This window comes from Passer montanus, unplaced genomic scaffold, assembly GCF_014805655.1.
Source record: "Passer montanus isolate IOZ18808 unplaced genomic scaffold, ASM1480565v1 scaffold2, whole genome shotgun sequence".
NCBI lineage: Eukaryota > Metazoa > Chordata > Aves > Passeriformes > Passeridae > Passer > Passer montanus.
This window is the reverse complement of record NW_024366591.1, coordinates 24,015,949-24,133,446: the sequence shown is the minus strand read 5'-3', so window position 1 is coordinate 24,133,446 and position 117,498 is coordinate 24,015,949. Positions and strand designations below refer to the sequence as shown.

At 40.0% G+C, this 117,498-nt stretch overlaps 2 protein-coding genes and 1 long non-coding RNA gene across 6 annotated transcripts; 1 reads left to right on the top strand and 2 right to left on the bottom strand.

The window, feature by feature from the left end:
* The first annotated feature begins 14,032 nt into the window (after nucleotides 1-14,032).
* LOC120501497 (ectonucleotide pyrophosphatase/phosphodiesterase family member 1-like) lies at nucleotides 14,033-66,483 on the top strand. Of its 4 annotated transcripts, XM_039707835.1 has the most exons (25): nucleotides 14,033-14,373; nucleotides 29,093-29,165; nucleotides 30,665-30,781; nucleotides 33,629-33,754; nucleotides 33,922-33,982; nucleotides 38,915-39,012; nucleotides 42,513-42,592; nucleotides 43,898-44,017; nucleotides 45,170-45,279; nucleotides 46,381-46,446; nucleotides 46,754-46,826; nucleotides 48,431-48,539; nucleotides 49,693-49,824; nucleotides 51,613-51,644; nucleotides 52,866-52,993; nucleotides 54,085-54,154; nucleotides 56,108-56,195; nucleotides 57,010-57,185; nucleotides 57,677-57,728; nucleotides 60,080-60,234; nucleotides 61,498-61,633; nucleotides 62,552-62,632; nucleotides 63,070-63,202; nucleotides 63,848-64,004; nucleotides 64,836-66,483. In XM_039707835.1, the coding sequence occupies exons 1-25, from the start codon at nucleotides 14,188-14,190 to the stop codon at nucleotides 65,001-65,003; spliced, it is 2,727 nt and encodes a 908-aa protein (XP_039563769.1). In that variant the 5' UTR covers nucleotides 14,033-14,187; the 3' UTR covers nucleotides 65,004-66,483. The 4 variants fall into 4 exon arrangements, with proteins under 4 accessions (XP_039563769.1, XP_039563770.1, XP_039563772.1 ...); XM_039707836.1 differs by lacking the exon at nucleotides 30,665-30,781; XM_039707838.1 differs by lacking the exons at nucleotides 14,033-14,373; nucleotides 30,665-30,781; nucleotides 42,513-42,592 and having other exon boundaries at nucleotides 29,116-29,165.
* On the bottom strand, nucleotides 34,068-42,505 carry LOC120501498. Its single transcript, XR_005627309.1, has 3 exons — nucleotides 39,054-42,505; nucleotides 38,058-38,132; nucleotides 34,068-35,794 (listed from the first exon to the last, which is right to left on the bottom strand). It is a non-coding gene; the product is annotated as an uncharacterized LOC120501498 (long non-coding RNA).
* Nucleotides 66,484-81,333: 14,850 nt separating the features above from the next.
* CCN2 (cellular communication network factor 2) lies at nucleotides 81,334-84,405 on the bottom strand. The gene is made up of 5 exons (XM_039707452.1): nucleotides 84,121-84,405; nucleotides 83,799-84,015; nucleotides 83,412-83,663; nucleotides 82,974-83,185; nucleotides 81,334-82,652 (listed from the first exon to the last, which is right to left on the bottom strand). The coding sequence occupies exons 1-5, from the start codon at nucleotides 84,178-84,180 to the stop codon at nucleotides 82,356-82,358; spliced, it is 1,038 nt and encodes a 345-aa protein (XP_039563386.1). The 5' UTR covers nucleotides 84,181-84,405; the 3' UTR covers nucleotides 81,334-82,355.
* Nucleotides 84,406-117,498: the final 33,093 nt, after the last annotated feature.

The window sequence follows — 117,498 nt, the reverse complement described above, 5'->3', positions numbered from 1 at the left end:
ACATCTAATTAAACACCATTGCATGAGAAATGCTGCAAAACTCTATGGGTTACAGAAGTTTATTTATTTTTCTTTTAATGTCTTCCTCACAAGCCAAAGGCTTAAGAGAAATAATCCAGCAGAAATGTTGTCAGAATTACTGCCAACTGTTCTATCCAATATTAAAAGCTACCAAATATTACCAAAAAATGCATAAAAGCAATGTGAAATATTTATATAGAAAAAATAGAATAAAATATTTTTGCGTCTCGCATAATAAGCAGCATATATTTCAAAACAGCAAGGAGAAATTGCTACCTGCTGTTAGTGCAATTAGGGAAAGTTCCCTATTTTCCAGCTATGAATAATCTAACACAACCATGGGCATAATGCTGCAATATTACTTGACAAATTTGCTAATTGATTGCTGCAAAAAATGGCACCTTTTGAAACACAATTGATACATGACAAAAATCAAAAGGAAATCTGAATAATTCAGGAACTTTATGAAACCCATGGTAAGAGAGATGCCATTTTTACACAGGAATTGATTTTCTATTTTCTATTACATGTTTCTCTACTGTGATTAATGCAGGATAACTTGACTGTAAAATAGCCCTGAACAAAGTTTTTTCTGGCTGAAGTTTCTGCTTTATGAATCACTGAATCCACAGTCTACTTCTTGTCCAACCAAGATGCACAGCTATTCTGGACAGATATAGCATGGGATAATGACATATGGGACATGACACACCAGTGTCCTGTTTATGCTCAAGGTTTTTCCTGTGTGGCATCTTGGTTTGTGTACTGAGATTTGAGGTTAAACTGAAGAAAACTGTGATTTCCTCCTTGTCTCTGATAATTCATATGCTTTTTAACTGCTCAGTGTCCTTTTTGAGCTACTGTCAGCTCGTACTAATTACTTGGAATGCAAATGAGGTGTTCCATGTGTATTGGAGTTTATATGGCCACGGGAGCTTGGCTGCACTGGGGAGCTGTAGTGATGCCCTAATGGCCAAGTAGAGGAGAGAAAATAAAGAATGGCATAATTGCTTCTTCAGATATTAATTCTGAATGGTTTCACATGTAGCTGCTTATGGGTTTGACCAGCACAGACCAGGGGGCACAAAAATTGTGTGTAGACCTGGGATGACCGCCAGTGGCAGTGAAAATCCAGTAACGTGGTCTTAGTCATCCTGAAGCCTGTTCAGAGTGCACACAGGGCTTCAGAAAGCTCTTATGTAACAGACAACTTGCTTCAAAGTGAAAAAGGCTGTGACTGCCATTGGTGACACCTCCTGTCCTGGATTGCCAGTAGCTAAACAGCTTAACAACCAGTGATCCACGTGGCTTTCAGTGACGGTTGTTGGAAGTAGAAACAGAGTAGAGCTCATGTAAGGCTGGCAAATACATACTGATGATACTTTTTTGTTGTTTTTTACTACAAAAAAGAGACTCCAAAATATAAGGAAGCCCTGTAATTCCATATAGGTGTGAAGTGATTTCATTTTGGAGCAAAAGCAAAGGAAAGCTCTGATATCATATGGAAAATTAAATCCTTATATGCCTACCTACTTTAATCTCTTCACAAACAAGAGGTTTTAAAACTTTTTCTTGTTTAGCAAAGCAAACCCAAAACCTGAGAGGAGTTAACTACTCTCTCTAGTACTGCTAGGAGTGATAATAGTGATGAACAGCAGAGAAAAGAAGAAAAGGAGTAGTTTACAATATAGAAAAATATTAGCACCAAATAATAATAATGATACATAAATTTGCTAGCCGTAGATTCCAGCTGGAAATCAGACGACAGATTCTCACCAGTAGGCTTCTGAAACAGCTATTCTATGAAAATTGCAAGGGATGAAGAAAAATACTTCAAAGTAATGAGCTTGGTCAACCTCTGAATCAGCCTGAATTACACAGTTACCCACGATAGCAGGCAACTGCCTCAATGAGTCACTTGGGCCTGTGTTCTTTGCCTCAGTGAGCAATGATTAAGTGAAAGAAAAAAGGGCATTTTTATGCAAGACCTGTTTGATTGAGACAGTGATTAACAATGTTTAACAGATTAATTAACACCTCAAGTCCTTGCCAACCAGTAAGTTGAGAAACTTGCCTGGGTTTACCGCAATTTAAATAAAAAACATCTGTGTGGTCAGGATTTGTATGAGCACTGCTGGTGCTGCCATTTCATCAGTCCTAGCTCATGCTCTGCTTTGGTTGCTTGTGAATCATATTCCTGAACATGTGGATAGGAAAACCATATTCCCTACTTGCTTTACTTCCAGCTGTGTTTGTGAGGTTGGGAAGAATGACAGGAGATGTCATGCTGGGCCAGAAAATGGCTGTACAAAGTGCTTTTGACTAGCTAGGAGGAAAAGGGCATGGATAGAGTTGGTCAGAAAAAGCTTAATAAAACTTATTTGGGTTTTAGTGGTTTTTGGTGTTGGCTTTTTCTCTTTTTTCTTTCTTTTTCTTTTCATTTTTTTTCTTTTTTTAATGAATTAGTCAGATCCATTAAATTAAATAATTTTGCAGAGTCTGAATTCGCTTTCAGTGGTGTTCCAATACAGCCATGTCAGCCAGACAATTTTCAGAACAAGGTTAGATGCCAGCACATCATCTCCACGACTTTTCCTTTCAGGCTTCTCCAGAGCTGAAAAACAACCTGAAGTCCCTGAATCCCGGCTGACAGCCATATTGCTCCACGGCCTGCTGAGGTGACAAAATCCAGAGCTGGAGCAACTTGCAGGCATGAACTTGATGCCAGATTTTGTACAACTTGAGTCTTAATAACCAACTTGCTACTTGTCTTGTTGTTTTTCTGTCTGATGGGTCCCCACACCTGAAAGATGGCTCTGACCTGGTGCCGAATGTGAGAGGTTTTGAAGTCCCAAAAATTCCCTGAGGGCAGGAAAATTTTTCCAGTGCAGCATTTCTGCCATGACTCTCCTCTTCAGCACATCCAAAACTCACGCTGTTGTCCTTGCTTGCTTTGCCAAAATCCTATTCCAACTCTTCACAAGAAAACGATCTATGAATTATTGTTGGAACATATACAGAGACTGGGCAAGGCAGCCTGGCTAAAAGGACAACAGGCACATGATGGAGGATGTGGTCTGCTCAGAAACTTTCATGTCAGAGAAGCTGCCTTGTGGGTCATTTCTATTTATATCTACTGAGAGCACTCAGAAGATAGAGAACAACTGCAGGAGCCCCTAGGCAATTATATATTAAAATTCTGACATGTGAGATATGATGACTGAGTGACTATAAGCTGACTATCATAATAGCTTGGTCCCTATACCTTTTGTTATTTTGGATGCAGGATGCAGCAGTTCATCACTGTTCATCAGTATCATTCTTTGAATAGTGACAGAAAACTACTTAACTCATCCTAGGATGCTTGACCTGCCTGTTTTATCATTTGCAGAGTTCTAGAGTAGTTGAAAAAAATATTCAGTCTTTCTGTCAACCTTTCATTTGTCTAGGGGATACACAATGCATAAGATAATTGATATAAGATATAGATAAGATATAAGATATAGAAACTCAGAAAAAAGATCACAGGCAATTTTTTTTATACACTTGAGCTGATGCATAAGGTAAACTGCTAGGATGGGGCTTTGGATTTTTATACCATAAAGGGGAAGAATGAGCAGATTTATTGCCTTGTAGCTTTTAGCATTAAAAATGTTGCTCCAAATTCTTTCCATGTAAACTACGCAAGGATTCAGTACTTATATAGTTCATAGGCCACAATAAATGCTTACTTGTCTCTGTTCCTCATATAAAACTTGTAAAAAGATTGATGTGTGGCATGTACTTTGAGGCTTTAAGCTGACATATAGAAGGAAGTTTAGTAAAATTGTCCTTTCTTCCTCAAAATTCATTCCATTAATATCTATCTTCCAATAATTAGTGGGGAATCTGAAAAATAAAAATACTTGCCAACATGTAGGCTTTTTTAAACAAAGTACAGGTCAGATGGAGTACAAGGCAAACAGCACTGCTGGGACTGACCATCAGTGTTTGGGATTCATCCCACCTTATTACCTGGTGCCACCTGTTAGCTCTTTTTTGAAACTAGTGGTTGTGATAAGAGACCAGGTCACAGTGGGAGCTCCAGGCGTTGGTCTTGTGTGGGTCAGTCTCCTTATCGAGTCGGTCTTCCTGACTGATCTCAGGTTGTTGAGTTGGATTTCCTCTTGAGAGACATGGAAAGTGAGAGGAGTTGGGCTCCTGCACTACATATTGTGCTAGTAAAGAGGGCTGCAACAAAAGCCAGAGGAAATATCTCTGTGAAGTATCATGCAAAGAAACTATGACTTGTCGTCTGCATGGAGAAATGGTCTGTGTTGTTTCTGTGGAAAAGTCTGCATTTACTGAATCCTCTTAGACACTCCCATTGCTCTCTAAGAATGCCAGGAAGAACATGGAGCTTTGCCCACAGTTTTTCTTGATTCATAATTCTTTCAGAAGTACATGATCTGAAAGCCCATGGGGCATGGTGGATTGCTAAACCAGAAGAATATGGGCAGTAACTTCTGACTCTCAATTAAAGCACATTGTTACTTCATCTTAAGGAACTGGTTGACCTATCCCTCTTCTCCATGGAGAGCAATGAAAAATATACTCTTGACCTCTTTCTAAATAGGCTAAATTGAAACCAGATTTTGAAGTTCAAAATATAAATTATTGTTTAGCTCTTTGTTGAGCAGTTCTAACTGTGTGTTACAGGGCATCACCATGAGCCAACTTGCTGTCAGTGAGCGCTACCGTGATCATCAACAGTAAACCTTTCTACTGGGGTAACTAACAGCCTTAGCACAAATGATGTGCCACGTTCAAAATGCCAGCAGTCACCACTGTTGGTATGCTTCTGCTGCAAATTATTCTGCAGTTCAGAAGATAAGAGTAACTTTCAAGGTAACTAAGTTCAACAACCCCACAGTTAGTTAACAACCTGAAAGAGTTACAGAAAGATGCATTCCAAAGACAAGCAATTCTTCAGAGACAAACTGATTTACCAAGAACTTGTAAACTATGTTTTTAACATATCTGGTATGTAGAGCTCTTGGAACTTTCCACGAAAAAGGAACCCCGGATAAAAATAAACGTTAAGTAAAAACACTCCATGTTTCTTTCTGGAGTGAGGATAAAATGACTTTTAGAGACCACTAACATCCTGGTTGAGTCAATGCAACCTCCCTAAAGTCAAAAACATAGTTTGGTTTGGTTGAACATGTTAGTTTTTAAACACTGACAGACTTAAGCAACCATACAAAAGCTGATGATAAAATCAGTTTGGTTTTTTTTCTTCATATCTTCTCACAAAAACATGAAGAGAAAACTTAATGTAAAAATTGGCTTTTAAGCTTTGCTCTGGAGGAGTTGTTTGTCAGGTAAATTTCATACATCTGCCTTTTGAGACATTTTTCCTTTTTTCCAGCTTCTAAGTCCTAGCAGGAAGAACTCATATGAGAAGGCAACACTATGTCTGCATTACCTACAGAGCAAATCCTAGAGTGAGTGATTTGCTCTCTCATAAGTGATGGACTACTGAGAAACTGGGGACAAACAAGTTTCACCAAGGGAAGCAAATATGAAACAAGCAAATCTTTCTCTGACATCTCAAGGTAATCTGGCTGTGGCATGTCCACATAGGGGAATTACTGATTTACTTTAATGTAGACATCTGCAAAAAAAGTTTGTTAACACACTTCACATAAATGATTTAGGAGTTTTATAAGGGATGCTTAACTCTAGTCCTCAGAAGATTCATTTTCAAATTAAGCTGAAACAAAGACTGAATTGAGCAGTGAATGGTCTCAAGAGCCTGTTCCTGAAATAGCTAGTGCTGTCTTCAGGTCAGCAGAGGATTGGCTGCTGTGCTCGTGCTTAAGTCTAGTCCTCAGAAGATTCATTTGCAAATTAAGCTGAAACAAAGAGTGAATTGAGCAGCGAATGGGCTCAAGAGCCTGTTGCCTGAAATAGCTAGTGCTGTCTTCAGGTCAGCAGAGGATTGGCTGCTGTGCTTATGAATGACCTGGTTTTTGTTATTCTGCTTCCTGAATAGATGCAGGAGAATTGCCTTCCACTTCTCCTACGGGTACAGGAAGGTATGAAAGGAGAATAGTAGAGACTGGAAGGCTTATATTTTTAGTATTCCTTTATAGTAATTGTGGCATCAGTATTGACTATGTGTCCCTTCAGGACTGGTTTAGCACAGCTTCTCTGGATGGGGTCTGTCAGCCTCACCTGTAGACTTCAGATCTCTTTGAGTCCACCAGCAATACTGTGACTCTTAAAAATAGACTCAAATTCTGCTCTGAAAGCAGAGCAATGGGTTGAGTTTCAATGGCAAGAACAATATGAGCAATGACTTCTGACTCTCAGTTAAAGCACATCTTTACTTTATCTTGAGGAATCAGTTGCCCTACCCCTTGTGAACTTCTTGCCTGCTGAAGATCACGTCTGGGCTATATTGTATAGACCTTGTATCAAACTTGGATGAATGCACTTCCCAGTATTCTCCACCGTCAGAAATAGCTGTGCTTCCTGACACCTCCAGTGAATCACTACATGGTCTTTTAATGATGCATGGGTCAGGCATAATATGCCCAGGCCACAAAGTGGCAGGGATTCAGCAGTAGGCACCCTGGGAGATTCTCCAAAAATATTTATTTAAGCATGCATTGTTTCCCTTGGTGGGCTTCTTGCCTGAGACTTGTCCCAGAAAATGGTTTCATTTTATGACTCTGGAGCAGCTTTGCCAGAAACAATTTTTCATCCTTTTGTAATTTTATAAATATTTCTAGTATCTGCTTTTGTAAACACAGAGGGGGCAAATAATGGAGCTCAAAAGAATAATACTAAAATATTCTCCCGGAATTTCCCTGGGTACTTTTTTGTCATGAGATCCCAAGAGGAAGCAGCACAGGTTAGCTGGGTGAAAAAGCAGAGTTGAAGACTCCAGGTTTGAGGGAGTACTGTGAGCTCAGGTGATGGTCACACCCACTCACACTGTCTGGAGATGGGAGTGTGAACATTTGCTGTCACAAGACCATGTTCACCTGCTTGGTGGATTTTTCTGCATGTGCATCAAGTCAGAAGAAGCACAGAAGCAGAAGGGGTGAGCAAGAGGTGTGTGCCAGTGAGCTGCTCAGGCACAGGCTGACTTGGAAGTCCACGGATTTATTTCTGACAGGTAACAAGGTGTAAGACTTGAATGTTAGGTAATTCCATTGGAAAAATTAGACTCCCTGAGGAAACATGATTCGAGTCAGCTTTCTCAGAGATTATTAGCTCTAAATTTCTTGTTTTATTTAAAATGTATCTACAGATGTTATTCTTAAACAGTGTTTAAGCTTTCAAAAGTGTTTGCACAGAGGATTGCTCAGGATTGCAAAACCAGCTGTCCAGTAAAGGCTGCGATGGTCAAATCTTCAAAAACATGGAGTATTTATTGCTGTCACAGTTCTGAAGAGCAGAAACACCACAACTATTCAAATTACTTGGAAGCTTTATGGATGTCCTCTTTATGGAGAGGAAATTTGATCAAAACAACAAATTTTTTTTCATTAGGTGTTTTGTTCTATTGAATTGGATCATCTGTTAAAATGCTTGCACACCACACACTAACTTTCAGATGGATGAGAAATAACATTATACCACTAAAAAAGATAAAACTTTCCTCTTTTTTTTTCCCTCCAGGTACTCCCCTCTGTCCAGCCACTCCTCCCTCTTTGAGATCTTTGAGTTTTATGTCTTGAGTTTTCCAGCTTGTCTTAACATTACACTTTTCAAGTGTAACATTAATGTTAATAATGTTAATATTGATGGTAATAATGTTAAATTCCTATTTTATACCTTCTTTTTTTCCTCTTAAGAACATGTTTTTGGGTTTTTTTCGCCTATTATCCCTGCATGTAGTATTTTAATTTTGTGTATTGAGTAATACCATATATGAAAATTCCAGATGTTTCCTTAAATGTGCAACGAATTCCTGGATCATTTGTTGTTTGTTGAAACACCGGAAGAAACAACTTGCACTGTGAAAATCACTTTTTTTTTCCCCATGCTAATTCAATTCAGCCTGACTTAAAGCATCATTACAGGTATTTTTTAGAAGTAAAGATTTCTTCCAGAATCTTGTTTTGATGACATTTTACTAGGTACATATAAAATATGTTTTGTTCCAGCAGTGAAATACAAACTTGGCATTCCATGAACTTGTTTCCAGTAAAAAGGTAGTGAATGCCAATGCCTGTAAACTGTTGAAAAGGAGACATGCAGCATCTGAATGGTAAAGCTACTATGCAGGACATAGAACTTCCTCAAATTACACTGGCCTACATATTTTACATGTTGACAACAATATACTAAAATTTAAGGAGGTATTTTGTCACCAAAAGTTAGAATGCAAAATTTTATACTACAGGATGGGGTAGATCCTAAAATATGTATGTGTTCAAGAAGTGGTTAGACATGATGAAAAATTATCTTGAACAGTATTTAGTAGGAGACGTTTCCTCTGGCTCAAAAATCTTCTCAGCTGCAGGTCTTTGACCACTGTCTACCATAATTAAATAGAGCAGTTCTTGTACTTCTAGGGATGAAATAGAAGTGGACTTCAAAACTGTTTATGTGACTTAGAGTGTAAGTTTGTATGGAGCTGCTGGATGCCCATTACAGTTGTTTACTTCTAGGGATGAAATAAAAGTGGATTTCAAAACTGTTTATACGACTTAGAATATAAGTTTGTATGGAGGTGCTGGATGCCCATTGCTAAAATCCTTATGCATTTTTTTTTCAAATCTCTGCCCTCAACTGACTATTTATTTTAAAAGCCTTTTTTCTTCCCATCCTGGTTTGTGTTGAATCTTGCTCACTTCAAGATGTCAAACATCAAGGAGAGGTAAGCGGATATCTAGCTTAATTTGTAAAACAATATTTAACTTGTGAAAGAACATTTAATCTTCTTTACATCACCCTCTAGCAGCAGTGGATGTTGCAGTACCTACACTATTGCTTTGCTCTAGACTCCTCCCAGACTAATAAGCATTGCTTTTAAATTACTACAAGCACCACTGCATTAACCTTTCAGGTCTTCAAGAAACCACCCAGGTGTTTACTCTAATGCTGTATTCTTCCTCCCCCCTCCCCCTTTTATTTTTTTTTTTTTTGTGAACATCCTACAATTTTTACACCATAGATACCAAGGTATTCTTCCTGATAATAAGCTTGATTGTGCAGACCACTTAGATATGGTTGGCAGATTAGGTATTGAAACTGTGTTTGCTTGACAGATTGTGCTGAGAAGAGCATCATGAATGTCTGCTTGGTTAGCATTAAAGTATGCAAGCATTTTATAGTCTGCTTCCCAATAAATCCTGCCAACATGTTGTCATAACATCAGGATTTTATAGTTTAAAAGAGTATAGGCATTTTTTCTAAAATCAAATAGAGGCATTTTTATATAGCTTAGAGAGACAGGAAATTACTGTCAAGTAATTATTTCCTATTGCTAAAGGACTTTTCTTCTACTGTTGCTGTTGCCAGCTATCACTGGCAGCTAACAACTGTTGTGTTAACAGTTGTTAAATTTCCAATAATATATGCCAAACTAAGACTGAAAGGAGGAACAATTATGCCATTTTTCAATTATACAGGAAATATTAAGTTATCAGTTTATTATCTGTAGTTGGTTTGTTGTTTTGGGTTTTTTTCTTTTGAGACCAGCAAAACAACCAAAAAATGGGTAATTATTTGCAAAAATTATTTTCTTTCTGCACTTATTAAAAGGGGCGTGTTGGGGGACAAAATTAACAAATTTTGAAGCAAGTAGTTACAAAGGACTAATTAATTTTTCATTTTTCCTGACAAAGAGGTATCTTGATCCTAAGCTCAGAATCTGAGACTTGCAATGTGTGCCTTGAAACTGTACCTTGCCCCTGTGTCTTGGATCTCTGCTTGGTTATGTGCCATGCCTTGATGCAAACCATTCAGTCCACACAGTTTGATATGCCCATAAATGCCATGGGATTTCTGACTTCATCTTAGGCATTACTCCTAGATGTAATAAAACAGTTTTGAGATAGACCTCCAATTTCATTTGTTCCTTTCATTAAGGATTTATTGCATTTTGGTAAAGTTTTAGACATACTTTGAATGCTAAATAAAACTACTCATAAGGATATTTCAGAAACTACCATAATTGCTAATTTTTAAATGATTTCCAGACTGGTTTACAATGCAACACTCATACAACAATGCCAAAGAAGTCCTTAGAGAAGGAGCTGAGAAACATCTTCAATTATAAGGTAGAGTCCAGTGTAACACTGAGCAGCAATGGTCTTTAACAAGCAGCTTCAGACTTTCCTAGGGCTCCTGGTCTTCTTCATAGTTAAAGGAATTTTGCTGCGGATTAGAGGCAATGCAACAGGAAATACTTGCCACAACCACCAACCAGTGGTTTCTTTTGCAATGCAAGGGTCAAGACTCAGCCAGCCAGGAGCTGATTATCACTGGCTACCTCACAAGTGATGCTCCTCTGCCTGCAAGCTCACTCTGTGCCCCTGCTGTGAGAGCAGCAAGGGCCTCCCAACTCTGGCTGGAGCAAGTGGATAGTCCAATCATGCAACGTGGTGCAATTTACAATGCCCTGTCACTAAGCACAGCTCCTAAATGGGCCACAGCCACCTCTCACACAGGGGCTAGATGAGGGAACTTGGTGTTTGATCAGGTCTTTCCAAAAACAGATGTTTGGTGGAGATTTTGTGGAGGTGAAAGATGCAAGGAGAAAACATCACAAGCTGTGACATGCAGCAGCATGGAAAACTACCTGTGTTTACCTTTTCCTCCGAGTACATAATTTATGTTTGTTTATCTTTGCTTCAGCCACTAAAAGCTGAACAGCAAATTAAAATTGATAATCTCTGATGACTCCCTTCACAGATAAGGCCTGCAGACATGAAGCTGGTGTTACTGCTATTCTCCCTTGACATTTGGTTGGGCAGCTTCAGTTACTGCTGGAGCTGGCAGCTGCCCTCACTTCCTCAAAAGCTTCCTCAGTCTCTGTTGAAATGGCTGCAGCCAATTTTTAGAATTTGGATTTGCAACCTCAGTAATCTCTGCTATTAATTTGTTGCATAATGATGTCTTTTGTCACAGATTTGTTAAAATGGTATTGACTGTTACTTAACAACCTCACCCCAAAGAGACCAAGCAGATGTGGATTTTTGAAGGCTTAATATTTGGAATGTTTTACCTCTTCCCCCAGTATTCAATAGATTTATTCAGATACGTTTGACATATTCAGAGCCAAAACTTAGTCTTCTTTGGTTTTCCAGACTCTCTTGTCTAGAGCACTTTGACACCTTGTCAGTCAGCTGAAATGAGCTTACTGTTAGGTTAATTATTTTCCATGCTGGTTAATTATTTTCCATGCCTAACCTGAAGTACCTTGACTATTTGTATTATCACAGAAAGAAATTACAAAATTTATGCTGTTTTATGAATATTTGTACACAGAAGAGTGAGTGTTAAAGAATAGGTAATGGTTAATGAATGAACAGCTCAGAAATTAGCTCCAGCTGCAGAATATCCTTTCTTTCTCTGGAAAAGAAAGATACCTTTTTGTCTGCAATGCAGTTATACATAATTGTCATTGAAGCATCATTATCCAATATGTGCCATTCAAATTTTTGAGTGGGTAACACTTTGGACCAGAAAGATTTATATTTGACTTAAAATTAATCAAAAATATATTTCTACATACAAAAACAAGGAAATTAAATATGAAATCTTAGTTGTACAAAAAAGCAACCCTGCAAATTTTTAATTTCTCTTTTTTTTGTTTGTAGAAAGAAAGCATTTACTTTCTTGCTAGTGTGACTGGAAATGGAAAAAGAAAAGGTTTGAACTTACACTCATTATTGCACTATCTTTTCATTTTTATGAAAAAAAAAAGTGAGGGTCCTACTGCCATTTGTGCTAATTATTAAAGCCACATTCACTGGAAAAAAACCCGAAACCTAAACAATTTGACTACGTCAGTTTTTATGAGAGTTTTAAAATTATTGTGCAACCAAGTATTCAATTTGCAACTTGCCAAAACCCTTGAATGTACAATAAGCTGTCTGCTCAGCTGGACAGCTGTCTGAAATGCCACATTAATGGAATAAAGGAGATTTTTAATGTAGGCTCCAGGGCTTAGTTCTCACAGCTTCTGCAAGAAAGTTGCCTTTCTCTTTCCTTTGCAACCAAGTGAAACATTAGTGTAGAAATTCTCAAGATTGCACCTAAGGAACCTCATTAGATGACAACAGGCACGTGGGAGCAGCCCTGCAGTGACCCTCAGCATGCTGCGAGCTGCTGCAGCACTACAGAGCAGCAGTAATGTACATGCTGCATCCTGGCAATTATTTTTAATGGGAACTTGTACTGACAGCTTGTTCTTGCGACTCAACTGAAATAGAAAGCAGAGCAACAACATTTCAACAGGGATCAAGATCACTTCCAAAGGAAATTTTAATTTCACTGTAGCTATTTTTTAGAAAATATGGATTTTTGTCTGAAACTATGCAAGGGACACTCCTTTCTGAGCACACTGACTGTTTAAATAAATCTGATATAGACTCCTGAAGCCCTAGGAAATCAAACCCACCATCCCATTTGAACTGAAAGATTAAGCCTAATTTCAATATACATAACTGTATATAGTAAAAAAAAAACTTTAAAAATTACAGAGAATGAGATACTTTTAGTAATGTTAATCTTGGGCATACTTTGCAAGTCTTGATGCTACTCAACCCTCCCAGATCTATTACAGAAAGGAGGAATGACCCACATCTGGAGCCAGCCCTGCAGTCAGGGTTGTACCTACACACGTGCCTTTCCCCAAGGACACTCAGAGTGTGTATAAACACCTCTCTCTTGCCAAACAAGCAGGGCTGAGTTTAGTGGTAATGATTGGGAAGTGACATCTTGGAGTCAGATGGTGCCAGTCCCAATAAAAGGTCCTGAAGGGCACCAAACATGGATTTCACCCCAACAACACCAACTCTTCGAGCAGGGCCCGGCTCTGGGGGCAATGAGTCCAAAGTCACAGAATCAGAGAATATGCTGAGCCAGAAGGGACCCACAAGGATTATCAAATCCAACTCCTGACCCAGCAGAGGACCATCCCCAACAATCGCACACTGTGTCTCAGGGCATTGTCCAAGTGCTTCTTGAGCTCTGTCAGGCTGGTGCTGTGACCACTTCCCTGGAGAGCCTGTTCCAGTGCCCAACCACCCTCTGCATGAAGAACCTTTTCCTGATAACCAATCTAAACCTCTCCTGATGTAATTTCAGACCATTTCCTCGAGTCCTGTCGCTGGTCACCATAGAGATCAGTGCCTGCCTATCCTCTTCCCCTCACGAGGAAGTTGTAAACTGGGATTATGTCTCCCCTCAGTCCCCTCTTCTCCCGGCGGAAAAGACCAAATCACCCCACAGGAGTCTCAGTGTCTCCCGGGGGGGTGATGAAGCCGCCTGCTGCGCTGAGCTGCGCCCCGGTGTGCGGGCTCTCGGCCGGCCTGATGCCCCGCGCTGCGGGGGTTTCCGAGGGCATCCCGCAGGCACGTAGGGACGGGAGGGAAACCTCCTCGGGAAGGGGCGAAGAACTGCAGGCAGGGACGGAGGGAAGCACCTCGCGGAGGCGACCAGCAGCCGGCGGCGCTGCGGCTGCAAACGCGCTCCGGGCGCTGGCTGCCTGCCTGTGGCAGCACCGGGAGCGGGACCGGGAGCGGGACCCCGCGCACACCTGTGCCACCGCCGCCGGGCGGCTTCGGGGACAGCCGCGCCACCGCCCCCGCCCTGGGACCGGGCAGCGGAAACTTTCTCCGCGCTCCCTCGTAAGCACGGCCCGGCGCCCTCCCCCGGACGCTATTTCGGAGCAGCGCCGTGTCCTCCGGCCCCGCACCGCCTCCCGGCCCGGCCCGCCCTCACCTGCAGGGAGGGGTCGGAAAGCGGGGGGCGGCCGAGCCGGGGTGCCCGAGCGAGGCGGGCCGGGAAGGACGGGAACATCCCGCTCCCTCCTGCGCGCCGCTGCCGGCGGGGGAGCGGGGGCCGCCGGTGCCCGCGTTCCGGGCGGGGCGGGACCGCGCTGCCCGGCTATTAATAGCCGTGTCCGGGCGGGCGGAGGGCAGAGCCGCGGGGACCATGCAGGGGAACGGGCAGCAAGCGGGGAAGGGCCACGAGGAGCACCTGGATGGGGTAGGGGCGGCTGATGGCGGGCTGCAGACCGCGGCTGTGCCCATGCTGCCGGCCATGGAGGTGGCCGAGGAGCCGGAGAAGCCTGCGGGCGGCAGGAGCAAGGATCCCAACACCTACAAAGTGCTGTCCCTGGTAAGGGCCGGGGCGCCGCGGGGCCGGGCGGGCGCAGCCGGGTCTCAGCCCGCCGGAGGGAGCGAGGGCATTGCCGCGGCTGGCGCAGGTGTTTGGCCCGTCTCCAAGCCTCGGGAGACGGGAGACGACCCCCTGGCGGGACCTTAGAAGCCTCTGGGCGGTGTTGGAAGAAGGTGACCGCCTTGGCAGCACGGGCTCCTCGGGATGCCCGCGGCAGCGGTGCTGCGGGACGGCTCCGCTTCGGGAGTCAGCCTCGGGCAGGAGCGTGGCATTGCGTACAGACAGCGACCTGCCTCAGAGAGGGATTCCAAACTCTTGGTTTATTTTACTCTTCTGGCGGTCCTCAGCGATGAATCTTTCAAAATTTTTTTGTGGTGTCAGTGGTTGTCTCGTCTTCCATCATCTGGTTTTAGCTGTTTGCTGTAGGGGGGACACCAGGGAAGACAAAATCTGGTTAAAATAGGAAAATATAGCTGGAGAAGCTAAAAAGAGTTCAAGAACCAAAAGGACAGACGAAGTGTAAAAACTTGCTTTTCTCTGAATTCGAGCTGCCGTGGGTTGAAAGTTTGTCTCCAAGTGCTGCTGGGAGGCATTTTTGGCCCTTGTTCGGAAGCCCCAGCAGCCAAAGCCATTGTTAGCAGGTAGGTCACTTTCTAGTTTTAGCCACGCTGCTGTATTATAATTATCCTCCCCGTAGAGATGTGAAAATAAGACCTTCCAAACTGCCTGGAGTAATCATTATGAGGCTAAAATCATTATCAAGGTGAAGGAATTGTGGTGTTCTTGGAAGGAAGCTTTAGTGGAACTACAGCAGACGCCACTACACATAAGTAGTCCTCTTTCAATACACTGAAGCATAAATGTCAAGGTGCCTATCCAAATTTACCGATATCTTTGTGATCTGAATACCTTTTCAAATGATTCATCTATCCATATCATTGTGCCTACAGGTTGGTCATACTTTCTAATATAGCAGGAGGTGAATTATGTTTCTAAGTTTGTCAGAATGTTATAAGAAAAAAAATCATGCAAAGGTCTATGGTAGTTTCCATGCAGAAGCGTTTTTGGCAACTTTTCTGATGAAATGTCCCTGGAAATAAAGGTTGTGGTCAGTAGCTCATTTCATTACTTCATTGTCTTCTGGGGAGGTTAAGGTTGTAAAAAGCCACTGCAGTTGGATGGTGAAGCCAGCTCAGCTCTTTTCAGGCTTAGAAATTAGATACTAGTAGTGAGAAACAGTGCTATCCTATTCAAACCTAGTATTGTTGCCCTGAGCTTTCTAGGTTCTAATGCAACAAAATTGTTAGAGATGTGCAGCCACTTAGATACCAGAGTTGAGCACAACTTAGTGTTTGCAGTTACTTATTCTTCTGAATTAAGTTCTTATTTTACAGATGCCATTCATTGAGAACTGACAAGAATTTCCTCCTGTGCTCATCAAAATGTCATCTATACAAAAACAATTTAAAAATTCTAAATATTTATGGTGATACACTATTTTTTGGGGGTGACTGCAAACACAGAGATAATGTAAGATATTGAGTGAGAACTTGGGAAACTTTCTAAATACTGCGGGTGATACTGGACTGAGTAAAACAAGAATGTATTTAACCTAAACATGTCAGAAAGGGGCAAACTGGAGTTGGAAATGCTAGTTTTTTCTTTGTCAGACACTGATGTATTTATAAAGCATTGATGATATCCAAATGTACTAACAAAGTGAGTAGACTTACCTGCTTGGTGTTTGTAGTCTTATAGTAATGAGAAACTATTAAAGTGTCCAGATGTAGGTAAATCTCATTTGCTTACATTTTTCCTAGCTGTATGTGCTATTGCTTCCTTTATTTATGTAGATAAAAATATCCCACAAACAACTGCTTTTAAGTGAGCTTATGTTGAAATTTTCTAAAATCTCGTTAATGCATTTCTGCTGATTAAGGAATACTTGAATCACTCTTCTTATTTTTCTGGAAAGCTCAGACTGGACTGCATTCTCTTCTTCCTTCACAAGTGCCTGCCAGCTGCAGATGTCTGTGCAGTTTGTGAACACAGCCTCAACGTCCCCAGCTCTTGTCCACGAGCCAACCTCACCCTGTCACAGAGCAGCTGTTGCTGCTGCAGAGGGGATTCCACAAGTGGTGGACTTTACTAACCCATAGTGCTTCCCTAAGTACCTAAAGCACACCTTTTTTTATTTGCTGTCTTGCCAGTTTTCTGAGCTCAAACTTCTGTGCCTCAAAGCCCAGTGAATTGTCTGTCTGTAGTGTCTCCAGGCTGTCGTGTGAGTAAGCAGTATGCTGCTGCCCAAGAGCAGCATAACCTTTGCTTGTGTTTGAGGTTTTCCCACTTGCCAGGAACTCGGGCATTGCATTTTGGTCTGATTCATTCATTCCATTAAAATAAATTTTTCCATGCCAGTCTAACAGCTCAAATATTGAGAGAAATAAAAGTAATAATGTAAGAGAATGTTTTTTTTCAACAGCTTCAGACTTTTTGTCAGAAGTGGAAAACTCATTTAAACTGACACTTTTGTTAGAAAAATTCTTAAGGAGTTTTGCAGCTTGAGAATTCCTAAGTAGAAAAAAATTCCAGGTAAGGTCCAGACAGAGACATTGAAAGTGTGTTAGTCTCATCTAAAGAGAAACTCAAGCATTTCAGAGTGCATAAAGATAATAAATTGTGAAGTTTAAAAAGAATGCTGTGGAATGCACTTAATATTTTTATAGTCTGTAAGTTTTTTTCCCCTTTTCTCATTAAGGCTGTCCATTTTTTATGGTGTTTTTGGTTGGGTGTTTTTTTTTTTTTTTTTTTTTTTTTTTTTGTTTTTTTAAGGCACACCCCAAAAACTAGCCAACTTCCAAGTTTGGGCAAGAGATTAAACTGAAAACCTCTTCAGGTCTCTTCTAGCCTTATCATACCATAGAGTGGTTTGGGTCTGAAGAGATCCTTAACAATCAGCCAGTTTCAACCCCTCTGTTATGGGCAGGGACACCTACGCTAGACCAGGTTGCTCAAAGCCAATTTAACAAGTGTCGCCTTGGACACTTGCAGGGATGGGGTATCCACATATTCTCTGGGCAATCTTTTTAAGTGTCTTCCTGCCCTTAAAATATATAATTTTTTGTTGATGTCTAATATAAACAGACCTTCTTTCAGTTTAAGGCCATTTTCCCTTGTGTGATTACTATGCTCTGTAACAAGTCTCTCTCCAGCTTTTTCATTGGCCCCTTCAGGTACTGGAAGGTGCTGTAAGGTCTTCTCAGAGCTTTCTCTTCTTCAGGTTGAATAGCCCTACTCTCTCCACCTATCTTCACTGAAGAGGTGGTCTACCTCTCTTTGTATCTTTGTGGCCCTCCTTTGGACTTGCTTCGAGAAGTCTTAAGAATTCCATTTATGCTGAGGGCCCCAGAGCTGCACTCCAGGTGGGGTCTCACAAAGGCAGAGTAGAGGGGCAGAATCCCCTCCCTTGACCTGCTGCTCACACTTCTGTGGATACAGCCTGGGATGCAGTTGGCCTTCTCAATGCTGTGAGTGCACATTGACAGCCTGTGCCCAGCTTTTCATCTACCAGCACCCCCAAGTCTTCTCTGTAGGGCTGTTCTTAGTGAGTCCTTCTCCCAGTCTGTACTCACCTCAGGGATTGCCCTTACCCAGGTGTAGCACCTTGCACTTGTTGAACTTCATTTGTTTCTTGTGGTCCCACTTCTCAAGCTTGTCCAGGTCCCTCTGGGTGTCATCCCATTCTTCTGTTATGTCAACTGCACTGCTCGGTTTTGTGCCATCTGCCGACCAGCTGGGGATGCTGGGTCACACTGAGCTTCTCATCCACTAACAGCCCCAAGTCTTTCTCCTCAGGGCTGCTTTCAAACCATTCTGTGCCCTGCCTATGCTGGTACTGGGATTGTCATGCGGGGGCACACACTTGGCCTTTGCACAGTCCCACCTCTCAAGCTTGCCCAGGCCCCTCTGGATGGCCATCCCTTCCCTCCAGCCTGTTGATGGCACCACACAGCTCGGTGTCATTGGCAGACTTGCTGAGGGTGCCTTGATCCTGCTGCCCATGTCACTGACAAAATGTCAAACAGTGCTGGTCCCTTTGCTGACCCCAAGGAAGGCACTCCTCACTGGTTTCCACTGGCACATCAAGCCCTAAGCATAGTTCATGAGTGTGACCATCCAGCCGATTCCATGTCCCTCTGTCAAATCCGCGTCTCTCCAGTGTAGAGACCTGTGGATAGATAGAAGGTAGGAGAATAGAGATAGTGGTGAAGGTAATCTGACCCCTAAGGAGTTACAGCTGTGCTAATTACCAAGCATTAAGAACAAGCCTGCCCTTAATAGGCCACAGCTGGATCCAATTAAGAGGGGTATTATAAAAGAGCAGGTTGGCTGGTGGAGATGTGAGATGGAGTTTGTTGGCTGTGCAGAGAAGAAGGAGGAATCAGTGCTGTAAGGAGTTGCCTGTGAGAAACTATCAAGAAGGTATGAAACCTTTGTAACAAGATGGCAACAGACACCAGGATATCACGCAGAGCATGCCAAATGCTTTGCACGAGTCCAGGTGGATGATTTTGGTTTCTATTCCCTTCTCCACCACTGCTGTAATCCCATTTTAGAAGGCCACCAAATTTGTCAGATACAATTGGGCCTTAGTGAAGGCACAATAGCTATCACCTTCTTATTTTCCCATGTGCCATAGTGTAGTTTTCAGGAACATCTGCTCTATGATTCTATAAATCAGATTTCAGTCATCCATTGGTTGCTATGTTAAGCTTTTATGAATCATAAACCCCCATTTATCATAAATAAATGAGATAATCTCTGCCCAAGGGAGAGTTTCTGTTGCCAGTTTATATTTGCCATTGCTGCTGTCAGCAGAGAGTGCATATCTATATTCTTTTTTTCCATAAAGAAAAGGCAGGATATGTATTTAATTATCCTAACCTTGTGATTTGGACCATGGTTATTGACTTCAGTTGACTTCAGTGTGGGTATTTTTATGGCTATCAGTCAGTTCTCAAGCACTGGATTAGAGGATGCTGTTGTGTAAATTGGAGAGGCCTGGGTGCCATGTTCAGTCTTTAATCTAGTTTTGGCCCTCAGCAAGCCATTCCATTTCAGCCTTTTTTTTTTGGTATTATTTTGCTTTATGCGGCTTGCAATTTTTTCTTTATTTTTCAGTAGGGGAAAGTGGTCCTTGCTGAAGTTACTTGCTTCCATGACAGTGCTGGACTGAGCTTAGATAGGACTTCTGAGATCTAGGAAACACCACACAGCTCAACAGTAATATTAGAGTGACTATTGGGTGATTTAAATTTTTTTGTCGTTAAGCATCCCTTGGTGAAATATGAAGTAAAGAATGATGGTGACAAGATTGTCATACTTTTAATAGACTTTGAAGCACTTTCAGTTTAGAAACATTAAAAAGAGTTCTTGGCTGATCTCCAATATCTTAATAATTTGTAGGAAAATCTCTTCCAATGTTGGGAAACAAGGATGCTTTACAGCTGTGTTCTGCCAATGTTACAGCTCTCCAGCTTCCATGGTGACTTGGTTTTAAATCTGAACACATGGTGTTTGACAAAACATTTTTTTTTAATTGAGCTTGCTGTTGGCATTGCTTAAATGCATTAATTAAAATAAAATTTTAACTATATGTAAAATAAAGATGTTATCCAATTTAAGCAATCAAAAGAAAATTTAGGGTTTCAATTTAAAAATCATTATAGCTAAATATTCTTTTCTGTCTACTCATTTTTTGGGAAAGACTTTGCAAATAATTCTCATTATATGCAGGAAAATGTAAACCCAAAATTTCTTTATTGCCTTTCAAGTGAGGATTTTCATGCTGGGTATTGAAGACAAAAATCTTAATCTTGCTTTTGTACAATAAAAAAAATTAGGTATTTTAGCTCTGAAGGGTTTCCAGGGTTAATTTGTATTCTTGCTTTATTTGCACTTCATAAAGCTAGTTGGCATAACCTAGCCTAAAAGGCAGAAGCTGATATGAATTAAAGAGTATTGTCCAACAACACACTTGCAGGAATTGAGTCTTTCTATTTGGTTGAGGATTTTTAAGTATAGGTGTCCAGTCATGGCAACAAGGCAGTGCCTTTATTGGACAGGGACAGCCTCAGTAAGTGTGAGCAAAGTGAGCACAGTGGATTTGGGGACACCAACCAGGTTCAGCCAACAGTCTAAATTTCCAGGTGAGTATATAATGGTAAGAAAGGCCCAAGGTAAGGGAAGGCAGGCCTGTGAGCTTGGGTCAATAGAATAAATGGCCAGGATGGACTTGACTGTAGTGTGGCTGTACCACATTCCAGACAGGGCACAGAGGCAAGACTGGCTAAAACAAGGGCAGCGGGACTCTTCTGAGGCTTTCCCTAGCTTTTTATTGTAGAGCTATCTTCAAGACAGGTCCAGATCTCCCAATTAGTCCTATCAATAACTGAACCAATACTGGACAACTGGCCCCAAGCACAGGCAGCCAAACTTCTGGGAGGAGAGGGGCACCTTGTGTTCCAAGCACCTTCATATAGTTCTGCAAAACTCTTGGATACTAAAATAATGAAAAACACATTAACAGTTTAAGCGGATAGACTTTCTGTAGTAATAATTTTATCTTGAATTCAGAACAACTTGGTTACACTGTGCTAAAACTTGGATTTCAGGCAAGGCCAAAGATACAAAAACTATGCAAGGCTTCCTTCCAGCTCCTGCTCTTCAAAAATTTTCTTTTGTATTTTTTTGTTGGTATTACTGGAATTACACGGAATGAATTGTTCTGATTTGACTTGCAGTGGAAGCTACATTATTGTTGCTTCTGGCTGAAAGGAGGAGCAGAGTAAATAAAGGCTTTGAAAACATGAAAGGTATGAAGAGTTTCTCGCCTTGGAGCTGATAATAGAAATGAATATGTTGGCAATTATCACCGTGACCCTATGCTATGAAAGAATTTGTCAACATACTGCATCATGACAGTGTGTCATTTGAATGAAACAGTAGTGGATGCGATTTTAAGAGAAGCTACTTTATAATGTTCAATATTGGAATGATATTTTTAAATATCAAAATACTGTTTTGATATATTTCCTGACCTATTTTCAAAAAAACCACTTAACTGCACTGAAAAGCAAGAAGTACTGTTCTGCATAGATGTTGCACAAGTCACTTGTATGAAAAGTTTCCTGTGTGTTTATAAGGCAGCAGTGGCTTTTGTGGTAAATGGGGTGTGGTGGAGGACAAAGAAAAGTAGTATAAGTAAGGACTTCTTGCAAATGAAATAAAGTGTAATTGTTTAACGCAATAAGTTAGCCAAGGAAAAAAAGGAAGTAATAAGAAAAAATGTAGTATTTGCATTTCTGAAGAAACTCAGTAAGCACAGCCTTGTCCCAGTTCTGCTGTGTAATGGCATATATAGGTAAATCAACCTATATAAATGCTTTCTGGTGTGGTAGTATGTGGATACAAGTTTGTGTTAAGCACTGGTTGCTTTTGTTCCTAGAATAACAAAAAGTGTAGTGTTGTTATAGCTACTTCAAGAAAATCAATAATCCAACCTGGCATGTATGTTTCATGTCACTGTTTAATGCTAGCAAAAGGGCCAGTTCTAGAACTTCCTTGTAGCTCAAATATGTTTGTGTGGGAGGTATCAAAATTTGATAGTCTGCTTTTTGTTTTTTGACGGGCTATATTCAAAAGGTGCTGAGATAAATAATGGCCTCTTTATCATACCTTGTCTTTGTTTTGGAAAAATGGCCGAAGGATTCAGGGCTGAAGATGAGTCTGTGATCGATATCAGTGTACTTAGTAAAGACTTATTATGAATAACTGAAAATGTTTGACTTGATCTTAAAGGTCTTTTCCAGCCTAAATGATTGTATGAAACCTGATTTGTCCTACATTCTTCTCATACTGCTTGTGGTTCTGCAATTATTTGACTCTCCTAATAATTCTGGTGTCTTTTAGGATTTCTTCATTTATTCTTTAAGGTCATTTTGTCTTCCTGTGGAAGTTAATATTGCTGTCATTGTGGCAGTTGTAACAGTATTTGCCAAAGGAAAGTGGATGTGAATATAGGTTTACTTGGTATATTTTGTGGTATAAGCAGTACCCTGTAGAAGCCACTCACTCTGTACTCTGTTCTTGTCACAACTCTCATGACTGTAATCTAAACTGGAACAGCTTTGGCTTTATTCTTGAAAAGGGACTTCTGGAATAGGAAGGGCATGAAGATGGCTTAAGGCCATGTTTTCAGATTCAATTTTGTTTTTATTTATGAGTCAGTGCAACTTGTTTGGAAAACAAATTTTAATTGGCGTAATTACTGACAGTTTCTTTCCTTTCTATGCAGTCATGCATTCATATGTGGTTGCCACTAAAGTGGATGATGTGCAGTGGGCTTTGTTCTGTGTTCTTAGTCTGCTGTGTTGAATAAAAGAATTGTGCTTGAAAGTACAACGTTTACTTTTTTCTCATAACATGAGTTTTCAGTCCTATTTTCCTTAGGTTTCTACAAAAATCTACTTGCTGATTAAATAGCAGAGTCAGCTGCTATCTGCTTTTACTGAATTACACTAGAGGTTTTATTTCCCCTCCTTCTTGGCTAGCATATTGTTGCACTTTAATTTTTCTCTAAATTCTCTCATGATCTTAAGTGCAGTGAAAAAGGTAACAGCTGGGGTAAAGCTTTGATAACAACAACTCAAGTGCTAATGACTTCCAGGAGAGTATGTACCTACACAGTTGGGCAAGCAACAAATGAGAAAAAATATTTTCGATTCCAGCTGACTAGCTGACAGATGCTAACTCTTCTGTCTTTTGGTACCTTTTTGTTAAAAACATGCTTGAATAAAAAGATGCTTGGATAGTTTTGGAAGGTATTTAGAGAGCTATAGTATGATGATGTCGTTGCTGATAATTCTCTACTGAGTGAAGTGTTATCACTCTTTGGTGAGCTCTGTGAAGGCTTTTGTAATACCTTGCAGTGGCTCAATCTACCTTTAAAACACTCTTGTCCTTTGAATAGCCTTTGGTTGCAATAGAACTTAATAACAGTCCTGAGAACATTTAATAGAAAGAATGAGAGTAGACCTCCTGTGTGTCTGTTTGAGGAAGAAAAACAACAATGCCTCTGCATTTTCATAGTAAATCGTTTTGGCTCTCAAAAAGTTTGGGTGTTATCTCCAGCATTTTCATCCACTGACTTCAGAATTATTTAGTCACCTCCAGTGTTTTACAACAGCCAGGACCTGAAAGCCTCAGCGATTCTCCTCCTGCTGGCCTCTACAAGTGGAATGTAGATCAACAGAAGCAAGTCTTTGTAGACCATAAAAATATTTACAAATGTGGAAAGAAGAGATGACTGGTGCAAGAAGGAGGTGGTGCACTTGGTTCAGTGCTGATTTACTTTTTTTTTAGGTGATTTACTAAAGTGTTACTTAAGTAGCTGAACTGGTGTGAGTGAAGTATCTACCTCCTTTCAGTTTATTAAACTTTATTAAGTAACCCCTGCTTTTGAATAAAACTGAGCTGTTGCCAAGGGGATTATGCTGGTTTAAAAATAATTTTTGCAAGCATGAGTAAGTGTTCCACTGCCCCTGGCAAGTGTAGATAAGTGTAGGTTTTTTTTTCTTTATACAGTATGCTGCCTGCATTTTTAACAGTCAGAAGGTGACACTGTTCTTGCTTGAAGTTCATTATTTATTATTGTGTTCTTTACATTTTTGCAGGTGAAATTCTTTCTCAAAGATATTTTAGTGTTAAGGTTCAGGTCAGTAATCATCTATTCTAAGTGCACAAAACAGTGAAAACACAGCATGACTTTTGCAGATCCCAGTGGTTTTGGAAAATTCCATGGGTTTTCTTAATACTGACATTACAGACCCTGTCTAGACATCCTCTCTTCATGGATACGTATGACACAACTGTGAGAACCAATCGTGGAGATTAGGATGGAAAAACATTATTTTGCATGGTTTCCTTGATAATTGCGTAGTTGTTAATGGATGTGTCTTAAACCTTGGAGTGACAAGTTTTGTTTGCCATGGAATACCAGGGAAGGGAGATGGAAAGCAACTGGGTGCATGGCAGGCAAAGATTGAGGAAGATCAACACAGAAATAAATGTAATTCAGAATGATAATTCCTTAAAAGAAGTATCAGTGTATTCTTTGCCAAAGAAAATGCAGAATAGAGGAGGGGAGTGGGAGAGGTGACAAAGCTAGAGAAGAAGGAAGAGAAAGGGACAGGAGTATTAACTGTGCAAAGGAGGATTAAAATGTGGTAGGAAATGTGGCAGTAGCTAAGGCCAGTGAAAGATTTCTTTGTGTGTCAGTAAGACCTGTACAGCTGAGGAGTCTCTTTGAGATCAGGTGTGTACAGCCTGCAGGCTTTGCCGACTCCAGCCCTTCCAGCAGCTCCCCAAATTTACTGCTGAAAAATCCTCTTTGACTGCAGCTCTAGAGATGAGTGATGATTCTCTTCTCTAACCATGCTATCATATTTCAATTTACCCAGTTTAAAATGAAAGGCTTTTGAAATAAAAGGCTTTTGAAATGTTCTCAGGATTGCAGTTTTCCAGACTTTCAACCACCTATTCACAACCATTATAATTGTTTACAAAGCAAAGCTTTTATTGCTTCCTCCCACGTAAAGGAAGCAGTGATGGGACAGAGATTCATCCCTAGATGACAATGTTTTTGTGATTCCAAAACAAACTTTCTAAAAATGATTTTTAAACCAAAAAAGGACACTTTCTTCTCTGCAGTTGTTACTGTGTTGTTTTAAAAACCTTTTCTCAAATGCTGTATTGGAACTGAATCTGACAGTTTGTACTAGTAGCCTCATAAGATACAGATCTTACAATGTTAATATTCTACTTTTTTGTATTACAAGGCTTTCTAATTCACAAGGCTGTGTATTATGGGTTCTTTAATTTTACTTGTCTTCTTATTAAATGTTGTATTTCCAAGTATTCTTTCTTAATGGCACCTTGTTCTCAATTCTTGCTTTCTCTTTTGAGTGAAAGAATACTGGTGAGAGAGAGCAGGTAAGATTTCTTCCTGTGGTTTAAAAAGCCAGATTAAACCTTCAAGGCAGGTGTTATGTTGACAGTGTGGTAGTAGCTAGAGATTTGATTTTGGTGCTTGCTGCAGGATGCTAAACAAGGTCCTTGTTAGTAAACAAGCATGCATGCAGCTACTTGTCTTCATATGGATTAAAAAAATATATAATCTTTATGTAGCAGGCTGCAGCATCTCCAACCTGACCTACCTGTATGTAAAGCAGGTCAGGTAAAATTAGTAACCTACTTGATGTGGTGAGATTTTCTTATGGAATTGCAGAATGGTTTGGGTTGGAAGGGACCTTAAACATCATCTAGTTCCAACACCCCTGTCATAGACAGGGACACCTACTAGGTTGCTCAAAGCCCTGTCCAACTTGGACTGGAACACTTCCAAAGGAGTCCACAACTTCTCTGGACAGCAGATACATTGCAATAAGAAAGAAGCAAAGTAAACTTGTTCATCTTTAGGGTGCAGCAGTGAGATGCAGTGAGTGTCTGGATCTTTAAAAAATAGTCTGAATATTCTTCTTCATCTATAGAGTTGATAATCTTAGGGCCTTTCCACTGACAATAGGTCAACTACTGGTGTAACACCTCTTGCTGTGCCTCGTCAGGACTGCTGCTGCTGGCCAGCATTAGCGGCTCCTTATTGTTCCAGCAGAACATTTTGCCATTTGTGTGGATAATATCCATGTGACTGACGTCATTCAGGCTCAAGATAAAGCTTCAATTCAAAGCCTTAAACACTAAGCTGCAATTGCATGAGGTTCTACTGGGTTAGATTTGACTGTCAAATGTTTAATGTGTAAACTTACTGTTGTTGTAAAAATTCTTTATTAAGTGTTAAAGAAGGAAGGAAAGAGGAAAAGAAAAAGGTGGGGGAAGCTTTAGTGTTTTGCAGTAAAATATTTTTAAGACAAAAGTTTAAGCTAGTGGGACTAAGGATAAGAAGACAAAGGATTTAATGTAGCGAGTCAAGAGTTTCTAGATCTTAATATATATTTGCACTTAGTATTGCATTTTGTAGTATTTTGTACCCAAAAGAGTACTCGTGTGCCTCAGTGAACATAATCCTTTTGTTTTTGTTTCTTGGAATTATGTTAATAGAAGCGTAAAACTGACAACCTGGAATATAAGACAAAACTGTGATTTTATTACATTTGGTGCCAAAGTCACAGAAATGATTTGTGAGAATTTCAGCAAAATTTTACCAGTTTTATGTTGAGAAGTATTATAATGCTGTTGTTTTTGAGTGGGTTTTATGTAGATTTTATTTTTGCATTAATGATTAAATTCCTGCATTAATGATTACATTCCTGCATTACCTACACTGAAGCTCCATAAGGGAATATTAATAGTCTATTTAGTGGCACTGCAATGTGTTTTCTGTACAGGGATGCCTTGGGTGGCCAAAGGCCCATAGGTCATAGGTCTAGGTAGCTATTTGAAGATATGGGAATAAAGCTGTTACAAATAGAGTAGCTGTGGGTTTAGCTTGTTTTAAAGCATGTTTGTGTTCACATCGCAGAGGGCATTCCGCTCGTTGATCTTAGTAGCAGGGCCTGGTGGGAGCAGAGAAACAATAAATCTTCACCCTGAAATAAGATGTTCTTAACCTTGCTTTCAAAAGAAATGAATCCATTTGTAATTTAATGATATTAATAACAATAACACTAATGATAATGTTAAAAAGACAATAACAGATCTTGTCCTCTCCACTGATTTTGCTGGGCTTTGACATCTTGCATTTGAATTGTCACCTATCTCCCTGTGCACCTGCTCTTATCTAGATAATATGTTATATGAGGGATTTCAAAGGTCCAGAACAATTTATATTGAAGATAACATTGTTGATACTGATGTAACAGAAAGTGTTGATGCTGCGTGTGTTAATATTCTGATTTAAAAGCAAAACAAAAAAAAAAATCCCGAAACAAAAAACACCGCAAAACCAAAACCAAAAAAGTACAAAGCACTGTACTTGGTTCATTTTTGATAGCTGGATGTAATGGATACTTGCGTCTTTCTGTAAGTTTTTTCATATCCAGGTGAATGATGATGCTAGATTTTTTCCCCCTTCAGTCTTTTAATATTTTCTTTCTTTCCCTGTCAATTCAAAGGCTCTAATTGAACTGAAAAAATGCTTATTGCTTTGCTACATGTGATGTTGAATAAGATTCCAGTAACTTGCCTGGTTCAGAATTCTAAGCCACAGCTTCATCTATTTATACAGTCTATTGTTCAATTTTTAAATAAATGGTATACATTAAATATTTTTTCATATTGATTGATTTGCTTTTTGTTAATTTTTAGTTCAAAATTCAGAGTAATATATGAATTCCAATACTACACATTGCAGAAATTGCTTTCTTACTGTCTTTATTAACTGCTTAGTGAACAAAATTGGAAAGTAAACTGTAGAGTTCTTAAAAACAACACAAATAGTTATTAGTTACTGAAGTGCTCATAGTATTTAAGAAGAATAAACTTGAGAAATAATCAGGTGCATTTTAAAATGGAAGGAATTTTTGCCACATCACAATATGATTCAGGCATCCTACTCAAGGCTGACTCAACAGATTTTGTTGATGGGAAAGGAGAAAAAAATGGACAGAATTGTGTAGCCATGTATGTGAAGTTTTTGAAGTAATGCTTCAATGTGATTTTTCCGAAATCACATTGAAGTGAATGCAAAAGAAGAAAACGGTGACTGGAAAGGTGGTATGTACACATTTTCCCTACCCAGAGCTCCCCAAACTCTTTTGTATAAGAAAGCCTGCATTATTGCAGTGTCTTCTGTTTGAAGACTTCTGGCAAAGTACTTTATTGAATTCTACACCTAAATAGAATAGCTGTTGTAACTGCATTCTTGGCTTCCCTTTAATTACTGTATAAGCACTGATAGTATGTATACTTTTCAGAGTTTATGGAGCAAACCCAATACTTAATGAGGTTAAAATAAATCTGTCCCTACATTTGAGTAGGCATCAAATCCTGTGGTAACATGCTAGACCAGGGTAATACAGTGCTTGTTCTATAACTTCAGTGCATCCAGAATCCATAATGAACTCAGCCGTAGTTTCCGGTCAGTGCAAGACACTGTGGTCAGCCTTAATGTGACATCCCACAGTTGCTTACCATGGTGTGGACCCAGATCTAGTATGAACTGGATACTAGGAAGTGGGAAAAGTTTTTCCTGCCTAAGAAAATTATAGGTATCACTTAAGGGCTATGCCTTCTGTTTGCTGTCTGTGGTTAATGGCAGAACTTCACCTTCTTAGAACCACATACAAAGAAGGAAGGAGTAGAGTAAAAAAGTTTTATATCAAATGTGTAAGAAATAGAAATATATCATCATGAAAGAATGATATAAAAGAAATCAAGAAAAACATTATACATGTCTATGCTAAAGGACTTGAGAAGAAATGATAGACATAGGCCCAGTTGTGACAAGCATGTTCATACACTGCTAATTAATAGCATAGCTACTTGTGGAAATGAAAACTCCTGGTGAAAACAGTGAAATTGGCCTCCAAATCAGCATGTTTATGAGTTTCAGTACAATTGTATAGCATTACAGAGAAAATGAGCACTTTCAAAACCATTCAGTGGTAATTTAATATTATTTCTTTTCCTTCCTGTCCCACAGGTACTCTGTGTCTGCATGTTAACGACAATCCTAGGATGTATATTTGGCCTGAAGCCTAGCTGCTCAAAAGATGGTAACTAATGTCTTTTATTTAGTAATATTACTAAACAATTCATTTGTTTTCTTTTTGTGAATTAATTTTCATATTATCAGAATGCCACCCTTCTTGCTGCAGTAGGAGGATTGCATGTATGGCTTGAAGCAGTATCAGTAAGAGTGGAATAAAAATACCAGAAAATAAACCTCAGGTGTACTCAATAATTGTGTACTCACTTGAGAGGTAAAATGATCCTGGTACTCAGTGTCTGATTTGGCAGCTTCCATGTATCCCAGCTGTCACTGTGGTGAATGGCTGGCTTTTTTCAGTTCACCATTAAAAAAACCAAAATGAAACAACAAAACACAACAACTTCTATTTCATGTTGTCCTGGAACATTTGTTTTTCATCTTTTCCAGTCAATTATGGAGGGAAAAAAAAGTTATTTTTTTTACTGGTTAGAATTGTAGCCTGAAAACATTCCTGGTGGAATTCCTCTGTCTGTTTTCTGTTCTGAAAAATATGTGGTTTTTTTCAATGGTGAAGTTTCTTCAGGTGGAAGGTTATGAAAGATTTTTTTTTTAAAGAAATTAGGCTTCACTTTGGGAACAACTTTGAAGAATAATTTCAATGCTGAACATAAAATAATTTTCAACAGGAGTTCAGTTTATAAAATTTCTGTTACTGTACGTACATATACGTACGTACATATGTGTACATATTTCTATATGCAGTATTGGTTCATTAATATCTCATTTTCCTAATGTCACACACCTCAAGATTCTTCAGAATAGAAGCCAAATGATGGAGGATTTCCCTCACTCCCTTCTGGTGGTTGCTCAGGGTTAGACAGTGTGACCAAATTCTTAATTTTTGTTAATCTTTCACATCACCAGTTTCTAGTTGGGTGGTGTTTTGTTGTTTGTTTTGTTGTTTGTTTTGTTGTTTGTTTTGTTGTTTGTTTTGTTGTTTGTTTTGTTGTTTGTTTTGTTGGTTGTTTGTTGGTTGTTTGGTTTTGTTTTGTTTTTTCTTTTCTTTTTTTATGATTATTCCCCTGCCCTCAGCAACCCCAATCTAGTGGAAGAATGCTATATCTTTCTTTTATATATTGTAATTGAACAAAAAATAAACCAGTGTTTGTATCTTTTGTGTCTGCTTTGTAACAGCCATCCTTATATCTTGAGATCTTACATATTCTAAGGGACTGTACTCACAACTTCTTGTGACACAGAGAGGCAAGGACAGTCACAACTAGCTTTTATTTCTTTGGTTTCTGCCGATACTGAAACACCATGTTCCTGCTAAAAGAGAGCAGAACCCTTTGTTCAATATGATAAAAAATTATTTTTGCTCAGTAAGAGGAAATAAGCATTTGGTTGGGTCAAGACTTTCCTATGGCTGTCACTGTTTTTGCAGCCATCCTGTATGCTGGAATCACCAACTGTGTCATTTCACACGCTGGCTGTATTAGTTTCTTTTGCATGTTGACTGATTTGGGCTCAGCCACTGATATCTGACACTATCCAATATTACAGTGAAAACCTGCAAAGGTCGTTGCTTTGAAAGGACCTTTGGAAGCTGCCGTTGTGATAAAGATTGTGTCAAGCTTGGAAACTGCTGCTTAGATTACCAGGAAACATGTATACAACCAGGTAAGGATGGAAGAAACTGAGGGAGCAATCTCTCCTGTTCTTTGACAAGGGACAGCTCAGCACATGTGAGTACTGCTGTGGTCAGGGCTTATTGCAGATGGGCTGTGAGTGCAAAACGGGGCTACTGAGCAGCAGAGTGTTTCTGATGCCACTCCTCTTCCCCTTTTTATGCTGTGTTGCATTCCTGGATGGAGTTACAGTGATGATGGTGATGGTACTGGGGATTCCTGTGGAAACATCAGGGCTCTGGTACAGCTGCTGTTTCACACAAGCAAAGCTTCTATTTCACCCAGCTGGTCTACTTGGGAGCTGACAAAGCCTGTAGGCTGGCTGTCCCATAGCTCTCCTGTGAGAAGAGAGGCTGCTACAGACTGTGCTGCTGCCCTCCCCCTTGGAAGGAGGAGGAACAATGGCAACACGAGGTCTTAGCCAGCTTTTTGTTTGCTGGTGGTGAGACAACAGTGACCCGCATTGTTCCTGGCATCAGGGATAACTCCTACGTTCTTGGGCAAGCCTGGAATAGAAGTGCATTCTGCATATTGCATTTGTCTGTCATCGCCTGAGTGAAAAAGGGTACGGACAGAGCAGCTCTGTGAAAGCTGCCATCTCTCCTTACCCAGCTGCTCAGGCCCTCAGCCTTGCTGCTCCCCAGCCTGAGTGTGAAGCAAGGGTCATGAGCATGAATCAAGGCAGGATGACAGAACAGATTGCGCTGGTGAAGGATTGCGAAATGAGAAGCAGCTGCCATGATTTGCCAAAAGGCAAAGTTCAAATAGACAACTGTGCAAAAAATACCTTGGAGAAATTTTACAGGGAAAAATGTTAGTGTGTCTAGAACAACAAGTACAGCACTTGACTATTTTCTCTACTTTGCTTTTGCCTTTATGCTTCAGAAACGGCATTCCTTTCAGATAACATTTTTCCTTACTCCTCTTTATACACATTCGATTAATTTCTGGGTGAGACCACACTGATACGTTTAAAATTCCAATGTGGATGTTGAAAACCAAATGATTAAACTGAGCTCAGATCCCTGCTTCAGTTGACTGCTACTGAAAGGTCAAATTACACATATATAGTTGATATATCCAGGTATAAAATCACATCGGTTTTACTCTGTCTGTTTTATTACATCACTCCCCATGAGCATAAAGGTTTTTTATAAACAAACTGGAGAGTTTGTTTTTTAAATTAGACGTAACATCAGTGGAGAATCAAATTCTAATTTCCCAATAGTATCATGTAACTAGAAACATAATAGATTGTTCTCTCTCTCATGGAAGTAGAGATCTATTTGATATTAATGGAATTACTGAAAGTAATTACTGAAAGTGAGATTAACCTCCTGACAATGCTTTTAGGGATTTCTAATTGCTAGTCATGTATGAAAGTCATTGAGTGTCTTCTGGTCAAATATTTAGATTTGGCTTCCATGTCTCTGTTAAGATCTTCACTTAAGTATTCACTCAGCTGGTAAATTCACTGGTGTTTATCCTCACTGAATGTAAAGGATTTATTTGTGTTTATGATTGCTAAGAAATCATAGAATCACAGAATATGCTGAGTTGGAAGGGACCCATCAGGATTATGAAGTCCAATTTCTGGCCCTGCACAGGACACGCCAAGAGTCACACCATGTGCCTGAGAGTTATGCAAATGTTTCTTGAACTCTGTGAGGCTAGGTGCTGTCACCATTCCCTGAGGAGCTTTTTCCAACCACTTCTGGGTGAAAAATCTTTTAGTAATACTTAACCTAAAGCTCACCTGACTCAACTTCATGCTCTTTCCTTGACCCCTGTAACTGGTCATGAGAGTGAAGAGCTTGGTACCTGCTCTTCTGCTTCCCCTCATGAGAATGTTGAAGACTATAATGGAGTTTTTCCTCAGTCTCCTCCAGGCTGAACAAACCAAGTGACCTCAGCTGTTCCTCATAAGGTTTGCCCTCCAGACCCTTCACCATCCCCATGGCCCTCCTTTGCATGCTCTCTAGTAGTTTAATGTTGTTATGTTGTGGCACCCAGAACTGCCCCCAGCACTGGAGGTGAGCCCACCCCAGCTCAGAGCAGAGGGGACAATCCCCTCCCTTGCCCAGCTGGGTATGCTGTGCCTGGTGCCCCCAGGACAGGCTTGGCTCTCCTGACTGCCAGGGTACTGCTGATTTATGTTCAACCAGGACATCCAGGTCTTCAAATGATACAATGTACTGGAATATGCCATTCAGAGAAACCATTGTTGTTCTCTAATAAAATCAGCAGTGGAGCTGAAGACAGTAGGTCTTCCTGTGAGCTTATGTATAGAGGTTTGAATAATGGCAGTGATGCCTATGACTAAGAGGTGCTGAGAGAGGCTGGAGTGTCTGATGATGACTGGTAAAATCCACTGTGACTTCAAATGCAAATCAGAATAAATTAATGCTGCTCAGTGTTTTCTAGGCATTCCAAATTCAGACTAATTTTTGGGTTTGTTTTTTTTTTTTTTTTTCCTGGTGGAGTTTTTGGGATTTTTTTTATAGTAGGAGTTTACCAAATTAAACCCACATAAATTACCATATTTCAGGAGATCTGTAAAATGGTTTCTTTTTGACCTGTGGTATTTATATCCATATGCTGCATAGTTGTATTCAGATGACTGTGCTCTTAGATATTTAGTCTTGGGTGTTCCTGTTTCCTGAAGTGACAAAGTTTGTGATACTATGCATGTATGAGATAACTCATTATCTCTATTACACCTGAGGACTATTTCTCAGTGAGTAGAGATTTGAGACTGATCTTAACACTTGCTTTATTAGTTCTGGACTTACAGCATTATTAATCATTGTGCTGTCCTTCTCTCTCACCTGTTTTTTAGCCCACATATGGACCTGCAATAAATTCCGGTGTGGAGAAAAGAGGCGACTAGAATATCGTTGTTCCTGTTCAGATGATTGCGTGGAAAACAACGATTGCTGTGTTAATTATCAAGCTGTTTGTAAAGGCAAGTATCATCAACAAATTACTACTCTTTCATATGTACCTATATTTGTATAAAAGGAGCAAGAACATAATATGACTTTAAAAGCATCCAGTAACATGAAAAAAACCTTGCATCTATCAGTAGGAATGTACTATCTCAAAAAATGAATTGCACTCATTTGTTTTAAGGAGAGGCAAGCTGGGTTGAAGAAGAGTGTGAGAACATTACTGAACCTCAGTGTCCGAAAGGGTGAGGAAATTTTATATTTGCATAGCTCTGCTCTTTGCTTGTATTTCATTTTTGAGATTGTTTTCCCTGCTGTGCCTTCCTGGGATCTGCTTGCCTTTTACGCACACAGTGAAAGCTGCTGCCAGAAAGAGATGAACCCCTGTTCAGCCAGCATTTGTTGGTGCTTACTAACACATCAGCTTGCTCTGTCTCAGCACTTGCTTGACTTGCAATATGTGCCTATTCCTCAATCCTGGTGTTTCTCACAGATATGTGTGCCCTGGGCAACTCTGCCTGGGTGCCAGTCATATTATTGATCTACATGTGCTAAAATACCCACCATTCCAAATATTTTGGGACCCATCCAGCAACCTTAGACTGTCTCCCTCCCTTGTCTCTTTGAAAGACTTTTCCAATACCTTGCGTTTTCCAGCCTCAGGACTCCAAACTGTGGGCAGACCTGTGTTCCAGCTCCCCCAGGAGTAGGACAGCACTATTTGCAAGCTGTCTGAATTACTTGCTTTAAAAGGTGTAAAGTGCCATGGGATCCTTGTATTCTCTGGCTCAGCTCCACATTGGGCCTGCTTCTGCAAGTTATGTATACAGTGTGTGAGGAGTGACTCATGTGGTTTATGGCATCAGCACTTAGGCTTGAATAGTACAGCAAAGCTCCCAGCCAGGAAAGAAAGCTTGTATTACTTGAATTGTTTTTGCTGTGGGATCTTCTAACTAAGTTTGTAGTTAAAGTTGACTATTAACTATGATTGTATGTCTAAGCTGTCAGTAGAAGTGACTTTAATTCTAGATTGATTTATGTTCTAGCAGTAAATACTTGCTAGACATGTTGTGAGACATGTTATGGGACAACTATATTCTTGTCTGACAAGTATCAAAAAATACACACCTTTTTCTTTTGATTTTGAAATTATGGTGCAATGGGATATTTCTAGTAAAGTAAAAGCATTTTATTTTGTTCTTATGTCATTACATTTTTGACTTAAGACATTTAAATCATGCTATTTTTATTCATTGGAGTGATAATACTGTCAAACAAAATACAAAATATTTCCATGTGAAATACTTCATACCAATTGAGTACCCTTCACTCTGATTCAGAGCACTAACAGTTGCTGACATGTCAGAACCTTCATCAGGACAGAAACTGGAGCTTCTGTCCAGCTTGTAGTAGTCCAAGTCCCCAGTAATCCCCTGTGTAGGAAGGTGATAGCCAGGCACTTGTTGAAGTTTTTGTCGTTGAATTTTGTTTTGAGTTCAGGAGCCATTTGGAACTTCTTGCTGGGAACAGAGTCTACAATGGTGATTTCTGTAACGTAGGGTTAGGAAGCTTTGCCCCCAAGAGGTTGGTAAACAAGAAGAGTCTTGTGCAGATCCACAGTCAAAGTTACTGACGCAAATGCCATAGGGCAACTCCTGTTGGTTAACTTGTTTTTAGGGGTTTTTTTGGTTTTTTTCTGTTCAGCTCATGAAAGGGATACATAGTTACTCCTCTAAAATTGTTTTTATCCTGGTAAACCCCAAAATGTTGCAATAAAACCCAGCCCAGGAAAGGGTGATGTGTGGTCAAAGTTGAATCAAGCAGTGTTGACTGAAGGTTCATGTTGGACTATTAGCACACAAGCCTCTCCCAAAAGTAACAACTCTGTAAACAATCCGCTTCTTCCTATGCTGTGTGGTAGGCAGTAGTGCAGGTGAATTTAGTTGCAGTGCTCTTTTTGAAACTTCAGGATATCAATTCTGATTCTGTGCATAGCATATTTTGTGGGTTCCAATTGCTGGTTTTATTATTCTGTTTTAGTTTTAGGTGGGTTTTAGCTGTGCAGAATAGACAAAATAGACAAAAGATGACACAGCATTCAATGAGGTGCTGAGAAATAATAATCTGAGAAATCCCACTGATTTCAGTGAGATCAACTGCTCACTGATTTCAGTGATCAACAACTTAAAGTACACAACTAATTCTTTCCAAAACTGGGTTCTGTATTGTTTAATAGGATTATAAAGTTAATAGGCTGCAAGATCTCGAGAGTGATCTAATTATTCCCAGTGTTCTAGGAGTGAAATAACACTCAGACAATTCAAACCTACTATCCTAGTACTTACGTAGATGGCTTTACTGATGACTTTTTGCTGTATTTTTGTCCTCATGTCTTTTTCTGTACTTCAGGCCTATTACTGTTTTTCCTATCTTCATTGAGTTGTAAGAGCATCTTATTTCTTTCCTCTTTGCTTATCTCTTTTTATATTGAGATTGCTCTTATGCTTCCTGTTGAGGCTTTCTGTACATTTAGTGGAAAAGAAAGCATTTCCTCCTGTGCTTTATGGTTGTATATAGGCAGTATAAATGTGTGTGGGATGAGAAGTCTTCTGGGTATTACATTAAGCTTTTCAAGGGAGTTTTCTTTTCCTTCCTATTTTGTTTTCTTTCTTTTAATTATGGTCTAACCTACCTGCAGTGAGGGAGGTCAACTTGGCTATTTGTTCCATGTTTCTGGCCTCTTGGTCATCCAGACTGGTGAACCTACTGGACCACAGCAAGCCTGTGTTGCCTGCATAGTGTTTCCATAGAAGCCAGTTTATAGGAGGGGATAATTGCTACTGCATTTCCTTCAGTTTGGAGTCAGGATGTGACTGTGGCATACCTATTTATCCAAGAGTTGTGAAACGTGCTTGTCTTACTGTTTGGACACAGCCAGCGTGAATCACCAACAGGACCAAAACTTGAGCCTCCCAGGCTTGCTTGCTCATGACAGCCCATTCATTAAGTAGCAAGTGTAGTCTTGGCCACTGACAGCAAAAATGCGTGGAAGTGGCTGATACACCTCAGAATGGAGCTTGGGTTGGTTTGTCTGGGGATTTTACTGGAGCTGTTCCAAAGAGAATGCAGTTTAACATGGTCTGTCATGCTTTGCTTCCCTGAGCACTAGGGCAGATCACTAAATATATGACTTCTGGCATGAGTAGAGCATAGAAGAAGTGAAATGGGCAATTTCCCTCATTGTGGCAATGGCCTATTTTGCCAAGTTTAATTTTACATGTGCAAAGGGGTTGGTAGCTAGATTTGCAGACAGCCAAAACATGTATTTAACAGTTGGTTTACTTGTAAATGCCAAACCAGAAACAGTTGCGTAAAGTCCCTTTCTAAGTGCTTGTTTTAAGTTTGGTGGGGTTTTCTGGTTTTGGTTTGTTCTTTTTTTTTTAAGTTAGGCTTGTTGATAAGTAATATTGAACAGCCTTTGCCTCAAAGTTCCCATTTTATAGCACAGAACTTTGCAGTGAAGATTTTTAGATGTGGAGAAGTTATTTGCAAAACTTGCAGAGATCAAAATCTGTGGTGCAAAAATATACTTGTAATATGGGCAGAGGCAGTGCATAAAGTTTCCTTACTGTGTTCTGCCATACAGCTTTAGTTTTGACCTGAAAATTACTCATTTCATTTCATTACTCATGTGCCATATAAATTAAAAAGCAGGCTACAAACATACATCTTAGAAATGCATCTAAAGGTTTTGTTCTATCTCGGGTATAGGGTAGGCTATGTGATAATTCTGACTAATAAAATCCTTTTGGCTGAACTGTTGTCCAAATTGTTTATTAAAATTTTCTTAAGATGGACATGTTTTGGTTGCCTGACTATTCCTTACTTTAATGTAGTTACATTTGTTTGACTAATACACAGCTTATAAATGTTTCATTTGTAAATGGCTCTTCAGCTTTCTTTTGTGGCGTACATCACTAAAGAAATTGTCAACACTTCATAAATAATATTTGTCTTCTATCCTCGCTGTTTTATTTTTGGAAACTAGGGTATAACAAAGTTTAAAAAAAAGTAAATATAAAAAGGGAAAATGAGCTGGCAATAAACAAATATTTTAATATTGTAATATTTTAAATAGTAAATAGTTTTATGAAATTCCATATTTTCCATAGTTATTGCTGCACAGCAGTGATTTTTTTTCAGTCTCACATGCCCTCATGTCTATAGGTCAAACACAGGGTATGTTTTCTTCAAGGAAGAAGTTACTGATGTTACAGAAGCTACTATTCCTGTGTGTGATGCAATGTTTTAAGTACTTACAGTTGGAGAGAAATTGTTTGAACAGGGCTGAATCTGGGAGCAAGTCAAGACTGGAAAACATACGTCCTGTGGAGACTAGAAGGGGAGATTTTGTTTTTGTTGGTTCCAGTGAAATCAGTATCTGACTTTATCTGTCAAGTTCCTGGCAGAAATGCTGTTACAGTGTTTCCAGTCACAGGGCCACATATTTGAGTTTGGAGATTGGTAGGACTTCTGGAGCAGTAAGCAAGTTCTTTTTGGTTGGATAATCTTTGTAAGATGAGAGGAAAAGTATGTATTTTAGTTGCTGATTTAACATACCCTGTACATTAGACTTGCTTACAGTTCTGTGCACTATATATATATATATGCATATATATAATCCTTTTTTTCAGCTAGGTTACAGGTTATTCAGGAGGAAAGTGAATAAAGAAAAGTTTGGCTTTGCATTGCCTTATTTCTTTCCCTGCTCTTAGCTTGGGGTGGGACAATGGGGTTGGAGGGGCCGAGTGTTGCTTCAGTGGGACTGATTTCAAGATAAGGAGTACCAAATCCACCAGATGGATCACCTGAGCGTCTTGGCTTGCTCACCTTAAAGGTGTGTTTGAAATCAGGCCTTGCCATGACTTTTCTGTGCATGCCCTGCTGCAGACCTCAGCCTCTTTGGGTGCAGATTGCTCTGCCAACCTTCAAGCAGAGGGACTGGAGCACTTTGCTCAGCACTGGGCCAGCAAAATTTCTGCTGAGGAGGACTTCCTTGGCCTGGCTTATAGCCCCAAAATGAACATTCCCACAGTCTGGGCAAACTTTCTTGAAATTAGTGATAGGAAACTGTTTCTCAGAGTCTGTCTTTTAATATTCAGTTTCTGTTTGTTCAGATTTACCAAGTCTCCAGTGTTACTATTTTCATTGGATGGCTTCAGAGCGGAATATTTGCAGACTTGGGGTGGACTTCTACCTGTTATTAGCAAATTACGTGAGTAGCTTCTTTGTCTAAGAACTATTATGATGTCTTACCTGAAAAAAGCACAAATGCAGTTTTCCTCACTCTTTAAAATCCTCACTCTTCTGCCATGAATATGGAAGTTGTTGCCCTAGAGAACACCCATGCACAAAGAACTTTAGGTGATGGAGAGTGGAAGGGCAAGAAAGAGAGGACTTGAGAAAAGGGCCCTTTTATTTTCATTGAAATCTTATAAGTTATAGCCACTGTTATATTTAGGAGGTGGATTTTTTTTTTTTTTGCTGTGGGTTATTTTATTTCTTCAAAATAGAAGTAGATCCTTTTTACTCTATAATGCATATCATCTCATATTTAGGTGGGATGGCTTTGGAAAATGAAAAGCATTTGATTATATTTGGAAAAGGAAGACAAAGAAGGAATAGACTAAGAGGAGATGATATAGAAGGGCTGGTAGAAGTGTAATGAATCCAGGAAAACCTTAATTTAGCAAACATTTCCAGAAGAAATATTCCCCAGCTTTTTTAGTGTCTTACTTGATTTGGTGGTGTCTAAATAATTTTAGTTACTTTTCCTGTTTCTGTTTTGGCTGCAGTCTGTAGAGAACTGATGGTATTTCTTGTCTGAAAAATATGCCAATCTTCTTGACATTCAGAAATTACTACCTGGGGTGCCTGGTTTCAGTTTGACTAAAAATAAATCAGTAAAAAATACTTGCTTTTTTACACAGTGGTTGTTACAACTTGAAGCATTCCAGAGGATAGCAATTCGCAGATGTATCTGAGGTTTTAGGTTCCTTTTAGTTTTGTTCTGTGCTAGAATAAAATAAGACATTTGCAAAGTTTTCATTAGACCCAGTTATAAAAAAATTAAACTTGAGAAAATTTCTGGGATATTTCTAGGAGAGGCTGGCTAGTACAAATTATTCTAGCATTGCCTGAGATACAAGATAGAAATGTCACAAAGCATGTGTAGGACCTCCAGTCTGCGGTATCCTCTTACACATGTCAAGTTTCTTCATGCTTTGGTCTGGATAGACTACAGTGGAACTTCTCTCATTGACATCTATAATTAACTTGCACTTCTCTTTGCACTGAGCCCATGACAAATTCTGACCGCTAAGGAATACAGATATATATTTGTATCTTCATCAAAGTAATTTCATTTCTCCACAGCTACAAGGTTTTTTATGGTCAAAACATGTATTTTTAAAATACTCTAATACCAGAATGCATAATAATGCATGTTTTGTATCAAACAAAATACTTGTCCCAGTCTGGGGGCAGGTATTAATTCTGCATTATGCTTATGGTTCTAAAGTACTCAGGATCATTTTTTGGTAATATGCTAGAAGGGCTTTGCTGTACAATGTCCTATGGAATCTTCAGTTTTCTTCTTTTTTCTCTCATAGTAAAAATTTGGTGAAATGCTCTGATAAAGCAAATTTTCTTTAGTAAGAGAAAAATATTCTCATTAATGAAACTTTGTGTCCCTGAGGTGTGTATCCACTCTGAGGGCCTGTGGCTTCAAATCTGTTATGTGCTTTATGTTCCATGTGTCCAAAAATGGTGGAAGCAGTCATATTGTAAAAATAAACTAATATATGAGTGAGTCAATATTCCTGCAGGACTTCACTGCTCAGAAGAGGGCAATGAAATCTATTCCTCTGTGTAGACAGGTAACAATAGTGAATAAATTGCTTGACTATTGCTGAAAAATTGTATTAAATAATTTTGGAGTTCATAGCTGTGCATTTATAGGACTATTAAATTTTCAAAAAGAGTTTAAGAATGACAGCATTTACAAAGCAGTGAACAGCTACTCACATTCAGTAACTTATAGGACTGCTTGGTTCTGTGTTAAATTAGAACTGTGCTAAATGCCTGGATTTTCATCTTTAAAGCATTTTATGACAAGGGTAGAATTCCAGTAGATAAAAATATTGCCATTATTTGGTCCTGTTAATTCAGCCATGCTTGCAGTGATATTTTGGTGTCTCCTTGGAGAAATCTGTCAGAGTAGATGCCTGTAAGACTATCATAATTTCACTTTTACCATGCTTTGTTATACATTTTCTCTCCCTGCTATTTGAAAGATGAAAAATTCAGCATGGAGCTGAGGGATTTTAGTGAAGCCAGGCATAGTCTTGCTGGGCACATGTGGTGTTCAGAGAAGACATTTTAATATACAATTATGCTGTGGTATTTTAACTTTTAGATAAATGATCCTTTTGTCTTAAAGCATCTTTAGCCAACGAGCCACAAAGAATAATGATAACTCTGATGGAAAGTCCTACCAAAAACCCCCTTAGATTTTTGGCAAAACTTTTTAAGTGTGTTTCTCTATTACTTTAAAAAGCAAAGCAAAACAAAAAAACCTGCAACCTCCCTAGACACCCACACAAAAAAATGAAGATTTTGGAAAACAATCTCAACAACAGATTTGCAAGCAGTTGAAATGTACTAGGTGTTTTCCAGTAATAAAGGAAGATACAAGTGATTATTAGTTACTTACAGAACACAAGTGTGGGAGGTGATGCCTGTGTGACTTGAGAGGATTTATTTTTCTGGCCTGTCTTCTTTTATCCTCATTAGCTGAAATGTATTATTTCAATTGAAATCTAATTGAAGCACCAGTCCAATGAGTTCAAAGTGACTTGATGCAACACCTCCTATGTTATGAATCCTTTAATTTCTATTCTATTTATATTATGTGTAATTACGCAGAGTCAGTGAAGATGTCGCAGTGATGTTCTTCTTATAGGGTCATTAGTTTTGCTTCTTTAGCATCTGATGAAGCAGTTTTGGTATTTTCTAAGTTGTCATGAAAGCATTTTTTTTCTTTCTGAAAATTTGGGCCCACACATTTGCTGATGGAAATTTAGACCCCTTAAATAAGGTTTGCCCAGTTGTTTTGGCCTTGCTAATGCCTCTTCATACTAGCAAATACTGTACGCTAATCTCCCTAAAGCCATATGATTTGTATATCGAGATAAAGAAAACTTTGACATTCATCCTAGAATAAGAGCTTATTTTTTGTTTTAAAAGCCCCACAAACAAGAAAGGAAGACTGAAAAACAAGCAATGATTTGACAGATGGCTTAGAGAGCCAGGCACCACTGTGTCAGTGGCCACTTCACCTCTCCTCTGGGAGCACCCAGGGTCTCAAGCTGCAGACTGCATTTACTGTATACCAGGGCAACTTTGGAGGGTGTGATTTCTTTCATTTTTAATTCTTATCTGTACATACTTTTCAAGAAGGCTCTAGATTTTGCTCATGTAACCATTGCAGTCAGCCATTAGGCATATATAAAATTTGTGTTGATAGGCTTTTAGTCAGCTTGTAAATGAATATCGGAAGAAAACTTAAGTCCACCATTTCGAAGAGCGTAAACTTTCTGGAAATATATTATGTTGGTTTTGGGGTTTTTTTTAATAGCTATACATTGTCATGTGAGAAACTTGCAAGATTTTTACTTCAGTAATTTTGCTGACTCTCTTTGTTACTTCCTCTAGAGAAATGTGGAACATACACTTCCAGTATGAGACCAGTGTATCCTTCAAAAACCTTTCCCAACCATTACTCCATTGTCACAGTAAGAATTCTTGTACAATATATTTCCACTACTGTTCATTATCAGCTTTTCTCCAAGGGAATAGTATATTTTGATGCATTATTAAAATAATTTGCTTTCCCTTCAGAATAGGAAAAAATTATGTACTATATTTATGTAACTTAGGTTAACAGCTATTATATAACACCACAGCTAAGCAGCCAGATCTAATGTTGGTAAATCCAGACCTTCCAAGAGTAACTGAAAAATCCTATATAGCCAGAAGTTCACATCACTTTACAACTCCTCATTTGTGTAAATATTTCCACTAAATTGCAGTTTCCTCTCTTGGAGTGGGAGCAACCTAACTGCTTTAAGTTGCCAACCTTATTCCACTGCATTAAGGTAGTCTGGCATGATGAAAGGAAAGGTATGAAATCAGAGGAAAGATTTGAGCATCATGCTGATATTGGCTCTGTGTGATGGACTGTACCTAAGACTGCATAGAAATGTCACAAAGCTGATCTTGTAAATTTGACACTTCTTGCCTGTATGAGGAAAAAGAAAAATTGAGGTTTTCAACACAAATGCAGGGTTGGAATCCAAGACATCCTTTTTAGTTTCATCATGCCAAAACTAAAATTCAATCAAATACTAGGATCTGCACTTTCTTATCTTCCCAGTCTGTCAAGACCTTTGGTGGGAGCACAAGGTCAGGAATGAGGTGCTTAATTGAGTAATCCTCACAAATCTCCATGACTGAACGTGCAGCTAAGAGTTCTTAGTCATGCCCAGCAGCCATGTGAGGTGTACAGTGCAGAGCTTTATCTCCACTCCTCATTCTTGTGAAAAGTAGCATGGTCCTAATGGTGGTGGTGCTTTATCCCTTATAAATGTAAAATGAAGCTAGTCTGATTAAAGACAGAGCACAAAGTCTGCCAAAACTACCCAAGACCTGGTGCCTGCACTTCTTTGACTGCTCATGTAGTGGTTTTCTAGTACTAGAGCTTTTGCTCATGTGATGGAGGTCTAGCATAGATGATTGCTTTGTCTTTGGTACTAAAGATACAACAAATGTGTGAACTCAAACAGTGTCTTTCAGTTTGATCCCAAAGGACAGTACCTAATATTTTTTAACTCTCACTGAGAAGCAAATAAGGGTTGGAAGGTAGGGCTTGGACGCAATGAGAGATGTTGCTGCTAAATTTGGCTCCTGAGCCACTGGTGGAGTAGAAATCACCAGGAGAGTGACTTTTCAATGGATATATTTGTCTGAAGGATGTGTTTGAGTCGCTGGAAGGTTCTTCTTCTTCAGAGCATTGCAACATAGCATATTCTCAATTACAGGGGCTGTATCCTGAATCTCATGGTATAATAGATAACAAGATGTATGATCCCAAAAGAAATGCATCCTTCACCCTTAAAAGTAAGGAGAAGTTTAATCCACAGTGGTACCAAGGCCAGCCTGTAAGTATTAATACCCTTCTGAGAATGTACATCACCCTGTTATGTTACTTAATATGGCTTGGGTGCATAGTGATGTTGAAAGAGGACAGAGGGTAGTTCTAAGTCAGCCAAGAAGCGTTACTCAGCACCACTAGGAATTGCCGTGCTAGAGCTGCAAAATAACAAATGAAACAAAATGTAACAGCTTTTGTTGAACTTAAATGGAATTTTCCCCAAGGAGAATGCTAGCTTAAAATAGCTAATATAGCTACCAGATTTTCATCTGTTTTTAACGTGAGTGGGCTTGCAGTTAACTTCTGTGAGGAAATCAGCAGACTAATAAGATTGAGTAATAAGAAGCAATAATAAAGGTTTATGCTCTGCTTAAATAACTTGTAAGTCTAAAGATGTGCTTTTAAAGAAATTATCTCAGCTCAATCATATAACTATGGCAAAACTGATGAGATTGCCATGAAAATGAAGTGGCATGGAGAAATTTAAATGAGCACTAGCCTGAAGAATCGCAAGGGACCCGATGTAATTGTTTAGTATGTGGGGGAGACTGGGGCCTTTTGGTTGTTTGGGTTTTTGTTTTTTGGTGTTTTTTTTTGTTTTGTTTTGTTTGTTTTGTTTTCTTTGGTTGGGTTTTTTTTCCTTGAGGAAAGAACACACAGGTGTAGAGCTTGCAGGCTACTGAGAATAGAGTGATGTATGAGTTAGGCAGGAAACATGCAGAAGGTATAAATCTGTAAACCATGAGAGCAGCAGTAAAATCAAAGGAACTGACCAAAATGCTGTTTCCATATGTCAAGAGTGTGTGGGACATTGGTCCTTGGAATATTGCCACCCATTCTTTTGTCACTGTTTTTGAGACATTTTCCCTTCCTGGCATTCAGCCATGGTTCTACCATTGCATTTCTGCTAACGCGTCCTACCTCTGTCCTGGCTCTCCGTGGCCTCACAGCAGCAGGGATGCGGGTGTTTGCCACAAGGAATCAGCCTACAAAGTGTAGCTGCAGATACAATGGCAGGCAAGATGGACTGGAGTGCTGTGTGTAACAATTTGTTTCTGATCTCGCTGGAGGGTGTGCAGTTGGTCAGGGGATGGTGGGCCTGGCAGTCTCTCAGCTGATTTGGTGCTGGGCGCTAACGATGGTGAATGTTCTCCTGCAGATTTGGCTCACGGCCATGTACCAAGGGCTGAAAGCAGGGACCTTCTTCTGGCCTGGGTCTGATGTAGCAGTGAATGGAACCTTTCCAAACCTGTATGAAATATACAATGGGTATGTAAATGCCTTTCTCTTGGAGGAATTTTTGCCTTTAACGATTACGGTGGCACAGATGCCAGAGAAAGTATCCAATTAACTTTGTTTCAGTATAATGTAGAGCCTTTGTTTAATTATCTTTTCATTCCTCCAGAAGTGTTTTAATGGTAAGATATGTAAAAAGCATAACCAGCTTTGAAGCTCTAGTACTTTACTCTTTATGCAAGCCTTTTGTGGCTAGTGTAGAATATTTCCATACAAACTTTTCATGAGTCAATGGATGAGGCTTTGATGTGATATTGTCTACGGAAACTAAAGTTTTGCTTTTGACTGTGGTAAGCTGTTCCAATTTAAAATTATTTTCACTGCAGATTTTGAAAATATTAAGGCACTCATATTTTAGTCAGTGATTGCTCTTCACTGCAATTCAACATTTTCTGCTTAATGAAAATGTTTATCAGCATTTATTTAATAATCTCAAATCTTGCCCAAGAAATCAGGCTTCTCATTTCTATTTCAGGATTATTTTCTGTTCTTACACCCTTCATACACGATGGAATTTTTGATTCTTGATTTGCTGCCTTATATTTTCTTCCCTAGGAACTGATGATGCACTGTTACTTGGACTTGTGTTAAACACTGAATACTTACTTTGTGGGTGCCTAGTGTTGTTAAAGGTCAACGTGCTGATTGTTGGTCTACTTCAGTAATTGATGCAGAGATCTACTTTGTAACATATTATGAGAAAATTTTATTCAACCTATTTAAATTTAAAATACCCAACCCCACTCCTAAACCAGGAATTTTTCAAAACATAGAAATAAAAGCCTGGATGTGACTTTGCACCTTGACGCCAATTATTTGCTTTATATAATAAGCATAAGCACTACTGGGAGCATTATTCTAATCATATTGGGAACAATATTCAAGGGAGATTCAGATCAGGCCATAAACTCCTGTAGAGTCATAGGCAATTAGCATAGACAAATTTGTATCCTGCTAAAAAGCCTGTAATTTTTTTTTTTCTGCTAAAGTACAGCGATTTTTTGATAATGTATGGCTAAAATATTTAGCTCTTGGAAATACATGGCTGGTTGATATCGTATTATTTTGATGCAGCTCAATCCCCTTTGAAGAAAGAGTGGTGACTGTCCTTCGCTGGCTGCAGCTACCTGAAGATGAAAGGTAGGTATATATTTGCGAGTGTGAGTTCCTGTTTCAGTGGTATTGCAATTAATTACTTTGTAAACACAATTTCTGTTTTAAACAATATCTTATGCTTTATTCTAACAATGTTGAAATATTATTTAGTGCAAACCTGTTTCTATGGCTGAAAACTTTTTAAATTAAGTTGCATCTCTCAGTTTAATGTATTTTTTCTCTGAATGACAGCATTGTTTCCAATATGTGATCTCCATTGTTGAAATATAATCTCTTCAAACTGTCTCAACATGTATGTAAAATATTACATTTTTGGTACTGTTTGATATAGACCACACTTTTACACTCTGTATTTAGAAGAACCAGATTCCTCGGGCCATAAGTTTGGACCAGTAAGCAGCGGAGTAAGTAGTTTTGTAGTTTCTTAATTTTTTTTTTTAAGTTTGACTTTGCTTTGTCTCTATAAGTTCCATAATTCATTTTAGGTTAATTAAGATCATATGAATTCTCATGTATTCTTATTTCAATAACTTTTAAATTACCAGTGTATGTTTGGGTATGTCTTGTATGTTCTTTTATTTCCTTCTGCTTACTGATGGTTGATACTGATTTTTGGCAGGGGAGGGGAATAGGGACAGAAAATGTGTATGATTTCAATTTAGCAACAGCAGAGGTTTGTATAACAATGTGCAAGTTGTGGTGGTGAAGTATGTTACAATCGACAAAATGACAATGTTAGAATTGTCATTAATTTCCCTCCAGTCTCTATGCTAAGGTTAGGTGGATTTTGGCTTTATTTCCCTGCAGTTATAATTTATGCCTTCTCAGAGACAGATGAAAGGAACATTGGCCTCATCACAGTCTGTGATTTATTCTATAAGTAAGAAATCTTTGGGATGGCTACTATCTTAAAAAGTACTGAATAACTTTACATTTTAAAATGCCAAAGTAAAACATTCAAAGGAAAAAATTCTTAAAAATTCAGGATCTTTGTAAAATTATCCCACCTTGAACAGTCAGGAAGTTTAGGCATCATAAATAGGTATTTAGCTTCAGTGGTGACAAGAGTAAAAAAACTCTTGCCAATTCCTCTTGAGCTGTGAGTAGCTGCTATTTCTGTAAGGAAGTAAGACATAATTGGAACTGCAGTATAGGAAACTTGATTAAATTGGTTATCTTTTTCTTTGCTTAATAAGTGGATCTAAAGTTCTGTATGTCAGGAATGCTATGGAGAGAAGGAGTCTGAGGATTTGCCTATAGTCTCTGCAGGAGCATCTTTTCTCTGTTAATACAAAGTAAGATAGCTTGTACTAGTAGTTCAGTGAGGTGACAGAATTACTTCATTGAAAAATACTTTTTTTTTTTTAACCTAGCAAGTATTCAAAAGTAGCTCCACTGCTGTACCTCTGCAAGTGAGCTAGGGCCCCACACCCTTGATCACAAGCAGTGCTAGGCTAGTAGTTCAGTGTTTGGCTTTTTCAGTTTCTTTAAAGTGTTTTGACTGGATATTAGTCTCAGAGCACGATTTCAAGGACAGTTTGCTCCAATTCCCAACAGACATTTTGAGGAAGAGTATTGCAGGCTTGGCTTCTTCTCTTCTATTCGGCACATTAGTATCTGCATCCTTTGTCATTCCTTGCTGTCCTTGGTTGTGCCCAAGCACAATGCAACAAGCCTCCTCAATTTCATACTTTAAAACCATCCTTCCTGGTAATAATCTCTGAGGTGTCTTTTGTTTGATGCTTTTGTTTGGGGTTATTTTCCTTTTTTTTTTTTTTAAGCATCTGCAACTGAAATAGCACATAAAAAGTTGTAGCTGTTTCTTGGTGCAGTATGCAGAAAAAAAATTGGGCTAAGTTCTGTATAGTGTAGCTATAGCCAATCTTCTGTAGGTGGAGGTAACTCTGAAAAGTGCAGGTGATATGCAGTCTGCAGGCTCTCATTTTTATTTGGACATATTTAGGAGTATTTTTAACACTTACTTTACATTCTTATTTTTGTCCTGCAGGTCATTATGGCATTACAGAGAGTGGACAAAATAGTAGGGATGCTGATGGATGGTCTAAAGCAAATGAACTTGCACAAATGCCTGAACATTATTTTTATATCAGATCATGGTAAATTTGATTTTTTAAAATATATCACAACTTCGAAGAACTGTCTTTATAAAGTAATATTCTGAATTTATACTTATATGTTTCTGGCACGGTTAACAAAGAAAGTAATACCTATAAAATATGTTTGATATTATCAAGATGATATGACACATAATCAGTGTGAGACAGTCAGACTATTTTATGAAGGGGTAAAGAAGTGGAGAACATAGGGATGAATTAAGTAATTTTCATATTTTATTTCTAATTCCTTTTGTGACTATTGCCAGATGATAAAAGAAATAGAATAAAAAATGTGTACTGTAAAAAGATAGATTTAATTTTCTTCTGTCTTTTAACTACACTGCACAGCAACAGTTTACAAACTGCTGAGGAACTGAAAAGACAAGCCATATCTTCCTTTTTATTATCAGTTCCTTTATATGTTATTAGAAGACTGTGAATATGAAACTTCAATTTATTTGTCTAGCTTTTCTGTGTATCTGGAATGATTTGTATAAGTTACATATTTAAGCATTTTTTTCTACTTCTTTTCTTGACAAATGAAATATAAGCACACTTTCATGCAGCACAAAATTGACTTGCAAAGCTCTTTGCCACAGGAAATGATGGAAGGCAAATATCTGTACAGGCTTATAAAAATTTTTACATTAATGGAGTGTAAACCTACCAGGAATTATTTAAAGTAGGAGTTTAAATGCAATGAACAACTGGAAGCCCCTTTCTGAAAACTAATTAAGAATACTGTCAGAAAGACCAGTCAATAATTCTGTGCTTATTGGTTATTTCTTTATGTATGTACTGAACATTATTAGGTAGGATACTGGGCTGAATTACTATTTGGTCTGACCATTGCTACTGTTCTTAGGCTCATAAGAGTTCTTTTCCCTTTAGAGAAGAAAGTTTGTCTGTTTATTAAATTGGAGAGTCTTTCTCAGCTGAGGAATTGGCTGATAGTGTTTCTCTATGCTTGGTTTTTTATCTTCTATGCATGTGTATTGTGGTCTTCTTGGTCAGATGCTTTGGAATTGCTGTTAAAAAGACCAGGGAAATTACATTTCTTACTTCTACAACTAAAGTTTCATGTCTCCTTAGAAAGGTGACTTTACACTGATATTCCTCTACACTCTAAAAGAAAATGTATTTCCTTTTACAGGGATGGAAGTAGGGAGCTGCAGAAAAACAGCATATCTGAACAGCTATCTGGACAATGTCCAAGATTTCATAGTTGTACCCGGTCCTGCAGCTCGCCTAAGACCTAATAATGTTCCAGATGAGTATTTCTCTTGTATGTAGTTGCTAAACTAACTTTTGTTATTGGGTTATATGTTTTTGTACTTTTCAAATACAAACTTAGGATCCATTTATTCCCTTAGTAAACTTGAGTGAATGCACTTAGCTACAATCTGGACAGCGATGAAGAGGAAATACTGAGTAGTGTGTGCAATTGTGTTTTTAAAGATCATTTGACTTTCCAAGTCTGAAAGTATATTTGAATCCCGCATTCAAATACACGAAAACATTTTGTGGGCTGCCTCAGAGTTATCAACTGGAAATGCCTCCTGCCTTGTGAATAGCATTCCTTCTAATAAGATCACCCGTGCACAAGACAGCCCAAAAATCCTTCCTTCACATCTCATCTCATTTCCTAATTCATTAAGTTTTGCATAAATTTGCAACATTTCTGTCTTAGAGAAATGTTAAATTGTTACTATAATTTATATATTATTTTGAGTATTATGTTTCCTGGTTATAAAAAATGTGCCTAATGGCCTGACAGTAATTGAGCAAACCACGAGTAAACACAAATAATAAAACAGAGTAAAAAAATCAGTGAATACTTACAAATTTTAAACGCTGATTTGTTAAGCAGTCTTATTTTAGGTGAACATTTTAATCCCTGCAATTTTTGGTACTTTTTAGTGTAGAGTGCGGGAGCTTTCTTCATATTTCATAGCATTTTTTTGGGGGTGTGTTGGTTTTTTTCTGTCGAGATTGTTGTTCTCTGTGTCCTTTAAAACTTGTAGACCTCAACCCCAGTAACTTTGTCCTGTTTACTTCACTGCTCGATGCTGTTCTAAACTGTTTTAAATGTTTACTTGGAGCACATGGGAGTCAAATGCAGTGTCAGGTTCTCCCTGGAGAAGTTCAGGAAGAGAAGTGGCGCATCTGCTCCTTTGGACCTGTGCTCTATTACAATGAATTAGCATAGCTGTCTTTGTAGCATGGCATGTATCTGTGCAGGAATTATGAATGGTTCTCTTGCCAGGGTAATCCTTTAGGTACTTGAGTCAAGTGTTGGATATCAGAGTCAGGACAGAGTAACTGTGAAAAGTAGTGGGCCTGTGTTATGCAAAATGTCAAACTACATGATGTAATGGTCCCTTTTGGCTTGAGCCTATGCATCTGAAACTTAGTCAGCTGGTGCTTGGCTTTCTTTCTAAGGATATTTGCTAAACAAAACTGCTGTCCTGGTAGTTGCATTTGTGTCTTTTTATTTAAAGGCTTATTAGCAAAGAAAAATTCACCTTGATTAATACAGCATTTAGTTGCTTTTTTTCTGAAAACTTGCTTTTTGGATTATTTTTCTAACTGTGGCTAATATAGTTTAATGTAAGTATAGTTAACTTTTAAATACTAAATTTAACTAAAGTTTAACTGCCATAGTTTAAATTTAAAGCTGTAAATAAGTAGTCAAGGGGAAGAGAGGCTGAACTGAAATGTTATAAAAGCAATACTTGACACTTTAGGGATCATCTTGCTCTATATGATTTTCACTTTAGAAAAACAATTTCTTACACCCAGAAATTCATTGAAACTTATAATTTGTATTGCATGATGGGAATTTTTTCATTTTACATCTGATCTTTTTAAACTTAGGTGACTAATACTTACATATGATTCTTCCAGTTAATTATGTATCTTGCTTTATATGATTTTCACTTCAGAAAAATAATTTCTTACACCCAGAAATTTATTGAAACTTATAATTTGTATTACATGATGGGAATTTTTTTCATTTTACATCTGATCTTTTTAAACTTAGGTGACTAATACTTACATATGATTCTTCCAGTTAATTATGAAGGCATTGTGAGAAACCTCACGGTAAGTCTTATCTGTTGCTCTAGCTTAATTTCTGCTGATATTTATAGGTATTTTGTAGCATTAGCTGTTTTCTGGGCAACTTACGTACTATGTGTACTTTGATTCAGTGACAGGATGAGGGGACATAATCTTATACTGCACCAGGGGAGGTTTAGGTTGGACATTTGGAAGAATTTTTTCTAGTTGACAGGGTGATGTTTAGTCATTGTTGTACTTGATGATCTCAGAGGTCTTTTCCAACCTAATTGATTTTCTGTGTGACCTTTGGTTAACAGCAACAACAAAAGTAGTTCCACACAGGGGCAGGTGAAATTTTAATAAGGTGACATAATAGCTATTGAATTGTGCATTAACTAAAGCTTTGTGTTCATTTCCCTGTATTGTGTTTTTCTTCCAACTGGAGAACTTGTGTATCTGGACCATACTAGCTGAGGGCCACGTCAGTGTAAAGCTCTGCTCTATTGCCAGGATGCACACAGGATTTTGTTGCTCACACCTTTTTGATAAACAGCTTTGAGAGAGGATATTGAATTATTTTTTTTTTGGGTGTCAGTTGCAGTGTAATGAATTTGCTTTTTTTCTCTGTCCCTGGCTTCTGTTCTCATCCCTGCGCCGTAATCTGTTTGCCTCTGATTTGTGCAGACACTGCTGTTGGTGAGAACAATGCTGTTTGTATAGATGACTTCGTTATTCAAAAAATCCAATATTACAGTAGAGATTTTTTGTGGATTTTTTCCTTTTTAAAATCATTAATGGATCTTGGTTCATAAAAAAGTTTGTCCCTGTGTGAACAGTCTAAAAATCCTAAATGTCTGTTACCTTCTCTATTACAGAGCTGTAGACTTTTTGCACTGGACAATCTCTTATCACTTGTGAAAGTATCATGATGTTCATGTCTTAGTGTAATTCTTTATAATTCCATGCAGTACCATTTGGTTCTATATAAATGTAGGCTGTAAGAGAAAAAACCCCATGTTTTTTCAATAATGCAATATTAAATATCTTCTAATAACTATTGAATCCAAAATCCAGTCAGTATTAGTGATTTAAGTATTCATTCATATGTCTCAGATCTTATGACTCCAAACCTGGTGGGGTTACATTGTTCTTAGTGGAAGTTATTGCAGACCATTTGCAATTGATGTGCTTTGTAAGAACAGTGCATGACATAAAATACTCATTTCACCAAAATTTCCTTATGTTTTAATTTAAACATTTCAGTGCATAAAACCAAACCAGCCTTTCAAAGCTTATATGAAACAGCTGCTGCCCAAGCGTTTCCATTATTCCTATAATGACCGGATCGAACCGCTGCACTTTTATTTAGACCCCCAGTGGCAGCTTGCTCGGTAAGTTTCAGTTCTCAACACCCAAGTGTACAACAAATAATTTATTGTTTTCTCTTCCAAGTGCTTAGATTCAGTGATGGCTGTTAGAGTGTGATATTCTTGTTTGTCATAGCAAAGGGACATTCGTACAACAATTTATTGTTTTCTATTCCAAGTGCTTAGAGTTCAGTGATAGCTGTTAGAGTGTGATATTCTTGTTTGTCATAGCAAAGGGACATTGCAAAGGAACAATGCATTCTTTTTTGTGCAGGTTTTGCTGGCCTGAGGAGGCTAAATTCTAAACTGGCAGCTATTGATATTCTGCCTGCTGTGCACAGTGGTAGTGGCAGGTTAGAAACTAAGGTCCTCACTCTCAGATACTTGAGTGATCTTGCCATACTGTTGGAATCTCCAAAGTGAGTCCATGAAAGCCGAGCATGTAAATAATTTCTAGGTTAAATCAGTCTTGTCAGTCATTGAACTTACAGAGTCCATGGTAGTTAATTACTTTGTGTTTTGATTAAAGAATTTACAAATCTCAGGACAGTGGAATATTAATTTTGAGCACCTCTGTGATACTTCAGGGCTTTCATCATGGAAGAGTTTTTCAGTGCCCTTCAGTAAGTCCTGTTGTGTAACACTATAGATTGTGCAAATAAGGTTTGGGTTAATAGAACTGCGTGTTTATATAGTGTGTATGGACCTACCACAGGTTAGATGTTTGTTTCTATTAGACTGTAAGATTCCGGTCTAAATTAGGTTAGTGGTTTTATTTAAAAAATATTGAGAATATACCTAAAGTACTGTAAAGTTGTTACCTGGATAACAGTGGAATGGAAATCTGTTGGCCTGAAATGAATTTTTTTTTCATATGTCGTGTGATTTGACTTTAAATGACTCTGATAGACACATGAAAATTCCAAAGGGATAACATTTGCAGAGAAAATTACCATTCTGATTTTAAAGGCATTCTCTTCCCAAGCACTAAAGACTTCTTATTCTCTATGAACAATCCTCTAAGTATCTTTTAACAGAGAAGTAAATACGTCCTTACTGAATGTACTTGATGCCGATGTGATTTGTGAGGTATATAAACTGTGTATTTTTAATAGAAAACCACTTGAGATTAAAAGCTGCAAAGGTGGATTCCATGGCTCAGACAATCGCTTCCCCAATATGCAGGTGAGGTTTAAATTTATGTTAGCTCTTATTTTTAGTTCCCTCTCTTTCCAGATCCTGTGTTTGCTGGGTGTTGAGGTTTGTTTTTTGTTTGTTTGTTGTTTGTTTGTTTTAAGATCTGGGATATTATTCCATCAGCAGTTAAAGAAATAAAACATTTATAGGACTGATATTGTCATGTGCTGGATAATCCACAAAAATTAGGAGAGTCTTGAACTTCTCTTTAATGAGAAATGGGAAGAGATCATAGGGAAACATGAAATCAGATCCTCAGTTATAAGTGGGGAAGTCACTTAACCTATCCTCTGCCTTAGTTTCTACTATCAAGAGAATAAAAGCCAATATTCTTGATTTTGAAAAGCTGTGTGAAGGATTAAAATCCACAAACCATTGTGAGGTACTTGGAACTATCTACAGTGAATATGTGTAAATACTTTTATAAGGAGAAATCCATGTATTACATGGACTTTGTAGGTCTTTGCATGAAACTTGTTTTCAAGAATTTTCTTTCTTAAATGCCTTTTTTTTTTCATGTGTGGTAGAGTTATATAATGTTGGCACCAAACTGTTTTTAAAAACGTCTTAACCTTGTATCAATTTACCCTTCCAGTATTATGTTTCCTCCCTGATTTGACAATGGAAAACCTGTTGATAGTGTTTCTAGTTGGGTTGCAATCAGCAAGCCCTGTGATGCCATATGTATTGCATCTCTCACTGCTGCAGTTTGACTGCGTAAATTTTTTTCAGTAGATTGATTCTGTTCAAACTTTTCTGCCACTCTTGGGATTGTCAATTCAGAGCACCCCTAACAAGTCTTAAACCAGATATAATTTATTCTTTTTGTGGCTACCATTGTAGCAACATAACAGTATTTCATACTCTGTAAGCAAAAACAACAGAAAGGAGGCAGCATGTTCCTGCCTCATCTGGCTCAAATTAGGCTGGTTGAGTACATTAGCCTGCAGATTCTAGTATCAACAGTTGCAAAATAATGCCCTGTATTATGCTTTGATCTGAAAAAAAGGAGTTAAGAGTTGAGTTTTAGCCTCTGCTTTTGCCACACAGCTATGAAATCTGAGACCATTGCATTGTTCGCAAAGAGCTTGGAGATTTTATTCAGGGATGAGCTATACAGTGTAAAATATCTGTCACTTATTCAGTATCTTGATACCACAGATGTGTGCAATCTGTTTCTCTTCATTAAAAATAAGCTACATAACTGAGGACAAGTTTTAAAACATTGTTTTTGGCATCAGTTGAGCATAAGCATTTGTTGCCCTTGCCTTTTTGTTCATGCAGCCAACCCTGCAGTATGCTGGTATAACATTTGTGTGGCTGCAGTGTCAAGGTTGGGGAATTGAAGCAGAAGGAAAAGAGACAGCAGGAAAAAAAAAAAGGGAAAGGTTTTTGAGCTGGCCACATTCCTGGATCAGGTCCAGTACAGCTCAGGAAGTGGTGCAAGAAGAAAAAACAGCTGCAAACCAGGCATGGAAGCCTACGATCCTACCATTGCTTAAACCACTTAAAGCACTGCTACCAACAGATGTTTTTATAGCCTAAGTTAAAAGCTTCCAAATTGTTTACAGGATGTGATATGTGATGGTTACTTTGGATCAACATTTCCATTAAATCTTTCAAAGCATTTAAGAAAATGCCTTTTAATTTCTTCAAAAGCAAGAAGAGCAAGGGACATCATAAATGGCTAAAGGCAACAATGAGAGAGACTTGGGTTTCCTAGTACACTTCTACTACTTTTAAAAATTCTTCTTATACATCTACTTTTTTTTTTTTAAAAAACTAAAACGCATGCTTTGACTTGATACATACGGTGTTGGTAAAAAGATTAAGATTCCAATATTAAGTTCTTGGAAGAAAATGCCCTCTGAGTATAAAGATAATTTTCATTTCAATTTGTCTTAAACAGAATTCCACTATACTTTTCTCTGTAAATCCTAGGCTATCTTTATTGGTTTTGGACCAGGATTCAAGTTTGGTACTCAAGTCGATCCATTTGAAAACATTGAAGTATATAATTTAATGTGTGGTAAGTACAATGGATGGGGATCAGTTTTGTTCTGTAAGGTATAATATCTTTTAACAGATTGTTAAGTGTCCTCAGAAACTCATCCTTAAGAGTTGCTGCTGATTTTCACAAATCAGCTGTTTGTTTTTCTGAGAAAGGGCCATCTCTAAATGACTAACAGCAGTTTAAGATCTACTGGTCTGGCTACCCTGTCTGTCTCTTTTTTTTCACTGGTCACACTGTGTATTCCTCTGGCTTTTCCAGAGGTGGTGCTTTGACTCACCACTACTAAAAATTGCTACTTCAAAATCTCTCTACCATCATGAAGGGAAACCTCCTTTCCTTCCTCTTTCAAACACAATGTTACTGTGACTCCTTATTCCTGTGTCCGTTCTTCATTCTGTATTTAATGGTTTCTCCAAAAGTCTGTCACTAGATTTACCACTTTCTGTTCATTTATTCCCCTTGAGGTTCTCACCTGTTTTCCATTATTTCCTGCCTACTTCCCTCTCTGGTTAGAACCTGTACTGCTTCTGTGAGAAGAAAAGTATACAAAAGAGTTTGATCCAGAAAATACTTATGAGTACTGCAAATGCTTGAGATTGGTGGCTGTATTCAAGCGACTTGCTCAACCTTACAAGAAGACTAGTACCATACTGAACACTAGCTAAGAATGTGTGTGGACCCTTTTAAAGAGGTTATCTTGCTTTTCTTTTTGGTTGTTATGAGCAGCAAGCAGTGAAGCTTTGTCTCATCCATACTTGTAAGCACAATATAATCAGCTGTGCATTACAATTTTTCTCTTCCTGTTAATATCGCTTGAATTCTTTCATAGATTTGCTTGGTGTGAAGCCAGCCCCAAACAATGGAACTCATGGACGCCTAAACCATCTATTAAAGCGCCCTGTTTACAACCCCCACCATCCCAAAGAAACAAGTCATCCTTCTGAATGCTCTGTGGTGGGAGAAAGAGCCTTTTCAGTGAGCCTTGGCTGCTCCTGCAGGACAGGGGTAAGCGCTGGAATGGTTAAAGTTGTGGAGGCAGAAGTCTGTGTTGTATTTGAAGACTGAAACTTTGCATTCTCCAGATAGTTTTACAGTCTCTTACTATTGGTTTCAAAATCAAGTCTTGCTTGGGGTTAGTGAGTGCTATCCTGTATTTGTGTATTAATTTTTTGCAGATTGCTTAAGTCACATTAATTTCTAAAGAGCCTGGGAAAACTCCAGAGAAGCTTGATGGGGAAAGCATTCAGTTCTTGGCTTGCCTCAATTATGTTGAAATTTCTGTTCTGTGAATATTGTGTTTGGGCTGTGATCTTCAAACCTGTAGATTTGCTTGTGGTAAAACCAATTTGTTACTGGAAATTTCCTGTAGTTCCTCTCCAGTACATGTCAGTCAGTTCTGTGTACGTATAACTTGCAAGACGGAAGTTACATTTCAGTGTGGTACCAACTCATAAGGTGCTTTGTAGAATCTTACTGCTTTTCCTTTATTATTGTAGGGCTTGCCTATAAGGGACTTTCGTCAGCGTTTGAATTTTACTGAAACGGAAGGTAAGAATTTCAGATAATATCAAATTTAAAAGCTAACAACAACAACAAATTATTCGTTGTCAAACATTTTTATGCTTTTAAACTTCTGAGCAACTCTTAAGTAAATTATGTGAAAATTCTTTTCAATACTGGCTGGAGCTATAGTCCTGCCTGGAGAATTTGTGGATGCCTCACCCCTGGAAATGTTAAAGGCCAGGTTGGATGGGGCTTTGAACAACCTGGTCTAGTGGAAGATGTCCCTGATCTTGACAGGGTGGTTGAAACTAGATGGTGTTTTTGGTCTCTTACAGCCCATACCATTCTATGATTCTCATGTTTTTGAATACAGTCCTCCTGAACCATTTGTTCTCAGGTAAATGTGTATCCTTATACGTGTGTCTTTATGGCATATGTTATCTGTTACTTTTGACTTCTCTAGTGCTGAAGTAATGAGCATTCCAGAATGGGAAGCAAGAGTGTTGTATGGGGAAAGTACCTGACAGCAAATCAATGCAAATAATGATACCCATAATGGCAGCATACTATTAATGAGGCATAAGGTGTTTTTTACATGTTTGTTATGTGGTCTTGAGTTGTTACTACTTTTACTTATGCTTTGTTTCCATTCACTGGACATACACGTGCCATGTTTAAGCTGCAGTTTGCAAGGCTGTGGATGGGTTCACGAGTCATAAAACAAAATAAACTATTTTGAGCATGAAACAGGTAAAACAACAAGTAAATAATGAAAACTGTAAGTCAAAATGGAACTAGTCCCAGGTGCTAATGCCTTAATAGATGACATCAAGAAGGTTAGGCTACCAGAAATAAGCTGATGGAGACCTTGCCTTGTGTGTGTGTGTGTTCATGAAACCTTGGAGGTTTTATGCAAATAAGCTGTATTTGGCAACACCCCACTATAACTCGCTATTGTTAAGAACTGGACATAAATGCCAGTTACTGACAGGGTCCAGTATTTGCTGCTTATCCAGAGCTAATTCAAGGCTTCTGTTGATTTGCGTAGTTTATTCTGAAACAAAGAGTGGGATAGAGTTTTCTTGAATGTTTTCCACTAATGGCAGGTCATCATTTTAAAACGTGTCCCAGAACCCTTTTAAAATAAGTCTTTGAGTATTGTAACACTCATGAGACCAACAAAATCAAATCCAGTTAGAATGATACAATGTGTTTTCTCCAAAGTGTGCCAGGGGTTTTGCTGAAACAGATTCTGAGTATCTCCGGGGGCTTTGCTTATCCTGGCTTTGAAGAAATTTGACAAGGCCAGATACAATAACATATTTCAGTTCTCTTTTGTAGAAATAGGAACTTAAGGCTCTATTTTTGAAGCAGCAGGATTTTGTCTTGAATTATCAGTGAGACCTGGTATAACACTGTTTTAACAGTAATAATTTCATTATGAATTGTATTGATTAAGATCTAGTCAGATATTAAAGCATTTCACAGATCAAAGAATTCTAGTAAGCAGCCTGGAAGTGTCTTAAGACTGTATAGAGTTTATTAGTTACTTCAGTTTGCGTGTTTTCGCATTGATTGTTGCAACTTGACAGTTTGTAAGGACAAAAATTTGTAACTGCATTTTTACTTTAATGAAAAAAATATGATTTTTTTTTCCCTCATGGGTGGAGAAGTATCTGTCATAATCTTCATATTTTTTGGTACTGTGGAAAAAACCCTGCACATTCATTGCTCAATTTCTTTCCCTATGTAACACATTAGCCTTAAAACTGCATATTTATTTGTGGATGGTAAGGACATATTTAATGGAAGATACACTTTAACACCTTCTTGATAATTTTAGTCATGTAATGATTGAAAATACTTGAATTTTCAAAGGCAAAGTAGTGAGTCCTTGCACAGCTGAAAATCCAATCCAATACTTCACTGTATTGTTTATTTAGATCTCTGTATTTCCTAGTCTTTGAATGCATTTTTACATACAACGTGTTTCTACTGAACTAGTAATTTCAAATCACTAGAATTTGTTTCTCTCCCATCTAAATGTTACATAAATGCAGATTCCACATTTTTAAATTGAAACACAAAGTCAACAAAGACTTTAACTTTGCTACTTGAATTTATCCTGTTTTTAGCAGCAAAAGGTTTTGGTTTAAATATAAGCTTAATTTTACAGTATAAGTTTAAATTATTTCTTTATACTGGCTTCATCACTTAATGTATTGCCTTAGCATAGAAACTATGCCTTTGATAAAATAATGACAATTTTTTGTCCCATTTCTGTGGCTTCTGTTTGCTTGGCTATTGAAAATTGAGGCAGCCTTAGGTGTATAAAAGAAGAGGGTACATAACAACCAGTATTAATTGAGAAGCAATAAGCACTATTTCTGTTGTAGTTGAGAAGACAGAGGAACTTAATTTACCCTATGGACGGCCCAGGGTTCTGCAGAAAAAACATAATTACTGCCTCCTTTACCATTACCGCTACGTGAGCGGGTACAGCAGGGACTACAGGATGGCTCTGTGGAGCGCGTACACTGTTGGCAGAGATGTAAGTATGGGAAGAAAGATTAGAAGCAGCCTTAAAAAGTAAAAATCTAGAGTGTCAGTTATTCCTGAAGCCTTCTTATATCTGCTCATGATAAGAGTCACCATGGTGGTGGAGTCACCATCCATAGAGGTGTTTGGGAAAGGACTGGATTTGGCAATTAGTCTTACAGTCTAGTTGACAAGTTGATGGTCAGTCAACGACTGGACTCAATTATCTTAGAGGTCTTTTTCCAGCTGAAATGGGTCTGCTATTATCTCCCAGGGAACTAAGTTGAACCACATAAGATATAAAGTGGAAATTTGTGTGAGGTTTGCTATGCCAATAAGGATTGGCTTGGACTCTTCCATTTCTCAAAGTGAAACAGTTTTGCCTCTCGATTGAGCAGATCCATCAGGAAGTGAGGAGTCCATTGCCATTGGTACAGAACTCCTAGGAGACTGCACTGGTAGCATAGGTCTGCCACAGCAGTCTGTCAGTGCTGTCCTTAAAAACTGGACTCAGTGTGGGTTTCATAGTCTTAAAGCAGTTTGTAATGTGGCAGGATCCTTTTGAAAAGTAATCTCAGGACCATCTTGAGCTGTTTATGCCCTGATATGATCCTTCTCTCAGAATATAATCTCGACTAGGGAAAAAGAGAGATCAGTGAAAATAAAGCTGGTCTTTGTGGTCCTGATCCTTATGCTTAAGTTACATCTGTTCAGTGTAGAGTAGTGATCTGATGAATAAAAGTTTTTTCAAGTTGGCCTTTCATGTTCAGAGAAAATTTAGGAGCCAGATCATGCTTGGGATAGTAGAGAATACTTTTAAATTTGATTATCTGGGAATCATACCTTTTAAATAATGACTGTTATAATTAAATTTAGCTAAACTCTGGCAAGATTTACTTGATCCTAAATATTTTTAGGGTAGAGGCATAAAGCAACCAGTTACTCTAACAAGTGGCCCACACATCTATTTTTCAATTATGTGAGTCTGCCTATCTGTCAGTAAATGAGGTTGTCTTTAATGGGGACCTCTTGAGTCTCTTTTAGAAGATGTTATAATTGATTAAAATGCTGCAGTTGTGTTCACTTTATTTCCAAGGTATATGAAGTGGATGGAAGGGCTTGTTTTCCACTGACATAAGAGGAACAATTCTTGCATCTTAGTTAAGCCCTTCACACTCTTAAAGGCAGCTGCAACCAAATATTGAGAGTTCTACGGTCTCTCGAGAGAATTATTCTAAGTCAGCTTTCACAATGATACTTTCTTCTTGTTCAATAGGACCAATGGGTTTCTTCTATAGGAGCTGCCTCCAGCTGTTTACACAAAGATGTTCGTATTTCACAGAATCATAACCAGACCTGTTTGTTTTACAACAATCATCCTCACCTAACTTATGGATTTCTTGCCCCTCCAAGTAAGTATTTTGTCTTCATTGTACAGCATGTCTGATGTACATGATTTGTAATGCAGCAGGTGTAGTCTTTTTTAGGTATTCTTGGTACCTGATCGGAATATGAAACAGTACTTGCTGAATTGTTGCAGTTCACTTCAGCATATGAGAAAGGAAAACATTTTAGATGTTTCAGCAGTTGGTGGGTTGTCCAAGGTTACTTAGTACTTCCCAGAAGTTTGACACTTAACATGCTTCTAAAGTGGCACCTCACAGAAGAAACTGGGAGGGACATGTAGACATTGAGTGAAGTCCAGCAAGCTGATAAATTGTAAATTCACTCTGTAAATGTGGATAAATTGTTTGTGAACTGTTGCTGACCTGATATGGAAGTATTTTTATTGACTCTACTGCATTGAATACCAAGTAGCAGGTTATTTAAACATCCACATCAAATACAGTTTGCAAAGTTCCAACAGATTCTACAGTCAGGGAAAGTTGGCCTGACACCCATGAATTTTATTTCTCTCCCCACAATTCAGAAGCCTGTCCTGATATTTTTAAATCTCATTAAATTTGCCAACTCTGTATCTGACAAGTGTAATTGCTGTTGCTGTTAAGATTATTTATTTTAGATGTAGTTTGGCAGGTACTGAAGTCAGCACTTAGACCCATATCAGTTTTGGAAAATGAAGTTAGGTCAGCTCCATCTCAATGTTACTACACTGATCACTAAAAGTACGGAAATGCAAGTTTAAAGTAACAAATCAATGTAATTAATTGTCCTTTTTTTTGTTTCAGATTTTATGACAGATGAAAAGAAACCTCACTATGATGCCTTGCTTACCAGCAACATTGTACCAATGTATCCTGCATTTAAACACGGAAATGCAAGTTTAAAGTAACAGGTCAATGTAATTAATTGTCCTTTTTTTGTTTCAGATTTTATGACAGATGCAAAGAAACCTCACTATGATGCCTTGCTTACCAGCAACATTGTACCAATGTATCCTGCATTTAAAGGTATTTCATTTGTATGCTTGTTTTATGTCCATAGTTGAATAGAAGACTGCTGGTATTCCAAATCATGCACATGACCCCTGGTTCCTGGGAGAGAGGAAATATGAGATGGTTGGCTGAGAGAAAATAAGCATATTCCTGGTGAAAAAGAAGGAGAATTGTGATACTTCTCCTAGGAAAAAAAAAGATATCCTGTTTTGTAATGGAATACTGTTCAATTCTTAATTGTATTTTAAAATATTATATAGGTTATATATGTCAGGACATGGTGCAGTGGATGCTGCTGCTCAGTTTTATGCAACCTTAAAAAACAGCAAACACCTGTAGAATTTGTTTTCCTAGCTCATCATGTCTGTCTATACTCCACTGAATACTCAGTGGAATTGTATTAGCAGCTTCTATTGTGAAGATTGTTTCCTGATCCCATTACTGTGTTTCAGTGTTATGGAACTACTTCCATCAACACCTGCTGCCTGAATATGCTGCAGCCAGGAATGGTGTCAATGTAGTCAGTGGTCCGGTGTTTGATTATGACTCTGATGGGCTCTACGATACTCCAGAAAAGTTGAAAAGGTGAGAACCTTTCACATTCTAATCCTTTGTTTCTTTCCTCCAATACTGATCTGTTAATTATCTTCTTCAGAAAGACACTCAAAAGGTCCTAAGGAGAAAAGTAAGTTCAAAAAGAAGCAGCAAGCCTAAAGAGAAAAATGCACCTTCAGAATGTGTCATGCTAAAACTGAAGGTGGAGTTTAAGAGAAGCTGTTGCATGTGGGATGATGTCTACCAGCCTGAAAACTTAGGACATTGCCATTGCCTCTGTAGGAGAGGACAAGGCAAGGGCTTATCCCTGGTGGCGTGGTTGATACTTCCTGAGCTGGCAGTGTTCTACTATGAGTTGTGGGTAACACCAGTTAGCAAAATTGGCTCAAGCTAGCAGGCAGAGAGATTCCTGCACTTGGGCTGAACTCTTCATCGCCTCTGGAGATTTATGCATTTTTATGGCAAATCAATTTGTTATACCTCATCAAACTTGTTATTTAGTCTACAAGCTAAATCTGATTTTCAAAACAGTAATCTGGAATTTTCCTTCCAGACCTAAGCTTTCTTTGAACAAAATAGGTGCATTCATAAAATTGAATATTAGCTGAATGTTGTCATTTGATCTTTGTGCAAGGATGATTTGGTGGCTTTACAGAAAGATCTTTTGTATTTCAGATACCTTGGTAATTCAGAAGTTCCAGTTCCAACTCACTTCTTCATTATGCTGACTAGCTGTAAAAATACTTCTGAAACTCCTCTGGAGTGTGAAGGGTCTCTAGATGCCTTGTCTTTCATCGTACCTCACAGAGAGGACAACAGTGAAAGCTGTGCAGTAAGTAGTCTGTTTGGCCCCCATAAACATCTGAAGTCAGGCTGGAGCTTGTTTTGTTGGATATCAGTGATTAACTGGTTAAAACCTTTGAAAATGGTACAGTCTACATGCTCATCTTGAGAGAGAAGACAATATTTTTGCGAACAGAATTACGTCAAAGTCTGTGAATATGATCAAATGCAAAAATGGATGTGTTCAAAGAGCAATGCTTAGAGCTAGCAGAGTGGAGTCAGAGTATGCAGAGAGCATGAATGTGATACATACATAGACTTCTGTAAAGCAACTATTCAGTCAACAGCTGAGAAGGATGAAGAGCTTCTAAGAAGAATCACCCATAACAAAAGGTCAGTGCTAAGGCCAAATGCATTCCCAGAAGGAGAAGACACAAATGTTCCTGAAGAGCCCTGGTTGCTTCTAGTTCAGGTACCTTGGCATTGTGGTGAGAACACACTTAACTACAGTCCATATACACCAGAAAAAAAGTGTGAAAAGTGTGTAGACCAATCCTGCAGCAAGGAATCGGAGTCAGACACAGCTTTCAGAAATCTTTTTATCATACTGATGGTAGATAAATGCCAGACCTAACTTGCCATTCCCCATTATCACCAACTGGTGCAGCTACTGGTTTTGTATGAGGAGGTAACAGCAAGAACTAAATTCAGACAGGCTTCTAACTATGTATAATCCTTGCACATTGTTAAATGCTTGCCAACAGTTACTGATTTCTGCCTTTATAAAACATCAAAATGTCTCTTTTTAGTAGATTAAATGCATCTCAGGAGAAAAAAAAAAGTTTTACAGCCCCTTTTTTTTCCTCTTCTGTTCCAATAGGATGGCAAGTCTGAGTCCACATGGGTTGAAGAGAGAATGAAGTTTCATACGGCTCGGATCAGAGATATAGAATTACTTACTGGACTCAGCTTCTATCAAGACAGAAAACAGCCAATATCTGACATTTTACAGTTAAAAACATATTTGCCAACTTTTGAGACAGTCTGATTTTTCCTATGGAATGTTGTTATTCATGTCACAACTGATTTGTAAATAGACTTTTTTTAATTAACGAAACTTTTTTTTAAAAAATAAGCTGGAACTTTTATTGAGAACTCTTGACCAAATTGCCAGTAGAGAGGAGAGTGGGTGCCATATTTGTATCTCAGGGACTCCTGATGGACTATGCTTGTGACACAGAATGGCAGCGCCTGTCATTCCCACTTGGATGTGGTGGAACCATGTCCGTTACCATGCTAACATCATTTGGTCATCATAGTCATAGACACGAACACAAATGTTATCTTTGATATGCACTGGAGAGGGAGAATTTTATAAAGCATAGTTTATGATCAGCATTCTACTTTAAAAATGCAGACAATTAGCAAATACACTTCTGGGAAAGAGATACATTCTTGGTGACCAAGCAACAGCACTCTTCTCACTGTTTCCTTGAAGTGTGAATTGCACTCTGAGCTTTTGGTGTCATAAAACAATGCAGTGTTATGGTGCAAGAAGCTATACTGGGGTCAGTATAACTGGTAACTAAACCTTCCCCCACAAGGAAGAGATGCCTAGCTACAGGAATTCCGTGGGCTGGGAAGCTTTGGTATGTTGCTGCCCTCTGATGGCTCCAACACCGAAGGAGAATTAGATGCATGTGCTGTACATGCATCCTCAGAACGACTGGGTGTAGGATGCATTAAGTCACCCTGTAAATGGGAAGAAATTATGTCAGGAATATGTCTGAGCTCCCAGAAGTAATTATCTTACTTCAAGCTAAACTTGATGAAAAATTTTGCTTTATTGAAGTAAAGCTGTGTTTCTCTGTTTGGTACATGTTTTTGTCAGCTGTGGTTTTAAAATCCCATTTTTGAATGCAGATGCTGTCAGAGATGCAAATTCTGAAGAAGCATGTAATGACCTTTCTTGGAAACTTTCAGGCTACACAAACAGCTGCTACAGGCACTCAGGAGTGTAGGAACTCCCTCCTTTTCCAGTACACATATTATCACCTTTGTAATTTTCCCACTCTCTAAAGCTGATGACCCAAAATTGGCTCTGTTATGTATAAAATTCAGCATAGCCAATTTCACATTTAAGGTCTTCTCATTTAAAAAGGAGAAAATACATCACGCACAAGTATGTCAGAAGGACAAAGAGCCTGTAACTGAGCAGAGGCATTTGACCTTATAGCTTGGCCAGGACATGTTGAAGGCTGGATTCAGAGCCTGCTGAAGTCAGAGGAAGCTTTTCCATTAACTTCAGTTTGAGTGGGCTGAAGTTCTGGGACCATTTTTTCTTTTAACCAACATATTTTCTTGATCTTATGTTACAAGCATGATTTTTTTTATTTTTCAAGTAGTTTCACTGTGTGAAATCTAAATGTGTTGTAGCAACCTCACATTACAATAGGACTGTGACAGCATTATTCAGTGTAACTGCTTTGTAATGTTGCCTGTGACCAATAAACCCATCAGAAGTTCTATGCTGTTTGTGACCCTTTCCTGTACCAAATGCTACCACAGGTGCAGTTATAGAGCACAATTTCACTTTTTTGGGGGGAGGATGGGAGTTCCTTCATTCTTTTCTCCATGAATTGGAAGATAATTTCTCCAGCTGTAATGTTAATTACATTTATTATTAGGAGAGGAGAGTAGGGAGAAAGATCATCGAGGTATTAAGGTGGTTTTTGTGCTGTTGTTGTTGTTTTTTTATTGTGGTGTTGTTTTTTGGTTTTTTTTTTACAACTGGTACTGTCTCCTGAATACAAATAGATATGTTGACATCTTAAGGTGATGCCAGTTTCCATTAGGAGGCAGGGCCAGCCTAGCTGCTGGATAAAAATGGAACCAGTGTGTCTTCAAGCATGTGACTTCTGGTTTGACCTTTGATTTTGGAATGGAGAGCAGTTGTGAAAGCTATTATGGTCATCAAGACAGGGCAGGAGCTAAGAGGTGTTTGGGATGTGTCTTTGCCCGAAATTGACAAGTCAAATTGACAATGAAGAGAGTTATTGTCATTTAATGTTAGTGTAAATATTTCTGCTGATTTAATTTCTTCTTTGGTTTTTAAAGACATTTGTAATGGTGGTGTCAGAACATATGAGTAAATGCTGGTGCTAGTCCTGGTGTCCTGTGGCTAGTGCTACCCCAGGATGACAGATACTCGGTTCTGTTTTTGAAGCCTGATGGGACCCAAGGAGCATCCTACAGTCACCAGCAAACTCAGTTCAGAAAAACTTGACAGCTTCATTTGCTGGATGTAAAATGTTTTTTGTTTCAGCTGGTGTATGATATCAGAGCTTGTCCTGGTTCCATCCAGGACAGGGTTAATTTTTGCAGTAGCCAAGAGGCATGGCCAGGACCATGAGGTTATTCCATAACACCTCACAGCAGGCACAAGGGCCTGGAGGGAGGTTGGCTTCCTTCCTGCTGGCTGGTGGTGGGGAGCACTCACCTTCGGAATCACTGGCCTGTCTTCTGCAGTCATGCTAATATCGTTGTTACTGTTTGCTTTCTTATCTCGTTGTTTCCAGCAAATTGTTCTTATCTCAACCTGCCATCTTTACCTTTTGTGCCTCTAATTCTCCTCTCCATCCTGCTGCAGGGATGAGGGGAGAGGGGAAGGAATCAGAGAATAAGCAAGCAGCATGTGATTTGGAGTGTTTCAGTGGGAACACTAAATTGGGGAATACCATTGCTAAACCATGACAGAGTTCCACTAAGCATTTTCAGTAGGTAAAGCTGAAAGGTGACATGTGACATGGGTGTCAGTATTACTCAATGTAACTGCTTTGCTGTGTAGTGTGGCCTTCTTTCAAGTGAAAAAGGCAGGGGAAGAGCAGACTTCAGCTCACTGGTCTGGATGTGCCTAGAAGTGAAATGTGTCACAAGACAAGTAGAGTTGTGCATTGACAGGTCTTTTGGTGGTGCAGACTTGTGTCACTGGTTGCTACTGTCAGTAACTGAGAGGTAATTTGCTTGACTAATATTCTGGAGTTTCTTGCTCTTGTTTACCTCAGGACCTCCCATGTTTAAAGAAAATAAACCGAGATCTAACTGTTGGTATTTCAGACAGGACTGTTCTTGTAAATCTCTTCTCAGTGCGTCCCGAAAACACTAAACCACTGTGTCCAGCCTAGTGCACAACAGCTGTCTGCTAAAAGCACCTGCCAGCGGCTGCCCTGTGTCATCCGGTGAGTGGGTGGCCTGGGCTCCTGCCTTTCCTTAGTCTGAGCAGATTCAAAGTACAAAATTATCCCTTTAAATACAAGGTTATAAACCATACTCAGCAAGTTGGAAGGAGCTACCCGTCTGCTGCATGGGAAGGCACCCACTTTTCCAGGAAAATGAGATTCATGGGGACCAGAAGTCAGAAAGAAGTATAAAAGGAAGCCTCAATCTGTGATTCTGTGGTTAGGATGCTAATCTAAGAGGCAAAGATCTCATTTCTGACCTCCCTTTTTTCAAAGTCTGCTGCAAAGCTCAAGCTTGTTGCTGAGGAGGTACCTGTGCCAGAAGGACTTGCCCAATGTACCATTCCAGAGTGGATGCTCAGGAATAAGAGCACCGTAAGGAACTTCTAGTGCTGCAGGGTCACAGGGCAGCTGCTGTAACACTCTGTGCCCACAGCAGCACCACTAATGAGCTTGGGAAACCAGCCCAGGGCTCATGGTGAGCTCTATATTCAGCACTTTTACTGCTGGGCTGTGGTAAACTGTTTTTGCTCTTCTGAGGAGTTCAGGGGCACAGGCAATAAGAGTCCAACAACTTATTCAAGCACAAGTTTCCAAATATTTGTGTTTGTTTGCCAGCAGCAGCAACATTTTCTACTTACCCTCGCATACCTTGCGGCAATGCCTGGGAGGTGTTGGAGCACCATGCTGAGGTGGCTTGTGTACCATGAGTGGTACGTCTACCATAGCTCAGGAACCTCTATATTACAGGAAACCAGTCCAGGTTTGGCATCCTGTGACTCAGACTCCCTGGAAAGGAGTTGAGTCCTTTGCTGAACCACTGTGAGTCACCACACCAGGCTTGAGCCTCAGGAAAGGCTGCTATGGAGACCACGGACAAACTTGGAATAATTATGGAAGCCTGGAAACAGATTCTAGAGGATACCATTGCAAATTATTGTATTCCTCCTTAGCCACAACATGTGTCAAATTTATGTTGCCATTTACTGCATGTTTAGTTCTCTCTGTTTTTAATTTACTGAAATGAAAGAAATACAGTAAGAAGAAAGAGTTTCGAGTCACCCCAAAACTCCAGACTGATCTACTGATCAGAAGAAAGCAGAACTGCCTTTTGGTCATATCCATAAGGTACATAGGCATGGCTGACAGTCACAGAATCAGAATCATTCTGGTTGGGTAAGACCTCTAATATCGTCGAGTCCAGCCATTAACCTAGCACTGCCAAGTCCACTGTGAAACTATGTCACTAAGTGCCACATCCACACATCTAAATTCTTCCAAGGACAGTAACCACTTCTCTGAGCAGCCTATTCTGGTGCTTCATAAACTTTTTGGTGAGGAAGTTTTTCTGATACCCAAAAACTCCCCTGATACAACTTCAAGCTGTTTTCCTCTCATCCTTTCACTTGTTACCTGGGGGAAAGGCTGACCCCCACCTGGCTATACCCTCCTTTCAGGCAGTTGTAGAGAGTGATAAGGTCACTCCTGAGCCTCCTTTTCTCTTGATTAAACAACCCCAGCTCACTCAGCCACTCCTCATAGGACTTGTGTTGCAAACCCTTCACCAGCTTAGTTGCTCTTCTCTAAACACCCTCTTGCATCTAAGTGTCTTTCTTGTAGTGAGTGGCCCAGAGCTGAACACATGATTCATGGCCTTACCAATTCTGAGCACAGGGGAGATGTTCCCTGCCTGGTCCTTCTGGCCACGCTATGGCTGTGATTCATGGCCTTACCAGTTCTGAGCACAGGGGAGATGATCCCTGCCTGGTCCTTCTGGCCACGCTATGGCTGATAGGGGCCAGGATGCCATCAGCCTTCTTGGCCACCTGGGCACAGCTGGCTCATGTTCAGCTGCTGTGACCAGCACCCCCAGGTGCTTTCCATCAGGCATCTTCCCAGGCATTGTGCCCTAAACCTGAAGGGTTACATGGGGTTGCTGTGACTCAAGTGCCAGATTCAGCACTTCATTTTATTGTTATTGGCCTTGGCCCATCAGTCCAGCCTGTTCAGATCCCTCTGCAGAGCCTTGCTGCCCCTACAGCAGATTGGCATTCCCACCTAACTTGGTGCTATGAACTGATTGAGGGTGCACTTGATCCCCTCATGCAAGTTATCAGTGAAGATGTTAAACAGAAGGGTCCCAGTACTGAGTCTTGGGGAGCACCACTCATGACCAGCCACCAGCTAGGTGTAAATCCATTCACCATCACTCTGGACTCAGCCATCCATCCACCCACCCAACCATGAACAGCCAGGTTTTCTGGGAGAATGCTGTAGGAAATGGTGTCAAAGGCTTTACTGAAGTCTAGGTAAACAACATCCACAGCCTTTCATAAAAAGAGATTGGTCAAGCAGGATCTGCCTTTTTTAAGCCCATGCTGATTGGGATGATCCCTTGGTTGTCTTGCACATGTCATGTGATTGCATTCAAGATGACCTACTCCATGACCTTCCCTGGAACCAAGGTCAGGCTGATGGGCATGTAGGTCCCCAGATCTCTTTCCAGCCCTTCTTGCAGATGTGCGTCAAGTTTGTTAACTTCCTATCTAGTTGTTATGAGTCTCTGCATTTGTGGCACTCTGGCAAAGCCATGGTTTAGCACCAGCCTCGGTCTGAAACTTGACAGAGAATTTCTTTATGTCTCTACTGGAGGCCTTGCCTTTGCCATCCTGAATCTGTGCCAGAGCTTTGAATTTCTCTGTGGCAGAAAGCACGCTGCTTGACGGTGATGAGTTAATTTTTAAATCTTGTGGCTTAGCTTCTAAGACTTCTGCTGGCTGCAGAAGATGGCACAGTCCACTGTAAAAAAAATTATTATGCTCTTTGTCACAGTCCTGTAACTAGGTCTATAGTTGTATTTAGGCCTCTTACATGGAGAAGGAAGTGATGTAAGGAATTGATTCTGGTGTTCAAAATAAATTGTTTATGGACTTACAGATACATTATACTTTGAATGAGTAGTGAACACAGATGCATTTGCCGGTGATATCTGGCCCTCTTCTGGCGTGATCTGGAATAACTGGGAAATGATCTGTTAATGCTCAGTGTGATTTTCTAAGGAAACATGGCCCCAGGACAGTAGAAATCCAGGCAAACCACCTGAAAATAATGGCCTTTCCTAGGCTCCTTGTGAGGTACTTTCCATTCTTGTAATTAGCTAACACAATAGTAGAATTTTTAGAGATGAGAGCATGGGGAAGCTTGAATTACTAAGGTGCAAAGAATCAAAATTCTGCAGAAGAAGGTTATGCTATCATTTCCCATCACCAAGGAAGTTTTTACTTTAATATTACTGTATATCTTGTTTATGGAACATGCCAGTGGAACTTTCTTGTACAAGTGAGCTAAAATCACTTAAATTTCGTGTTGCAACCTCCCAATGCTGGCTTCAACAGAGCAGAAGTGCATTGTGACTCTGTATCAACCATTTAATTAATTAATCTCAATTGTTCTTATGAGGTCTTGCAGATATGGATTTCTTCTTGGAGATTAGGTATTATGAACCAGGTTGTCTGCAGCTTTCAAAAACCCCGAACCAACCAAAAAAAAAACCAAACCAAAACAAAACAAACCCAACAAAACCCCAACAAAAAAACAACCAACAAAAAACCCAAGATGACTAAAGCATGACCTCAGACTCACTCAGCCCCCATATGCTGCAAGCTCAGAACATATTGATGTCTTTTCAGATTCAGCACCAGGTTTTATATAGCTCCTTGACATGTATTCCTTAAATACAGAAATATGGAGATTCCCACAATATCCACAATGAGTCCTTCACAATGGTAATTTGCCAATGGATAATCCATACCAAAATAAAGCTTCCAAAAATGAATAATTTTGTTATGAAAAATATGGTGGTGAAACTGAAGTATTACATGAAAAACCCCTACATGCAAGAAAAAGCCATGTGGCATTTAATATCGGAGTCCACAAAAATTACAGAGCTGTAGTAATTTCAGCAAGAATGCAAGTACTCCATTACTAAAAGGGCATCAAAAAAAGGTAGTGTTTGGGTGTTGGAGGGAATAGGTCTATCAACAAGAACAAGCCCACAGCTTCCTTAAAGAGAAAAAGCAATAACCAAAAGACTGTTTTGTCCCAAAGGACTTGGATAAACATGTGACAAAGAAACAATTTCCATTTTTAATAAGGGATATTTTGAGTTGGTTAATGGAACTTTCCTAAGGCCTCACCTTAGAAACAAGACATACATTGATTTTAGCCTTCTCCTTGGAAGAGGTTTCTTTTTTCAGATACATAATAGATAGCATATTTTGGTGGTATAAGAGGTGACACTTCATGTAGATAATGATTTTGTTGGAGTGTGTGTATAATAAAAATTTCAAAACTATCCTGAAAACAACTACAACATCGGTGTTAAGAATGAATCATAATGCAAAATACATGTATGGGGAATATAGTGCTCAGAGGAGAAGTGAACATGAACATGTTCTTAGATCTGTTTGGCTGAGCCACTACCTTTTGCATTAAAAAAGAAGGAGAAGGGTTTCTGTGTAAAGCAAACTGTGTAAGCAAATGTTTGCCCTGCCTGGGTTCTCAAACCAGGAACATGAGAGCAGTACTTGTGCACAGGTAGTTACGGGATGTAACTCTTGGTAGGGATTTAGAAGCTGAAGAAATGGGTCAGTTAGGAGCAGGCTGATGGTGAGCACAAAGCTGGGCTTTCTAAGAGACTGCCTCCTTTCCAAGGAAGGGGGTAACACTAGGAGACTGAAGAGATTTTTCTGACATCTGCCTGAGTGGTACTGATACCTCAAGGCTTCTTCATCCTGTGCTGGGCCTGAGATTCACTGAGCATTTACAGTCAGGTTAGTTGAAAAAAACATTGAAAAAAGTCTGAAGAAGACCCCTTGTTAAAAGTTTTTCACCTGGGGAAGATGATCTGAGGATATGTGTCTCTAAAGGGCCTCAGTTCTTTGCTCATGCAGATGAGGTGAAGAGTACTGTTAAGGAGCAGAGTGAGGGAAGTAAATCTCAGGTGAATCTCTGGTTCTGAGTGACTAAGAATGGCCAGTCCATCATTGCTACGATTGAATAACGTTGCTATTCAAACAAGTTGTAGAAAACATATTAACTTCTGAAGGAAGATTATGGGCCTTGCAAACATACACATTTCCTGCCATGTTTTTGAGTCTCAGTAGTGTAGCAGTGCATGTATCAGACCTGCTCCACAATTCTGTTGGGCAGCTGACAGCTGCCACACAATCCAGACAAAACAGCGCTTCAGCCCTCTGGCCCATTTGTATGTCCAAATCCATTTCACATTAGTGGGTCTCGAGTAGGGACCTGGATCAGAGTTTTTTTACAATAGGTTTGGGTTAGATCCAGAATATCAGAGTCAAAGACCTATTTAGCTGACCAAATCTACACAAAATGGATGTGATTCATTGTCTATGCATGTTGAAGAAGTCAGGAGGGAATTTTTCCCTTTCAACAATTTAACTCAAAAGGTTTTTGTAAGATAATTAGTCATCTGGAAAAAAAGAGATGTAATTACATAAGATAATTTTATGGTTCTCTGACAGATACCGAAAGCCTACATGTGAATCTGTATCTGCCTAAGGAGGAGAAGCAAGTTCTGCTCATCCTAAAACTTGAACCTGGGAGTGTTGATTAGTTTTTAAGAAGCATGCAAGATAAAAAGCAACAATTAAAACATACTGTGCTTTAATATCATCTTTAATAAATAAACCCCTCTTTCTGTGTATTTTTCCAGGTACCTGCTGGTGAAAACTATTGCAATGTATTGTGCCATATTATAGTGATTTGTTCCTTCAGCATGGGTGCCATGCACTTTGGGGATTTCATTTGCTATGTTTTTAATATAGATAACAATGCTGCAATGATATCTAAGTAAAGCATTGTTCTCGGGCAGAATTGTGTAGCTGTTACTTTAATTCACTTTGAGAAAATAAAACAGATTTCCTGTGTTTCCAACCAGTCTATGTTTACATCATCCCTTGTAACAAAATAGCACGAATTGTTTCAAGTGAGTAATCAAATGCCTTCCACCAAAAAGAGCAGGAGCTTGTTTAGCTTCATTCGTGCGGAGGCAAAGTTTGTACCCGGAGCAAAAGGCGGCTGCAGAGCTGCCACGCGGTGTCAGTGTGATGCAGAGAAAGAGCCCTCTCCCGTTCCTGTGGTCCAGCGTGAAGACTGGCACAGCTCTGTGCCAAACGCGACCTGACACGGTGTTTGTAGTAATTCGGTGTTTCAGGAGTTGATAGTCTGGTAGGAGCTCATGTGGGGCGTTAAGTGTTAGCTAGGACAAACATGGAATATATTGCTGTACTTCCTACACTATCTATAGCAGCATCATCTGCCAGAAATTATATGCTTCAAAGTCGCCTCATCCATGAAGCCACTTTTATCTAAATGAATTAATGAAACAAAATGACAGACCAACTTTTGCCTCCTCCTTGTTTTGGAAAAGCAGACAGACAAAATACAGGTGCCAGTGTTTCTTTATTTTCTGTCTAAAGGGCAGGATGTTTTTGTGCAATCCTGCTGGCCCACAACTTGTCCTGGTGTGGATGTACAGAGCAAAAACATATTCAAAGACTGGTTCAAATAAGTAATCTTAGATAGACTTTAGGCATAACTGTAAACTATTTGGAAGAGGATCCTGCTGCCTCTCACAATGAAAAATAACCATACAACACAAAGAGATTTTATCAGCCTTTTGCTTGTTTGTCTCCGATTTGTGTTGAGTGGGTCATTTGTCTGTGTGTAGTTGTTAACAAATTTACATATTGTTTCTAAGAAATTGTTTTATTATAAGGTCAGTGGAGAATGCCAGGCAGAAGCCAAATAAAACATTACATAAATAGCCTCTAATTTGCTTTTCAACTGTATAAAATTAAAGCACTCATAAGGACAGAAGAAGCAAGCAGAAGAGTCTTGCTTCATTTCTGCATGTAGAAAGTCCACTATTTCTTCACACAAAACCCAAGTTTTTATCCAGATAATCCTTGCAATCTTAAGGCTGGCTGTACTTACAAGATTTGCCATGTTCATTATATTCTTGCAGAAGTCAGGAAAGCCAGAACCAAACATCTCCATTGCATACAGTTATCCAAAGGGTAACATGAGCATACTGTAGAGCAGAATATTGCATAAGGTGACACATTTAAATTATAACTGCATCTTCATGAGAATAGCTAGATGATGCAAGCAGCTACAATGGGGATGTCTGCGTGTGTAAGTGCTTGTGTGTGTGTAAGGTTAAACCTCACAGAATGTCCTTACTCAAGGTGTTTTCCATGTTGACTAGCTCTAAGTCAGGCACCCTCTTCTGAAGTGGGATAGCATTGCCAATCCTTCTCTAACAATATTTCTTGGTGTCTGTAATCAAATGACTGTAAAATAAAATGACACTTTCTAGAGTGCTCTTTAGTACTCCTGTGGATCATAAGGATAAACAACAATGCTGTACGTTTAGCACAGCAAGAAAAACCAAATGTTGCTTTCCCTTGAAATACTGATCCCAGGTGACTTCTCACAGGCATTAGTCATGCTGGGACAGGCATTAGCCATATCACAGAATCACAAGGTTGGAAGAGACCTTCAAGATCATCAAGTCCAACCCATGCCCTAACACCTCAACTAAGCCATGGCACCGAGTGCCACATCCAGTCTTTTTTTAAACACATCCAGGGATGGTGACTGCACCACCTCCCCGGACAGACCATTCCAGTACTTTATCACCCTTTGCATGAAAAACATTTTTCTTAATATCCAACCTATATTTCTCTCGACACATTGAGACTGTGTCCTCTGGTTCTGTCAGTTGCTGCCTGGAGAAAGAGACCAACCCACAGCTGGCTACAACCACCCTTCAGGAAGTTGTAGAGAGTGACAAAGTTGCCTCTGAGTCTCCTTTTCTCCAGGTTAACACCCCCAACGTTCCTCACAGGGCTTGCTAGGATCCATTCAAGATCACTGGCTGGGGCATATTCTTATCTATGCTGTTCTTTCCAAAGTGACTACGTAGTGTCTATGGAGCTGTGGCTGGAAGAATCAATGGAAGAAAAGAAATATTTCATTTCTACGTTATCATATGAAAATCCTTTGAGTCACATGTGAAGAGAAACCTCATTTGAGCACATTCCCCCAGATGGGTAACTACAGCTAAGAGGATGACAGGGAAGTCCACTGAGAGGCACTCCTGGCAGTTTCCAAGGTAAGATGAGCTGGCTTTCTTCATTAATTCCTAACATATTAGATTTCAGAATTTTTATTAACTTACTGATCTTGGACTTTTTAGCCTCACAGCAAGCTTAGAATTAGAACAGCATGTATAAATGGAAAAGGCCAAATACGACTTCTTACTTATTTCCATTGCTCTGTTAATTAAAAAAGCACACTTAACATCATATCACACAGTGTATTAAGATTATATCAAGTATCTTCCCACATGTTATATTGTCTAAAGTTTGAATACTATTTCAGATCTAATTTGAATCCTTGTCCTTCTCTTTCATTGACCAGATACACTGGCTTATCACTTCCTTCGTAGTTTGTACTAGGTTGTAATTTTAGCTATTTACATAACACTATTTTGTGCAGTTTGTGCTCCTGAAAGTCTTATTGCCCAGCAAATGCCACAGGAGCCAGCCTGTGTCCTCCCAGGAGCCCTCCAAGGCACACAGTCCCTAATTGTGACACACACACAGTCCTAAAATTGTACAGCCTTAGGATTTTGGGTCACAGGTGGTCCAAACCAGTCTGACTGCAGTTATGTCGTTAGCTAGGCTGACTGGAGTCCTGAAAACTAGCTGAAAAGCTGGTTCTTAGCATTCAGCTCAGGAGCAGGAAAACATATTTTGTAGCTGCTGAAAGCTGCTAAATACCTGCTTTTAATAGGTCTAATTTAAACCAACAAACATTTATTTGGATTGCGCATTTCTTTCAGTGGCTCAATTAATGGGCCTGAGTAATGAATGGAGGCACCACTGGATTGTATTAGCACTGCAGTACTGTGTTAGCAGCCTTTTGGTCCTGCTCAGGAGGCTGTAAAATGCTTTGTTCCTTACAACACAAACACCATTATACTCCTACCAGGGTTGAATTTACTTACCATTAAGCAAACATATATAGTCCTGCAATTGGCACAGCCCCAATAACAGACAGGAGCTGAGGAATGCTGCCACAATATGCAGCCAGATGTTTCAGGGTGGGACATTTCAGTAAGGGCCCACGTTCACTACGCTGGGGATGTGGGCTTGGACTAGCACAGAGAAGAGCTGAAAAAGCCAGGGCAAGAACTAAGAACTGCAAACAGTTCTCTGATGCAGCAGCAGTGCTGAATTGTGCAGTGGAGATGGGACCTTAGTCATGCTTCTAAACTCTGTTCAAACACTTAATGTGTTGAAGGCTTTAGTACAGTTTGGGAACAGGTTCCTTGAAGAAATTCCTGGTATTTCCTGGTTCCAGGCAGGCTGAAAAACACTGTGAGAATGTAGCGGCTTTTGGTATGTCCATTTATGGACATGAATCAAAGGAACTGCAGGGAGGAAAAAAAGTGGAAAATGAGAGGAAAAATAAGTTAACTGAACTACTTCCTCTCTTGGATTCTTCTTAGGTTTTGGGCAAAGCCTTACAGTGGTATTTCTTCCCAGCTTCTCCTTGCTAACTACTTCCATATGTAGGCATAGTATAACATCAGTTAAAGCCACATTTAAGCACTGTTTTTAAAGAACTCGGGTTTTTGGTGTTAGGATACAAAGTCAGAATGGTTGAATTACTATATATTCAGGTAAGAACATTACTGTTCCTTCTTATATTTAATGTCCTTTTCAGTATAATGAAATGAGAGCTTTCTTCAAGTGCGAGGTCTGAAAAAGCTATGCTACATGGGAAAAATACAAATGATCTAGTGAAGAATATGCTATTTCTAGTGGTGTCCAAAAGTCAGTTTTCTCAGCTGAGTCCCTGTCTTTGTGAGACAAACAACTGGATACTGTTCAAAGACTTATTTGTTCCTGTGTGGTTGCAGATCATTAAAAGTGGCTCATTCTTGAAGACTTTTTTAACTAGTGTCTTTTGGATGTGTCTTAGCTCTGAGGAATCTGACAAATTTCCATCTGGAGAGTAGAGCCTATTTCATATGAAAGGGCTATAATCCCTGTCTGTTGTTCACATCTGTATTGTGTTAGAATGCTAAGCTGCAAATCCATGCAAAAGTGTTACGGTACAAAAATCTGAAATACGATGGTTTAGAACTATTTCAAAGTATTTGATACTCTGGTCTCCAGCCACCTTGGATTTCTGTTTAATATTTAATTGAATACCTTTTATCAAATTAGTATTGACTTTACAGTGATTCTTTACCAACTGTATTATTAATATAGCTGGAGATCCATTTAAAGGAGCTAGTAAATAGAATGAATATGCTTTCATATATGAATAAAATATTTTTAAAGTACAGCAGCAAACTTGCTCAATAGGATTTTCTGAGGATGCAAACAACCAAAAGCAGACTTCCAAAACAAGGTATTTTGAAAGGACATGAACCAGTGTTCTCTCCCATTTTAGTGACTTTGGACTTTTGAACTCAGGTTTTTATTCTTCCATCTATGCATCTTAGGCACAAAGAATGAAATCAGGAAACTCCTTTACGGTTGAAAGGCCCACATTGTAGCCATCATTTAAGATGCCATAAATTCCACACAAGGGCTCCTTTTTCCTGGGATACCTTTGAAAGAAAGCCTTACAAACAGTGTGATGCCTACCTATACCTCTAGGAGAGCTTACAACAAAATATTTAAATTTCTTTGCCTTCGGAGATAAAACCTTCAGAGGCGTAACACCAGTGAAATGGTGTAAAACGTATGCTCCTGTCAGAAGACTACACATGTTCCTGGAGAAAGGAGTTCAATTCATTATAATGCATACCTGAGATTTATGATCCCTGATATGCTCAGGGGAGAGCAACAACTTGCTTAACAGATTTGCATATGTAGCGTATTCCCTTATTTTAATTCACAGTGGCAACGACAAACCACTATCAAAATATTCTAACTGGCCTCTTCCATGTTCTGCTGGCCCGTGAAACCATGCAATAATATGTCAGATGGCAGGCAAGGCAGTTTCATCATCACATAATCTGGGAAAGGATAGGTAGGGGTCCTGGGCTGCTTTGGGGGAACCCCATTGCAGGTGTCTTTCAGACAGCACTTCCTCAACCAGAGCCCTGCTGTTGCTCTCTGACCCTCCAGCCTTGTTTGCCAGGCACAGCTGGACAACAGTGCCAGGGGAGGCCACAGTGCTGTGTGGATTAGGTGTTGGAGATACAGCCCACACTGCAGAGAGCTGGGAGCAGAACACGAGTGAATCTCGTGGTCATGAGGCTCATGGGAATGATGGTATTATAATATCTGATACTAACTGATGAAATACTGCAGAGCAGAGCTGTTCATCAACAGCTTAAACAGTGCCATAAGAACCCCATTTCTCACAGGAATTAATCCAACCTGCCAGGTGCATTGCTTCTTTCTGTTTTGCTAATCCTGAGAGCTTCTATAGCAATGGTTATGAATGAAGCCCACATACATCCCGTCCTTTCTGGAACTAGAAATGAGAGTTTTCTTGTTATTTGGGGGTGGAGCCAAAGTAGCGGTCAGGCAACCAGTCCTCAGTGTTGTACGAATGTTTGAAGCGTTTCCAGGGTGAGCTGAATGGCTGCACAATATTCATAATCTGAAAAAAAAACATAGAGAAAAAAATGCTGGAGAGTCTCAGGGAGCATAAGAGCCAGAGGCTACCCAAAAGTATTTTGTATGGGACATAGAAAGCCACTTCCTCATGCCAGGAGAATTTTCTTTTATTTTTCAGAGGAAGGGAAAATGCTTCTATGCCCTTGAGCAAAGCCTGGTGAAGCCATTGGCAAGACTCCCATTGACTTCCCATTAGTTTAGGGCTCTGTTGTTCATCATTAGTCAAAGCTGGTGTTACACTGATTTGCTGCTAATGCTAGCTGAAATCAATGGGATTGGAAGGTGCTCAGGAAGGATGGACATTTTTATAAGCTAACACTCTTTCAGCACCAGGAAATTCCAGATTGAACTTGTTTGCCTGAAAAGGATTCTTGTTGGAGAGCGTGTTTTTTTCTCAAAACAAGAACTAATGCTTCTAGTGCAAAGGTTAATTTTGAATTCAAAGAATCTCCTTGTCTTAATAAAGGGACAAAAAAAGTCTGTTATTAATGTAGGTCCCAGCACAGGACTGAAGCTTTTCTTTTAGCTTCAGGCAGGTGAGGGAATTCACTCACAACTGTCCTTACAAATAGTTCTTGCTTATCTAAGAAGAATGTTTGGACCATTATCAAAATGTGTAGCAGTTACAATACTTCTCATCCGTGGCCCTGCAGGAGTTTGAACCCATGGAGACACTTTACACAGAACTGTCACATGTAATGGTTTGGCCTTGTCAGCAAGCAGGAAGATAATCTGTGTAATTGCCACCAGAGTTCAGTGCTCTACCATACCACACTTAGGTGTTCATTCAAGTAAAGCTACATCTAAATTAGCCCTACACTACATGAAGGTTAAATCAGAAGTTTTTTAGAGGCCACTTCCAACCTGTCATATTCTGTGATTTTTATGATACAACTCATTAGCTATTCCCTGAGAATTGCACCAAATTTTGGACTTATGGATTTGAGTCTAGAGTCAAGAACCACTTCAATGCTTTTAGTAATTTAAAATATTTTCCTTGCCTTAGTTGAAAACAAATCTTAACCAGTGGAACACCTCAATGAAATTAAGCATGTTGTATGGTGTATTACAGCAGCAGTTGAATACTACGGTGACAGCTGGCTCCCTTCAAACTACATGTGATGATGCACGAGGAGACCTGCTGCACTTTCTAATGTCATACTGGGCTTGGCAAAGCAAGCCTGGCCCTTCCCTCCATTCTAAATTCAGAAGAGTAACAAACTACTAAAGTAGTGAACCAACTAACAGAATAAGTAAATCTTTAGTTATTCCTAAGTGTATGTGCTTCTGGAGAAAGAACCCACCACACATTTCTTGATTTTCATCTAGTGCAAAGGCAACCCCTTTAGAAACATGAAAAGGAATAGTCGAGACTAAAGGTAAATGAAATACCAAGCCATTTATATAAAAAATATAAATACTTTATTTTCAACTAAAAAGGTGCAAACATGTAACTTTTGGTCACACTTCTCAACAAATAAACTGTCCAAAAAGAGCCATAGTCAAAGAAAGAAACAAATGCTCAAGTGGAAGGACTGATGAACAACAGAACAGCCATTTCTCTTAAAGCCACTTGTCTTATAAAGTAGTAAGTAAACATTTTTTTTCAGACAAATGCTTTGTAACATTACAGGCACCTCAACTTCATCTTGACCTCAACTCACCATTTGGCCCTATCTGAACAATTTCCACTAGAGTATCTATTTCATGCTTTGAATGCATTGTCAAACAAGCTTTAAATCTTACCTATCTTGTTCCAAAAAAGAAGTCTATCATTGAACTTTCAAAGCATTAAACAAAAGCACAAAACTTTAAATTAATTTAGATAACTGTACAAATATATATACACACAGTATTTACAATATTCATAAAAAGTAGCTTGTTACAGGTAAATTAACTGCCACAAGCTGTCCAGTCTAATTGACATGATTCTGATTCTTGCTGGCCAAGCCATCTGAATCAGAGTGTCAGAGCTGAAACATTACTGTCCTGACTAACAGAACACCTTCTACTTAGCACTTTGCTGGGTGTTTGCATTCCAGCTGTTGCTGTCTTTAAGCCAGCTCCAGCAAACATGCTAATGGTCTCTTCTCAATTGCACTACTAGATGAAGCACGCTGTACCACATTAAGGGAACATTTGCTTGAATCTGCTTTTCCTGCCTGTTTCCCTTAACCCCATCACACCACCTCAGGAGCAACATGTTCTGAAGCTGCGTCTTGCTGTGGTCCCACTGTCCATTTTACGGTCTTCTTCAAATCACCATTTGGGGTCAGTAGAAAAATTGTCTTAAGTCACATGGAGCAGTTTGTTGAAATTAAAAAAAAACTGATTTAAATACCTTGTGCTATTGAATCATGTTTACAAAATGAGATGCAAATCAGTTCAAGTTGAGAATGTGCTTAGCATCGCCTTCTGGCTTTATGCCATGTCTCCATACATCTTTCTGTAGTACAGAGACTCAAAGATGTCATTGTCTCCAGGGCAGTTGTAGTGGCACGCGCAGGTCTTGATGAACATCATTTTCCTTTTCATGATCTCCCCATCAGGGCACTTGAACTCCACAGGGAGGGTGGCTGTTCTGTGGGGTGTGCAGCAGCGCCCGTCAGTGCAAACACCACAGAACTTAGCTCTGTAGGTCTTCACGCTGGTGCAGCCAGACAGCTCAAACTTGACAGGCTTGGAGATTTTGGGGGTGCGAATGCACTTTTTGCCTTTCTGTTAGGACAGAAGTCAATACAAGATGTTTAGAAGGTAGGCTTTCACAAAGCACATTAAGCTTGCAAGTTAGTGAGCAGACATGCTAATCCTTACTATATTATCATTAGGCAAGATTGTCTTATATAGTGCCATAACACAGCATGAGAGAAAACTAAGGACATTTAATTGTAAATAGTGATCACCACTAGGGTAAAACTCAAATTTCAAAGCAAACCACTTGAAACTGACTACCTGTCAGCACTGCATTTTTGGTCACTGTCTTTTTGCTAGTGGATGCAAGCAACCTAGTGCAGCACACATAAAGATAATCATATTTACCTTGATGTTCTCCTCCAGGTCTACTTCACAAGGTCTGACCATGCAGAGTCTACTCTGTTTCTCCAGTCTGCAGAAGGCATTATCATTGGTGACCCTGGTAGAGATACCCATGCCACAGGTCTTGGAGCAAGCACTCCATTCCGTGGTCTGTACCAGGCAGTTGGCACGCATCATTGTTGGGTCTGGACCGTAAGTGTCTTCCAGTCTGTAAGCTGCAGGAGACAGAAAACCAAAATGAGACCACTGCCTGACCTCAGCCCTCTAAACGCTCCTTCCTTTCCCTGAGAAATTCAGGCAGCTACACTAAATCCATGGGGTGATTCCACCAACTGCAGCCCTCCAGCCTCTGCCCTGTGTCCACCTAGTCCACTGCCTTCAGCCTCATCATGCAGAGTGCCCCCTCCCCCGGCTGCCATCTGCAGAGAGCCCCCCACTCACCGGCAAGTGCAGGTCCCACGGCAGTCTGCTCTTTGGCCTCATCGCAGACCCACTCCTCGCAGCACTTTCCAGGGAGCTTCACCCGGCGCGGGTAGGGGCAGTCGGGGCTGGGCAGGCGGACGTCCATGCTGCAGAGGGGCACGCAGCCCACGGCGCCGTCCAGGCAGGTGCACTGGTACTTGCAGCTGCTCTGGAAGGACTCTCCGCTCCGGTACACCATGCCGCTGAACACGCACGGCGCGCCGTCCCGAGCTGCGAGGGGCAGGAGGCAGAGCGTGAGTCGGGAGTCTCCGAGGTTCCCGCTTCGCTCGCTCCCTGCCCGGCAGGACGCCCGGCAGGACCCTGTTCCCGTCCCCGCGGCAGGCGGCAGCCCCGGCCCCAACTCACCGGTGCAGACGCCGATTTTGCGGTTGGCGGGGGAGCCGAAATCGCAGAAGAGCCCCTTGTGATGGTCGCAGGGGTCGCGCTCGGTGCAGAGCTCGCCCAGCTGCTTGGCGCACACGCGGCAGCAGCCGCAGCCGTCGAGCACCAGGGAGACGCCGGCGGGGCAGGTGGGACTGGCTCCGCACTGGCACTGCCCGCTGCACTCCTGGCCCTGAGCCTCCTGCAAGTGCCGGGGGGACAGAGAGAGAGAGAGGGGGCGTCAGAGCCGCCGCCGGGACCGCCCGGACGGGGCAGGCGCGGCGGCGCCGCGGGCGGCAGCACTTACCGGGCTGAGCAGAGCGAGCAGCAGGGCGAGGGCGAACGGGGCGAAGGTGTTGGGGACCATCCTGCAGCGGTCAGCGGCTTGTGGGTGACGAGGCGGCGGCGTCGGGCAGGCGGCGGCGTCGGGCTGCCGGGCAGCGAGGGGAGCCGAGGTAAACCGAGCGCTTCTCGCAGGGCGGATCTCCTCGGCGGCGCGGACGGGGCTGTGCCGGAGGGTAGCTGCTCACGGCTGGTGTTGGGCTCCGCTCTCCTCCGCTCCGCTCCGTCCGAGTGCGGCGGGAGAGTGGCTGTGTGACTGCCGAGTGCCGGCACGGACGCCCCTTTATAGGCGGCGGCGGCGCGGCCTCGCCAATGGGCTGAATGGGGCCGCGGACAAACAGCGACATTCCGCGCATTCCTGCGCGCCGCGCCGCCCGCCCCGCCCCGCGCCGCCGCCGCCGCCCCGGAGCGGCCCTGACCCCTGACTCCCGCATTCCTCCGGCTGCGCCCCCCCAGCGCACGCTCTCGCCCCCCCATCACGGTTTTTTTTATTTTTCGTCCCGATGTGTTTTAAATGTGAGTCCCCGTCGCTGCCCGCGCTCCCGGCCGCCCCCCCGCCCCCGGCAGCGCGTTATTTCGGGGCGGGCGGCGGGTCCGGTGGGAAGGGGCGGCGGGCCGGTTGCCAGGGGCGTTCGGGGGAATCCGCTATTTCCCTTCCCCTGTGCTCCCCGCTCGTCCCTCGTCCCTCCCCCGCGCACAGAGGATCGGGGGTGGCGCGGGGTACCCGGTGTCCGGCGGCGAACGGTCCGGGCACTTTGGTACCACCGAAAAAAGGTATAATTACACTACCGGGTATAAATTGACTCTGTGTACCACTGAATCATACTGAATATTTGTAACGTGTTCCTTCCCTAATAGATGCTCTCTATGAATAGAGAGAGTGCCTGTTTACTCTGAAATACTTGGCACAGTGAGTGGAGTCTGAAGCATGGAAGAAGTGGCTATTATTTTCCCATTGCCTGTGTGCAGCTGTCATTTCTGAGCAACACGTTCCTCGTTCCTCGCACATCCCTGCTTCCAACCTTCCTGATGGCCTGCCCCCGGATTACAACAAGAAGAGAATGGCATGCCACTTCATTCAGCCAAAACCTTAACACTGTGGTTTGTATTTGACTGAACCCAGGACGTAAGCATTGTGGCTTGTATTAAGTCATTGCAGATAACTGCTATGATTATTGTTGGTTTTTTTTTTCTTTTTTTAACCGGGAGGATGGCTCTTCCCCCGCCTCCCGTGTATGATTTGAATATTCAGTGATGTCATGTTGTTTGACCTCCACTTTAACACAAGGAATGCCAATGTTTTGGCTTTTGACCTGTGGAAGTATGTTAGTGTTTAGTAAGAGAGACCAGCTTAATGCATTGCAATAAGCAATCTAAAATCTTGTAGTACCTTAAGAGATCTCATCTTTTGTGTGCAGGCTTTCCCCCACTGCCATTCTCCCTTGCTCCCCACTTCTTTCTATCCCTCCATATCTAGGTATACTTCCATGCTATGATGCTGTGATAATAAAACAAGATTCATGAGGGGAAAAGAAGGTCTTCTATGTAATGTCCCAGTAGGATCATTGTGCTGTAAAACTGCTGCTTATATTCTGCCAGCATTGTACTGCATCTGGTAAAGTCATTTGGATGTCATTTCTTCTACTTGAAATTCTCCATTAGAAGAAATGAGATTGTCTTTGAAAGAAAAAAAGGAACCCCAGAGGAACAGTTATGGTAAATAATATATGTTCCCAAAACCATGAGGGCTCCTAAAATCTGTATTTACTTGAAGGACTCCAGTGGCCTCAGTGCTGGGTAAATAGTATGTGTACCAAACTATGTATGACATGCATACCAAAATGCAAATGTAACCAGGTAAACAGAATGCCTTTTTTAAATGCCTAAATATGGTAGAAGATCAGAGAGAGAGAGAGAGGCTCTAGACATGTTTTATAACTTTCCATGTAAGAGGTTTTTTCAGAGATACAATTTTATTAAACAAAACCTAAGAATCTCACTGACAGAAAAAGTATGTGTAAAAGTAACAAACTACCAGAAAGCCAGGAAATCCAAAATTAAAGGATAAATCTGTCCTAAGTCCTCCCACTGCATGCCAAGTACAGCAAGCCCTATACACTTGCTGCCCTGGGAAAAAGGGCTTGAATAGTTACTTGAATTCAGAACTAATTCTGGTCTTGCACCACTGCGGATCAGGCATTAGCCCACTAAATTACAAGTTGTATCAGCACATGGAGGTAGGCAAGAATCAGAGTCCACAGGAGTGCCTTTTGGTCATCTTGGTTTCTGTGTTGTTAGGTGTGTCTAACAGTGGGTACTTCATTGGTGCGTGTGTATCTACACACAGGGGCAAAGGGAACTTGAAAGCCAAGGTGGTTCTTGCAGACTCCAATCTGTCTTCAGCTTATCCTTTCTGATGACAACCATAGAATTCTCAAGGTTGGAACAGACCTTCAAGATCATTTTGTCCAGCCAGCAATGTCACCCCACCATAATCACCCCTAAACAGTATCCCCGGATGCCACATCCAGGAGCCTCTTGAGTATGCCACAGGTTGGACAAGTACATCTTGGCTTTGATGCATAAAATGGTTAAAATGCACTAATTTTGACTTCCATGCAGGTGTTTATACAGCACATGCTTTTAAGATAGTATATTTTTTCTGCTGAAACTAGGAATTCACTACAGCAGCCTTGTAGACTTGTTTACACAGCTATATACGGTATGTGTGTGTCTACATCAGCTTCAGTTGGTGAAGTCTTGTAAAATGTACAGGTGTGGATTGCTACATTCCTCTCTTCTGTTTTTCCTTCTTTATTTTTTTTCCTGCTTCCCCCAAAAAGTCACTTGATCAGGTATCAGACATAGTGAAAACCTGGCAAGACTACAGGAAAGTGGCTAGACTTGGAGTGTTTGTGTACTTAAAGAAAGAATCTTGCACATTTTCAACTTTCAGTCACAGATATTTTTTTATAAGAGCAATTGGAGGTCTGAGCCAGCCCTCAAAGCGGAAATCAAAAGCTCCCAGAGAAACATACCCGAGGAATGTGAATCTGATCCAACAACCATACGCAATGCACATACAGTACTGTCAGTCTTATAGGAAGTCTTGCCATATATGGACATCTGGACCCTGAGCTGTTTATCATCACGATGGGCTTGTAGCTGGCCTCAGACATTTCTGGCTTCCCTCAGGTTTAGTGTGCCAATTAGTTTCTTTCCCAAAATGCTCACCAGGATATTTCTTTAAAATTGTAATAAATATATCTCAGAATTCTGAGAGGTCTGGTTAAAGTTACGTTAGTAGGCTTTTGCTTAAAAGGCAAATTCCAAGAAAGACTTGCTCTGCTAGCTCAGGAATAGACACAGAATAAAAATAATGAAATTTATTCCATCATGAATGTGGTTGCGTGGTATTTCTCTTTCTTAGAAGTCATCTGGTAGCTTATTCTATGTATCTGTAGGCATGGAAAGGGCTCTGAAGTAGACCACTTGCTGAACTTCTACTCATCCTTTTCTGGGCAGATGTGTGATCTCATAAATCAACAAAGGCAAAGAAAAGACCACATTTCCCAGGATCTGTCAAGCAACTTATCTGTGTTGTGCAGTTTGTACTGCTTGGTTAGAGTGGTACAAAGCCTTTCACCTTGTAGTCATGACAATTCACATCAGAACGAGAGCCATTAGCTCTTCTCCAAAGTGAACCAGAATTAGAAGGCAGGGAGGGGCACTGGATGGCATAGGCCTATGGACATGTTTGCTGCTGAAATGGTGGACCTAGTCCAAATTCCTCCAGATACTGGTTCAGATTCTCTGCTAGCATCAGTTGGGTAGTTCATTAAATGCACTGTTGGCCATCAAAATATTGGGATTTGAAAAGTCCAAGTCCATTGGGCTAAAGAAAAATCATCAGGTGCAATTCCCATTAGCAGACTTGAGTTTTGTTGTTTTCTGTAATGTTATTCTTTATGTGTTAACATGCAAATATTTTGTTACTTCTGGGGTCCTGAGAATGCTGCTTTAAGCACTTGGCTTTATTCTTGAAAAGTAACTGGAGTTTTTGTGAATGTGTGTGGTCTTAAATTGGCAAAGTGGTTACTGTAAGTAATCTAAATGGGTATTCAAAGGACACGTAACACTATTTGTATGAAAGTGAGATTATGAGTACTGTGAAGCTAAATGTCCTTTGCCTGCTGAGTCTCAGATTTAGTTTATCTTATTTTATTCTGAAAAATTTGCCACAGATCTGGTCTTAGAAGCAGTGTAGGAGCAGCATTCACTACTTCTGTAAGGAGGCTGGGTGTGTCCTCGGTTTTTCTGGGGAAGCGTAGAGTCCTTCCATGGCTCGCAAAGGGGAGTAAGGAGAGAGACGCTTTCAGTTGTTTGTTTCTCAGATTTGGCTGAGGTTTGCAACCTCTCACTGTAGTAAGTCAACTAGTGTAGGGCTGCAGTGGGTCACTGACCACTCCTTTGACAATTGTCCCATAAATGGTTAACAATTCATAAAAAGTTACTGTTGCTGGCTGGAGAGGAAATGTGGCCAGGGATTGACTCAGAAATACTTTTGAGGTTCTCAGAGGAACCACGTGGAAAACAGCTGGACGAACACTTCCTCCCACTCTGTCATGGATTATGTGGGCAGGAAAGAATCAGATCTGCTTAGTCTACAATGCGTGTCATCTTGTTTTCAGTTTTTCAACCTGCTTCTTTCAGGAGCTGTTAGTGTAAGTTTTGAGGGTTTGTGGGTTTTTCCCCCCCAAGCTGAGACACCAATGTTTAATTAATATTTGACCAAATTAAGGACTTCCATCAACAAATTAAGTTTTCTTTGCCATAAACTATGGGATCTCTTAATTTATATTGTAGCTGCTGTGGAGTAGAGGCCTGGGGAGAATCCTGTGGGATACATTTTCCATGCTGTCTGATAGGATAGGGTCAATACTTTTACATGTGTGGGTGACAACGTGGTTTTTTTGGGGATAAATGAAAAGAGAGAAGTGTCTCCCCCATTTATGATACAACCTTAGTTCACTGATCTTGCTGTAGGCTTTTCTGTTTACACAGTCCTTCCAGAGGAAGTTGAGGAGTTAGCTTATTATGTAGGTCTGTAATGTGTCTTGAGGACTTCATATGCATACTGCATCAGCAGACCTGCAAAAGAACATAATGTCCTCGATACATTGGCACCAAATTCTAGAGATTCTATGATTTTTCAGGAAAAAATAATAGAATTTGATCTCTGTTCCCCATGGTTCAGCTGCCAGCTTGGCTGTCTGTTTTTTCAGCAAGTGATGTGTGGTATGTGACCTGTGCAAATACATCTGTACAAGTGACGCAGACAGGGAAGCTGGGATGTAACCAACAACAGCCAAGGTGGCTTCCTTATTGACCCATGGATGTGTGTGAAATTTAGCAATTACTGGGCCAGGTCTGAAAAACATCTTAGACTGCTGATCCCTCTGGTGTTGGTGGGAAATTCTCTGTCAGTCCATTTTTCACATGGAGACGAGAAAAGCAGATACTCCAAGAAACGTGCATTGTTAGGGAAGCGGGGACATGTTTAAAATATTTTGATTTCCTGCAGGAACTAATTGAGGAAACCTAGTTGTTTTAAACATCAATGATCTTAGGTCCAGTGTTTACAACCATGTTGCTACAGATGTCTTATTGGTGAGTGGCTTTTAAGTAATAAGCATGCTGTTATAAAAGTGGTAGGACTCTCACTAACAGCACGTGTTCCTGAGCATATTACTCCATTTATAACCCTTTTATTAAAGGGTTTTAAATAGAAATCAAGGTTAGGTTTTACTGTATGTTGTTTGTTTTGACTGTTTTGGACAATGGGGTTTTTGTGAAAATTGAACCTAAGAAGTTATTTGTGGTACATTTCTTGTGAGGAAGTTATCCTTGATGGATCTTGTGGAAAAGTCTAACCTTAATAGCATGGTAGGTGTGTATAATTATTTGAGATTCAATTATGACATGGGATGAAAAGACAGTTCATCAACTGCCTGTTTGTATTGCCTAAGCTTTGCAAGGTATTTGAAAAATCTTACATCTGTCCTAACAGTGTTTGTGTGTGAGTTACAAACTTTGTAATAAAATTTTCAGATGAGTTTTAAAAACGTGTATGAACTAGCCTTTCTCCTTCTGTCACTCACAAGATACAGAGTGTTAATTTTTAAACTCCCTGGGAACAGTTTTCTCATTTTACCTTCTCAAATTCAGTGGTAACTCACCTAGGCCTTCACATATCTTTATTTTTCTTGATAAATGGCTTGCAAAGAGTGACGGTGGAGTGCATGACTTGGGAAGTGCACTTTCTATTTCTTTTTTGCCATCAAGCTGCCACAGGGGGGAGTAGAAGTTTGGAAAGGACTGTGCTTCCCAAAAAGTCACCGAGGCAAGTGCTGTATTTGTGTGTACCCTGGCCAGTCTCTCACGGGGAGAAAAGCAGGGGCAAAAGAGGAGTGGGTGTTCTAGGAATGAAAAGGTTGGTTGGAGAAAGGAGCCGGAGGGTTTCTGCAGCTGGAACAAGCTGAATGGTTCACTGCTTTGCAAAACCACGCTGTTTTTCTTATTCATTCCTACCAGCTTTTCTGTCCAGATGTAAGGAGAATGTGACTGAATTGTTTTCCTGCCTCAGGAGGGAAGATGACATGTGGGAGTTGTAAAGCGCTTGCAAAATCCCTGCCTGTCTGACAAAAGGCTTTTCCCACGTTAGTGCTATTGGCTAATGAAGAAAAAATGCTAGGCAGAGGCAAGGCAGAGGACACAGTGAGGAAAAGTTTTGCTAACTTGATAGAAAAGGGTTGTTTTTGTGGGACTGTTGGTGTTGGTGAAATCCACACTGTCTGCTTCACGATGAGTAACTGGACTCTGTGGGTCCTCGGCAGGCAGGATGCGTTCCTCATGCCTTGGCCCTGGCTGTGAAGTCACTCTCTTGTCCCTTGTGTGACCACAACTTCTCTTGCAAGGCACAGTCTGAAGCAGCAGCGTGGCTGTCAGCCACCATCCTGCCCTGCCACTGGGTTTGGTGCAGTTCTGCAGAGGAGGCATATGGGCAGAGATGGGGTTGTAAAAGTGGGAGTTGAAGGAGTGGGCTCAGATTTTGAAGTAGTGCAGTATAACAGGAGGGTGGAAAAGGGACTTACCCCTCCTGTTAGTTTCCCACTCATGTGCCGTTTTTGAGCATGTCCCCAGAGAAAAGCAGCCAAGGTCCTGAGTGGGAAATGCTAAGCAGGGCTGAAGAGAAAGGTGCACGAATGTGTTTGTGTGGGAAGGGTTGCGGTGGAATGGGGTGGAATGGAGGAAGTGGAGAAGTCGGTGTGTGAGGAGAGTGGTGTAGGTGAGCCAGCCAAGGATGAGGTGGGCTTGGCAGCTTCCTTCCCACGGCCTTCACAGCATTTCACCACCAAGAAACTGTGCCCAGGTCAGTTCAACCATGGGAAAACTCATTTGCCAGAAGAAGAGAGAGGTGTCTGCGGCAAAGTCTGGGTGCTCCTCTTCTCCACACGTTTGGTAGCCAGTTCCTGCTTTCTGTTGCCCTGCTGCACTCAGGAACAAGCTGCATTGAGGTGCACAGTGGAGACACCACAAGTTTCTCATTTTTTGGGTCTGCGTTAGGGAATTTTATCACTGGACAACCTAGTCAACAATTTTTGGGAAAGAATGAAATAGTTTTTAGGAACTTGTTAATGATCAGGAAAACAACTGAAAGGAGTGAATCAGGCACATTTTCTAAGTCCTCAAGATCTGATTGCACAGATCTGTAATGAGGTAGAGTAAGTGAGAATTAAGGAAGAATTAAAGGAGAAACACATTTATGCTTCTGTAACCTATCACGAGAAATAAAATAACCCTGGCTAAATGTGTTATTTTAGAATGCAGAGGAGAATATGGCAGGTAAGTATTTGCTTTTGGTTTTAATGGTGAAAATTGATTGGGAAGATTGGAAAGGAAAACCATTCTTCAGGTAACATTTTTTAATGCATTTTGTATATCTGCAATTCCTGGACATTTGAACTATCATCAAAAGGAGCCTGGGCAAAATCCACATTCTTTATGTTTACCACATTGATAAATTCAGTGCTTGCTCCACAACCTTGTTCTTAACAGAAACAAAAAGGAGAGAATTATTTGTCCAATTTCCAAATAAGACATAAGGAATTTGTTTATGCTATTGGGAGGTAATTTGCCTAAGTTTGAGTGGAACTTTGTTAAGTATAATGAAATTCTCAAGGAATGCAAGGCTGGTTTTGCTCAACAGTAAACATCTATGATTAAAAAAATACATATACATTTTTCAAACTAGTGCCTAAACCTCAGGTTTCTTGTTTTTAATTAGGGTGGTTGTTGCAAATGCAGGAAGTTAACCAAACATAAAAATACAAACAGAAAACAATAAAATTAAATACATTCAGAGCAACTTTTAATTTTTTCCTTAGCTGTAGTTGTTCATAAATTATAGATGAGGTTAAAGTCAGAAGCACAGTGAAGCTTGTACCACAGTTTTCTGAACTCACTTGGACTCCTGCAATAATAAAACCCTGGAGAATGCTGACCTGAGTCAGTGTCACAGTGTCATAATACCTAGACCTTGTTACTTTTACAAAGCACAGGGTCAAGATATTAATTCTGGACATGAAATGTTTTGTTACAAATGTTTTCTAACATTTGAAGAATCAATACATGTACAAAGTCAAAACCAAGAGCAAAACCAGCATTACGTGGTTTGTAATTCCAGTTTCTATGGGTTTTCCATTTTCATCACTTTACTCTTTTCAGGAAAGAAAAGGAGAGTAAGTAAATATGAGGGAAATTGCAGCAATCTTTTTTGAGTCCAACACTTTTACTTGATGTGTCAGCCCTCCTGTTTAGACTCTTCATTATAGTTGAGGATGAGTGGACAGCATAGTTACTGTAGTGTAATTGAAGCATTCTTCTCCTTGAAAAGGTGTAGATGTGTGTTTGTGTTGCTAGAGGTCACAGGTTTTTACTGCACAGGCTTGGTTTTACATTGTGTCCAGAGCTGATTCCTTATGCACTTTTGACATTTTATTATATAATTGCAGCAAGAAAAACACACATTCTGTATTTCAAGTCAAATTAGTTGAATAAACGAGGTGTCTAATTTTTATTTCTTGAAGACCACTAGAGCAACTCTTGCCAAAGTTTTGTTTTTACTCAAAATTCCTTAATTTTTCTTGCTTTTGCTTCAAGCCAACACAGGACAGTACATTCTCATTATTTAATCCTATAAGAAAAAAAAAAAGAAAACAGAAAAACCCCACCAAGGTAACAAGAAGTTCTCTTCTACAGATATTTGTCAAGAAAGCCAAGCAGGAACGTAACTGCAGGACTTAAAACGTATTTGATAATGCTGAACTAACTGAACAAATTCATTAGAGTTTTGGGGAGAACTGAGATGGGAATAACAGGAAAGTTGTAGAGAAAAAAATCTCACAAGATTAAGACAGTAGAGTGCCCAGAGTTTTTGTGAAGATTTGATGCTGGGATACTTCTGATGAAAGTAGATCCAGGGTGATCCTCTTACCTAATGACTGCTCTTGCTTGGAAGGAGGTTTTGAATTTGTAAATATGTGTAGGGGATGACATAATTGTTAGTCATCATAGAGTACCCAGCTGTAGATAGCTTCAGCAAGTTGACCATGGGGCAGTGGTGACACTCTGCCTGACCAGCTCTAACTTGTCATCCCCAGAGCATGAGGGGCAAAACTTTCTTCCTTGCCTGCCTTTGCCCTTTGCACCTTGCAAAATATTCACTTACTTTTGTATCATTTGTGCATCAAATCCTTTATTTTGGAAGCTTTCTCCTTTTCCTGACCATCATTTTCCCCAACTGGCTCCCAGTGCCTTTCCACCACCTTTCCTCATTTTGCTTGTGTCTTCAGTGAGCTGTATCTTCTCTACCACAGAGATGAAGCTGCTGTTGCTCCTCACCACTGCAGCCCACATTCCCACAAACAGCCCTTTCTGTCTTCAGAGCAATGCTCTCCTTTTCAAGAGGTGACTCTTTGTCTGTTTCTGAGTATGAGCTGATACTTAAGACTACCTTTGCTAGCCTGGGTGCGAAGTTTTTATAAAACAATGTATAGGTGAATGTGGAAGGCTTTTGGGAAGGCCGCTGAGGGGTCTTACAGATTTGTTTAGCCTGTAACATAGCTTGGAGGATGTTTTTAAAACAACTCTGCTTTCCAAGCTGGAAAGGTCACTGCTTCTTTAGAATATTTTTGGAGATGTTTCTGTGGTTTGTCAGTTCTAAAAATAAACTGTGATCAACACACTTTAAAATTATGACAGTTTTTTTTTTTTGTTTGTTTTTTTTAAGAGTATATAAAGCAATTATATATTTGTTTTACAACTGGGGAACCAGTCAGAATGACAGACAAGCTATGAAAATCCCCTTCAGAATTCCAGGACTATTTTTTGGTGTGTCTTCAAAGTTGTGAGCATCTGCTTGCTTATCTGTTCATCTGTCTTATGCTTTTTATAGACCCTATCATTTTTTCGACTGGGAGACAAAGACACCAGAAACATTTCTAGTCTTTTTTCCTAAATTTCTAGGACAACTGGAGACCTTTGATTGAAGTTTTTTTTAATTAGAAAGAGAAGTCCTGATGAAATAGACCCTATGCATTGCTTGTGTTGTTTTTCAGCAAAATGAAGCGGAGAAAAACTTGGAATTCTTTTGTTCTGAAACATGTCAATGATTTGGTTTGATTTTGAAAGGGAGAAATGTTGGAGGAGTTTATTTGTGTCAAGGACCTACTGGTCTTGATTGTCCTCAAAAACACTTTTAAAATTTTCACTTTGAGTGACATTTTTTTTAATGCCTATCATTGTAAATAGTGCTGAAGTCATGTTTGGAAACCCAGTCTTCTTCAAAGAGAAGAAAAAACATCTTCTGGTCCACATCAGGGAACACTTGGAAACATCCTATGATTTGTTTAGAGTCATGAAAGCCTGTTATGTAAAAGCAAACTTGGCAATGCAGTTTTGCCATTTTCTGTCACTGTAGTTGCTCCCAAACCAAATCCCATTGTGAGTGTCTGCAGTAGGGAGCCTTGGGTTAGGTAGTTCAAAAGGCCAGTGTTGGGTCCAGGCCAGTGAGTCTGGCAGGTAGGGATCAATCACTGATGAAGACTTTGGAGACCTTCAGCCATCATTCTGCATTTTCTCTGCTTTTGTGTAAGTCCTGTGCTTGTGTATGCAGTATGGTTTGGAGTGTGGGTGGAAGCTTTGCTGCCTGTAAAGAAATGGTAGCTGTTTGTCATGCTCTTTCTCTGCTTGAGTTGCAGGGGGAGTTTTGGAGGCACAGCTGCAGGGATTGGGTCCAGTGAGATCTTTGGAGGCCTGAGGGCACCAAACTTTTCTCTGATGACACTCACACACAAGGACCATATCCCCCCTCACAGCAGCTTCAGGAACATTTTGTGTTTTTTGAATTTAATCTGTGTTTTTTGAAAAAAATCTAGGTGTTCTAACACTGAGCAGCTCTCCAGCCTAGCAGTAGTTGGGCTTCTGCCCTAAGCCCTCAGGCATGTCCCAGAAGGGTGCTGTGCCAGGGACATTTTCAGAGGGCTATAGTATGGACTGCTTTTCCCTTTCCTGCAGGGCAGAGGGCTGGTGCAGGTTATTCTTTCAGGGAGTTTCCTGCCTTTTACAGCCAAGGGCTGTAGCATTCAGCACTTTGTCAGTGTTACCAGCAGCTGCCCTTGTGGACTACCTGCTTTGCAGAGTGGCTTGGGGAAGAGCTGAGGGGAGAGCCTTATCTGCCTGGTCTGCCACCTCTAGAGTACACAGGTCAGGAAAGTCACCCCTGCATTTAAAGAAAGAAGAAGTAGCATGACCTCTCTATCAATCCACTGATTTAAATCCCATTCTATTTTAAACCCCATTTTTGACAGAGAGTCTTATCTAAAATTGTCAGTAAAACAGAGAATGTTGCTTCTCATCAGGCAGTAAAACAGAGAATGTTGCTTCTCATCAGGACAGAGCCTGCATTTAGCTTTCTTTCAAGTGGTGCAATAAAATATGGGAATAGACTTCAGCTTCCCATGTTTTAATTCTTGTTTTTTAATCCTTGTTTTCATTTTTGAAACTGTTTGGATCCAAAAATACATTTTTTTCTCTTTCCACTTCTGGTTTGTTTGTTGGATCACTGCCTGCTCACCCTATTCAGATGTCAAGAGACTCTCTATTTTTCCATTTCTGGAATAGTCATTCACGACTCAGTGTTTCTTGTGAAAACCCTCAGACTTTACAGTGTGTTTATTGGTCTCTCACCAACTGAATTTTCTCTCTTGTATTATTCTGTTTCAAAGTTTCTCTCAGATACTGTTATATAGATTTGGTTCACAAAGTAATTCTGTGGTAGGCCTAGGAGTTTGAGAGACCATCTTCCTAAAATATCTAGCTAAGAAGCTAATTAAAATATAAGGAACTTATATAATTTGTTGAACTGGTAGGCTTGAGACATAATTGATGAGGTAAGACACTTTTAATAGTAGACTAATGGGCAAAGGATACCAGTTGTATGCAGTGTTTCAGGAATGCACAGTAAAACACAGCTTCTGTGTGAAGAGGCCATTCTTGGGTCCAGATTTTGCAATTGTGCTGCACAGAATAAGAGCAGGTTTGTGCAAAATAGCTTGTAAAATCTGGTAAAACAGGGGAGAACCAGTAACATGTGATGGGTATTTTCCCAGAGTACAGGTAAGGTGGTTTATTTAGGGGTGTTGCAGTTGAAAGGAAGACTGAGGAAGAAGAGGTACATGGCATAAACTGGAGCAGAAACAGCAAGAAAGTAAAATGCTGAGGGGAAGTTCAACAAACTGTAGAGCAGAAAAACATATGGAGAAGTTACTGAAAGACTAAAACATGGTGGGTTTTGCAACAGAACCTATTGCTGTTCTGTCCAACACCTAATTAGCCTGGTAAAGTGAAACATTAATGAGCTTCACCATTGACTTTTTTTCATTTTTATAGCTATGTAAGCTGAAGTGTGAAGGAAGCTGTAGAAGCAAATAGCTGGAATGTGCTACAAGTGCGTGAGGGCCAGGGCCACTGAAAGTGCAATGAGGTAGGAGAAGTGGATGGAACTGGTATAATCAGTCCATTAAATGAAAAATCTGACAAATCAAACCTGTCCTATGACTCCATTTCTCATTTTATTTCCTTTCTGTCTCTCATTAAAGTGTGCAGCTCTGTGTAGGTAGGAACTTCTGGGTGACTGGTTCAGAAAAGGAAAACTGCATCTACAGTTTCGTTTGAGTGCTACCCTTTAAGACTAATGAACTGGTTCATGAAACTATTATAATAATTGTGTTTTAGACATAGCTTAGTTTTAAACTGGGGCATGAAATAATATCTTTCTAAAAATCAAGATTGTTTGTGAATCCTTCTTTTCCTGCTGTGGTTCTTGCTGAGTTTTGTCCAGGGTGTCTCTGGAAATGTGAGCTCCAGATATATCACAAGACAGTCTGTGTTGTGTGGCAGCTGTCTGTTTAAGAGGAAAATGCTGGAGGAGATGGCTAAATGTGAAAGCAGGCTTCTTGTATGTTCATCAGCACTGATTGCAAACATCCTGTTCGGTTTCTGATCACTGATTAGCAGCACAAACAAGATAGATACCTTTAGCCACTAAAAATTATCCCTCTTCTGCTCTTATGGTCTCTCTAGACTGGAGTTTTGTAAGCTGCTTATGCAGATTTGTTTCCAGAGACCTCACAATCCCAATTTTGGTCCCAACTATAGTAATTTAAAGCCTATTTAGACTCTCCTGAAATACAGATTTATAAGGAAAATGTTGACAGTTCCTGGCCTTTTCCTGGCCTCAGTTCCTCTCCTCTCCTCACTGGTGGGAGCCACGATAATGTTGATTTCTCTAGCTGTCTTTCATCAAATGCTCAAAACAGCATTTTTTCCCTTGCTGCAAACATCAAAAATGTGGACAGTTTTGTTTTCCTAAACTTGGATAACATCTGTGAACATACCATTTCTCTGGGAATGCAGTACAAGCTTTCCCAATTTGATTAAAAACCACCTTTTTGGATAAAGTGTGTGTCATTGTATGTGCTTTCACTCTGTCTCATGTATCTTGTTCTAGGAAACGAAGTCTGCTTTTTTCATTCCTCCAGGACTTTCTTCATGTGAGGAGTAGAGATGAGAACTGTGTTTATTTCTCTCAGAATGCCTTCCAGTTGCTTCTCTTCCTAACCTAGACATCTGAAGTGTTTCCAAGTAGTTAAAGACTCTCAGTGATAGTAAGGTTTTATTGATACTTATGTTGCTTGTTGACCCAAACCAAAATCGATCATGATTATAAATGAGCTCTGACATCTGGAAAAAGTTATACTGAAGCCTGGCTGCAGTTTAGTTCTTTACCTTTTGGGACAAGCCTTTTGCATTTGGTCTGGGTTGGAAATCTCAAAATCAGATTTGGATGTGCATGTGGAAAGAAGGATATAAAATAAAATGGAGAAGATGCAGAACAATCTCATATTTCCATTGTTGTATTTTTAAATTCTGCCCTGCTGAAATTACCCATCTAATGTCAGTGTAAAGGCTTGTCAGTGCAAGGTAAAAGTTGCATGTTAAAATGTGTATCCATGTTCTGTGAGCAGTTTTTCATAAAGTAGTCTTCAGTGCCTGACAGGAAAACTGAGAAGAGATATGTCCTGGCTCATCAGATCCCATGCAGAGCAATTGAGTGCTTTCCAAAGAAGGCACTAGTCTTCTGAGCCAGAGAAGGGTAAAACTTACAATCCTCTCAAGTTTTACTTAAGAGTTTGTGAAAGGGCTCGGCCTTGCCTACATGCCTCTCATCACAAATGGAAATAGGCAACTTATCCGAGGGAGTGGGCTTATTTGGAAACTGTTTTACCTAAGAAGAGAAGGCTAGTCCAGCAAAGGTGTGGTTTTATTTACATGCATGCTCTTCCCTTATGATTGGAGTGTGTCTGGAGTAGTCTCATTTACATCCTGTCTCAACTGCCTGCCTTTGCTTTCTCTAGATTCACTCCTTGCCTGAGGCTGGAAATGGAACTCCTGCAAGCAGAATAAAAGAGATGTGTGAAAAACATGTTTTTTCTTCCTCTGTTTCTTCAGTGAATGCATTCCTAATGGTATGTACCCAACAAGGGAAGGCCAGTTCCAGGGGAGATAGTTTTGGGTCTGCACAGGTATGTGTATGTATGTACATGTGTGTGTATGTGCTTGAAATACCAAGATGAACATATCAGGTTTTGTGCTAGCCTGAGTGTTGGTGGGTGCTAGAGCTGTTTCTGAGGAAAGGTAAGAAAAAGTTTGACAAAATGGCTTTTTTTCCTTTTTTTTTTTAAGGTACATATACAACTTTTCAAAGATGCTGCTGACAGCTTTGGAGGAAGGCCTGTCTTTGGGGTGTGGGTATGGGTGTGTGACATTTAATGTAGTCCCTTGCATCAAAGTGAAGCCAACATAAACATGGTAGCAGTATCTCTCATAATCTCTGAACCACGATAGCAGGCTACAGCAAAGGACATGCAGGGCAGTCAGGCCCTGGCTGCTCTGCATGCAGTTGCCATTCCATATTTAATCCCTTCTTCAGCATGTGTATGGTGTATATGCAACTGTAGAAGCTACGCTACCTTATATCAGGAAGCAGTTCAGCTGCTACTGGCCTCTGTGTGTATTAGTTTTGGGATACACATACATTTGTAGCAGAAAGTGGACTGGAGGAACTCTTGCATGTGGGTTGTGGGGCATCCAGAAAGCCTTCAAGTTGCTGTTGATTTGGTTGGAATGAATTTACTGGGATTGCTCTAGTCCTTCCCTATTTTCCTTCTTCCATCTATGCCTTATCAGGCATCATCTTTGTTAATTACAGGCAATAAGAAAGGCAGAGGTATAAGAGGTAGTCTGCTGATTTTTCTCTTCCTGTGTTTTCTAAAACAAAAATTGAATTTACAACACCCTGACAGTTGGTCCAGATGCACATACATTTAATGTTATTTTCACTGAGAGCAGAGCTGTGGTGTTGCTTACATTGTGAGTGGAAAGTGGATAGAGTCCCTTCAGTGTGAAGCCCTGATGTGTGACTGTGCCTAAAAGCACTGAAGGAGCTGTAACCAACACACTGGGACTGGCTGTCCCTGCCATGTCTGGGATTCCTTTGCTGTGGCATGCTGTGCTGCTCAGCACAATCAAGGCACTTATAAGAAGCCTCACATGAGGATGTGCAGGTTGCAATCCATTTCTCTAATACTGCTGCCTCTGCTATATCTGATTATGATCCTGTAACTCATGGTAAATGTCTAGGCATGACAGCCTAAAGTGCTAACATTTTCAGGTTAGACTCAGAATACTTTTTCAGCTGTAGACACTGCTGAATACCTTTATAAGCACCTGCCAATGACCCATTTCTCCTTTGCCTGTGGAAACTTGGTGAAACTGGAAGTCTAGCTATCTGCCACACTCTGGTTTAGCAGATGAAACTTACTAAAATATTTCCTCTCTTTTTTGTAACCAAGACAATCTGAGGTGCACAAAAATAATTGCATACCAGTCCACCACAGGAGGAAAAGTGTCTGGCATTGTGTCTTTGGATTGCAGACAGGCAGGAGAGACAAAATGTTTGTCGTCAGGATCCCTTGCACGTACACTGGAGCCACAGCTGAAATTTTAAAGTTACTCACACACATTGCACCACCATGAAGACATGTCCTCCAGATGATGTAAACCAAGTGAGTGATGTATGCTGAGGTCACTGCTGTACAGAGACCTTTATACACCCGAGGCACTGACTGGTCTAAACTGCCATGGCAGAGCTGTGTAAGTGAGCCTGGACTGTGTGCTACGCTATTCTGCTTCTCTGGAGCCAAACTAGGATGTTTAAATAAGGCTTCTGAATCTCTACACTGCCTTGCATTCATGGCTTAAGACTGCACTAAGAGACATATACCTCATTTTTAAAATTGGCATAGATTCCAACACACAAGGGTGCTTTTAAAAAATTTCTGGCTTCTTGATCTTCCTCTCCTCCTTGAACATTCTTCTCAGATTTAGCTTCCCTCCTTCGACCCCAGCATTGCTCCTGAGCAAACACACTGGTTACATCTGTGTGGGCAAGGGACAGCGTCTGCCCCCAGTGTCAGCTCTCTGGAACATCCAGCAGCTGTTCCCCATGTCCTGACAGACATGATAGTCCTTTAGCTGCTGTGCATGCACCAAAATAGTTTGTTTCTCCTGTCAGGGGAAAAGATGGCAAGTGTATAACTTAAGGAAAAGGGATCCAATGGGAGATAAGAGTGTAGGAGACATTACTGCAGTTCTATATTTGGAACTGGTTACGTATGTGTGTGGTAACCCTAATGATGGGTGGACTGTACTTTCTCATTACCATAATTACATTTCCTTTCATAGCTAGGGTTGGGGATGCATCCAGACGTTGCAGAACACATCAGTAGATTTAGTGTGGCTTACTCAGTCTCCATTTATCAGACTGTGTCCCAATTATGTTACATTTAGGAAACAGAATAATTTTCTGGTTATAGCACATGGAATTTGTGGCATTCTAATCCTAGTCATCCTGCTGTATGACCTTGGAGAAGTTGTTTTACTACTCTTTGATGGTAAAAAATTAACTCGCCCCATGGATGGATTTTAATACCATGCCAAGTTTAAAAAAATCTGAAGCTAAAGTTAGCCTTCTAAATCCATATTTAGGGGCTAAATGGGATGACTTGTTTCCATAATCCTGAGCATCCAACAACTGTCTCCTGCTGAGACCAGCTAGAGATTTTGGGTGTTCAGCAGTCTGAAGCATGGAGCAAAAGAAGAGTGAAAGCAGCTGCTTGTGTGCCTATGAGGAGGAACTCACTGAAGTATTGTGGTGAAACAGGGACAGCAGTCTGTCTTTCCTGAGTGGTTGTCAAAGTCACAGCACTGGGGAGATGTAGGTGGAATTAAGCTCACAAATTTTGTTGTCTAAAAGTGGAATGTCAAGATCTCTTTAGCAGATCCCTTAGTTCAGTGAATCCGGAACAACTCTCAATCAGGTGAGATCCCCTGATGTGCCATCCTTCCCACCTCTCTGGATGTGGGATGAGTTATCCTCTGGAGGTCCTCAGCCCTGTCCCTAGAGTTAAGCACTTCATAAAATGTTTAGATGGTTTGCTTGGGCTCTGTTGACTGTAGAGTCAGTGGGTGACTTATGGTGCATTAGGCGTGTCAGAGCTGCAACATAGCTGCAGAGAATGGTGGAACTCTATTACAGGCCTGAGCAGTTTGGTTGTGAAAGCTAGGAACAAGTGAAAGCAGGGAGAAATAGTTGAGCCTTGTAAGGAAATGGAAATATAAACTTGACTGTAGTCATTGAAAACCTATTCCACATTGATGGCATAGTTTGTTCCCACTGGAGAGCTTTGTTCTCTGTTTGAGGTGGAAGATTAATTTTCCCACGGGAGAAATAAGCTTTGAATAAGTCAGCTAAAATTGATTGTTCTTATGTGCACCACACATCTATAGGAGAAACAGAAGACGTTTACATGCTCCCTGAGGAGGAACTATGACAAGCAGACAATTAAGCAATTCCCCTGCATCCCCAGATTTAAAGAACCACGTAATGGCTTAATTGAGTTGAGTTGCTGAGAGTGCAGCGCTGCGCTGAGATTCGTGCTGAGAAGTGCGCGATTCCCAGAGGCATCCATCAGGTTTTAAAGAATTGACTTTCCATGCTAATTGACCCAGATGTGCTTGGTTTTACCTCACAATCTCCACTTCATTCAATTACTATTAAAGAGAAAGGAATGAGAAAAAAGGGGACTGCATTTGTCTCATTTATTATATTAAAAGGAGCTTTCTTAAAGCAACATTTTGTACTGTTGAACAAATCATTCATCTTCAAATGGAGCAGCATTTATTTCACCTTTTTTTTTTCAATTTCCTGAATGACTGAGCATGTATTTTGCAGGCAGTAGAGGATATTAGTTAAGCCACTCTGCTTGGCAAAGCAAGAGTAAGCATCATCACCAGAAGAAAGGAGGGCGGTACACATGGAAGGACAGTGTGTCATCTGTCTGACCAGGCAGGGCTGAGCAGCAGAGGATGAGGTTGGAGGACTATCATGCCTTGGTGCAGTGCTGGTCCACCCAAACAATCATTAAATGAAGAAAAAATTAATGTTTTATCTATTTATATCTGATAGAAGGCAAGGATATAAGTTTGAGAAATAGACTTTGCAATGTGAATCAGCAGCTGAGCTCTTCCATGTACCAGGCCAGTAGACACCTCATTTTGGCAAGATATGGTCATCTTCTATGTGTGTGTAAATGATCCTGGAGGACACAGAACAATTAGTGTAAGACTGGTGTTCCCAGTGCATCCTATGTGTGCAGAACCTGGGTTTTGTTTCTGGTCAATTCACAAGGCTTAATTCATTTACAAATAAAGTATATCTGTGTGGCAGTGAATGAGTCTACCTCTGTAGCTACATTCCTGGAATACCACCAGAGGCTTTCTTCTGTAAGGATGCGGCTCTCTACCTGGTTAATGATATAAAGCTTATCTCAAAGAGCACCAGCAAGGGGCATGTACAGGAGGAACACCTGTACATTCATATTTAAACAGACTGTTTCAGCGAAACAGCTGAAATTAGTGGGATTCATCTGAGTTTACGCAGTTGCTGAGGGGGCAGAATTTAGCCCGATGCTTGTGATAAGCCATATTTTGTACCATCCAGTCAAGTTATAGAGCTCTGTTGTGAAGGAGTTCAAGAAGTTTTCTTCTTTGCTAGGAGTTATATGCCATATATAGTCAGTGGTGGGTTTTTTTGCTGCTGCTTTTTTTTTTTTTTAACTTAAGAAGGCTCGCCTCCAAACTGCTGAATCATATTTCAACCGTAGACCTGGTGACTTTTCAGAATTTGAATCATAGTTGGGTCCCCTGGATATCAAGCTGTGAAGCCACACGTGGGCTCAACAGTTGGCAACCACAGAGTACAGCTTTGGCAGTATTATATTCACAGTCCAGATGTTGGATGGTTCAGCCATAACATGCAGCATGTTAGAAGGGAGCAACAGCATGACTCAGAATTGCTGTTTACTTAATTTAAATAACATGGTTTGTACTGTTCTTGATGATTAGCCTGGATATTAAGAGCCAGACTGCTTTAGGTCTGTATCCCATCCCAGAAGAAAGTCTTATGTAACAATCCCACATGAATTGAGAAACTTTTTTCGGATATTTTAGTGCTGCATTCTTCCTGCCAAGGTCCTCTGTGACTCTTCTGTCCAGTTAGAGTCACTTCTGAAATCAGGTATAGATATATCAGGATTACCAGAAAGCACCAAGGTCCAGTGAAACTGGAAATAAGAAAGTCAGGGTCGTACCTGAGATTTGTAAATGTATTATGATCATGTTTTGACTTAATGTTCTGCTTTTATCTTACAAACTGCAGCAATTAATTGCTTAGCAATAATTAGGAAAGAGGCAGTCTCCACTAAAGCAGGGTTCTTCAAAACTGCAGACTTAGTCAGTTGAACTCCTTTTGCATGTGCCTCATTTTAAATAATGTTCTCTATTTAAATGTTGAACTTTTAACTTAGTAACGTTTTGTCCATGTGATACAAGAAGCTGAGGAGAGTCTTGGTAATTTGATTCCTTTATCCATATTTCCTGAGGAGTAGAGAATTTAGTCAGTGAAAACAGCTACTGTTGTTTTTCAGGTCATTTAAAACAAATAACTTTATTTTTTCATAGTGAAAACTACATCTGGAAAGGAACAAACAGTGAATCACCTAGTCCAAATTACTTTCTTATGTCTGCAGAGAACATGCTGACAGAAGTTTGAGATGATTTTTTATTTTGTTTTTTGAGAATGACTGAGACATATGGTAGCAAATTCTTCACTAATTTGATCTACTTTATTTCAGCGAAATCCTAAACTTGAAATCTAGACAGACACGAAAATAGGGAAATGTTTAAAAAAATACTTGCAAAATGCAAGGAAGTTCCAGTAAAAATGTGGATATTGGAAGTTCATCAGGCAGGGCTGGTGATTCCTCTATGCCTGTTGTGCTGAAATGCAGCTGTGAAGGTAAAATGCCAGGGAATATACCAGGGATATAGAGTTGAGCAGAATGCAACTTTAGTGTGCCAGTCTCAGTGATGAGTAGATAGACAGGAAGCTCAAGGAGAATATTGTATCAAAAGAAAAAGGGCATTTAAGGACATGGAGAAGGGGTTTTGGAAGAAAAAGGCTTCTTGGGGTTTGTGACATGGAAAAGAGAATAGTTCAGTTGTTTTGATATGGAGGAAGAGTCTTGAAGAGAAAATTAGGAGAACGGGATGAAAATATGAAAGGACCAAGACAAATTTCTTGTTGTCTTGCTTTGTGTCTCAGCAGCTGTGGTAAAACTGAGTTCCTCAGAGGAGAACATTAATGGAGCAGAACAGCACAGGCCCTTGAAACAAAACAAAAAGGCTGGAAGGAGAGAAGATGAGTAATATCATCAGAGAGTTCAATGACAGCAAATTGAATTGGCCAAAGGCCCTGGAAATTTTACAATATTATTTTTTGCAAGGAATATGTATAATATTTATCTAAATAGAAAGTAGTAAGATTTTGTACTCTTTATGTGATTTGTTACCCACTCCAATCAGCTACCTGAATGCTCATTTAATTAGAAGAACAGAAAAGTTTTGAATAGAGCTTTCCATGAACATTTTATTATAAGAGGTGAGATCTATGGGAGGAATTAAGAAAACTTAAATCTGTGAAGGTCTTGCTTCACGGATTCATGAAGATTCTTCAGTCTACAAATGGGATAAAGCATGCTCAGATAAGATCTGTAAGTTCAAGTTGGAAAACTCCACCCTCAGTGGGTCTAACTGTCAAAGCAATTAAAGCATCTCTTGTGATGGGTATTAATTATTATTTATTTCTTATCCAGGAGCCCAGTAAAGAATTAATGAAATACCTGAAGATCAGCTCAGTAGTGGAGTTTTACATTATTGTCCTGTTTATGACAGCAGAAGGTCAGGTCAGAGACTGACTGGTTATGTTGACAGTTTGTATTAGTACTGTGATTTAGAAATACTTTGCTTTTGCAAAAGCAAAAATAATGATCCCAGGAATTAGTTGCAGAAAAATGTATGTGATATTTTTATTCAAATGAAATATACTCCACAATTTTTATTAATAGAATTGAAAAGGAAACTAGAGGAAACTTTAAAAGCCAGAGTGCTTTGTTTCTTAGGAACCAGAACAACCATAATGAAAGCAGATGCTTACCTGGCATACAAGATTCAGCACTTAACATATCCAAGCAGCAAAAGGCTTGCTGTGTTCCTGGAATTATGAGATACACGTCAAATGCTTAAATTAGTCAAAGAATTAGTCATACTTGGTTCAAAGAAACCTGTGCATATGCATTCACATCTGCCTAGATTCTGAGCTATTAAGTGTCTTAAATACCCTTAATCCTATTCTGCATTTTAGTTTTAAAGCATAATATTCCCATACTACAGTTATCAGACATCTTGCCTCGAATGTTTCATAATATGCAATTCCAGGTGTTTTATGTGTGTTCTTATAGAGCTTATAGCTTTAATGATGTAGGAAATGCTAACTCTCATTAAACCCTGTGCCATCTTATAGCAGGTTAGAAGGACATTGTCAAAATGTGGAATTCCCCAGGAATACTCTCACTTTCCTTTGGCACAGTGACTGAGGGTATTGCACCTGGTGCAACAGGATTTATCAAGAAGCTGTTCTCTAAGTAATAGTTGCTAGCCAGATTCCTTAATTTAAATATCTTTTAAATGGGAAAGCAAATCCTGGAATAATTTCTTATCTTTACTACAAAATCCAAACTCTGCATTATATTTGGAAGAAAACCAGACATAGTTAAGGGACTGAGAATCACAAAGAAGCCCAGAAGCTGTACTCCTCTTCTCCTGAATTAGCAACCAAATTAACAAATTGGTTTTGCTACCTCAAGACAAGAAACGTGCAGTGTGTATTGAGAATGCTCAGCTGCAGAGTAGCATTGAAATGCCACCAGGTTTTTCCTCCTGGCAGGGAGGGGAACAAGTACAACGTTGGGAGGGCATAATTAAAACTCTTCAGTCCGTTGCATAAAATGTAAACTAGGAAATATTTTTTAGGTACTATAAAATACCAGTGGTTACTATATATACCTACATAACACAGAACTGTAGAATCATTTGGATTGGAAGAGACACAAAAAAAATCTCGTTCCAACCCTTATGCCATGGGAAGGGTCACCTTGCAGTAGACCAGGTTGCTTATCCAACCTGGCCTTGAAAGCTTCCAGGAGTAGGGCAACCACAACTTCTGTGGACAACCTTTTCCAGTGCCTTACCATCCTCACAGTAAAGGATTTCTTCCTGATATCTAAACTAAACCTGCCCTCTTCCACGTTAAAGCCATTAGCCTTATCCTGTTACTACGTGCCCCTTCTGAAACCTTTCTCTCAAGTTCTCTTGGAGGACTCCTGTGTACTGGAAGGCTGCTGTAAGGTCTCTCTGGAACTTTATTTTCTTCAGGGTAAACACCTCAACTGTCTCAGCCTGACTTCACAGGAGATTTGCTCCAGCCCTCTCATCATCTTTATGGCCCTTCTCTGGACTCACTCCAAGAAGTCCACATCCTTATACTGGGTGCCCCAGAGCTGGAGGTAGCACTCCAGCTGGGATCTCAGAAGGGCACAGTAGAGGGGCAGGATCACCTCCCTGGACCTGCTGGTCATGCTGCTTTTAATACAGCCCGGGATGCAGTTGGCCTTCTGGGCTGTGAGTGCACATTGACAGCCCGTACCCAGCTTTTCATCTACCAGCACCCCGAAGTCCTTCTCTGCAGGGCTGTTCTCAAACAATTCTTTGCCCGGTCTATATTTATACTTGGGATTGTCCTGACCCTCCTGCAGGAACACCCACTTGGCCTTTGCACAGTCCCACCTCTCAAGCTTGCCCAGGCCCCTCTGGATGGCCATCCCTTCCCTCCAGCCTGTTGATGGCACCACACAGCTCGGTGTCATTGGCAGACTTGTTGAGGGTGCCTTGATCCTGCTGCCCGTGTCACTGACAAAATGTCAAACATTGCTGGTTCCTATGCTGACCCTAAGGAAGGCACTCCTCACTGGTTTCCACTGGCACATTGAACCATTGACCACAACTCTCATAGTGTGGTATGCAGACAATTTATTGTCCACTGAGTGGTTCCTATGTCAAACTCTTGTCTCTCCAGTTGAGAGACAAGGACATTGTTCAGGACAGTGCCAAATTTTTAAGTAGATTATGTCAGTTGCTCTTCCCTACACACAAAATTTTGAAATAAAATAGTGGTTTCTCACTGCTAAGATATAGTACAGAACAATTTTTCACCTATTTACCCCAGAATAGTTGGTATGTGATTAATTTCTTTGTTTAATTTTTGATTTATAAGGGCAAAGTCTGAGGTTTTCTGTGTGGGTTGCTTTCTGATTTCTCAATTCCATTACCAGAACAATAAGACATATCTTTTTCTTTAGTTGTCCCAACCTCTCACAATCACAAAGTGAGATCTTATCAATCACTCTGGTTTTGTTTTCCTGGGTGTTTGGTCTCATTAGAAGAAGGTTTTAAATGCATTTCTTTAAGAATGCGATAGAGATAAAGAAATTTGCATTCAATGAGGTCAGAGTTATTTAGGACATTGTCGGAAAATGATTGGTGGGAAACTAAGGAGAAGATCAAGGAAAGTTGAAAGAGCTGTGTGAGACAGGCATTAACATTTCTAATCCACTGAGAATTGTAAGTGTATTTCCTGGATCTGTGTTCCTCCACCCATATAGCCAGAAAATAAACTTCACAGACCAATTTCTAGGAGAATGGAATTCTTTCCAAACGACATTATTTTCTGGAAAACACATTCTCTTTTTCAAACTGCACCTTCTGGCTGTACTTGACCTGAAGAACTTGTCTGGCAAGAGCATGACTTTCTTTTACATTGGCATTGAATGAATTAGTTCAACCCATTTTTTTCTGTACCAGTTCTGTTTCTGTGGGCCCTGCAGGAACATAGTTCTTGACTGGTTCCCTATTTATTAACGGCAAAATAGCCTTTTCAGGAAATTGAAATCAAGAGCTTTCTTCTTACTCCTTGCTAGAATACTTGTCCAAAAAGGATATAACTTAAGGGGAAAATGAAATGCCTGGTTGAAAGTAAAGAATAAAATCACAGGTAAAACTGGAGATGCTCTTTGCTTAGCCTCCTCATCTTCCTGCAAAAACAATGGCTTTGTCTACATTGTGACTTCTCAGTGGAAAACTGAGGAATTGTATTTTCTATTCTAGTTTGATATCAGTTGGTAATCACCTTAAGAACAGCACTTACAAATTACTCTGTGTACTTGAGAGCAGCAATTCTTTTTTCCGTGCAAAATGCCTATACTGTATATTGTACTGCTGGATTGCCTGGACTTGTAGGAAAGCTGATTTTCCAGATGGTGTTTGTGAAAAGTTCTGAGCCATAAGTACAAATGAATCAAGCAACACCACAAAGAAGGGAAATAGCGTAAAATCTTTCATTTCTACTCAGAGAAGTAATTTATCCAGTGCTGACTGTATCATCATTGTGCATGTGTAGTGTGTCGTGAGTGGATATTCCTGTGGTGCATGGATAAGTATCTCCATCACGCTTTCTAGGCATGGATTTACTCAAGGGTCAGGAGCCTGTTGCCCATTTCCCCTCCCTTCTCCCTGTACGGCTGCCACAGGAACACTTGCTGCTCAGATCATGTGAGGCTTGCACTGTTCTCCTACCTAATACTGCTTGCAGCTGCATTCAGCCTTTCATGTTTACTTCAGCTTGGAGTTGTGGGTCTGCTGGGAAGGAAATCCAGCCACGAGACGTTTTAAGTAGTGGTTTGATCTTTGTCAATGAGATTGACTCAATTTAGACACGTTCCCCTGAGAGGTCAGATCTGGACTGGAATACGTTAAGGGCTGTCAGAACGCTGTGAGCAGGAAAGGCAGACATTGCAGCCATCAAGGGTTTGATTCCAGCAGAGAGTCTTGTAAATGGGGATGTTTAATAGACCGTGGAGAAGTTAAAAGGAAGGATTAGACAACTGGTGGGGTCAAGTACACTTAAGTAATCATAAATGCATAGGGTGGTGCTGTAATTAAAAATGCTCCTGGACTCACTCAGTTGGCCTTGCAGCACGCCTACTACAGGCAGAGCTTTGGTTCCAAGGGGCTTCTGTACTTGTCCAAATCATATGGAAGCTTTAAAACTTATACTTAATGTTGAGCTTTTAAAAAAACAGGGTGGGAGAAAATGCACTAATGATTCAGACTCTCGAATAAACAATTTAACACTGTACTCTGAAGTGAAAGTATTTGTGATAGCTGTTTGCAAAACAAATGCTTGCACAAAAAAAATTTCAATTCTCATTTTAGCATGTTAAAAGAAAACTATTCTTTGTATTTTTGTTAAACATGTCACCCAGAGCCTTGATAAATGTTTATTAGATCCACTTGGATACTAAATGTCTGTATAAAGCATAAACAATTTTTTTTTTTAAAATAAAAGGGCATTTTTAATTGAAAAAATGTTTCTTGACTATTTTTGATATCTTTAGCAAACACACAAGATTTGTGCAACTCCATTAAATGCTTAGAATAATATTTCCTATACACACTTTGCTTGTTAAATTCAAAGAGTGTTTTCTTACACACCAGGCCAGAATCACATGATGAAATTTAAACTGATTGCTTTAGGCTTTCATTCTCTTTGATTACTTATTTGGGTCAGACATTTAGAAAGAAGATAAATATAATATAAAAAATATTGACCTTCTCCTTGAAAACACATTTTTAAACAACTTAGAGAGCTGCTGCTCTGTGCTTTGTTATGGGCTTCTTAGTAAGTTCAATTTCAGATTTAGTTTTTCTATTTTTGAGCAAATGGAAGTTGATAAATGCCCTTCTCATAACATTGATGGAAATGTACGAGCCTGAGGTCTGTAACTGCTGGCAAGAAAGATGAGGTAGGAAAGGGCAGCCTGCTAATAAAAGGATTATTCAGAATATGATACTTATGCAACCCAAAATAGCACTTCTGTTTCTGTCATATTATATTTCTTGAAGTTGGCATATGAAAATTCAGCTGTGGCCCTGGCTTCTTAAAAACTCTTTTTGCATGAAAAGTGACCTTTCTTCCTTAAATGTCCTGGCCTCTCTTGGTCATTATGCCAATTTCAGCCACGTGGAAAGGAAGAAACTAGCTTATCCTGCTACTTTAGCTAAGGTTTTCAGGAAACTGAAGCAAGGGCAGGGGCTGGAGTTTATGTGAAAACTGATGGAGCTACACTGGAACCTGTTTAACAACAATTAAACTGATGAAGATTTGCTAAATTCTACTACCAAAAATCTTTTATACACTTCTTAAAAACAACTTTTGATAGGCAACCATAGGCAAAAGTAAAAATACAGAGATTGCCTTGGAATACCAGTGAAATACCTCACAGAAGCAGCAGGGTCTGAGGAGCATTTCAGAGAGAGGTGGCGGAGTTGCCCTCCCAGAGTCTTTTCAAGCAGCATCTTCAGGTGTTCTGGACAAACAGCTGTTAGGCCATTGGTCTAGAGAGAAAGTTTTGGTAACTCTTGACAACTCTTTTGTCAGATGTCGATACTAACATTTCAGTTTTTTTAGCATGAAGCTCTCAGGTGATTTGTGAAAATCCAGAATCCTGCCTTTCTTTGTGAATAAAGGCCAGTATTTCTTGCCAGTATAATGAGCAGAAAGTGTTTATTCCTTTATTCTGTCCCTGAAGGGGATACATTGTCTTAGTACTGCACATTTTGAGATTGGGCAAAGCATGAAAGCAAAATCATGAGGAGCTGTATTTCTGCCTTGTTCTTAGTAAGATAATAGGGAGTCTCACAGGGGATAAACGTAAGCTGCTTTGTTACTTATTTTCTTAACATTATTTTTTGTGTTTTGCCCTTTCTGGAAGGTGCAGGCAGGCAAACAGAAAACTGCCTTTCCTCTTCAGTTATTTTACATGAAAGGAACAGCACATTCCCGTTGTGCCTTTCCAGTACTACACAGATACTTCTGAGTTTGTACAGCACAGCAAGGACTTGCTCCAAGATGATCATTTCAGGCAACTCATTCACAGTAGTGATTTTTTTGTGCGAAAACAGGTCCATTGCCTGCCAGTGATGCCCTGTTCCCTGCCAGGAGGCAGCTGCAGGGTTGCTCTTTGCCCAGTGGTCATGGAGGGGGCGAGTCTGTGCAGGAGCAGGCTGGTTGGAACCTGAGGCAGACACACATTGGTCTGGGCAGCAGGGAGGCTGGAGCTGCCATCCTCTCCAGCAGGGCTGAACCATTTCCTCCCAAGAAACAAAGCTGCTGTTTCACCCCAGGCGCTGCTGGAGCGTGGGTGACCATGACTGGTCCCACTGCAGTGTCATGCAGGCTGAGGAAAGGCTGTGCATCATGAGGCCTCAAGGCAAGTATTCAAGCAAGGGTTAAAATGGCTGGACAGCTTGCCTGCTAGAAAACAGGGGGTTTTTTCCATAGTCACTTCCCAGTCTTGGATATACAGTCTCTAGTTACTGGAGGGATTCAGAGCTGGCACAGGCAGCCTCTTAAGCATTAGGCTGCCCCTGTGTGCTTGGCACCAAATTCAGACAGTTTTGAGAACATTTCAGATCTTCTGGAGTGTGGGGTTTCTTTGGTTTCATTTTTTTTGTTGTTTTTGTTTTGTTTTGGATTTTTTTCTAATTTTTTATCCCTTTCCATAAGAAAGCAGTTCTATTTTTAGGACTTGGCCTAAATTGTTGAACCCAGTGGTTTTACTGTTGTTGTTTTTCCTCTCTTCAATCAAACTGAAGTGGTTCTGGCTGATCTGACTAGCAAATCTGCTGTGTCTCTTAAAGTTACACTCGAGGAGATTTTTTGATTGCATGGGTGTGTATGTTTGCACGGAAAGTTTCTCTCAATTTCCTGGAATAAAAGGAGTCTTGACTTCTTCCACAATCTATACTCCGTGCTTGTAAGTGTCTCTGTTAAGACTGGTTTTGTGCAACATTGTGAAGGATGCTGGCCTAAAACGTGATATGCTACTAAATTGAATTTTATATTTGAAGTTTTTCTCCCCAGTCTCTTCTGTTCTTTCTTGCTGCGGCTGTTTCAATGTATAATGTTTGTCTTCAGCCTGCAGAGATACCAGAATATCTCATTTTTATCACCTGTGGAAAATCAGATATCATAACAAGCTGATGACCAGAGCAGTGACTGAAGCAGTGATAAGTATCCCTATCACCTCTCTCTTAGTCTACAACACATACAGAGACCCTGCTCACCCAAGTTAGCTTTTGGATGAGAGGGAATATTGCTTCCTCTGCATGGTGCTATGTTTCAACTAATCAGATTTTCCATCTGTGCTGGTTGCAGGGCAGGGCTCAGGGGATTAATGGTAATATGAAAAGCTACCCCTTTTCTTCCTCTGTGCAGTGTTTAAGTTGCCACTTGCACTCACTGTCTGAAAACATCTGTCCTTCTGTTGCACAGGATGTCTGAGCAGGCAGGAGGGCACATGCCTGTTACTGGCTGGTTTGGGAGCTTTCCAAAGGAATAGGATTTCTCCTAGTTTTGGAGGACCAGAGGGAGTAGCAGCCAGCCACTTCCCATGGAACCACAGATGTCAACTAGACCACTGTAGATAGTCCTAAGGCCATTATTCCAAAGCATGGCTGGACACCTTTGCTTTGTGTTATAATTTAGGCAGTTTTCCTACAGACTGAGACTTTGACTTGGAGAGGGGAAGGCACCTTCCAATGCTTCTGAGTGCAACAGATGGTGCCTTGAGGGTGGAGTTAAAAATCTGTGCCTGTCTTCAGGGTTCCCCATTTGCTGCTGGACAGCTCTTTGGTCAGATTCTCAGCAGTGCATGGAGTGGATTCCCTGTAGCCATCTCCAGCATCACCAGGCTGGGCTGTTTTTCCAAACATATTGCTGCATCCCACCTTTGGATCACTTTCTGGATGTAGAGTTTTGCTTTTACTAAGTATAGATTTCAGATCTTCCTTGCACAACTTGAAAGCATTCAAAAGATCCCAGGCTTTTTAAAAAAAGATTTGAGAGCTGTCATCAAAACCATAATAAATTGCCAAACAATTTTCAAAAGTTTCTAAATGTAAGTGTAGCTCCAGGTCTTAAATCCAGTGGGGGAAAAAAAGCATTTATATGGAGTTTAGCATTTTCTGGGTCTGGAATACACTTATTCTTTCTGTGTCTGGCCCTGGCTTCTAGATGTGTGAAGCTCAAAACTAGCCATACTAACCCTTGACTTCCATTTTGCTTTTCTTAGGCAGTTATAGCATTTTTTTTCTTATGTCATATTAAAATTAATGAACATTCAAGCACCATTTATTCTGTTGTACTTACTTTTTCAGGTTTTTTGCCAGCAGTCTAATAATGCAATGTTCACCTAGTAAAGAGACTTAGAGCATTATATGCTAAAAAGTACATTTTTCAAAGGAGCAGAGGCATTTGCTTGTTTCCTAGGCAAATTCTGACACAAGTAATTACATTCTTCCTACTGCATTCCTCTGCCACTTCAATTGGATATGGTGCTCCTCCTTAGTTTGTTCCCTACAATTTTGCATAGCATTATTGACTAAATATTTGCTGTCCACCATTCCAGCAGTGACTTAGTATATAAAGGCAGTAATTGAGGTAAGCTACCAGATAAATAAAATTAGGAGCACATTCGCATAGAATTTATCATCTGAAATACTTGTTAATCCAAATCTTCCAGATGCAAGTGTTTTTAACCATGACTAGGAATTACAATAACTGATGACATTAATCAACAACATAATTAGCTGTGGTTGCTTTGAAACGAGGAATATTTGATGGTGACTTTGGTACAGCAATATAAGAGGGTCACTGTGGGCCATGTGTACTGGTACCTTCAAACTGTGACCACTGTTTGCAACAGAAGTTACATTGGTGGGTGAATTTCAGCATGTTTGCTGTAAGCAGAGGAAGAGAACAATCAGCACTATCCAACCCACAGGCAAAAATCTGGAGAAGGACAGACAACTGCTCCTTTCTTGGTATGCTCATAGTAGGTATGAGTTCAGGTATGAATTGAAACAGCTTGAGACACATTCACTAGATAATTCCGGGGAACTTTCCACTACTCCTTCATAATCAAAGCATTTCAGAGCTCCCTGACAGAAATAAGTCTTTTTTTCCTCTCACATTTCAGCACATTTACTCAGTAATGGCAGAACTGGGACCTGTGAGGCTAGTATTAGAATACTAATTTTAGCTTTTCTTTGATTCCCCCATGTTACAGAAAAAAAAAATCTCTTCATTTGCATGGTCCTTTTCCTCGAAACGCTTGGCCTTTAACACATTCAGTGTAGTGAACCAAAACCACTGCTACTTGTTCCCCTGAAATTAAACCAGTTTATTTGATTTCACCCTGGACATACTCTGCATGTCACTGGGAGGGATACCAGACCCAGTGATGACATAGATCTTCTTGGGTCAAGGCTGGGGCTGTGCTGCACTCCAGACCCACCTGCTGGCTGACTGCACAGGGGCTGTGTCAGGGTGGACTTGGGGAAAGCCACCCTCCATAGGCTGAAGTGACAAAACTTGGTGACCAAGCCACACCAAAGCCTTTGAGAAGGAGGAGAGTTTTTGTGGGAAGAGAAAGAAAGCAAGGCAAGGCAAGGCAAGAATAATTTCTGGGATCTGTCGGAGGAACTGCTGAATACGTCAAGAATTTACAGCTCAGATGCAGGAAATTCAGCTGAAAAAATCTAAATGTGACCTGACATTGCTACTGGAAAACTAAAGTAATGAAGTAACTGGCCTTATTCTGTGTTTCCTATAGTGGAAAATTCTTTGGTAGCTCTGAAATGCAGTGGTGTGTTGTCATTTGGTTGAGCAGTAATAGCACAGTGAAAAAGCTCTCATCGAGGTGAGAACTGTAGCCTTTTGATCCTGATGCTATCAGTCTTCAGGCATGTTCAGTATGTGGCTTGTTTTGATTGATATGTGATGCCGTTATACTCCCAGATTAATGTGTTGTTGATGTAAGTGGTTATTGTTCATCCATGCCAGGAAGGAAACAGTGGCAGCCATTGGCCTGCATTTTCATGGCAGAGTCAGCCAAGGTAGGGAGATGGGGGTTCCTCTGGGGTAGAGGAAGGAAAGGACTCCAAGTCTGAACCATCTATACTTTGAAAGGAAACAGAATTCTAATTTAATTGCCTCTTAAAGTCTGCTTTTACCAGCCAGCAGATGGTGGATGCTCACAGATCCTCCAGCCCTCCTGGTTGTTTTCCTTCCTTTTTTTTCATTTTTCCTGAAGGAGATGCCAGAATATATGTTACCTCAATACAGTAAGAACTTCAGAAACCAACTCAAGGAACAGTTTTTGAACATAGAACTGTAAGACAGCATATTTTTGTGAAGTGCATATTGAGTTCAGAATTGTTTATGACTTGGTTTACTTAATCTCTTCAATTTGCATATATATTCTGCTACTTTGAACTGAGCAGAGCAAATATCCTGCTTCTTGGAACATTTTGGCATGCTAAGATAATAAGGAAAAACAAGGAAAAATATAATGAAGAAATATTTTTTGGTTTTTTGCAATGCACCATAAATCTACTCAGCAAACATTCTAAGTGTGCAAAGCTTAGAAGCTTGCTGAACTTCCTCTGCATGTTCCCAGTGTTTTAACATTCCTTGTAAGATGTTTCCATAATGGATTTCACAGATGTATTGCTTTATAATTGCTTCATGTATCATATATCAAATGTCTTTTGAATTTTTCTTACTTATGGGTTATAGAAATGTCCCATAATTACCATTGTCTCTAGCCTGACAAACACTTGGAAAGCAACATTTGTTTCATGACAGAAAGTTGTTTTGATCAAGAAACCAAGGACAGATCTAATTTTTTGTTGTTGTTTTAGGATTTAGTGCTCCTGAAAAGAACAGTCACTCTTTTGGGCACCAGAAGTGTGTGTATTTTTTTGTCCTTTTTAATGCTTATTTTTTCCTGGTGGACTTGCCCTGTTCTTTGTTTCTTTGTATTTTTGCATACATAGAGACAGAGACTGGTAATCTTTCATAAAATTTGAAATCTAGCAGGAGTGAGTTCTGTACTCTGCAAGTTTTTTTGTTTCCTTCCTAGAGGAAACCTCTAACAGTGAGGTATTTAAACCTCTGCCACACCCCTAAGGCTGTGGATCCCACAGGCACTGCCCATTGCAACAAACCAGAAGATTCCTCATT

Excerpts from the sequence above, each read along its gene's own strand:
- LOC120501497 (XM_039707835.1), top strand. The coding sequence starts at position 14,188 with ATGCAGGGGAACGGGCAGCAAGCGGGGAAGGGCCACGAGGAGCACCTG. Across the intron at positions 46,447-46,753 it reads CAGCTACCTGAAGATGAAAG|ACCACACTTTTACACTCTGT; the intron begins GTAGGTATATAT and ends TGTTTGATATAG. Across the intron at positions 57,186-57,676 it reads GCTGCTCCTGCAGGACAGGG|GGCTTGCCTATAAGGGACTT; the intron begins GTAAGCGCTGGA and ends TTATTATTGTAG.
- CCN2 (XM_039707452.1), bottom strand. The coding sequence starts at position 84,180 with ATGGTCCCCAACACCTTCGCCCCGTTCGCCCTCGCCCTGCTGCTCGCT. Across the intron at positions 84,016-84,120 it reads TGCTCGCTCTGCTCAGCCCG|GAGGCTCAGGGCCAGGAGTG; the intron begins GTAAGTGCTGCC and ends CGGCACTTGCAG. Across the intron at positions 83,186-83,411 it reads CGTGGGACCTGCACTTGCCG|CTTACAGACTGGAAGACACT; the intron begins GTGAGTGGGGGG and ends TGTCTCCTGCAG.